A 144,179-nucleotide genomic window follows, 5' to 3' on the forward strand; every position below is an offset into this window, starting at 1 on the left:
CCTCTCCTGATGGCCAGTGCCCGGACACATAGGCCCTACTCTCTTGCTCCAGGTTGGGACAATGACGGGTCATCCCAGCTCTAGAGCTCCCCATTCGATTGGCTGAGACCTCCAGGTAACCACATTACAAGTCAACTTTTCCTCCCACCTGACCCTTCATTCCTCACTTCCTTACAGGTGTGTCTCCCCAAAGGACTCTCCAGTGGAACTACGCATGCAACTCCTTCTGAAAGCCTGTTTCCAGGGAACTCATCCTAAGACACTGGTCTTTGCTGCCCAAGACCTTATAATGGTCATATAAGTGGAGCAACTGGCATTAATAACACTAACTGCAACAGAAACTGGGACAAGAAGTGGACTTCTGCTGGAACAGCAAATCTAAAACGTGTGACCTTTCCTTAGTGGTAGGGTGATGGGCATTGATGAAAATTCAGACTTAGGATGGAACTATATCAACTCATTGTATTATAAAACAGCACAGTTCAGTTCAGTCGCTCAGTCGTGTGCAGCTCTTAGTGACCCCATGGACTGCAGCATACCAAGCAGGCTTCCCTGTCCATCACCAACTCCTGGAGCTTGCCCAAACTCATGTCCACCGAGTCGGTGATGCCAACATAAGGTCAAACTGTTGCTTGCAGTTACCTGGGAGGCAGACCCTGGGCTTATTGAAATGGCAACTCTAGGGCAAGAATTGGGAAAACATCATTAGTGATATATGTTGGTTACTATTGACTGGATTTGATAAGATATTATAAGAACAGATAAGCTCAGATTAAAAAAAAAAAAAAAAGAGGGCAATAGAGAGTCCAGAAATTAGGGCCCTTGCAGGGATGAAAAAAAACCAATTGTTTCTAGATCCAAAACAGGAAGAGATAGGATCAAAAGAGCCTTTAGAGTACAAAGTCCTGCCGAACTTTCCAGGAAAGATCAATCCACAGCAGAGATCAGAGTAAGGGTGTGGGCTGCCAACCTACTGCTCCAGATGACCTCAGTGGGACCCCCATTAAGTTGGATGGAACATGGGGCAAGGGAGCTGAGGAATAATGCAGATTGGGAACTAGTTTAGGAACAAGCTCTGGGTGCAGTTACTGATGCACAGACCCTGCTGGAAGCAAATGTATCAGTAAAGGGCTGTTTTTGAGGATCATCTTACCAAGGAAATCATATAGCCAGGCTGAGAAAGCCTTTCACAGTTCAAGTTTTAAAACAATCCCTCTGCCAGAACTTCTGAAACACTGTGTGGGCCAGAGTCAAGCAGTCCCCAGGGAGGGCTTAACTTCTCAGTGAACATTTCATATGCTCTTGTTTACTTAAGAAGGACCACATAAAGTTCTCTAGAGGCAGGGGTGAAATATAATTTAACTGCTAAAAACAATTAAACTACTGATTGCCTCCAAATGACTTTCAGTTTACTGATGGAGAAATTGAGACCCAGACTGGGCTCCAGGATAAAATAAGCCTTACATTTTAGGTCTATTTTGTTTTATACTTTTGAAGAGTGAAAGGTGAAAGTTACTCAGTCATGTCCGACTCTTTGCAACCCCATGGACTATACAGTTCATGGAATTCTCCCGGCCAGAATACTGGAGTGGGTAACCTTTCAGAGGATTGTCCCAACCCAGGGATCGAACCCAGGTCTCCCGAGTTGCAGGCGGATTCTTTACCAGCTGAGCCACAAGGGAAGCCCAAGAACACTGGATTGGGTAGACTTTCCCTTCTCCAGTGGATCTTCCCACCCCAGGAATCGAACTAGGGTCTCCGGCATTACAGGCAGATTCTTTACCAACTGATAAATAGTATTTGTTTCATATAAATAAATGTACAAATGCATTTATGCTGCTACTGCTGCTGCTAAGTCACTTCAGTCGTGTCCGACTCTGTGCGACCCCATAGACGGCAGCCCACCAGGGTCCTCCATCCCTGGGATTCTCCAGGCAAGAACACTGGAGTGGGTTGCCATTTCCTTCTCCAAAAATGCATTTATAAATACCACTATTTTCAAAGACAAACCCAACCTAGTTTTCATTGCACGCTCCACTCCCATGCTGATGTACAGCCAGGTTTGAGGTTTCCTGTGAAGCAGGTTGTCTCTCCTGAACTTTTGCTGCACTACTTCCTTGATCTGGAATGCCCATCCCGACAGGTACTTCCATGTGTCTCCACCTCCCAAACTCACCTGATGCACACCTGCCCATTTTTTCAAATTGGGCTTTCTCTGTGCTCCCAGATAGAGTAGACCACCTCTACCCTGAGCCCATGGAGCCTTCTGCATACCTGCCTCTCATAAGTTCTGCACACCTGCCTCTCATAAGTACTGCCTTCTCTTCTCAGCTATGAACTCTCTGAGTCCAAGATCTGTGTTTCATGGTTTCTGTATCCCCTGAACCAGAACATACATCAGTTTGAGTTATTCACCAGCCTTGGTGTGTGAGATTGGATTTAGGAAGAGGGGCCCTTTTTACCTGATGGTTTCTGGTATGTTGAAAGACCATGCAAAGTGGGCAGCTGGGCTACACTGGTCCTCAAGTCTGGGCACCAACCACACCCTGCTACATCTCCCTGCAACCAAAGGATCTTGTTCTTAAAAGTAAGGAAACCTAACCAGCACACTTCTAACATCAGTTCAGTTCAGTTCAGTTCAGTTGCTCAGTCGTGTCTGACTCTTTGCGACCCCATGAATCGCAGCACGCCAGGCCTCCCTGTCCATCACCATCTCCCGGAGTTCACTCAGACTCACATCCATCGAGTTGGTGATGCCATCCAGCCATCTCATCCTCTGTCGTCCCCTTCTCCTCCTGCCCCCAATCCCTCCCAGCATCAGAGTCTTTTCTAATGGGTCAACTCTTCGCATGAGGTGGCCAAAGTACTGGAGTTTCAGCTTCAGCATCATTCCCTCCAAAGAAAGCCCAGGGCTGATCTCCTTTAGAATGGACTGGTTGGATCTCCTTGCAGTCCAAGAGACTCTCAAGAGTCTTCTCCAACACCACAGTTCAAAAGCATCAATTCTTCAGTGCTAAGCTTTCTTCACAGTCCAACTGTCACATCCATACATGATCACAGGAAAAACCATAGCCTTGACTAGACAGACCTTTGTTGGCAAAGTAATGTCTCTGCTTTTCAATATGCTATCTAGGTAGGTCATAACTTTTCTTCCAAGGAGTAAGCATCTTTTAATTTCATGGCTGCAGTCACCATCTGCAGTGATTTCAGAGCCCAAAAAAATAAAGTCTGACATTGTTTCCACTGTTTCCCCATCTATTTGCCATGAAGTGATGGGACCAGATGCCATGGTCTTCATTTTCTGAATGTTGAGCTTTAAGCCAACTTTTTCACTCTTCTCTTTCACTTTCATCAAGAGGCTTTTTAGTTCCTCTTCACTTTCTGCCATAAGGGTGGTGTCATCTGCATATCTGAGGTTATTGATATTTCTCCCGGCACTCTTGATTCTAGCTTGTGCTTCTTCCAGCCCAGCATTTCTCATGATGTACTCTACATAGAAGTTAAATAAGCAGGGTGACAATATACAGCCTTGACATACTCCATTTCCTATTTGGAATTAGTCTGTTATAGACTGCATACAAAGGTTAAATCAGAGAAGGCAATGGCACCCCACTCCAGTACTCTTGCCTGGAAAATCCCACGGACAGAGGAGCCTGGAAGGCTGCAGTCCATGGGGTCGCTGAGGGTCGGACATGACTGAGCGACTTCACTTTCACTTTTCACTTTCATGCATTGGAGAAGGAAATGGCAACCCACTCCAGTGTTCTTGCCTGGAGAATCCCAGGGACGGGGGAGCCTGGTGGGCTGCCATCTATGGGGTCGCACAGAGTCGGACATGACTGAAGCGACTTAGCAGCAGCAGCAGCAACAAAGGTTAAAAAAGGAGAAAGATATAAAATCAACAATTTGTGTTTCCACTTCAGGAAACTAAAAAAAAAAGAGCAAATTACATCCAAAGTAAACAAAAGAAAAGAAATAATAAGAATTAGAGCAGAAATCAATGAATTTGAAAACAGGAAATCAACTGAGAAAATCAATGAAACCAAGAACTAGTTCTGTGAAAAGATCAATAAAATTGATGAACCTCTAGCCAGCCTAACTAACAAAAAGAGAGAGAGAGAAGACACAAATTACTATCAGAAATGAAGGAGAGGACATCACTACAGATTCCATGGACATTAAAAGGATAATAAAGGAATACTCTGAATAACTCAACACCAACAAATCTGATAACCAAGATGAAACAGACCAATTCCTTCAAATATACAGCCTGACAGAACTCATACAAGAAGACGTAGCCCATCTGAATAGGCATATATCTATTATAGAAATTGAATCTGGCAGGGATGTGGTGGGGAGAGGGGTTCAGGATGGAAAGGAAAAATGTATGCCTATGGCCAATTCATACTGAGATATAGTGAAAACCATCACAATATTGTAATTATCCTCCAGTTAAAATACATTTTTTGAAATAATTAACAATCTTCCCAAACAGAAAATGTCAGATCTAGATGGGTTCACCGGTGAGTTCTACCAAACATTCAAGGTAGAAATTATACCCATGCTTTACAATCTCTTTCAGAGGATGGAAGCAGAGGAAATATTTCCTAACCCATTCTATGAGACCAGCATTACACTATTACCAAAACCAGACAAAGACATTACAAGGAAACTGCAGGCTCATATCTCTCATGAACATGGATGCAAAAAGCCTCAACAAAATATCAACAAACTGAACCCAGTAGTGTATAAAAAGAAGCACACTCCACAAATAAGTGGGATTTATTCTGGGTATGCAAAGCTGGTTGAACATTCAAAAGTAAGAGAGCCTAGAAAGAAAGTTGGAGAAAGAAACCTAGGACCTAGGAAGGAGGCATTGTCTGAGAGAGTTCACTCTTAGGAACTCCCCATGAAATAGGACAGGCCGTCTAGGACTCTAATTCTGCCAAGATCAGACAGCTGAATAGGGTGGGCAGACTAGATTCACACTCCAGGTGTTCCTTGTTGTTCCCCTCAATATTCAATGAAATCTTTGGAATCTCTTACAGTGTCAGCTCAGGAATTCAAGAGCAGGGCTTGATTTTATACAAGCTCTGATATTCAAGGGTGAAGGTAGCCACTGTGCTCAGTCACTCAGTGACTGTGTTTTGAACTGTGTTTGACTCTTTGGAACCTCATGGACTGTAGCCCTCCAGGCTCCTCTGCCCATGGAATTTTCTAGGCAAGAACCCACTGGAGTGGGTTGCCATTTCCTTCTCCAGGGGATCTTCCCAACCCTGGGATTGAACCCAGGTCTCCTGCACTGCAGGAAGGTTCTTTCCTGTCTGAGCCACCAAGGCATCCACACAGACAAAGAAGGCTCTTTACACACAGTGGCTACTGTTTACTGAGCATCTACTTTGAGCAGACACTTTATAAACAAACTCCAGTCATCTCAAAGATGGTTGAGGTTCCCAACTCAGCTTCGTAAATCTGAAGCTCCAAGAGGTTTAAGTGATTGGCCTGAGAACCACAGCAAATAGCAGAGCTGGGATTTGAACCCAGGTTTGTCAGACTCCAAAGGTTATGCTATTTCCAGTTTCATTTTGTAGCTGCTGCGTTGTCCCTTCCCTGTTAAACGCAGCTCTGCACTATTCTCATTTCCCTGCTCTGTCAGTCAGCATCGTCCCACTGCCTACTGTGTCAGGTACTCTGTGCCACTGAAAATCCGGGATGACTGAGGTGTGAAAAACAAAGGGCAAGAAGACCAACTGCCTGGGTTTTGCACCATCTAAATTGCCAGAGCTGATCTCAGCCAAACGTGAGATAAAGGCCCAGATGGTCAATGTCCCCTTTCCATTTCAGCTTCCCACTCTGCCTTGCCTGCAGTTGCAGCTCATGTCTGCTGGTGGAAAAGCTGGGTTTAGAAGCCACCCTCCTTCCTTGCCTGCACTGCCATGGCCGTGGCCCTTTATCTACAGAAGCGTGATGGCAGAATAGTCATCTGCGGTCCTAAGTTCTAGGCTGACCATTAAGACCCAGGACTGGTCAGCTGGTGGAGCCCCTGCTGTTCCTCCTGCAGTGCATTTTCACTGAAGAAAGCACCCTTGGAAGCCAATGAAATAAATCTGTGGCAATGTCAACATAGGTGCTGCAACAAGGGAGAGCTGGGGACAGGTAAGGTCCTTCTGCCAAGCCTCAAATCACTACACAAAAGAGTTACCAGGTCACTGCTGATAAGACATATGGTCTCAGCTCACGAATTCGAGAGCAGGGGCTTGGTTTTATACAACTCCAATATTCAAGGGTAAAGGCATCCACATGGGAACCTTAATAATCAGAGGCAAGCTGATGGCTTAATGGCATCCTTTGATGGCGTTAAGTCTGTGCATTTTATAGACTCAAGTACAGAAGCTCATATAAAGGCACCCTGGAGTGACACCGATGGTTGGACTTCGGGTCCTTGAAAGGCTAATGGAAATTTTCCTGCAGTCCCTGTCTGAGCCCTTGTAATAACAGGAAACTCACTATTTAACACAGAGTATTCTGTGTGGGGATGCTTGAGAGTGGAGTTCCACATCCTCCACCAGACTCTTTAGGCTCTGTTCTTTATACCCTGCTGCTAAGTCACTTCAGTCGTGTCTGACTCTGTGCGACCCCATAGACGGCAGCCCACCAGGGTCCTCCATCCCTGGGATTCTCCAGGCAAGAACACTGGAGTGGGTTGCCATTTCTCCAGTGCATGAAAGTGAAAAGTGAAAGTGAATTCGCTCAGTTGTGTCCGACCCTCAGCGAACCCATGGACTGCATTTTCCAGGCAAGAGTACTGGAGTGGGGTGCCATTGCCTTCTCCATCTTTATACTCTAGGCAGCAGAAAGAGGCCTTTCCCCTGGATCCCAGCCAGAAACTGGGAGTATCACTCTTTCTTCATCAGAGTTCATTTTGTTCATATAAAGCGAACTCTTTGGAGGGGAGCGGGAAATTCACCAAGTGAGCATAGGTCCATTTCTTGTGTGCTAGAGCCCCCTGCTGGCTACAGGTGAATCTTGCTGGTCCTTGGACCCACCAAGTTAGAAAGCTCCCAGTTTAAGATGTTCAGACTTTCTACTCGTGAAATCAAATCATATGTCATTCAAAATCCATGGAGCTGAAGGTGGTTTATTCTATAATGAGTGCTGAAGGTCAACAGTATGGAAGTGGTGGTATAGAGGATTTAATTAGCTTCGACTTCACGCATTACGCTGGTATGAATTCCAGATGAATTAAAGAGTGACATAAAAATATGGAGCACTGAAAGAATTAGATTCAGCTGGTAAAGAATCTGCCTGCAATGTGGGAGACCTGCGTTCAATCCCTGGGTTGAGATGATCCCTTGGAGAAGGGAAAGGCGAGCCACTCCAGTATTCTGGCCTGGAGAATTCCATAGACTGTATAGTCCATGGGGGTCGCAAAGAGTCGGACACGACTGAGCGACTTTCACTTTCATTTTCACTTTCAAGAGAATTAGAAGATGCACATTAATTTGTCTCATAGTGGAAAATATTTTATATATGCAGAACCAAGACAAGAATTCACAAAGGAAAACTTTAATAGATTTGACAAGCAGAACTGTGTTCATTTTCTCGTGGCTGTTGTCTTGGATTAAAATAGATGTAGGATGTGTGAAGCACAAGCTGGATGAAGCACAAGCTGGAACCAAGATTGCCGGGAGAAGCATCAATAACCTCAGATATGCAGATGACATCCCCTCATAGCAGAAAGTGAAGAACTAAAGAGCCTCTTGATGATTGTGAAAGAGGAGAGTGAAAAAGCTGTCCTAAAACTCAACATTCAGAAAACTAAGCTCATGGCATCCGGTTCCATCACTTCATGGCAAAGAGATGGGGAAACAATGGAAACAGTGACAACACTTTGTTTTCTTGGGCTCCAAAATCTCTGCAGATGGTGACTGCAGCCATGAAATTAAAAGATGCTTACTCCTTGGAAGAAAAGTTATGACCAACCTAGATAGCTAATAAAAAGCACAGACAGTATTTTGCCTAAAAAGGTCTGTCTAGTCAAGGCTATGGTTTTTCCAGTAGTCAGGTATGAATGTGAGACGATAAAGAAAGCTGAGTGCCGAAGAATTGATGCTTTTGAACTGTGGTGTTGGAGAAGACTCTTGAGAATCCCCTGGACTGCAAGGAGATCCAACCAGTAAACCCTAAAGGAGATCAGTCCTGAATACTCATCGGAAGGACTGACGCTGAAGCTAAAACTCCAATACTTTGGCCACCTGATGCGAAGAACTGACTCATTTGAAAAGACCCTGATGCTGGGAAAGATTGAAGGTGGGAGAAGAAGTGGGTGACAGAGGATGAGATGGTTGGATGCCATCACCAACTCGATGGACGTGAATTTGAGCAGGCTCCGGGAGTTGGCGATGGACAGGAAAGCCTGGCGTGCTGCTGTTCATGGAGTCATAAAGAGCTGGACATGGCTCAGTGACTGAACTGAACTGAGGACGTGTGAAATGAAAATATCTCCTGCTACATTAATAAACAAGAAATGGCACCGCCATCAGCAGTTTCTGGCCTCCAAATGTGAATGAGGTCTCCCAAAACTGCAATCCAGTGGATACTCCCAAGCCCCATGGTGATTGCTGAGGAGCTGGGGGAATGCAAGAAGCATGATGAACAAGGGAACAGGACTGGCCCCAGATATCTTAGGTGTATGTGAAAGGAAAAAATTCAGTGAGCCCAGAAACGTGCATCTTCCCCATACAAAGAATGCTAAATTCCTTAGCTTGATACCTGATCTTTGATGTTTAGCTACCTGTTCCTTTTGCTGCAAACTTCTGAATAGCGTGACTTTCCCTCCTGCCTCCTTGGAGCAGTTTTCTCAGAGCTACTGAGATGCTGTCTCTCTGGCTCTGAGTCCTTAACATCCCCACCAGATAAACTAACTCTTTACTTTCAAGTTGTGGCTATATTTTTCAGTCGACAGTTGGAGATTGGTTTATGCGGAAAGGGCTCTCACTTGTCTTGGTGGCTCAGACAGTAAAGAAGTCACCTGCAGTGCAGGAGACGCGGGTTCAGTCCCTGGGTCAGGAAGATGCCCTGGAGAAGGCAATGCCAACCCGCTCCAGTATTCTTGCTTGAAGAATCCCATGGACAGAGGAGCCTGGTGGGTTACAGTCCATTTGGTCTCAAAGCGTTGGACACGACTGAGCAACTAGCGCGTGTGTGCGTGCGTGCACTCACACACACACACATTTGTCAGGGAGGAAGTAAGACAAGCAAGATTGGCAGAGAGAAAAGTTGAACTGCAGTGCAAATGCAGCAGAGCTGTCCACACGGGGAATTCTAGAACTGGCTCAGCCTCCAATTGTCCTGAATCAAGGCAAAGGGCTCAGCCTTTGGCATTCCAACACAGGCCTGACATTGGATGTGCCATGCCCTAGGGAGTCAGTTTCCAGGTGTGAGTCAGCTGTGAGCTATCTACAAGCAGCCCTCCTGGTAGCTGGGGAAATGGGTGCCTCTGTCCTGCTGGGAATCTAGATGGCACACCACAGTATCCACTACACCAGTATTTGTCTGTGCCCACGTCATCGTGTTGCAGGGAGAAGCCAATTCTGACTCCACGTTGGACCTGTTTCTTTGACTTGCTTTTCGTGGCGTGCATTGTTATAATTGTACAATATGGCCTGCCTCAGAGAATCCTGCCCCTCTGCCTGACTGTTAGAATGCCTTTGTTCAGAATCCTGTCCACCAGGAGGAGGCCAGAAGGAAGAAATTGACACACCCGCCTGCCTGAGGCTTGCCTTTCTGGGAGATATTTATAAGATTAGTGGTCTTTTTACTTTGTTTCCTCACTTTTCTCCCATCTCTAATCCATAAAAGAACCTGGCCTTCAGACCCCGACAAGATCAGCCAGCTTCCTGAATAAAGTCCTATTCCTTGCCTTAAAAACCTCCTTCTGTCTCTCAGATTCATTGGCCTCTCGTGAAGCAAGCAGAACAAGGTTGGCCTCAGTAACAATCCTATCCTTGGCAGTAGTATTGATGAATATTTTAAAATAGTTGCCAGTTTGGAGAATAGAAAATGGAATAGTTTTAATTTGCTATCTTTTAATTCCTTTATTTACTAATTTCCCCCATCTAATGTGACACGCCTTGACAAATCCTTGCTCTTTTTTCTATTAACTAAATTTAGCTTCTCTATAAAGTAGGAGGTTGGATCACAACCAATCAACAAAGGTAATGTGAGAGCAAATTCTAGTGGAAGACGTTGTCTACCATCACTATTAATTATAAAGCTTTAAGTATTCCTAAGAACAGAAAAGCGTCACATCCTCATTTATGCTTACCCTCCATCCCAACCAGCTGCATTTTGATCCCACTCTCTTCCTTTTTCTTTAAAGCCCTGAAGACAACTTTGATGAATGCCAGCTGTCAACTGCTAAAATGATAATCAAGCTCTTTTGAGAGAAATTGATCTTCTAGCAAAAAGGCACTTAGCTCCTTTTGAGATGTTCCAAAATCTGGATTTGATTACTAAATCTTTTGCATCTCAAAAAAATGTACTTGTGTACTAGCCTCTTTTTAAAAAGCTGTTTTTTTTCCTTAAGGATTACCTTCTGAGCAAAAAAATCACATTGTCAAGATATGAAACTTTTCTTTATAATGAATATAATTTTCAAATGTTGGTTATAGTAAAAGTGTTCTGAGAAAGGCTCTTGTTAAAATAGACTTGGTGGAGCTGAAACTTTGAAAATCACTTCTAAGTAAGAGACAATAGACTATTGAAGATAGAAACAATGAAGCATCTTGTTGTCACAGCCATTTAATTCAATTTCGCAAGTGACTGTTGAGTTTCTGCCATCTGGAAGGCACCAGACTAAGCTCTGTTGTTCTCTATGCCGCATTCCTTGATTCAGCATCCAAGGGCCTTCCATGCTCTTGCACAGGCTACCATTCCAGACTTTTCTCCAGCCATACCCCATATAGTACAGCCACACAGAACTCTGAGATGGGCCTCCAGGGTCTCCCTGTCCCCATTCCGCTATATTTGTGATTGAGGTTTTCTCTGATTATCCTCTTTCTCCCTACAATGTACAGCTTCTGAGACCTCAGGCCGCAGCCTAAATTCCCTCTCTGTATAAATTGTTCTCTCTCCTCTGTCCCCAGCAAAGTTACTCTTCCTTCTCTAGTTTTTGTCAATTGTTCTTTCTCACCATCAACAGAGGCTACAGGTTCTTCAAGGGAATGAGCTGTCTCTCCAAATCGTGGGGAAGCCGCAGGCATTGTTAACACGAGTTTGTGGATGGGCACAGGAGCAGATCTGAAAAGCAGTCAGTATTTACAAAATGTCTTCTTCACAGAGTTGAAGTGATTTAATTATAACAACAGCCATGCAGGCTCGATACTGTGTTATCCCATTTTTGTTGTTGTTTAGAAATAAAGATTGAGAGAAAGAGAGTAGGGGAGGGGAGGCAGAAACAGAAAGAAAAAGAATTAAAGAAGTTCCTCCCTTCAAGGGGTTTACAAGCTAGTGGGAGAAAGAGAAACTGTGTGCATTTATTAGTAATAGGGGCTTCCAGGGGGCGCTTGGTGGTAAAGAACCCGCCTGCCAATGCAAGAGATGTAAGAGATGTAGGTTCGATCCCTGGGTCGGGAAGATCCCCTGGAGGGGGAATGGCAACCCACTCCAGTATTCTTGCCTGGGGAATCCCATGGACAGGGGAGCCTGGCAGGCTATAGTCCATGGGGTCGCAAAGAGTCAGACATGACTGAAGCGACTTAGCATGTACGAAATAGTAATAGAGGCCTAAATAAAACACTGCATAACTGGTCTTGGAGGTCAAGAGGTGAAAGAGATGAATCCCAGTTTAAGGGGAAAAGAGTGTTCACTCTGATTCCCCCCTGAGTTAGGAAAATCCTAGCAATAACTTAAACACACCACATAGGGGCAGAAGAAGCCCATTAGAACTAGGATTTAATCTTCAACGAGTCTGTTCCTGTTCATACTTCTGTGCTAAGTCTCCTCAATCATGTCTGACTCTTTGCGACCCCATGGACTGTATATCCCCGCATATCTTATGTCTCCTGCATTGGCAAGCAGATTCTTTAATGCTGAGCCACTGAGGAAGCCTGTTCATACTTCCACATTGGGTAAAATCATGGAAGGAAGTTAGGTCACTTACATTATTGAGTGCCTACTATGTGCCAGAATATTTATAGTTGATCATGTCAACTAAAATGATGTACAACATGAGAGTTGTGAGCTAAGCTTTATTTGGGGCAAAATGAGGACTGTAACCCAGGAGACATCTCAGATGGCTCTGAGAGGCGGCTCCAAAGAAGCAGTGGGGGAGAGCCAGTATACAAGATTTTGGGGATGGGGGAGTTCAGTGCAACCAAGTACTCATTTTACAAAAGCTCTTCTAATCATGAAGAGCTGGTGTCACCATGAAGGGATTTAATGCTTTCCTAGGTATGAGGAGATGCAAGGATTGGAATAATGAAATCAGTTCCTGAAAATATTTAACTATCTAAAGACTTGTTCCACCAGATTCCCTGGAGAACAGAGTGCCTCACTGTCCACCCTGAACTCAAAGGTCAGCAGCTGCAGCAGCACAGGCAGGTAGCAAATGTCCTTGTTACTGTCCAGTCGCTGGCAAATGCTCTTGGCAAGTGCCAATCTGTAGTCGACACTCATCTAGTGTATGTAAGGGATTCTTATCCATGCCCCAATGCCACCCCATTCCTATCCACTCTTCAGTCTCAAGGGTGATGTAACTTGTCCAAGGTCACACATATGGGACTCCCCTGGTGGTCCAATGGTTAATGCAGGGGAACAGTTTCGATCCCTGGCCTGGGAAGATTCCGTATGCCGAGAGGCAAGTAAACCTGTAGACCACAACTACTGAGTCCGTGCTCCCTGGAGCCCGTGCTCCAGGCTCATGTGTTCAGGGAGCATGCTCCCTGAAGCAAAAGAAGCCACTGCAACGAGAATCCCACACACCACAACTAGAGAGGAGGTCCCGCTGGCCAGAACTGGAGAAAGCCCATGCAAACAACACAGACCCAGCACAGCCGAAATCAACAAATAAAAGGTCACATATGGTCGGCAGGATAGTTGGGCTTCAAGCCCATGTTGGATTCTGAAGTCTGTTTTTATTCCTTTCATTTCTTTTATTTTCTTTCCTTTTTCCTTTTTTCATTTTTTTAGACTCCAAATAATGCAAAAACACATTTTCATTGTTAATAAAGACATTTAAGATAAAACATACGTCACCCTTGACTCCCGCCCAAACCTACTCCTCTCTCAAGGATGAAAAGCTTATACCAGTTTGCTGATTCATGATTTCCATGAATTTGAAAGCCTAGAGATTTTTATTTGAACACAAATGATTTCACATTAAATTGGTAATTCACTGCTGTGATATATTTATTGACTTAAAATGTATCTTATTGACATATTATGTTTGAAATTTCATGATGTACAGGGTTTGCTGCAAAATAATCCCCTGGAGTAGGATGAAATGAGACGAAACAAGAAGGGTCTTAGTTGTTGCAGTTGGGTGATGAGGGTCATTGTACTGTAATTTACCATGCTAAAAATCTTTTAATATGCTCACAGACATCCAGGCTCCACTTAGGATGTAGGAGAGTGGAAAGAGCATTGCTTCCACCTTTACAACAATAAGCATGTCAGACAATCTGTAAATTCATAACTTCTTGAACCGTCAGAGAACCGAGGTCAGAGAGGGAATGACTATTGCCACAAGTCGATAAACCCTGTCACCCTCAGCGCACTGGTGAAAACCCAAGGGAAAGCGGACCCAAAAATGCCCTCCACTTTCGCGGAAGGTGCATGGCCACTGTGCACTGGCCAGACCCACAGCTGGAGGTGGGCAAGATCACTGAGAAAGCCGTTATCTCCAGGATCAGGCGACAGAGCTCTTGCCTAAAACTGAGGCTTAGTCAGAACAACGCCCCATCCCTCAGTCCCTACCAGAGGCAGGGATGGCTTTACAGGCATGAGGTCTGTGTCATCACATGGAGCCCATGCTCAGAGGGCCCTGAACTTTATTTGCGTGCTAAGTCGCTTCAATCATGTCCAAATCTCTGCATCCCCATGGACTACAGCCTGCCAAGTTCCTCTGTCCATGGGATTCTCCAGGCAAGAATTATGGATCTTGAAGAAAGATGGCCCTCCAATCTTCCCAACCCAGGGATCGAACTCACATCTCCTGTGTCTCCTGCATTGCAGGCAGATTCTTTACTGCTGAGCCATCGGGGAAGCCCTACGTGCCTTATACCTTCACTTAAAACGTGAGCAATAGTTTTCTTTAACGTCATAGAACCCTCATATGTCAGTACTTAGAAAACTCCACTTTTAGAGAGCTACATAGCATTCCACACTGTGGATATATCATAGCTTATTTATCCATTTCCTAATTGATGATAACTGAGGTTGGTTCTTTCTTTTCCTTTCCTTTTCTTGCTGTTATAGCATCACTTCCATAAATATTCTGTACTTGTTTCTCTAAACCGTGTGTTTTTATTTGTCTAAGACACACATCTACAAATGAAGTTGCTATGTCTTGGTGCTCTGCTGAACATAGAGAACCTTTGGGGATTCCCGTGCCAAGTTGATCCTCTACAGCCCAACATGGGGCTGAATATTGAGCGCTGCTCCTCAGTTTCATTTTCTAAGGGTTGGTTACTTTTTAATTCAAAGATTGTCCGCTGTTTGGTGCATTGAATTGGCTGACACATTTCCCTTCGGTGGCTCATTTATCTTGCTTTCAATCTGTTTTTCAGGAGGTGGCTGATAGATTTGATTCTAAAGCTACCTAGCATTTTGGGGGCACAATACTGATATTTTTAAAGCCATACTAAAAAGCCTTAATTACTACAATCGATGGCTTTCTTAATATGCTCAGATGATTCACACAGGTTTTCTGGTGTCTAATTGGAAATCCTTAGGAAGCATTGGTTTTTCAAGGTGATGAAAGTACTACTTTTTTTTTTTTTTTTTTTACAATACATGTGGTTAGCCATGGAGTCTTGAAACTAGGAGGGATCCACTACACCCGTAAGGGAAGAAACTGGGGATGAAGTTATTCATTATGGACTACTCACTGTCTAGCTCGGTGCCTGGCATGTAGTAGGTGTGAAGTAAATGCTGAGGATAAAATCCCTCCAGTCATTCAGTGAAATCCAGCCGGTCTATTTGAGTATGTATACACAAAAACACACACACAATTTTGAATCAGCCTCTGTCTCCTGAAGCCCCATGACTCCGACATTGCCTTCTCTATCGCAAGATTCTTTCCCAAGCTTTAGAACTTCATGCTTGTCTACCTACCAGATGTTTCCACTGGGATGGCCAATCATGATATACCTCAACTGCAGCATGCTTAAAAACGGACTCTAAGTCTCCTCCTGTCTGCATTTCCTCCAGTGTCCTCACTTCAGAAAACGGCAAAAACCACCTGCTTAGTTGGTCAAAGCAGAAACCAAGGCATATTTGGTCACTCTCACACACACAATCAGTTTCCAGTCCTGTTGATTCCACCTCCTAACTCTGTCTTATAAATGCTTTTGGAACCTGCTGGTTTTATCTATCTCATCATCACAGCCATGTCCAGTCTGTGTCTTAGAATGACTACAACGTGTTTCAAACTTGTCTCTTAACATTTGTGCCTCCTTCACACTAATCTCCAATTGGCAGTGTTATCTCTTGAAAGATGCCTGATAAAACTTCAACACCGTATTTAGAATAAAGCCCCAACTCTCTCGCCTGCCTTCCAGGCCGGCTTTGATCTGTCCCTTGTCTGGAGCTCCAGCCTCACTCTTTACCCTTCTGCCCTCCCTCCTTCCCTCTCTGCTCTCACCTTACTAACTCATGCTTGTCTTTCAGTCTCCGTAGGTATTTCTTTCTCTTAGAGACTTTCCCTATCTCCCAAATTTTGTGTTATTTGCCTGTCTTTTGTGTTCCCATAACAGCTGGCATATTCTAGCTCTTTCCACAGCTTTTAATGACATGTTTCCTTATCTGGCTTTTCCACTTGACGATGAACTTGATGAGGGCAGAGTGACGTTCTTAATCATTTTGTTTCAAGAAGTTACTGCCATTCCTTCCAGGTAGGTAATAAAAGTGTAGTAATTGGAAGAGAATGATAAGGAGAAGGACAAGAAAGAAGAAGAAGGAAGTGGGGGATGGAGGGAGGAAGAGGAGGAGAGGAGAGAGAAGGGAGGAGGAAAAGAAAGCACTCAAGTATTTATCGGATGGACGACAAATCTGGGTTTTGATGCTCTACTTGGACACTCAATAATCTTTGAACTGTGATGGCCGTGGCTGATACTGATGGACACCCTGTTGGCTTCTGCCTTTGTGTATCTGATAGAGCACAGTTCCCTGGACCCCTTGCGGTCTTTTGTGTTCCCCTTGTGGGATGGTGTTTGGATGGTGATGTGGAGCTACTTCCTGTCAGTGAGTTGTGAGCAGGGTCCCAGAGCAGTGTGAGATTCTCCGATGTTCCCTTTCCTCCGGCATGTCAGTTGTCAACTTTCAAGATGGCGGCCACTCCATCAGCTTGAGTCTTTCTCTGTGATAAGCACAGCACCCCTTCCAACTTGCTGTGAGTACCCAGCATGAATGGGAAACAATACTTGTTTTAAGCCACTGAAACTGTTACTGCAGCATAACCTAGCCTATCCTGATTGATACAGAGACTCTGGTGAGGTAGTTAACCTTTGTGCATGTGTGTGTGTGTGTGTGTGTGTGTGTGTGAGTGTGTGCTTGTGTGCACGATAAGTTGCTTCGGTCATGTTTGGCTCTTTGTGACGCTATGGACCGTGGCCTATCAGGTTCCTTTGTCCATGGGATTCTCCAGGCAAGAATACTGGAGAGGGTTGCTATTCCCTCCTCCAGGGGATCTTCCCCACCTTGGGATTAAACCATCATCTCTTATGTCTCCTGCACTGGCAGGCAGGTTCTTTACCACTAGTGCCATCTGGGAAGTCCTTTATGAGTCTCAATTTTCTTTGAGAAAAATGAGACTAACTATACTGCCATAGGGCTTCCCTGATAGCTCAGTTGGTAAAGAATCCTCCTGCAATGGAGGAGACCCTGGTTCGATTCCTGGGTCAGGAAGATCTGCTGGAGAAGGGAGAGGCTACCCACTCCAGTATTCTTGGGCTTCCCTTGTGGCTCAGCTGATAAAGAATCTGCCTGCAATGTGGGAGACCTGGGTTGATCCCTGGGTTGGGAAGATCCCAGGAGAAGGGAAAGGCGACCCACTCCAGTATTCCAGCCTGGAGAATTCCAAGGACTGTGTAGTCCATGGGGTCACAAAGAGTCAGTCATGACTGAGCGACTTTCACTTTCATTCTGCCGTAAGGACTGAATAAGACAATTCTACATGGTACATAGCCAAGGTCACTGCCGCTTTGCCTCCAAAACCGTCTCTTTAAGACTTGGCACTTCCCTGGGCCACCTCTCGGGAAGCCGGGCTTAATACCTTCAGCCCTAGGACCCTCAAAAACCTACCTGAAGTTTTGATATTCTACTCCCAAGCCTCAGTCAATATCTGGTTATGACCTCCCTGATTCTCTTCTCTTTTCCTCACCAATTAATTTTTTGTCTGCTTTTTTCTAGAAGCTAGCTCTTAAATCATTCTACATCCTTCCAAACTCTGTTGCTTATGAGAAACTTTTAGTCTCAAGTCCTTTGGGGTTTGGCTCATAATGTTCAATGACAAACTTCTGAAACCTAAACAAGATTCTCGCTTTTACAATTGATTGAAACGTTGACTTTCATGACTGTGGTCTTGACTATGTGTATAAAAATAATGTACTTAAAAACTGAATTCATAACTTTGTTCTCTCAGAGATGGGTCATTCTCCAGAGACCATAAGCCTCAGCTACCTTGTCTACTCTTGGTGGTGGAAAGTCTGTAGGGTAAAACGGAATTACCTACAATGAATATGTTATCCTGCCATTCTATCTGGCAAGATAAGGAAAAATAGTGTCAATTTCCCACAACTCTGTAATGGATAGTGTGAGCCTGATGTCTGAGCTAAGATGCTCAATTGTGATGAGTGTCTAGCAACAGCATGTACATTTCTGATTCTGGTTTCAATTATGGGAGGAAAATTTAAATGTAATAAAATTTGATCTACTGGCTTATTTTTTTTCCTTAAGAATTAGAATGTGACTGAGACATACTGATTGCAAGGAAATCTACTTATATGAGCTCAAATACACATGGGCTTATGGAAATGTCAGAGAGAAGCTTAGGGCTATCAAGTGTTAGGAGTCCCTGGAAATTGGAAGTATGCCAGCCTCCTCCTGGGAACTGGCCAGTGTGCAGATTTGAGGAGGAAGGGGGGCTTCATGGACCATGGGGCCAGGGGAAACACCAAGGGATGGTGTAGTAACAAGAATAGAAGGAGCCTGCGCCCAAGTAACTCTGTAGGGTAAAGCCCAGTAAACCAACCTGGACTGTTTTGTGATAGAGAATGCACGTTAGTCTTGATTTTCTACCACAGCAGCTAAACTTAGATCCTAAATACTACACTCCCAATCCTTTCAATCTCTACCTGAACCTCGTCTCTGTATTTCTCTCTCCTGGGCTGTGTGGTTTCCTATATCTTGCTCCCTTCTTGCCTTCTGTATTCTCTCTTGGTGCAAATACAGCCCAGCTTCCCATGACTGATCACCCAGGCTTCACATCTCAGTGCTGAATTCCTAAGACTAGGAAGTGGATGCCCACTTCTAGCCAGACATCCAGTACGCAACCAGCAGGATTTCAAGGACGCCTGGTGCCAGAGATGCCCTTTTTTCAGGACTGAGGATGAAGCAAGATCTCCAGGAAAGGAATGTGGAAAGGAAGGACAAGATTAGCAACTCCAGGAGAGCCAAAGAACATAGTCCCTGATCTTCTCCGTAGAACAGTGTGGACCATGTGTGGAGCCCATGTGACCAGCATAAAAGACAAAGCAGATAAAGTTCCTGAGAGTTAAGTGTGAGCAACTCACCTCCATCTATCATCTCATTTAGTCCTCACTACCATCAGTGACACAGGCACTATGATCATCCCCATTTATAAGAAAGAAAAGTATAGCTCGGAGAGGCAGACCAACGTGCCCAGATAGTAAGAGGTAAAACCAAGGGACAACATCGTGCCTGATGTTGTAGTTCTTCTACACAACCCTAGAACTGGTGTGGTTCTTAACTACAACCCTACCTCAACTCTGAAAGGCTTGAAGACCTCTCATCAAGGCCAACCAGAGAGGGGAAGTCCCTCCACCAGCTGCTGTACAGCAACACCACAGCCTAAACCTGCTGACATCCAGGTGGTGATCCTTCTCCCACACCAGGCTCCCCAGAGGGTGTCTGGAGGAAACATCTGGGAAAGTGTTTTAACTTAAATTGCCTCTCTTCTTCTCTTTTCTTTTTTTGGCTGTACCATCTGGCATGTGGGAACTTTTTCCCCGAGCAGGGGTTGAACCCATGGCCCCTGCATTGGAAGCACAGAGTCTTAACAACTGGACCACCAGGGAAGGTCTCAACTGCCCCATGCACTGCCTCTGAGCCTTCTGTCACCACTGAGGCAATTCAGAAACGGTTTTCAATTGAGTCTAAATGGTGTGATGTGGACAGGGGCCCTCAGCATAGCTATCTTTGGCCTCATTAGCTTCAAAACATCTGCTAGGGTCTCTTTCTAATGCCTTCCGAGTTCCCCCCAGGGTGGAATGCACAGATGTGCTGCCTGGTTGGCAGGCCCAGGAAGGCATCGTGATGATAACACAGACTCGCTCGAAATGAACACATCACTATATCCCCAAAGTGATGATTTTTAGCTTGGAAAACAACTGCCTAATTAGTGTAATATCCATTACCGGAATCTAAGTTCATTGACCTGGAGTTCTCTTCTCCTGCTGCCAGACCTCCTGGGGTATACAATGCTGAGGGAAGGCAGGATGCCTATAATACACAGCTATGCCCCATTGGGCTGCAGGGAACTCCTCCCAAAATAATACAAGCAGGAGCCTTTCTGGCAATGCCAGTGACCCAGACATACATGCCCAAGGCCACCCCTCTCACCTGGTTGATGCCAAGGTTGATTGTCATGTGTGGAGTGTGAGACAGAGGACCCTATGGAGCATTTCAGGGTGATAATGATTTATGGTGACCTGGGCCAATATTGACTTGAGACTTTTGTCCTTGGGATATTTCAAGTAAAAGGCCAGGAAGTAAGTCAAGCAGATCGATACTTTAAGGACACACTGAAAAGAACAAGGAATGAATGAATTCAAGAGTAAGTCAATTGACCAGTGAGCTAAGAATGACAGCCTATTTTGTTGAGTATGTCCTCTGGGCAGGTATTGAGCTGAGTACTTGGCATGGATCATCTCATTTAACTTTCATGACAATCTGTGACACACTACAATGTTTCCACTATACAAACGAGGGAATTCTTTGGATTTCAGTTCCTGTTGTTGTTTTCAGTAGCTCAGTTGTGTCCTACCCTTTGTGACTCCGTGGACTGCAGCACGCTGGGTTTCCCGGTCCTTCACTATCTCCCTAAGTTTGCTCAAACTCATGTCCATTGAATTGGTGATGCCACTCAGTCACCTCATCCTCTGTCTCCCCCTTCTTCTCCTGCCCTCAATCTTTCCCAACATCAGGGTCTTTTCCAGTAAGCCAGCTCTTCACATCAGGTGGCCAATGTATTGGAGCTTCAGCTTCAGCATCAGCCCTTCCAATGAATATTCAGGGTTGATTTCATTTAGGATTGACTGGTTTGATCTCCTTGTAGTCCAAGGGACTCTCAAGAATCTTCTCTAGCACCACAGTTCGAAAGCATCAATTCTTTGGCACTCAACCTTATTCATGGTCCAGCTCTCACATCCATACATGACTAATGGGTCATAGCTTTGGCTAGACGGACTTTTGTTGCCAAAGTGATATCTCTGCTTTTTAATACGCTGTCTAGGTTTGTCATAGCTTTTCTTCCAAGGAGCAAGCACCTCTCAATTTCATGGCTGCAGTCACCACCTGCAGTGATTTTGTAGCCCAAGAAAGCCTTGCCTGAATTTCTTACCTGGCCTCTAGTCAATTTCTATTGAGGGAGGACCAGGGTCCAGGTCAGTATCATTTCCACACCAGGAACACGCAAAATCAGGTACCTTCCAAGCTCCAGGCCACTCCATACTCCCTTTCAAATCACAGAAATGAACTCCCCTCCCTCCATGATAAGAACAAACTGAATCTTGAGATGCAAAAGAAATTCAATCCTCTTTGAGGCAAGAGAGCACCCAACTTGGAACTCAAAGCCTGGCTGCTCACCCTCCTGGGACAGAGGAGGGGACCAATCCCTTTTCACTCTTCCTTAAGTGTCCTGAACAACCAGAGAAGCCAGATACCAACTGATTTCTCAAAGGGGCACTTTGCCACATATATGAAGTTTTGTGTGTGTGTGTGAGAGAGCAATATATCATACCTAGAAATAGAATGGTTAAAACAACTGGAAATTGTCTGCATTTTACATAAATTGTCTGCATTTTTTCTCAAGATCTCTGAGCTTTCAGAGAAGCTCATCAGAGTTTCCAGTGTTGACCCTCTGTAAGTTCAAAAGCCCAACAAATGGGGGATCTTGATTTAAACATCAGTCCCAGTGAAGGAAATCAAGGCCTCTTTGAAAAATGTCTAGTCCCCAGGCTGGGACAGAAAAAGTATGAGACAGGTCTATAAACTCAAATTGTGTCTTAAAAGCGAGCAGTGGTGGCGGTGAACGCGTTAGCTGCTCAGTTGTATCTGACTCTTTGCGACCCTGTGGTCCCTGGGTCAGGAAGATCCCCTGGAGAAGGAAATGGCAAACCCCCTCCACTATTCTTACCTGGAGAACTCCATGGACAGAGAAGCCTGGAGGGCTGCAGTCCGTGGGGTCGCAAGAGTCAGACATGACTGAGCACTCACTCACTCAAAACCCCAGTGTAATGGTATTTGGAGAAAAATCCTTTGGAAAGTAATTAGGGTGAGATGAGGTTGTGAGGGTGAGATCTTCCTGTGGGATTCATGTCCTTGTAAGAAAGGATACAGGAAAGAACTTACTCTCTCTTTCACAGAAGAGAGCAGCCATCTATGAACCAGAAAGTGGGCCCCTTCCAGACACAGAATATGTTGGCACCTTAATCTTGGGCCTTCAGAGTTGTGAGAAAAAAGATCTGTTGTTTATAAGCCACGCAGTGCATGGCATTTTGTTATAGCAGCCCAAAACAACTCAGATACCAACTAACGAGTGTTCTACAAAAAAAAAAAAAAAAAAAAAAAAGCCAATATCTAGAAAAACAAAGATGAACTAATGAACCACTCCAGACTAAAGGAGACTAAAAAGTAACAAAGATTAAATACAATGCTTAATCCCCAAATTGGCTCTTGGATTATACTAAACATGACCCAAATGGGCATTATGGGACAACTGGTAAAATTGGAATAAGTCAAAGAGATTAAATAATAGTATTATCAGATCAGATCAGATCAGTTGCTCAGTCATGGCCTAGACCCCATGAATCGCAGCACGCCAGGCCTCCCTGTCCATCACCAACTCCTGGAGTTCACTCAGACTCACGTCCATCGCGTCAGTGATGCCATCCAGCCATCTCATCCTCTGTCGTCCCCTTCTCCTCTTGCCCCCAATCCCTCCCAGCATCAGAGTCTTTTCCAATGAGTCAACTCTTCACATAAGGTGGCCAAAGTACTGGACTTTCAGCTTTAGCATCATTCCTTCCAAAGAAATCCCAGGGCTGATCTCCTTCAGAATGGACTGGTTGGATCTCCTTGCAGTCCAAGGGACTCTCAAGAGTCTTCTCCAACACCACAGTTCAAAAGCATCAATTCTTCGGCGCTCAGCCTTCTTCACAGTCCAACTCTCACATCCATACATGACCACAGGAAAAACCATAGCCTTGACTAGATGAACCTTTGTTGGCAAAGTAATGTCTCTGCTTTTGAATATGCTATCTAGGTTGGTCACAACTTTCCTTCCAAGGAGTAAGCATCTTTCAATTTCATGGCTGCAGTCACCATCTGCAGTGATTTCGGACCCCAGAAAAATAAAGTCTGACACTGTTTCCACTGTTTCCCCATCTATTTCCCATGAAGTGGTGGGACTGGATGCCATAATCTTCATTTTCTGAATGTTGAGCTTTAAGCCAACTTTTTCACTCTCCACTTTCACTTTCATCAAGAGGCTTTTGAGTTCCTCTTCACTTTCTGCCATAAGGGTGGTGTCATCTGCATATCTGAGGTTATTGATATTTCTCCCGGCAATCTTGATTCCAGTTTGTGTTTCTTCCAGTCCAGCATTTCTCGTGATGTACTCTGCATATAAGTTAAATAAGCAGGGTGACAATATACAGCCTTGAAGAACTCCTTTTCCTATTTGGAACCAATCTGTTGTTCCATGTCCAGTTCTAACTGTTGCTTCCTGACCTGCATACAAATTTCTCAAGAGGCAGATCAGGTGGTCTGGTATTCCCATCTCTTTCAGAATTTTCCACAGTTTATTGTGATCCACACAGTCAAAGGCTTTGGCATAGTCAATAAAGCAGAAATAGATGTTTTTATGGAACTCTCTTGCTTTTTCTATGATCCAGCGGATGTTGGCAATTTGATCTCTGGTTCCTCTGCCTTTTCTAAAACCAGCTTGAACATCAGGAAGTTCACAGTTCACATATTGCTGAAGCCTGGCTTGGAGAATTTTGAGCATTACTTTACTAGCGTGTGAGATGAGTGCAATTGTGCGGTAGTTTGAGCATTCTTTGGCATTGCCTTTCTTTGGGATTGGAATGAAAACTGACCTTTTCCAGTCCTGTGGCCACTGCTGAGTTTTCCAAATTTGCTGGCATATTGAGTGCAGCACTTTCACAGCATCATCTTTCAGGATTTGGAATAGCCCAACTGGAATTCCATCACCTCCACTAGCTTTGTTTGTAGTGATGCTTTCTAAGGCTCACTTCACTTCACATTCCAGGATGTCTGGCTCTAGGTCAGTGATCACACCGTTGTGATTATCTGGATTGTGAAGATCTTTTTTGTACAGTTCTTCTGTGTATTCTTGCCATCTCTTCTTAATATCTTCTGCTTCTGTTAGGTCCATACCATTTCCGTCCTTTATCGAGCTCATCTTTGCATGAAATGTTCCTTTGGTATATCTCTGATTTTCTTGAAGAGATCCCAGTCTTTCCCTTTCTGTTGTTTTCCTCTATTTCTTCGCATTGATTGCTGAAGAAGGCTTTCTTATCTCTTCTTGCTATTCTCTGGAACTCTGCATTCAGATGCTTATATCTTTCCTTTTCTCCTTCGCTTTTCACTTCTCTTCTTTTCACAGCTATTTGTAAGGCCTCCCCAGACAGCCATTTTGCTTTTTTGCATTTCTTTTCCATGGGAATGGCCTTGATCCCTGTCTCCTGTACAATGTCACGAACCTCATTCCATAGTTCATCAGGCACTCTACCTATCAGATCTAGGCCCTTAAATCTATTTCTCACTTCCACTGTATAATGATAAGGGATTTGATTTAGGTCATACCTGAATGGTCTAGTGGTTTTCCCTACTTTCTTCAATTTAAGTCTGAATTTGGCAATAAGGAGTTCATGGTCTGAGCCAGTCAGCTCCTGGTCTTGTTTTTGCTGACTATATAGAGCTTCTCCATCTTTGGCTGCAAAGAATATAATCAATCTGATTTCAGTGTTGACCATCTGGTGATGTCCATGTATAGAGGCTTCTCTTGTATTGTTGGAAGAGGGTGTTTGTTATGACCAGTGCATTTTCTTAGCAAAACTCTATTAGTCTTTGCCCTGCTTCATTGTGTATTCCAAGGCCAAATTTGCCTGTTACTCCAGGTGTTTCTTGACTTTCTACTTTTGCATTCCAGTCCCCTATAATGAAAAGGACATCTTTTTTGGGTGTTAGTTCTAAAAGGTCTTGTAGGTCTTCATAGAACTGTTCAACTTCAGCTTCTTCAGCGTTACTGGTTGGGGCATAGACTTGGATTACTGTGATATTGAATGGTTTGCCTTGGAAATGAACAGAGACCATTCTGTCATTTTGAGATTGCATCCAAGTACTGCATTTCAGACTCTTTTGTTGACCATGATGGCCACTCCATTTCTTCTGAGGGATTCTTGCCCGCAGTAGTAGATATAATGGTTATCTGAGTTAAATTCACCCATTCCAGTCCATTTCAGTTCGCTAATTCCTAGAATGTCGACATTCACTCTTGCCATTTCTTGTTTGACGACTTCCACTTTGCCTTGATTCATGGACCTGACATTCCAGGTTCCTATGCAATATTGCTCTTTATAGCATCGGACCTTGCTTATATCACCAGTCACATCCACAGCTGGGTATTGTTTTTGCTTTGGCTCCATCCCTTCATTCTTTCTGGAGTTATTTCTCCACTGATCTCCAGTAGCATATTGGACACCTACTGACCTGGGGAGTTTCTCTTTCAGTATCCTATCATTTTGCCTTTTCATACTGTTCATGGGGTTCTCAAGGCAAGAATGTTAAATTATCTGAGTTTGGTCATTGTATTGTAAGATGAATATTCTTGTTCTTAAAAAATACACAATAACTATAAGTAAAAATGCATGGAACCTGCAACTTTATTCTCAAATGGTTCAGAAAAAAATTATTAATTTGAATATTTGTGTATAGAAAGAGAATGATAGAGCAAATGCAGCAAAGTATTAGTAATTGGTGAAGCTAGGTGAAGTGCATATGGGGAGCTTTATTGCGACTTTGAAATTACATATCAAAATATGTATTTGAAATTACATATCAAAATAAAGTCCAAAGTTAACTATACTCATTTACATCCCTCCAATATGGAAGGGGAAAAAAAGCAAAATTCAAACAGTACAACTTCCACACCTCAGTAGCTAACTAGGTCCACTTTTCTATTGGATTCACACAGCTATGGGAATCCTGCATTTGGTGATGGGGAGTTTCCCCAAGTCGTTTACTTGTATTTGGAGGCAAATGCTGAAGATGAAAGTGTTAGTCACTCAGTCGTGTCTGACTCTTTGCAATCCCATGGGCTGTAGCCCACCAGGCTCCTCTGTCCATGGAATTTTCCAGGCAAGAACACTGGAGTGGGTAGCCATTCCCTTCTCCCACGGAACTTCCCGACCCAGGGATTGAACCAGGGTCTCTTGCATTACAGGTGGATTCTTTACCATCTGAGCCAAAATTCCCAGTGCTCTTATTGCCAACCACCTTCAGTCCAAGAATCACACCCTGAGTTCCTCTATGTCAAGGCTCTTTCAACTGCAAATAGCAGAATCTCAGTGCAAACTGGCTTAGCAGAAAAGGTTTATTGGCTCACTTAGCTGTGAGTTCTAGGGCTCCAGAGTGCCCTGGAAGGAGTCCAGGAGGTGTTGCCATAAGTCTGTTGTACTCAGGCTGTCAATTCTGATACTTCTGCTTCCAGAAAGGCTCTCCTTTCATAGGAGCAAGATGCTACCAGCAAATCCAGGCTTGCCTTCTGCCACTTTCATAGTCTCAAGGGAGAGGGCATCTCTTTTTCCCTGGTAGTTCCAGAGAATGTGTTTGCTTGATTCTCATTCAAATAGTGGTAAAGAACCAAACTGCCAGAGCAGGAGACATAAGAGACTTGGATTAGATCCCTGGGTTGGGAAGATCCCCTAAAGGACGAAATGGCAACCCACTCCAGTATTCTTGCCTGTAAAATCCTATGGACAGAGGACCCTGGTGGGCTACAGTCCATGAAGTTTCAAAGAGTTGGACATGACTGAAGCAACTTAGCACAGCATACTGGAATGAATTGCCATTCCCTTCTGCAGAGGATCTTCCCAACCCAGGGATCAAACCTTGGTCTCCTGTGTTGCAGGCAGATTCTTTAATGTTTGAGCTAAAGGGAAGTCCCTTCGAAAAGCATGTCTATCCCTAATGGAGTGTGGACTGTAATCACTGATCATCCAGGTTTGTGTCATTGGAAAGTAATCATTAAGGTAAAAAAATGGGAGGTGAAGGAGGTGTTAACTTGTTCTAATCCTTCTGGGCAGCAGTTGAGAAGGTCTGTTCCACAAGGTAAAAACAGGGTGTTGAGAGCAAGAAAGGCAAGAGTGGACGTTGGGCAAATAAAATAACAGATGTCGACTGCATCCTGCTCTTGGACTACTCAGTTCCACATAGCATCCCTTCAAAAATGCCTCTATCTAATAAAATGCAACAAGATCAAGTAAAACCAAACACTGCCTTCCCCCCACTTACAACCCCTCAAAACAGAGACAACTCAAAGGCATGTCTGTATCCAAATCCAAATCCATGATCCCTGGGTGAATTCCATTCATCTGGACTGGATCTGGGTATAGTTTCTAGAGGTGTAGCAGCCAGTGGCTGAATGATAAATTACCCTCACATAACACATCACTTATTCAACATTGGAGAGAGAAGAAGAAAAGCAACAACAAAAATCACTTTAAGAAAAGAAGGTAAGGAGAAACAAAATAATACTCTCACTGTCATGGTATTCAACTTTTGGATAATAGCAAGAACTAATTTCTGTTGATAGATGAGCTCCTTGGTCAGTCATTTGGGGTTGCCCTGCTTCTACCACCTAAGAAAAAGTGAAAGTGAAAGTCACTCAGTTGTGTCCGACTCTTTGCGACCCCATGGACTATATACAGTCCAGGGAATTCTCTAGGCCAGAATAGTGAGTAGGCCAGAGTGGGTAGCCTTTCTTTCCTCCAGGGGACCTTCCCAACCCATGGATGGAGCCTGGGTCTCTGGCATTGCAGGCAGATTCTTTACCAGCTGAGCCACAAGGGAAGCCCAAGAATACTGGACTGGGTAGGCTATCCCTTCTTCAGCAGATCTTCCTGACCCAGGAATCAAACCAGAGTCTCCTGCATTGCAGGCAGATTCTTTACCAACTGAGCTATCAGGGAGCCTACCTGAGAAGATCCCCCTCATATCTTACCTCCCCTGCTGGATCATGAAGGATGCTCCTTGGGAAGCTATATGTCCTTGGCAATCTAATTTCTGTTGGTGTAGGTATGAGGCTTCATGATTGCCTTGAGAGTTGAGCAGCTCAGGCTTTTATTTTCCCAAGATTGGAGTTTCTCTAGGAATTCAATGACATTACAATCTCATTAAGATTCTAGTCAACTCAATAGCAAAAAAACACCCAAAACAACAACAAAACAATCTGATTTTTAAATGGTCAGAAGATCTGAATAGACATTTTTCCAAAGAAGGTATATAGATGGCCAACAGGTACATGGAAAGGTGCTCACTAATCACCAGGGAAGTGCAAACCAAAACCACCATGCGATATCACGTCACACTTGTTAGTGTGGTCGTTATAAACAAAGACAAGAAATAACAAGCATTGGCAAGAGTGGAGAGAAGAAGGAATCCTTGTGCATTATTGGTGGGAATGTAAATTGGTACAGCTACTATAGAAAACCGTTTAAGGAGGTTCTTCAAAAAATTAAAAATAAAACAATTATCAGATCAGATCAGTCGCTCAGTCGTGTCCGACTCTTTGCGACCCCATGTGGCCCTGCAATTCCACTTTGGGTATTTATCTAAAGAAAATGAGAATCAGTTCAGTTCAGTCGCTCAGTTGTGTCCGACTCTTTGCGACCCCATGAATCGCAGCATGCCAGGCCTCCCTGTCTATCACCAACTCCCGGAGTTCACTCAGACTCACGTCCATCGCGTCAGTGATGCCATCCAGCCATCTCATCCTCTGTCGTCCCCTTCTCCTCTTGCCCCCAATCCCTCCCAGCATCAGAGTCTTTTCCAATGAGTCAACTCTTCACATGAGGTGGCCAAAGTACTGGACTTTCAGCTTTAGCATCATTCCTTCCAAAGAAATCCCAGGGCTGATCTCCTTCAGAATGGACTGGTTGGATCTCCTTGCAGTCCAAGGGACTCTCAAAAGTCTTCTCCAACACCACAGTTCAAAAGCATCAATTCTTCGGCGCTCAGCCTTCTTCACAGTCCAACTCTCACATCCATACATGACCACTGGAAAAACCATAGCCTTGACTAGACGGACCTTTGTTGGTAAAGTAATGTCTCTGCTTTTCAATATGCTATCTAGGTAGGTCATAACTTTTCTTCCAAGGAGTAAGCATCTTTTAATTTCATGGCTGCAGTCATCATCTGCAGTGATGAAAATGAGAATCCTTACTCGAAAAAATATATGCATCCATATGCTTATTGCATCACTATTTACGACAGCTGAGGCACGGAAGCAACCTAAATGTCCATCGGTGGAGTGGTATACATATGAATACTTTTCATCTATTAAAAAAAAGGAAAATTTGTTTTTTTCAATAACATAATGGACCTTGAGGTCACTATGTTAAGTGACATAAGTCAGACTGAGAAAGACAAATACCATATGATCTCACTTATATGTGAAATCTAAAAAACAAAACAAAACAAAACCCAAACTCGATTTGAAGAACAAAGTGGTGGTTGGCAGGAGTGAAGGGGCTCAATAGGTACAAACTTATAAAATAAACAAGTCATGATAATGTAATGTACAGCATGTGACTATGGTTAATAATACTGTATTTTATACTTGAAAGTTGTTAAGAGACTAGAGCTTAAATGTTCTCATCACAAGAAAAACAATTCCATAGCAATATGTGGTGATCAATGTTAACTAGTTGTACTGTGTCAATCCTTTTGCAATATATATATAAATATCAAATCATTATACTGTATACCTGAAAATTATATAGTCAATTATATCATAATTTAAAAATATCCTATTTGTTTCAGGACAACTTTTTGGACCAGCATCCAGAGTCAGAACTCTGCTTGAAGTGGAGTAGGAGTGGGGAGGTCCTTATATGGAGGCTTGGAGAAATTCTACAGATTAGAAACAAGCCTCCCTCCATTCTCAGTATACCCCATTTTAGCCAGGTAACCTTGCCAACAAAGCCTAGGCAGATAGGTGTGCTCACTAGCTCTGTACAACCCCAGGACAAGGCTCATCCTTGTCGGTGGCACGCGCAGGACACAAAGATGGTACTTGGGCGGGATCAGGAGAGGAGGGGAGATGTCGTGCTTTTTTAGGATTCCTACATGGCGTGCTCTGTTTCTTTCCCCCAAATGAACTTCCTCTGGAGGCAGATCTGGCTTTTCTAATTCTCTGCTGCTGCTGCTGCTAAGTTGCTTCAGTTGTGTCCGACTCTGTGTGATCCCATAGATGGCAGCCCACCAGGCCCCGCCGTCCCTGGGATTCTCCAGACAAGAACACTGGAGTGGGTTGCCATTTCCTCCTCCAATGCATGAAAGTGAAAAGTGAAAGTGAAGTCGCTCAGTCGTGTCCGACTCTTAGCGACCCCGTGGACTGCAGCCTACTCTAATTCTCTAGTAGCCATGTATGGATGTGAGAGTTGGACCATAAAGAAGGTTGAGCACTGAAGAATTCATGCTTTTGAACTGTGGTGCTGGAGAAAACTCTTGAGAGTCCCTTGGACTGCAAGGAGATCAAACCAGGCAATCCTAAAGGAAATCAACCCTGAATATTCATCAGGACTGATTCTGAAGTGGAAGCTCCAATACTCTGACCACCTGATAAGAAGAACCGACTCCTTGGAAAAGACCCTGATGCTGGGAAAGATTGAAGCCAGGAGGAGAAGGGGGCAACAGAGGATGAGATGGTTGGATGGCATCACTGACTCAATGGACGTGAGTTTGAGCAAACTCCAGGAGATAGTGGAGGACAGGGAAGCCTGACTTGCTGCAGTCCATGGCGTCACAAAAAGTTGGACACAACTGAGTTACTGAACAATAACAACAACGAGAGGGGAGCTCTCACCTGACTCAGTCCACTTGGATTAATGACCACAGGCAGAATAAACCTCTTTTGTGTGCTAAGTCACTTCAGTTGTGTCCGCCTCTTTGTGAACCTACAGACTGTAGCCTGCCAGGCTCCTCTATCCTAGGGATTCTCCAGGCAAGAATACTGGAGTGGGTTGCCAGGCCCTCCTCCAGGGGATCTTCCCAACCCAGGGACCAAACCCACACCTCTTACGTCTCTTATGTTGGCAGGCATGTTGTTTACCACTAGCACCACCTGGGAAGTCACAAGCTGTTTTAGGGAAACCAGAGTTTATCCTCACCAATCATGTGAATGTGCTAGTTCATCAGAGCTCATCTCTTTGTTGTAACAACTCACTGAAATCCACAAGAAACAGTCAGTATGCTCTAGTGTTCTTTTCTCCTAAAATCCAGCACCTGCAGGCACATGGCCCAGGCCCCAAGACAGGCAAGTGGCTCTCAGCCCATCGGTCATGGGGCTGCCAGCTTCCCTCCTTATTCCACGCCATTCCCCATTTAGTTGATCCCTCATTTTCGGCTCCATCACAACATCCCACTTCCGGTGCCAATTTCAATGTTGAGTCAGATATTTCAGTTTCAGGGGATAGAACTCCAGTTTATTTTCTCCAGGGACTGAAAAGTCCGGAGGTAGATGCGCCTTCAGGCACCACTGGATCCAGGTGCTCAACTGATGATATTGGGAACTTTCTCTCTTCGTCTTTCAGCTCTGCTTTCCCTATGGGTTGGCTTCTGTAGGAAGATGGCTACTAGCAACTGCAGAGTCACATTCTACCAGTTTGGTGACCTCACCGAAAGACAGCTTCTCTTTCCAGTTAAAATTCCAAGAATAACGCTCCCTGAGCCAACTTGGGATTCCATGTCCTCCTCTGAATCAAATTCCTTCATAGTGGGAAGTAGCAACAGCTCCAGCTGAGTCACATGGACAGAGAGCTGAGACTAGGGGTTGTCCAAGGACACCTGGACACTGTCACCAGAGGAAGGAGAAGGGATGATGGCAAGGGACAGAGAACGCACACGCACTGTACGTTTCCAGACTTAAAAGCAGCTATTCCAGAAAAAAACAAAGAAAAAAGGAATGGACAGTTCTGAGACACCTACTGTGTGTCTTTCATCTGCTTATTTTTCCTACATAGATTTTGAGCACCTGTTATTATAAATAATAATAGCTAATCCTTGTTATGAATCTTTATTATTTGAATTTATTATTTTTTATTGAAGTGTAATTGCTTTACAAGGCTGTGTTAATTTCTGCTGTACCACAAAGTGAATCAGCTGTATGTATACATATTTCCCCTCCCTTTTGAGCCTCCCTCCCACCCCCTCATCCCACCCCTCTAACATCTAATTCTTGTATAACATCTGTTGTTTTCCAGGATTCACCCTTAAATCATTAAAATCTCACAATTCTAGAAGGTAAGTACTATAATTATATCACCATTTTATGAAACTGAAGCAGAGAGCTAATGATTTAGTTAGTTATAAAGCTCCAGTATCTGGATTAATTTCCTAAGGGTGCTGTTACAAAGAACCCCAAACTGGGTGGCTTAAAACAGCAGAAATTTGTTCTGTGAGTTCTAGAAGCTGAAAGTCTGACATCAAGGCATCAGGAGGGCCCTGCTGCCTTGACACTCTGGAGAGAGCACTTCCTTGTCTCCTCCTGGCTCGTGGTGTGGTTGCCAATCCTTGTCTTTCCTTAGCTTGTAGCTGCCCCCCTCCGGTCTCTGCCAGCATCACCACGTGACCATCTTCTTCCCATGTGTTTCTCTGTGTCTCTTCTCCTCTTCTTATAAAGACACCAGTCCCATTGGATTAGGGCCCAATGACTTTATTTTAATGTAAAACATCTTCAAGACTCTACTTTCAAGTGAAGTCACATCACAGGTACTGGGGGTTAAACTTCAGCCTACCTTTGAAAGGGAGCCTCCAAGCCAGGCCTGGCTCCCGAGTCCCTGCTCTCTCTAGTCTCAGCTCCTGGGGTCACAGCAGTGGGGAAGCCTGGTGCGTACCTCCCAGGGGCTTTGCAGCGTAGGGATACATGGTCAGTGCGGTGATCAGTGAAGGTGCTGATGAGGTTGATCACCGAAAGTCAGCACTACTCTGGTCAGGGCAGGTTCCTGGGGGAGCAGATGAGAGCATGGGGCCATGAGGGATCATGAGGACGCAGGCAGGAGGGCAGGGACAGGAAGGGAGGAGTGTGTTCCAGGCAGAAGGAGATGCTGGGTAGAGAGGGGAGAGAGAGGGAATGTGGCTTGTTTGGATCTGGCAGAAGAGTTCAGCCTGGCCAGGGCAGAGGTGTCAAGGCGGGAAGTTGGAAGAGGAAGCTAAAGAAGCTTGTGGGGGCAAAAGTGGGAGGGTCAGGGAGCCAGGGTGAGCAGCCCACACTCTTATCTCCAGCATCACCAGGAGCCGTGGGAACACAAGGGTGGGGTCCCAATAGAGTGGGCAAAATTGATTGACTCTTCACTGTCCTGTGAAGTCGGTGATAGTAAGATTTCACCTTCCAGTACAGGGCACCCGGGTTCTATCCCTGGTCGGGAGATAAGATGCCACGTGCCTCTAGGCTAAAAAACCAAAACATAAAACAGAAGCAGTATTATGACAAAGTCAATAAAGACTTTAAAAATAGTCCATATCAAAAAAGAAATCTTAAATAAAAAAAAGACAAAGAACCAAGAGTTGTACGTGTTGGTTGGTCTCATGGATAAACAGTTCAGTTCAGTTCAGTCACTCAGTTGTGTCCAACTCTTTATGACTCCATGGACTGCAGCACACCAGGCTTCCCTGTCCATCACCATCTCCTGGACTTTGCTCAAACTCATGTCCATCAAGTTGGTGATGTCATCCAACCATCTCATCCTCAGTTGCCCCCTTCTCCCTCTGCCCTCAATGTTTTCCAGCATCAGGGTCTTTTCCAGTGGGTCTGCTCTTCACATCAGGTGGCCAAAGTACTGGAGCTTCAGCTTCAGCATCAGTCCTTCCAACGAATATTCAGGGTTGATTTCCTCTAGGATTGACTGGTTTGATCTCCTTGCAGTCCAAGGAACTCTTAAGAGTCTTCTCCAGCACCATGCTGAAAGCAACAATTCTTCGGTGCTCAGCCTTCTTTATGGTCCAGTTCTCACATCTGTGATTTTGGATGTGATACTGATTTTCCTGTGATACCCAGTATCACAGAACTTCGACTATATGAACCTTTGTCCCTAGGAAGTCCCCTAGGGACCCTTGTACTCCTGGGACTTGGGATATGAGGCAGTGACAGGGGACAGATCACCAGGCAAGACGCTCAGTTCAAGTCCTGCCCTTCCGCTCATTAGCTCGTGACTTGAGGGAAGTTGCATGTCTCTGAACAGTGACTCTAACATGCAGAAGCATGGCCCTGGCAGGGCTGCTATTGAAAGTGGCCAGGAGGTGGGTACAAAAGGACTTGGGAAATCAGTGTGCAGGACGACCAGAGCCACCTGGCGACCACAGGATGACTATCATCAGCGTCATCATTACTGAGTTGTTACAGGCAGATCAGTGGGCATGGCTGACCTGGGCAGGCTGGAGGAGGAAGGCTCCCTGCCGCCCTCCCCAGCAGACCTGCACAGGAAACACCCCCAACTGTTTCCTCCTGATGCAATCAGCCCTTTAATTAAAATGAGTTCATCAGACTCTGGAGGAGCAGCCAACAAAAGAACCAAAAACAGCAATTACCTTCTGGGGACCGTGCCTGGACCCTTGGAAGTTTCCTATGAAGAGAAGTGAGTGTGGGTGGTGGTGGAAGAATTCAGCTGGATGTTTGGGGAAAGGGATGTACTTTCCTCTCCGTGTATGGGGGATGCAGGCAGGTATGTGTGGATTTCTGGGGGACAGGGGGGAACATGGGAGTTCTGAGGCTAAGCCATCCACACCCCAGCTCCCTGTCAAGGTCCCTGGTCTGACCAGGGTGGAGCAGGCTGTTATCTTCTCCAGATCATGAAACACCTCTCTGCTTTTCTGCTTGGGAAACAGAAGAATGATTTAAAACTGTCCCCTGGCTGGCACACTTTGTCTCCTTTTCAACTGTGTGTTAGTCGCTCAGTCGTGTCCAACTCTTTGTGACCCGATGGACTGTAGCCCCCTACCAGGCTCCTCTGTCCATAGGATTCTCCAGGCAAGAATACTGGAGTGGGATGCCATGCCCTCCTCCAGGGGATCTTCCTAACCCAAGGATGGAACCTGGGTTTCCCGTACTGCAGACAGATTCTTTACTGAGCCACTAGGGAAGCCCCCTTTTCTGCCTGCCTTCCTCAAACCAGCCCATCCCCGAAGGCCACACAGCTGGCCCAGATCCCTCCAGCCTCCTACACTCCACCCCAGCATCACAGGCGAGCTTTTTGCTCTAAACTCTCCGCCAGTGACATTTAAGAGAAATAGAACACAACCCACAAACAACTTAACATTTAAAAGGCCACAATGCAAGCAACTTAAATATTTCTAGTAGCACACACACAGTCCACAAGAAACAGGTGAAATCGATTTTAATAATATAGCCCAATGTATCTGTGTGCAAGGCCGCTTCAGTCATTTCCGACTCTTTGTGACCCTATGGACTGTGTGGCCCACCAGGCTCCTCTGGGGATTCTCCAGGCAAGAATACTGGAGTGGGTTGCCATGCTCTCCTCCACAGGATCTTCCCAACCCAGGGATCGAACCCGTGTCTCTTATGTCTCCTGCATTGCCAGGTGAGTTCTTCACCACTAACACCAGCTGGGAAGCCCCAGTATAGCATAAAACAGCCACAATATTGTCATTTCAACATATAACCAATATAAAAATCATTACTTTTTTTAAATACTAAGTCCCCCAAATCCTGTATTTTATACTTATAGCTCAATTCATATTGACCATATTTTAAATGTTTAGCAGCCACATGTGGTCAGTAGATACCATATTAGATAGTGCAAATCTGTACTGTGTCCCACTGGGTGATGGTCTTGTCTCCATTTACGGACTTGGTACACTTTCCTCCCATGGAACTATGGCCCAGCGAGGCTGTGGTTCACCCCTCCAGGGAGCCTTGCATAGACCTGGCCCTTGGTAGGAATTTAGGAATTGTTTTGGAGTGAGTGAATGAATTTAGGAAGGTCTCTCTGCCTTTGTATTAAGAAGTGATACCAGGGGAATGCCCTGGCTGTCCAGTGGTTACAACTTGGCACTTTCACAGCTATGACCCCTGGTTTAATCTCTGATGGGGAACAAAAATTCTGCAAGCCACAGGGCAAGGCAAAAAATAAATAAATAAATAAATAAAAAATAAAAAACAAAACCAGAAGTGATGCTAGGAGAGTGCTACTAGTGAGTCTCTAGCTCTCTGGAAGCAGCAATGGCCCAGGAATCCAGCTCCAGGTTTTTCTTCCATGCTGTAGGAGCCCCTGGCAGCTGAGCTTCTAGCATCTGGCCATCACTCATTGTATATATCAGCCCTGATGTATATACATGGGCAAAGGAAAGCAGGTAAGGGGATATGGGGAGACATTTTACTTCCTACTTCCTCCTCCTAAATTCCATCCATTCATTTATTCAAACATAAGCGCTTTCATCTGGGAAACATTCCCAAAGCACTTTAGTTAAGCCAGGCAATTGCTAGGTGCTGGTGCATTTCGTGGATAAGTAAGAAACCATTCTTCCCCTCTCTCCTCTGTAATTCCCTGGAGTACTTGTTCTAGCAGAACATGTGTTTAACTAGAATAAACATAAACAAACGTGCAATCTCTGTACCAAACCAACACGCTCCCCTCTCCCCGTGGACTTGAATTAACTTTCCTTCCCTCCTTCCATGGACAGCACACCTACTATCTGCAGGTTCAGTGCTAGGGGCTCCTTCCGTGGTCTCAGTCAGTACTCCACTTTTAGAGAGGAAAAAACTGGCTCAGAGGAACCTGGCAGGCTATAGTCCATGGGGTCACAAGAGTTGGACCCCACTTAGTGACTATGCCACCGCCATCAGGAGGTGCCAGTGGTAAAGAGCCTGTCTGCTAATGCAGGAGACTTAAGAGACGTGGTTTCAACCCCTGGGTCGGGAAGATCCCCTGGAGGAGGGCAAGGCAACCCGCTCCAGCATTCTTGCCCGGAAAATCCCATGGACAAAGGAGCCTGCTGGGCTACATTCCATAGGGTCGCAAAGAGTGGGACACGACTGAAGTAACTTCATGCACATGAAATAGGTAACTAATGAGAACCTACTGTCTAGCACAGGGAGCTCGACTCAATGCTCTGTGGTGAATTAAATGGGAAAGAAATCCAAAAAAAGAGGAGATACATGTAAACATGTAGCTGAATCACTTTGCAGTACAGCAGAAACTAACACAGCATTGTAAAGCATCGATACTCTAATAAACATTTTTTAAATAATGAAAATAAATAAAGAGGTGGGTCCCGGGCCATCTTCACCCCTGAGATGTGCTGTAAATAATTTATCAGGTGGCTTAGTGAGAAGCTCATGAATTCTTAAACCGTTTGTAAAGGCCTCCCAGGAAAAACGGCATCTGGGTCTCCTGGCCCCTACCCTCTCCAGGGTCAGTTTCCCTGGTGTGGCCTTCAAGTCGAGAGTCTTCTAAGGAACGGAATGTTCCTCCCCCACAGGATCCCAAGTTCTCTGTGCTCATGAATTATGCATTCAGTACTTGGCAGAACAGCAGTCAGGAGACTATCCCTGGAACCCAAATCCTCTAAGAGTTCTGTGCAAAAACTCATCCCCTACCCTTGTTCCCATGCCAAGCTGCCAGGACCAAGAGCCGGCAGGTGGCCTGAGGCTCAGGACTCTCAGAGCCCATGGTAGACTGCCTCTCCCAGCAAGTTGTTCTTGTTCAGCTGCTAAATCATCTCCAACTCTTTGCAACATGTACTGCAGCACGCCAGGCTCCCCTGTCCTTCACCATCTCCGGAGCTTGCTCAGACTTATGTCCATTGAGTTGCTGATGCCATCCAACCATCTCATCTTCTGACAACTCCTTTCTCCTTCTGCTCTCAATCTTTCCCAGCATCAGGGTCTTTTCCAATGAGTCAGCTCTTCTCATCAGGTGGCCAAAGTATTGGAGTTTCTGCTTCAGCATCAGTCCTTCCAATGAATATTTAGGGTTGATTTCCTTTAGGATTGGAAAGGACTCTTAAGACTCTCAAGAGTCTTCTCCAACAACACAGATAGAAAGCATCAATTCTTCAGTGCTCAGCCTTCTTTAAGGTCCAACTTTCTCATCTGTACATGACTAGTAGAAAAACCATAGCTTTGACTATACTGACCTTTGTTGGCAAAGTGATGTCTCAGCTTTCAGTATGCTGTATAGGTTTGTCATAGCATTTCTTCCAAGGAACAAGTGTCTTTTAATTTTGTGACTGCAGTCACCATCTGCAGTGATTTGGGGGCCCAAGAAAATAAAATCTATCACTGTTTCCACTTTTCCCCCATCTATCTGCCATGAAGTGATGCAAATAAATGCACTCAAAAAGGGAGAGGTGCTATAGAAAAAAATAAAAGCTGTTTTTATTTTAAGGATGGGTTACTTAAGGTTGGAAAGACTTCCCAGAGGAGGTGACTTTTGAAATGAAACCTGAACAATCAAAAGAAAGATTTGGAGAAAAAGAGTTTGAAGTAGAAGGAATAGAAAAGACTATGCCCTTCTGGGAAATGTGCTTGGTTTGTTGCTAAGACAGAAATAATAATAATTAAAAAAAGGACTGTGTGGGCCAGAGCACAGTGAAAAAGAGGGTTGGTGGGTTGAGAGTGAAGTGCAAGGAAGAGAGGACTGAAGGACAACTCCTGCGTGTACTAGGAGGCCTTCGGGGGAATTAGCAAAGGCACTCCTTCCTTGGGACAGATGTGGCCTCTGACCCAAGCACAGGATTCCACAAGAGGAACATGGCTGGATTTTAACCCCACCTGCCTCTCTGCTTGGCACTCTTGTGCAGTGTGCAACATGCAGAACTGTACATGGAGGACCTGGGTAGAGCCATTACCTGCTTGTGATGGAGCCCAGTGGAAATCAGAGCTCAGTGCTGGCCAGGTTAAATCTGAGATGCCATTAGCCATCCAGGGTCTCCCCTGATGGCTCAGTTGGTAAAGAATCTGCCTGCAATGCAGGAGACCCTGGTTCAATTCCTGGGTCAGGAAGATCCGCTGGAGAAGGGATAGGCTCCCCATTCCAGTATTCTTGGGCTTCCCTTGTGGCTCAGCTGGTAAAGAATCCACCTGCAATGTGGGAAACCTGGGTTCAATCCCTGCGTTGGGAAGATCCCCTGGAGAAGGAAGAGGCTACCCACTCCAGTATTCTGGCTTGGAGAATTCCATGGATAGAGGACCGGGCAGGCTACAGTCCATGGGATTGCAGAATTGGACACAACTGTGCGACTAACTTTCAACTTTCAGAGGTTGCTGAATAGACAGTTGGATGGGCCCATCTGGAGCTCAGGACAGAAGTCCGGGAGTCTCACTGGATCATTACATGCCTGGATGCAGTCGCCCAGGGAGAGCTATAGAGTGATATTTCTAATGTGCAGACATACCTGTGAGATGATTAATCAGTGGGTGAGGCCAGGAAGCTGCCTAGGAATTAAAATTTAAGGAGATCCACTCAAGGTCCCACAAGTACAAAGCTGGTACCTGAGAGTACGTGCCACCTTAAATTTTGTGTCTTCTTTCATCTAATCCTGGTCTAGGGTAATTCAACAGAGAAAGGATAGTTGGTGGTGCTGGCACAAATGAAAATTCATTTGGGAATGAAATAAAAAGGAACCTCAACCTTTATTTTACACCATATGTAAAAACAAAAAACTAGATCATAGACCTAAACACAAAAGCTTTAACTATAAAACCTTTGCGGGGAGGGGTAGGGGGGTGGGGGAAATGGGGAAAATCTTCATGACCTTGAGAAAGGCAAAGATTTCTTAAATAGAACACAAAAAGCATGAACCATAATTGAGAAAAAAAAAAGACCAGGTGGATTTTATCAAAACTCAGAACTTTTCTTTGAAATACATCATTAAGAAAATTTAACAAATCACAGGCTGGGAGAAATCACGTGTACTACATATATCTGACAAAGGACTTGTACCCGAAACACATAAGGAACTCTTACAATTCAGTAGTAAAAAGACTCAGTGGACATGAGTGTGAGCAAACTCCCAGAGACGGTGAAGGACAGGGAAGCCTGGTGCACTGCAGTCCACGGGGTCACAAAGAGTCAGACACGACTCAGCGACTGAACAATGACAACAGTAAAAAGACAACTGATTCAATTTTTTAAAACAGAGATTAGAATAGACCCTTCATAAAAGAAAATATACAAATGGCCAATAACTAGCAAGTAAAAGAGAGGTTCAACATTATTGAGGAAATTCAAATTTAGACTGTAAAAAAGTACCACCTTATAACTGACAGAACAGTTTAAGTTAAAAATGATGAAAATATCAAGTATTGTGACTTCCCTGGTGGTCCAGTGGCTAAGACTCCCAACGCAGGGGGCCCAAGGTTCGATCCCTGGTCAGGGAACGAGATCCCACATGCCACACCTAAGTGTTCCCAGGCCACAGCTAGAGATCCTGCGTGCCACAACAAAGATCAAAGACCCTGTGTGTCTCAACTAAGACCCAGTGCTGCCAAATAAATAAAGAAATAAAAATAAATATCTCTTTAGAAAAGAAAATATCAAGTGATGGTGACAATATGAAGCAACTGGGTTCTCATACACTATTGGTGGGAACACAAAATGTGTGAAACACTTGGAAAACAGTTTGGCAGCTAATGATAAACATACAAGTAAGCAGTTCCTTTCTCAGGTTTTTACCCAAGAAAATGAAAACAAAATGCTTATACAGCGACTCGTGCACAGAAGTTCACAGGTGCTTTATTCATAACAGCTCACAGCTCAGCCAAGAAGAATGGATAAACAAGCTGGTATATATCCATACATAAGATGCTTTTCAGAAAAAAATGGAACTACCCATACATGCAACACTATGAATCAGTCTCAGAAACATTACACTTCACGAAGGAAGTCCAACAAAGAAAAGGGTACAATAGATAAGATACCATCTGTAGAAAAATCTAGAAAAGACAAATCTGACCTGCAATTATGGAAACGTGATCAGTGTTTGCCTGAGGCTGGAGCTGGGGGCTAGGGGTTGACCGCAGAAAGACAAGAGGGAATTTTGGGGGGAGAGTGGAATGTTCTATATCTTGATCATAGTTCTGGTTCCACGGGTGTGTATCAAGATTCATCAACCTGTGTATATAAATCAGGTACATTTATGTAAGTTACACCTCAATAGAGTGTCTTAAAAACACTTTAAAAAGCCTGACTTAAAAGTTCGGGCTTTTGCTGACAACCCATCCTCTGGTCATCCTTGTCACTATGAGTGTGGTAACAGAAGAATGTTTTGTTAAAGGACAGGGTGATTAAATAGTTCTGTTCACCTCCAGGGCATGGTGGGTGTTAAAAATGGACGCAAGAGGGGCTTCCTTGGCGGTCCACTGGTTAAGAATCCACCTGCCGATGCAGGGGACATGGATTTGATCCCTGGTCTGGGAGGATCCCACATGCCTTGAGGCAGCTGAGCCCGTGTGCCACACCTACGGTGCCTGTGCTCTAGAGCCTAAAAACCACAACTACTGAGTCTGCCCCCCACAACCACTGAAGCCCCGTGCTCTAGAGCCGTGCTCCCCAACAGGAGAAGCCACCACAGTGAGAAGCCTGCACACTGCAGCTAGAGAAAGACCACACGCAGCAACGAAGACCAGGCACAGGCACAAATAATTAATAAATACAATCAAAAACCGACTTACGATTGGTGGGCCCGTGCCTGTTCTTTTGATTAGAGATGAAGGGACTAGGGCCCAGAGAGCAGGAAAGACTCATCCAAGAAGACACACTTGACGTAGGTATGGCCTACAGGGTGTCCCTTCTCTTTCTTCAGAGCCCAGTCCTGGGAGAGGTCTGTGTTCCCCTGAGCAAGGCCACGCCCACAGGTAACTGCACAAACCTTTTGTCTGTAGAGCATCTTCTAGATGAGCCGCCGGTCCAAGTGTTACCTAAAGAGTGTGTGGATCTGGCTGCTCACCGCTCAAAAGCCAATAAACAGGCCAGCCTGGTGGAAAGGAAAGTTTGCTTTATTTCAAATGCCGGCAGCTGGGGGAGGGGGAGGGTGGCAGACATCTGTTCAAAGGCTGACTCCCCTCCACCTGGCAACCAGCAGGGTAAGAGCTCTTATAGACAGAGTGTGGGGGGGCGGGCTATATGCAGAAATAGCACAGTCATCTCTGACAGTCATCTTCAAATTGGTCACCAGTGGTCTGACCAGCGTCATCTTGGTTGTTCTAGGTGCAGTTAATCATCAGTTCTAGGGTCTATTTTTTCCCCATTTCTCTGAAGCCAATTCTGAGAACTGTGGCAGTTCATGTCCTGTGTACAGTTTGGTCATCATGTACTTAATTTCTCCACCTGGAGTTTTAGTATCTATAAGACAGCTCACAGGATATGGCTTAGAATATTATCTATAGCCCTTGGAAAGAACTAAAGTTCCTTGACTATGCTTAATGAGTATGTTATTATTATTTAGTCTCCTTTGAAGATTTTCCTTTGTTTTCCCATTTCTCACTTCTCTTGATCAAATTTATTCTTTGACCAAAGTTTTCCACTGACAAAAGGCAGGCAGAGAATATGGTATGGAGGGCCAAGGACCACAGGGCCCTGTTCTGCTTCACAAGTACACCGTCCTCACGGAGCAGTGACGGTACAGGAGAGTGAGCCCCGCTTGCCAGCTGGCACCACCTCGTGCTAGTCTCCCCACCTTCATCATTGCTTTGCTCACCTCCTGGGGTCCTCATGAGAACATGGAAACGTGGATGTCTGCTCTCAACAGTCTTACTGAACCTAGATGTCTGGTCAGGGCTATAAAGCACAAAGCAAGGAAATAACAAACAGATCAGAAAGGAATAAGTAAAATGGTTCCTATTTGCAGATGACATAATTGTCTACACAGAAAATCCCAAGAAATTTATACAGAAAAAAATTCCAAGAACTAATAAGTTCTAGGTTCTAGGATACCAGACAAACAAAAAAAAATCAATGATATCATATTAGCAATGAACACATGAACAATAAAATGAAAAGTACAATACATAAAAATTTACAATCACTAAAAAAAGGAAAGAAAAGGAAGAAATGTTTAGGTGTGCATTTAGCAAACATATCCAGGCTTTGTATACTGTAAACTCTACAACACTGATGAAAAAAATCAAAGAAGGTCTAAATAAATGGAGACACATACTGTCTTCATGGACTGGAAACCTAACATACTAAAGGTGTAATTTCCCCAAAATCTGATACAGAATAATGTTTAATCAGCTATCTGAGCATCCTATGGCCCAGTGAAGTTGACAGGTGTGGTCAGAATAGCGTTACTGTAGGGATAGACAGGGAAGCCAGCATGCTACAGTCCATGGGGTTGCAAAGAGTCAGACTTAACAGCAACAAAAGAACTAGGACAGACAAGCCATAAACGAGCCCACACCGGGACTGAAAACTTGACAAACTTGGTGTCACCGATCATCACCAATCAAAACAGGCTGGACTGGTTCATAAAAGGGGTGGGATAATAGGTTATTAACATGGGAAAGGTGAAATTGCTGCCTTAACCCAGACCAAAAAATAATCAGTAAGAAAAGGGCTGAAATATGAAAACACAAAATTAAAGTTAAAAAACTAGAGTATCTCTATGATTTCCAGTTGGGAAGGCATTTCTTCCACAAGGGTCAACTCTAAAGTTAAGTATTAATAAACTCAATTAAAATGAAGAACTGTGTTGATGTCTCTTCTTATAAGGGCACTCATCCCATTATGAGAGCTCCACGCTCATGTCCAAGTGACCTAATTGCTTCTCCCTCACTTCCAAATACTATCAGATTGGGGATTAGGGTGAATTTTGGTGGCACAGAACATTGTCAGTAAGGCGCTGGTCCCATTCCCTTGCTAAACTGTGGTCTGTGCTGCCACCATGGGGTCGGGGGTCGGGAGTGGCAGGGTGTGTGTGTGTTGGGGGGAGGAGGCTTGTTCCTTGCATGACCTTCTCCAGGACAGCTGTGCAGGCAGCTGGACCAGAACCAGCAGCAGCAGCAAGGACTCGGCACAGGTGGCAGCACAGGTAACACACAGCCTATTCCCTACCAGGGAGCCCTTTGAGAAGGACAAAACTCCCACCTTCTCGTCTGTGTTCCAGCCACCAGGTCAGGGTATCACACAGACATGCACACACAAGGGATAAGCCCCTTCTGGCATCTCTGCTACCATCCTCATCTGAGCTATGGCATGGGCTCAGCTTGGGATATTGTTGAAGGTAAGGAAAGATAGAAACAGAGCCGTAAGGTATCAGTTGTGCGAGGTGCACACTGTGCAATTCTAGAAGGCATCATTCACAGCTGAGTCTCCGTTCTGCTATTAGCCACGTTGAAGCTCACATTTATTGAAGACACTATGTCCCAGATACATGATCTCATTAAATTCTCTGCTTGTTTTCTTCCTTTTACAGACGATGAAACCCAGGCTCAGAAAGCCACTCCCTTGCCCAAACGGCAAAAGCAGAGCTATGATTTAAACCTCCTTCTGACCAGCTTCAGAGTCCCCAGGACACTGGACTCTGGGCACAGGGTTGGCACAAAAATCTGTTAACCCTGACCCTGGCGAGCCAGCCCCATAAAAGCCCTGCTGGCCGCCCCTGGGGCTTGGGCACCACAGCACGGGGCAGGGTGCCCAGGGCGCTGGACTCGGATTCAGCGCTGGCTCTTGCAAGGACCAGACACGGGACCTCGGGCCTCAGCAGACCCCTGTGCCCACTTCTTCGCACCCCTCCCCGCAGGGAAGCGAGTGGGAGCGCTCCAGGGGTTCCGCCGAGTCCCGCCCTCGGGGGCGGGGCTGGGAGCGGTCACGTGGAGGGGCGTCCAGTTCCCCCGCCCAGCCCGAGCCCCGCCCCGCCCCCAGGCTCCAAGCCCCCCACCCGCCCTCCACCAGCCGAAAGCTCAGAGCCAGAGCAGGGCACCGCGCGGGCTCGGGACCGGCCGCCACCACCCAGCTGCCGAGGGTGCCGCGCGGTTTCAAGAACCCCTGCTCGCTGCGTGGCCTTCTCTGGCCAGCTGTGCGGGCGGCTGGACAGCAGCGGCAGCGACAGCGAGGACTCGAGCGCGGGCGGCAGCAGCGACACCATGGATCTGTCCTTTATGGCCGCACAGGTAAGGGGTCGCCTTCCACGCGCGCCTCGGGCAGCCAAGTTTGAGCAGGTTCGGGGCCACGGTCTCGCCCTCCCCTCCGGGGCTGGGCGCGCCGGGAGGGGTCAGGCCAGGAGGTGGCGCCCGCCGGCGATCCGAGTCCCGGTCCTTTGTCCGGAGCTGGCATCGCCACCTGGTGCGCGCGTCTGGGGCTGCGAGCGCGGCTCCCAGGGGTGGGGCCGGCCTGAGCTCCCCGCGTCGACCTGAGCTCGGGGCCTGGGCAGCAGTCCTCTCCCGGCCCATCCCCAACCTGCGGGGTCCCCCTTCCGTTGCCCCAGAGCCCTTCAAGGCGAGGCAGCCCCAGATCGTGCGAGCCCGGGTTGGGCAGGCAACCTGGCTCTTCCCCATTCTGTTTCTTTCCGAGGCGCCGGGTAACCTGCCACTTGCTCTGACCTCCGGCGCCTCCCACCTCACTTTTCTCGCCTTTGATGGAGACCACAGACTGTAGCCCGAAGAAGGCGGCGAGACCCGCTATGTGACCCGCCAAGAGCCAGAGCTTAGAGTACAGCAGCGGCTCTATCCTTGTTTTGCTTCGTGCTGAGTCTGTAGCCTTGAGTGCCGGGCGCGATTGTTCTTTCCTCGGCACAGAACAGGTTCCCAGTGGCAGACAAAACAGATGACCTCTCATCGCTTGGTTTTGCTCCAGGAGAATCCCCCGGAGCCTTGATCGTGGAGTGTCGTTTTGTGCCTTAACTGTGAAGCCAGAACAAAGGCAAACGCCTGCTTTCCAGAGCTGTCTGTGGCCTTTCGGAGTTGCAGTCTGGTTCTCGGGAAGGTTCACCGCGTTTGGGTTGGGGAGTAAGTCCCCATGTACCGAGTTCAGACGTTGCACCTTCTGCCAGGTTGGTTATGTTGAGAGTCCAGTGGCAAGAAGGACCCCCAGGTTCCCTTTGTCCCCTGGGTATGTGGCAGGAGCCCCGCTGGCTGCTGTTTACTTTTCCAGGGAATGGCGTTTCAGAGGATATCTCCCTTTCCCCCCAAACTTCACCCTGGTGGAGGCCTCTTTAAAAAGTAACAGCACAACCTAGGCTATGGGGACAGTGAGTCCCCAATGCAGGTGATAATGGGTGCAGAATTCCCCAGGTTGGCTAAAGGGAACCCAGATTCCAGCTCTTGGCAGCCTCTTTACAGGTTTTCCATAATGCCAGTTGCTTTCATGAGCCATGCTTGTCTTTTTTTGCCTAATTTTCTATCTCTTATTTCTAAATGCATGTTTAGAAATATTGTCTCATGGACATCATTTTAGGCAGTGGTGATGGTAGCTGTGTGGTGACTGATGAGACTTCACCACGTTTATTTCTGCAGGGGAGAGGGGCTCACACAATGTACCTCTGCCTCCCCCTCTCGTGGTTTAGTTGCTAAGTCGTGTTCGACTCTTGCAACCTCGTGGACTATAGCCCCCCAGGCTCCTCTGTCCATGGGATTTTCCAGGCAAGAATACTGGAGTGGGTTGCCATTTCCTCCTCTAGGGGATCTTCCCGATCCCGGGATCAAACCCTGGGATTGAACCCCAGTCTCCTGCACTGCAGGCAGATTCTTTACCGACTGATCCCCTCTAGAGCCCACCAAACAGCTGACATTGCCATGGTTACAGGATAAATTGATTACTGCTAACCCTAGGACTGGCTGAAGCTTTAGGAGTTGCTATGGTAACTTGACAAAATAAACTGGGCTTTTCAACACCTACAGGCAGAGCCTGCTCAGAGGTTGAGCTCTGTTTTTTTCTTTTTTGTTTACAATTCATGTTTAATGTGGTCAGTTTATTTCTGAGGACAGGTGTTTGGGCATTGTTACTGCTCAGTCCTGAGCTAGCTGCAAGGACAGAAACATGAAGTGCCATCAAATGTGGAAAGACATTTACTGAGCACCTGCTCTGTGCCAGACATGGACACTTGCATACTTGATTATAGTAAATTCTAACACGTCTGACAAGTCTATGACGTTGGTATTGTTGTCTGCATTTTATAGATCGGGATACCACACTTAAATGAAATGAAGCAACTTCATTTAAAAAACAATTTCAAAAAAAAAAAAATTTCATTGGGTTAACAGTAACCCAGGACACATCATTAGCAAGGAGGAACATGGGTTTCAAACCTGGCTCTGAGGATTTGCAAAGCTGCTAGATTTTCCACCTTATTGCTTCCCTCCCCCTGAGAAAGACACAAAATAAGGGACTAGGCAGACATATTTACAGATGGCTCTTCTCTTCTCCAAGCTTCCCAGGTAGCTCAGTGGTAAAGAACTCACCTGCCAATGCAGGAAGCATAAGAGACATGGGTTCGATCCCTGGGTCGGGAAGATCCCCTCGAGGAGGGCATGACCACCCGCTCCAGTATTCTTGCCTGGAAAATCCCATGGACAGAGGAAGCCTGGGAAGCTATAGTCCATGGGGTCTCAAAAGAGTTGGACATAGCTTAGCGACTGAACAACAACAGCCGCAGCACTTATGCTTGGTCACAGTGTGTGCTCAGCGCAAGCTGTGGGTGTGCAGTGACCACCAGGTGGGTGTGTGTGTGACCAAGCTGCTGTCCCCACACATCAGCAGGGGGCAGTTGGACAGAGACACGTGAATGCCTCCATCCACTTGTTCGGCTAATGCTGAGTGCTGGCCTGATGGATGCCAAGCTCCGTGTCAGGCACTGGGACGGGGATTCTGGGGGAGCACTTGAATAGGATGTACATTTTCTTTCTGGACCCTTGGAGAGCAGTGGAGAATGCCAGACCAGGCCGTTCCCAGATACAGCGACCAAAATGCCTGTCATATAGTAGACCCTCCATAAGCATCTGTGAGGTGATTGGAAGAGGGTAAGACAAGATGTATGTACTCGAAAAGACGATCACAGGAAAAGACAGTGAATTGGAGGGGCCACATGCCCCCGCCCCTGAACACCTGCTCGTCAGTTCTTGAGCCTGGGGGTTCTGATGGATGAGAACTAGAGGCAGATTCCCCCCGGTGGGCCTGGGAATAAAGGTATTCTAAACAGAGAGGCACGGAACTTCCCTGGCGGTCCAGTGGTTAGGAGCTAGTGCTTTCACTGCCATGGGCTGAGGTTCAGTCCCTGGTCAGGGAGCTAAGATCCTGAAAGCCATGCGGTGCGACCAAAAAAAAAAAAAAAAAAAAAAAAAAAAAAAAAAGGCAGAGAGGCATGGAGACAGGAAAGCCCAGAACGTATTCACAGAATCCTCCAGGAAGCTGGAGGGTAGGGGGTATCGTAGAATTGGGAGAGAGAGGCCAGGACCTGGTGGCAGAAGGTACTGACTGCCTGGGATGAGAAGTTCACACTGAAGCAGGAGACAGTGGGAGCCATGGTAGGTGACTGAGCACGAATGATCTCTAACTGAACAGCGCCCTGGGAAGACCTCAGCCTCAGCAGAGCCCAGAGCTGGAGGGATGGATGGAGTAGAAAGCGCACACCTGTTTGAGTCACTGATGGAGTAGAAGAAACCACATCCTTGTGACTCCAAACCCCAGGTCTCTCTCCCTTTGCCAAGTTGTGAAATATGATTTCTCTTTGTGGCTTAAAAAATATCTGGAGGATACACACCATTTTAGATAAACACCCCTCTCAGAAGTTAAGCATCAAGAAGACACTGTTGTTGGATGTACAAGAGTGGACGTCAGTTATCCAGCAGATCCTTTTATGCAGATGCACCCTCCCTAGTGCATGTACATGGGGCTGTGGGTCTGGGTTTAGAAGATGCTGCGGGTTCTGAAGACATAAAGACTCAGCTCGCTCCTGAACCTTGGAGGCACTCTGCTGTCCTTTTCCACAACTCTGAAAACACCCCAGCCCCTCTCTACACAGTCCCTGGGTCCCTGGAGATTCTAGAAGGTTGAATGGTGAACAGGGGTGTATGTTTTTCTATGGCCAGAGATGGCCAGAAGAGGAAGGCTACCCAGACCCCTGGTAGCCGGGAGGAGGGGAGAAGCACAGATCTTGAAGACCGATCCTCAGAGCCCTGTGTTGGCAATGGGTAGCCTGTCTCCAAAAACGGCCCCAACCATTCCTTCCCTACCTCCTGGAGGCGCCTGCTGGCTACCCATTAGGGGGTGGGAGATCTGAGTCCCTCCCTTTGATCTGAGCCCGGCTTAGTGACTTTTCTGACCAAGACAAGTAGTGTGAGTGACATTCTGAGATGAGCTTGTAAGGAACCTGCAGCTTCTACCTGGGACTCTTGGAGCGCTTGCTCTGGAGTAAGTCCTTGAGCTTCCGTCATGCATGAAATGTGGAGATACTGAGACAGCCAGACTGAGGAAAGGGAAGGAACACTTAAGGGACCTACTGTGTGCTGGGCCAACACATGGAATGAACTAGAGGTACAAGGAGCCCTGTTCACATGTTTCTAGGTTGTGACCCCCTATAGAAAAAAACAGGCCTAGGGCATAAGAACTCACTTTTATTTTTGTCTTCTGTTGTCCCTACAGTGACAAATCTAAACCCCGGAGTTCCCAAATGTTGCGACCATTAGAATCACCTGGAAACTTTTAAGAGTCCTGCTGCCCAGGTCCCTCCCTAGACACTCCCATCCGAGTCTGGAGCTGGGAGCCAGCATCAGTATTTTATTGTTATCCCCTAGCTGCTCCCAGTGTGCAGTCAAGGTTGAGACCTGGGCCTGAAACCCACACTGTAGGGCTGTTCCCCTCCCACCTCTCTGGATGGAGCAAATCTTTGGCTCTCTGGTCCCTGTTAGGTCATAAAAAGCCATGTTGTCCCTGGAAGTCACTTCAGTATCAGTTCAGCAAATTCAAATGTTGAGGCCCAGAATAATGGGAACTTGCTCCAAAATAGAGATCCTTATTTGCGATTAGCAGATACAAACTATTATGCAGAGAATGGGTTAACAATGAGGTCCTACTGTTATAACACAGGGAAGTATATTCAATACTGTTATGAACCTTAATGGAAAAGAATATGAAAAAGGATATCTATCTGTCTATCTATCTGTGTATCTATATCTCAATCATTTTGATGTACAGCAGAAACTAACACAGTATTGTAAATAAAATTTAAAAGAAGAAAAATTAAAATTGAGGTTCTCCCTTCTTCCAGACCACCCCTGCCACAGGTGGGACATTTTGAGCCGGAGTGGGTGCCTTTATTATTCTCAAGGTACAGGCAGGGAGGAGATGGAGAGAAAGAGTGGTTCGGCTGACAGGCAGGGGAGCCAGGAAGGGAGCCTCGTCTGCTGACCACAGACCTGTCCTTCCCGTCCCAGAGCAGTCCAGGTGCTGGGGGACAGGGGGGACCCAAGACCCTCCATGGATCAGCTTCAGGGAATCATCAAGCCTCCAAGGAACATGAAGTATCATGATGAGATACATTTTGAAACAAATTCTTAAATCTGTATTCATTTCCTATGGCTGCCGTAACAAATGACCATAATCCGGGTAACTTAAAACAACAGAAATGTAATCTCTCCCAGTTCGGGAGGCTCCAAGTCCAAAGTCAAGGTGTTGACAGGGTTGTGGTCTCTTCGAAGGCTCCCAGGAGGACAATCCCAAGCCTGTCTCTTAGCTTCATGGTCTGCAATCACTGTGTCCATGGCTGGCAGCCACACTCTGGTCTCTACCTCCGTGGTTACCTGGCCCTCTCCCCATGTCTCTGCGTCTCTTCTCTTCCTCTTCTCAGCACACTAGTCATATTGGACTAGGCCCACCCTACTAATGTCACCCTCACTTGAGAGCATCTGCATAGATCTTATTTTCAGTTCAGTTCAGTCGCTCAGTCCTGTCCAACTCTTTGTGACCCCATGGACTGCAGCACGCCAGGCCTCCCTGTCCATCACCAACTCCCGGAGTTTACCTAAACTCATGTCCATTGAGTCGATGATGCCATCCAACCATCTCATCCTCTGTCACCCCCTTCTCCTCCAGCCTTCAATTTTTCCCAGCATCAGGGTCTTTTCAAATGAGTCAGCTCTTCGCATCAGGTGGCCAAAGTATTGGATTTTCAGTTTTAACATCAGTCCTTCCAATGAACACCCAGGACTGATCTCCTTTAGGATGGACTGGTTGGATCTCCTTGCAGTCCAAGGAACTCTCAAGAGTCTTCTCCAACACCACAGTTCAAAAGCATCAATTCTTCTGTGCTCAGCTTTCTTTATAGTCCAACTCTCACGTCCATACATGACTACTGGAAAAACCATAGCCTTGACTAGACGGACCTTTGTTGGCAGAGCGATGTCTCTGCTTTTGAATATGCTGTCTAGGTTTCAAGTAAGTTCAAATTCACAGGTCCTGGGAGTTAGGACTTCACTATATCTTTGGGGGAGGCATAATTTAACCTATAATAGCATATTTTTAAAATTTTTATTTATTTTATTATGTTTTGGTTGCACTGGGTCTTTGTTGCTGCATGGGCTTTCTCTAGTTGCGACGAGCGGGGCTACTTTTCCTTGTAGTGCTCGGGCTTCTCATTGTGGTGGCTCCTCTTGTTGAGAAGGCTCTAGGCACGTGGGCTTCAGTGGCTGTGGCCTGCAGGCTCTGGAGCGCAGGCTCAGTAGTTGTGGCCCATGGTCTGAGTTGCTCCCCGGCATGTGGGATCTTCCTGGACCAGGGATTGAGTCCATGTCCCCTGCATTGGCAGGAGGATTTGTATCCTCTGTGCCACCAGGGAAGCCCTAAAATAGGGTCTTAAGATCCCTAAAGAGTGCAATCTTGGTTCCTGTGTTAGTGAGCCCTGGTCTTTGAGAGGCAGTGGAAAGATCACTTCTCTAAACCTCAGTTTTCTCCCCTGTGAAATGGGGACACAATGCCTTCCTCGTGGAACTGTTCATCTAGTCATTCAGCAAACATCTCCTGTGTGGCAGGCCCTCCCCCTGGAGCACTGAGGGGCAGAGGGTCACAGGCCCTGCCGTGTGATAATGTGACAGGCTGGAGTAAACGCAGTTGCCCTGTACCCCAGAAGAGGCATCTCCTCCAGCTTAGGGGTTCAGGGAGGCTTCCAGAGGTCCCAATTGAGCTGAGTTTGAAGGATGCATAGCGGGTTATGTAGACAAAGGAGTGAGGACCCTCCAGGCTGGGGCAATGACGTGACACGGATGGGACTTGAACGGTGTCTCTTGTTGGGAATGAGGGGTGCAAGCACTTATTCCTTTGGGCTGAGCAGCAGGTCGTGGGGTAGTGGAGATAAAGCCAGCGGGCAGGGAAGAGGGGACTGGGGCCAGGTGGGTGGACTCATGGAGTGGAGCAAGATGGGGTGGGGGACTGCGGTGACCTGGGGCAGGGTCCTGGCCTGGACAGGTAGCAGCCCTGAGCTCCCGGAGCGTGCTCGTGCTGTGCAGACACACAGGCCGGGGGCTGCAGGTGCTTGTGGGTGTTTTAAGAAAACCGAAAACGCCGATGCTTCCAAGCAGTCTGGATTTTCCAATGTCGACAGCTAATTAAAATCTTTCTCTTAATTGGAATATAATTGCTTTACAATGTTGTGTTAGTTTCTGCTGTACAGCAAAGTGAATCACCTACATATGTACATATATCCCCTCCTTCCCCTCCCCGCCCCACCCCTCTAGATCATCACAGAGCACCGAGCTGAACTCCCTGTGCTGCACACAGCAGCGCCAGGGACTGGCTTCGTGGAAGACCGTGTTTCCATGGATGGGGTGGGAGTGGGGGAGGCTGCCGGCGGTGGGGCGCAGCGGATGAAGGTGTGAAGGTTCGCTCGCTCACCCCACCTCCTGCTATACAGCCTGATTCCTAACAGGCTGCGGACTGGTACTACTTGCTAGGCAGCAGGTTCCCACTCGTTGTCTATTTTACACATGGTGATGTATTTATTGGGCTTCCCTGGTGGCTCAGAGGGTAAAGTATCTGCCTGCAATGCGGGAGACCTGGGTTTGATCCCTGGGTCAGGAAGATCCCCTGCAGAAGGAAATGGCAACCCACTCCAATACTCTTGCTTATGTCAGGCCTAATCCCCCAATTCAACCGACCAACCATGAAGTGATCTGCTTTAATTACTTATTGCTTTCCCTGGTGGTTCAGCTGGTAAAGAATCCGCCTGCAATGCAGAAGACCTGGGTTCGATCCCTGGGTTGGGAATATCCCCTGGTGAAAGGAAAGGCCACTCACTCCAGTATTCTGGCCTAGAGAATTCCATAGACTGTATAGTCCATGGGGTCGCAAAGAGTCAGACATGACTGAGCGACTTTCACTTCAATATAATTTCAGCTAGTTCATGGCTTAAAGCAATCATTTCATTCATGGGACCAGAATTTGGAAAGAAGTGGGCTGGGCAGTTTGTGCTCTGATGGTGTCATCTGGGGCCGCGGGGCTGAAGTCTAGACGTGCATCACAGCTTTCCTTGTGTGTCTAACACCGTTGTGCAGCCTGACCCTTCTCTGCACTTGGACTTTCATCCTGCAAATGTTTCTTTAGGCAGGTGGGGCTCCTCCCACCCCTCCCCACATGGTGGTCTCGGGGTCATTGCCTGGTACTGCCTTCCCTCTCCAATCAGCATTCCCAGGGGGACCCTACGAAGTTTCTTATGTTCCAGATTTGGAAGTCCCAGAATGTCACAAACTACACATTCATTTGGTCAAGAAAATCCTGAGTGCAGCCCAGATTGAAGGACAGGAGAATCAGAATCCACCTCTCATGTAGAAAGTAGCACACACACCCGGGGGGAAAGGATGGATGGCAGACATCTTTGGAGGCAGGCTACACCCGGACCAAACAGAATAGGTTTGTGAACTGGATTCATCCTGGGACTGCCAGTGCAGTAAGGATCTCTAGACTAGACAGATGTGTGTAGAGCTTGGCAACACCTTGTACATTTCCAAGCCCAGGAGAGAAGTAGATTATTGCTAAGTAACTAGACCAAAACTTTATCAGGCTGAACCATATGAAGTTGCTGATATTTGACCATTTTGACCTACAAAGTGACAATTTCTTATCGTTCAGCCTATTAGGTACTAACTAGAAAGACAGTAAGTTATTTTGGTTTGTTTTGATATTAATTACATGCTAAGTTTATTTTTTATATTTGTTTTAATTTTTAAAATTAATGGTTTAACTTTCTATTTTGCACTGGGGTATAGCGACTAACAATGCTGTGCCAGTTTCAGGTACGCGGTGAAAGAACTCAGCCCTACATGTACAGGTATCCGTTCTCCCCTAAACCCCCTCCCATCCCGGCTGCCACATAACACTGGGCAGAGTTCCGTGTGCTATACAGTAGGTCCTTGTTGGTTATGCATTTTAAACATAGCAGTGTGTACATGACCTTCCCAAACTCCCTAACAATACCTTATCCCCATCCTTCCCCCAGTCAACCATAAGTTTGTTCTCTAAGTCTGTGAGTCTCTTTCTGTTTTGTAAGTTCGTGATCACTTTTTTTTTTGCTTCCACGTATAAGAGACCTTGTCCACTGTTTTTCCTTCTCTGTCTGACTTATTTCACTCAGTGTGACAACCTCTAGGTCCATCCACATCGCTGCAAGTGACAGTCAGTTTTTTGCTTTATGGAGGGCAAAGGGCTGTGAAACCTAGGAAAGGAGGGTCACTGCCTACTGGGGAGACTTGAGGGGGCTTCCTGGGTTTGAGGACCATGGGCCTCCCCACCGCTGTCTCCCTCCGTAGCCCAGCTATTAGAAGCTTGTCCTTGCTGGTGGGAAGACACAGTCACATCTGGATGGATCTTCCCTTGGGTGGGTCTTTCTAGAAGACAGACGCATGATCTAATCGTAGCTGAGATGCTGATACATCCACTTCCATCCCCTCTTCTCCCACCCTGCCTCCCCTGGGACTTGGAGATGCTCACAGTTAGTTTGTATTTTAATCATTTTTCACAGAAGGGAAAAAAAAAAACCCACAAAAGGCTTCTGGTCAAGCTGAAGAGATGAGTCTGTTATCTCTTGAAATGGTCATAGCTATACTCAAAGGCCTGAGGGAGCATTCTGAAAGATCTGCAGGAAGCCAGCAGAAGTTTCCCCTCCCCAGAGGAGGCACGCGCTGCCCAGAGAATTCTAGGGAGTCTGGAAGTCTGCTGCTTAGAAAATGTTTTCCACAGCCAGTGACTGCTCCTTTTTCTTTAAGCAAGAATTATCATTAAAATACAAATTGTCTATCATCTCAGATGTTTTTAACCAAAGGGCTTGTCTTCGTGTGCTTTGAATTGTCATTTAAAAGATTTAAATATTTTATCATTTTAATTAGACTTGCCTCAGGAGAGCATATAGTGCTACAGTTTTGCAGCAGTGTAATGAGAAGTTAAGGAAGATGTAAAAATCTGTAATAAGTTTTGTAGACCAAATTTCTGGATAGTGTGCTAAGAGTCAGGATATTCCATCTGACTTGAAACAATTGCAGTTCCCAGAGCTGAGAGAGCCAGGACATTTGGAGATGGATTGCACATTTCCAACTGAACACTTGAGTGTTTGTGGAGCACCTGCTGTCTGCTCTGCCCAGCTTTGGGGGGTCTGAACCCAGCTCTTTCTACTCTGAGATGATGGAAACCCATCTCTGTTTACTCCACTCTGATTCTCTTCTCTCAAGATGTCACAGTACCTTCTCAACTTGTGCTCAGTTGCTTTACATTGCTGCCCTTTATCAAATGGTCAGGAAGTACCAGGCAGACCCTGGGTTGAATAAGACGTAGAATCTTACTTCCTAATCCTATGACAGCCCCAAGGAATAGGCCATTTTAAGGTCCATTTTATAGGTGAAGAAACTGAGGCTTAGTGAGGCAAAGTCACATGCCCAGGGCCACTGGAAGAATTCAGACTCAGATCTCTGTGCCTCTTCAGCTTATTTTTTTAAATCCAGTCTCATAATCTCTGCCTTCTGACTGGAGTGTGTGTAAACCACTTATATTTAATGTAATCGTCTATATGAAAAGTGAAAGTGTTAGTCACTCAGACCTGTCTGACTCTTTGTGACCCCATGGACTGTAGTCCACCAGGCTCCTCTGTCCATGGAATTTTCTGGGCAAGGATACTGTAGTGGGTAGCCATTCCCTTCTCTAGGGGATCTTCTGGACCCAGGGATTGAACCCAGGTCTCCTGCACTGCTGCTGCTGCTGCTGCTAAGTTGCTTCAGTCGTGTCTGACTCTGTGCGACCCCATAGATGGCAGCTCACCAGGCTTTCCTGTCCCTGGGATTCTCCAGGCAAGAATACTGGAGTGGGTTGCCATTTCCTTCTCCAGTGCATGAAAGTGAAAAGTCAAAGTGAAGTCGCTCAGTTGTGTCCAACTCTTAGCGACCTCGTGGACTGCAATCCTCTGTTCATGGACTTTCCAGGCAAGAGTACTGGAGTAGGGTGCCATCATATTCTTTACCATCTGAGCCACCAGGGAAGCCCGATTGTCTTCATAGTTGGGTTTAAATTTCCTATCTATCTCACTGTTTCCTATTGGTCCCGTCTGTTCTTTGTTTCCCTTTCCCTCTCTTTCTTCTTTTGGATTCAATGAGAATTTAATTCTCCCCATGTTATCTCCTCTCTTGGCCTATTAGCTGTAACTGTTTTGTTATTTTGGTGGTTGCTTTTATAGGATTTATCTTTAGCTTATCACAGTCTATCTACAAGTGGTATTATGCCACTTAACATGCAGTGCAAGAACCGTATAACAATACACTTCTATTTCTCCCCTCTCAGCTTTTGTGGTATTAAATTAACTTTGCACATTTCATTTCTACATATGTTTTAAACCTCATGTTACATTGTTACTATTTTTTTTAAGTCAGTTACCTTTTAAAGGGATTTAAATAGTAAGGAAAAAACTTACATATTTTCCCATATGGGTACTATTTCCAGTGCTCTTTATTGCTTTGTGTAGATCCGTATTTCCATGCATTATCATTTTCTTTCTGCCTAAAAGACTTCCGCATTTCTAGTAGTGCGAAACGCTGGTGATGGATTCTTTCAGCTTTTGTATGTCTGGGGAAACATGTCTTTTTTTGGCTTTCGTATTTGTTTGAATGCATTTGTGTATTTGGCTGAGCCTGTGTTGGCTGCAGCGTGTGGGATCTGTGATGCTTGCTGCCTCACGCAGGATCTGTAGCTGCAGTTTGTGAACTCGTTAGTTGCAGCAGACGGGATCTCATTCCCCGACCGGGGACTGAACCAGGGCTCCCTGCACTGAAAGTGCACCAGGGACGTCCCCTGGCTTTCCTATTTGAATACTTAGTTTTTACTGAGCATAGAATTCTAAGTTGACTGTTTTTCAGTGTTTTAAAAATATTGTTCCACCATCTTCCTGCTTCCACTCGTTCCACTGAGAAATCTGCTACCATCCTTATCCTGTTTCTTCCAGCATAATGTGCTTTTTTCCGCCCCTTTAGCTGTTCACAGTTTTCTCCTTATTGATTTTGGGCGCTTTCATTATAATGTACCTTAGTGTAGTTTTCTTCATGCTGCTCATCTTTAGGGTTTGGGAGCTTCTTGTATCTGTGAGTTTATACTTTTCATCACAGTTGAGAAAGTTCTCTGCCATTCTTTCTCTCCCCTCCTCCCAGTTTTATTAAGATATAGTTGGCATATGACATTGCATACTTTTAGGGTGTACAACACGATGATTTCATACATGTATATATTGCAAAAAAGATTACCACAATGAGTTTAGTTAACATCTGCCAATTCACATATTTACAGTTCTGTTTTTCTTGGGATGAGAACTTCTAAGATCTACTGTCTTAGCAACGTTTGTATATACAATGCAGTATTGCTAACTATAGTCACTGTCCTTGACATTACATCTCCAGAGCTTATTTATCTTATTTATCTTGTAACTGAAAGTCTGTACTTTTTAACTAACTTCATCCAGTTCCCCAGCCACCTGCCTTTGGAAAGCACCAGTCTGCTCTGTTTATATGTTTGTTTGTGTTTTTTTTTTTCAAGATTCTATGTATAAGAGAGATAATACAGTATTTGTCTTTCTCTATCTGGTTTGTTTCACTTAGCATGATGCCCTCAAAGTCCTTCCAATGTGTCTCAAATGACAAGATTTCCTTCTTTTTCAATGTCTGAATTATATATATATATATATATTATATAATTATATTACTAATAATATATGTACACACACTTGGGGCTTCCGAGATGGTGCTAGTGACAAAGAATTGACTTTCCAATGCAGGAGATGCAGGATATGTGGGTTTGATCCATGGGTTGGGAAAATCCCCTGGAGTAAGAAGTGGCAACCCACTCCAGTACTCTTGCCTGGAAAATCCCATGGACGGAGGAGCCTGGAAGCCTGCAGTCCATGGGGTCGCTGAGGGTCGGACACGACTGAGTGACTTCAGTTTCACATTTCACTTTCCTGCATTGGAGAAGGAAATGGCAACCCACTCCAGTGTTCTTGCCTGGAGAATCCCAGGGATGGGGGAGCCTGGTGGGCTGCCATCTATGGGGTCGCACAGAGTCGGACACGACTGAAGCGACTTAGTAGTAGTAATATACAACTTAATTTTATTAATTAAATTAATTAATTTAATTAAATTTTTAATTTAATGTTTGAATCCCTGTGCTGTTTTCCATAGTGGCTGAACCAATTTACGTTCCCATTAGAGGTGCACAAGTAACCTATTTTCTGCACATCCTCAGCAACACTTGTTATTTCTGTTTTGGTACTAGTCATTCTAATAAGCACAAGGTGATGTCTCACTGTGGTCTGCTTTTCATTTCCCTGATGCTCTGTGATGTTAAACACCTTTTCATGTTCCTGTTAGCCATTTGAATATCTTCTTTGGAAAAATGCCTATTCAGGTCATTGCTCATTTTTAATTAGATTATTATTCTTTTACTACTCTATTCTGAGTTTTCTATTATTTCTTTACACATTTTTCTGTTCCTCCCTCTCTCTTTTCTCCTTTGGTGGTTCTATTTATATGTATATTCAGTTTAGTTCAGTCACTCAGTCGTGTCCGACTCTTCGCAACCCCGTGAATCGCAGCACGCTAGGCTTCCTTGTCCATCACCAACTCCCGGAGTTACCCAAACTCATCTCCACTGAGTCAGTGATGCCATCCACCCATCCCATCCTCTGTTGTTCCCTTCTCCTCCTGCCTTCAATCTTTCCCAGCATCAGGGTCTTTTCAAATGAGTCAGCTCTTGGCATCAGATGGCCAAAGTATTGGAGTTTCAGCTTCAACATCAGTCCTTCCAATGAACACAACAGGACGGGTCTCCTTTAGGGTGGACCAGTTGGATCTCCTTGCAGTCCAACGGACTCTGAAAAGTCTTCTCCAACATCACAGTTCAAAAGCATCAATTCTTCGGCACTCAGCTTTCTTTATAGTCCATATCGCACATCCATACATGACTACTGAAAAAACCATAGCCTTGACTGGATGGACCTTTGTTGGCAAAGTAATATCTCTGCTTTTTGATATGCTGTCTAGGTTGATCATAGCTTTTCTTCCAAGGAGCAAGCATCTTTTAATTTCATGGCTGCAGTCACCATCTGCAGTGGTTTTGGAGCCCAAAAAAATAAAGTCTGACACTGTTTCCACTGCTTCCCCATCTATTTCCCATGAAGTGATGGGATCAGATGCCATGATCTTCGTTTTCTGAATGTTGAGCTTTAAGCCAAGTTATCCACTCTCCTCTCTCACTTTCATCAAGAGGCTCTTTAGTTCTTCTTCACTTTCTACCATAAGGGTGGTGTCATCTGCCTATGGGTTATTTATATTTCTCCCAGCAATCTTGATTCCAGCTTGTGCTTCATCCAGCCCAGCATTTCTCATGATGTACTCTGCATATAAGTTAAATAAGCAAGGTGACAATATATAGCCTTGACGTACTCCTTTTCCTATTTGGAACCAGTCTATTGTTCCATGTCCAGTTCTAACTGTTGCTTCCAGACCTGCATACGGATTTCTCAAGAGGCAGGTCAGGTGGTCTGGTATTCCCATCTCTTTCAGAATTTTCCACAGTTTGAAGTGATCCACACAGCCAAAGGCTTTGGCATAGTCAATAAAGCAGAAATAAATGTTTTTCTGGCACTCTCTTGCTTTTTCCATGATCCAGCGAATGTTGGCAATTTGATCTCTGGTTCCTCTGCCTTTTCTAAAACCAGCTTGAACATCTGCTAGTTCATGGTTCACGTACTGTTGAAGCCTGGCTTGGAGAATTTTGAGCATTACTTTACTAGCGTGTGAGATGAGTGCAATTGTGCGGTAGTTTGAGCATTCTTTGGCATTGCCTTTCTTTGGAATTGGAATGAAAACTGCCCTTTTCCAGTCCCATGGCCACTGCTGAGTTTTCCAAATTTGCTGGCATATTGAGTGCAGCACTTTCACAGCATCATCTTTTAGGATTTGAAATAGCGCAACTGGAATTCCATCACCTCCACTAGCTTTGTTCATAGTGATGCTTCCTAAAGCCCACTTGACTTCTCATTCCAGGATGTCTGGCTCTAGGTGAGTGATCATACCACTGTGATTATCTGGGTCATGAAGATCTTTTTTATATAGTTCTTCTGTGTATTCTCGCCACCTCTGCTTAATATCTTCTGCTTCTGTCAGGTCCATACCGTTTATTATGCTAACTAATATAGTCTCACAACTCCCTGATGATTGTTCACTTTTTTAAAATCTTTTTTTCTGTTCGTGTTTCATTTTGGATAATTGTTACTGATGTGTCTTTAAAGTTCACCAACATTTTTTTTGTTAATATCTAATCTTTGCTAATCCCATTCAGTGTATTTTTTACCTCCGACATTGTAGTTCTCATGTCTAGAGGTTTAACTTGGGTCTTTTTAAAAATATTTTCATCCTCTTCTGAACATGTTCAGTTTTTCCCACAGCCCTTTGAACATATGGGATACCATTATAACAATGTTCAAATGTCCTCATATACTGGTTCTAAATTTGCTTCAGCTCTGGGCTGGTTTTGATTGATAGCTTTTCCTTCTCATGAATCACATCTTCCTGCTGCTTTTCATGCCTGATAATTTTTGATTGGGTGCCAAACATTGTGAATTTCACCATGTTGGATGCTAGATGTTTTCGTAGTCCTGTAAATATTCTCAAGGTTTGTTCTGAGATGCACTTATATTACTTGGAAACAGTTTGATCCTTTTGGGTCTTGCTTTTAAGATGTGTTAGGCAGGACCAGAGCCATTTTTAGTCCAAGAGTAATATTTTCCCATTACCGAGGTGAGGCTGCTCTGAGTGTTCTTCTCAATACCCTGTGAATTATGAGAGTTTTCAAAATGGCTGGTGGAAACAGATACTATTTCTGGCCTGTATGAATGCCAGGCATTATTCCCTGTCATCTTTTCTGGTGATTCTTTATGCTGCCTTGGGTGTTTTCGTCACACACCTGTGCTCACCAGTCCTCTGCTAAATGTTTGAGTGGTCTTTTTACAGATCTCTGTCCAGCTCTCTCCTCTCCACCCTCTGCCTCCTGGTTCTCCAGCTGCCCCCAGGCTCCCCAGATGCTCAGTCCCATCTCTTCAATGCCAGAGTCCACCAGGCTCTGCCTGGATTCCCCTTTCCTGCTCCGCTGCCTGGAAACTTCGCAGGCGGTAAACACAGTCTAACGGCGGGGCTTTCTTGCCTTGCTTCCCATCTGTCAAGGTCACTGTCCCTCACTGCCTGATATCCAGTGTCTTGGAAAACATTTCCCCGCGTTTTGTTCTTTTTTATTGTTTCCCTTGGGAGGGTAAGTCTAGTCCCTGTTACTCCATCTTGGCTGGAAGCAGAATTTTCTTACCCCTGTGTTTTTAACAAGTATGTTCCACCCCTACTCCTTTCCTCCCTTCGGGGGAAGAGTAGTATAGTGCTAAGTCTGAATCTGGTCCCCGCTGTGGAACCTTGATCTGCACATCTCTCTTGTGAGTGCTGTAAAATGTAACCTCACAGGTGAGTCTCTGATACCAGACTTGGCCAGAACGTGCCTGGACTGCCCCAGTTAGTTCCTTTCTGCACCACTCTGCTGCTTGCGTTCCTTCAGCAAGTCCTGTGACAGAATACTCCACAGGATGTTGAGAGAGCCAGGTTGTCATCCAGGGCTTGAGTATTGCAGCTGGGAGTTGGGCAGCCTAATGAGCAGGGCCAGTTCCCTCTCGCCTCCATCCCAGGGACCTAGACTTGGAGGAGCCTCCTTCCCTGGGAGGATGAAAGTGAGGGGGTGGGGAGCAGGTTGCTCCAGCCCCAGGCCCACCCAGGGTAGCAGCCAGCAGCCGAAACTGTTAGTCCTCTCCAGACCCCATTACAGCTCCTTATCCATCTCCTCAACACAGAGCTCTCGGAGGTGATTAGAAATGTATTAAGGCTTGGCTTCCAGCAGCTTTGAGGGGGACCTCAGGGAGGTGACTAATGCATTCCCCAGCCCCCTGCACCCCCGCCTCTCTGCCCTGAGCTGAGGCTCTGCCGCCTGCATCTTCTGCCTGCTCCCTGACATCCTGCCAGCCCTTCTTCACTCCCACCGGAGATTCCACCTGGGCCCCGCTGCGTATCCCAGCAACCACATCAATCAGGTAGAGGGGGCGGGTGGGATGCAGGCAGCATGCCCGGAACATCTCCTGTCTTATGTTGGGGGATGTCAAGGAGCCAAAAAGAAGCTATCACCAGCCTCTGTCATCTCTGTCACCCTCACCAACATCATGTGAGCATGAATTAAATACATGGGCTTCCCTGGTGGCTCAGATGGTAAAGAATCTGCCTGCAATGCAGGAGAACCCGGGTTGGATCCCTGGATAGGGAAGATCCCCTGGAGGAGGGCATGGCAACCACTCCAGTATTCTTGCCTGGAGAATTCCATGGACAGAGGAGCCTGGCGGGCTACAGTCCATGGGGTGGCAAAGAGATGGACACGACTGAGCGACTAATACTTTTGCTTTCACGAGTCTTTCACATTCAGTCTCAGGCTCACAGGTGAGGCAGGATCCACCCTCGGGTGGAAGAAGAAGGGGCAGGTGGTGTTGGTGAACTTGAGCACCTGCTGAGGGCCAGGATCTGTGCTGTGTGATGCCCCTGTGAGAGCAGGGCTATCACGTGCCCATTTCAGAGAGCCCGAGGGTCTGGCCCAAAGTCACTAGGCAGGAAGGACTAAGACAAGCTGGATCTGAGCCCAGGGCCTGGGTGCCAATGCTGAGTGGCAGCTGATGGATTGCAGAGTGTTGAAGTGGAAAGTGGAGAGGGACCCGAGCCCCAAGCAGGTGTGAGTCTGTGTCACAAACCTCTGCAGCCTAGCCTGCTATTAGCCTAGGTCTTCCTTCCCTGGGGCCTGTGTGGGCAGAGTGGATTGTGGCTGAAGCAAGCTCTTCCAGAGCTCAAACAGGCTGGCACCAGAGGCAAAGGCAGAGCCCACAGGAGGCTGAAAGAGCCTGCGAAGGGCTGGGGAGGGGAGGCTTGCTCCCTCTGGAAGGGATCAGCCCTCTTTCCTCTTCTGAGCCACTGAGACTCCGTCCTGGTCTCCATCAGAGCATCCCTATGTCTGAGGTTCCCTGAAGACAAACGTTTGTGTTTCATTTATGCCAGGGTTGCTGCTGCCTAGTCCCAGGGCCAGAGCTGGTTAATAAATAATAAATGAATCAAAAGAGAGCAAGGAATCAATACAAGCCTGAGCTGGGTAGAAAACCATGTGCTGCATCAGCCTCTGGGCCCTTGCTTCTTGGCTGCATCGCGCCTTCCCCGAAGGTGCCGGTTAGTGACAACACCCAATCTTGCCGCTGCACCCTGCACCTCGTCCTTCAAACTCCCAGGCCCCAGCACCCTCCCTTGGCCCCTGCAGAGTGTCTGCCACCTGTGGGGCCCAGGACTAGGGTTTTTCATTCAGCTCAAGATAGCCTGTCTTAGCCCTTCCTGCCTGGGTGACTTTGGGCCAGACCCTCGGGCTCTCTGAGCCTCGCTACCCTCTCTGAAATGCGTGTGTGATGGGCCCTCACAGAGGGCTTGTGCAGCATCGAGGACCCTCAGCACGTGCTCAAATTTATCTTCAATTACATCTGCCACCTTCTTTCTCCACCCCAGGGCACCTCCTGCCTCAGCCGAGTGTGTATGAGTTCTCACTCGTGTGTTAGCATCACTCTAGAACCCTGGCCAGGTAACCTGGGCAGATCTGCCATGAAATGCCAGCTTCCCTCCCCAGCATTCCTGGGAAGGTTGAGTCACCCTCTGTGTATCTTCATCACGGGGAGCTCACACCACCTCACAAGGCAGTGACTTCCATGGGAGGCAGGTAGCCTTGGGCTCAAACATGGCCCTGCCACTTTGCATCTGGGAAAATCACCCCATTTTTTCGAAGCCCCGGCATTCTCAGCTGTGCAGCAGGATGACGGTCACTGTGTTATGATCAGTCAGGATTTTGAGCCTTCAGTATGGTAATGTGGCACATGGTAAGGGGTCAGTAAATGGGCCTTCCTCACTATGAACTTCCTCTCGAGTCAAAAATCATCTTCCCTTTAATTCTGCCCATTGGTCCTCGAAAGAGAGTCTCATCCTATCTGCACTTGGTAGCCTGTTCTGTGACTGTCTATGGCCACAGAGAGCATCTGAGATGGGGAGGCCGAATGCCCAAGTTCCAGGCCTGACTCTGCCCCTCGTGACTTGCAGGGAGATGCTTAACTTCTTAGAGCCTCGATTTTTCTGTCTGTTAAATGGGAATAGTATCACCTATCTCACAGCATAGGCAGGAGAATGAAATGAGATGATTAATGTAAAACTGTACAGAATTACTTAAGTCCCGATAATAATTATTATGTTTGAACCATCATCCTGTAATCCTCCTCCTGCATCATCCTTTTTTTTTTTTTAATTAAATGTGGCCGTTTCCTTCAACTGTTTTTCCAAATGACTTATCTCTCTGGAATCTTCACAAGGTCAGAGTCTAGTCTGTCTTCTCCTCAGAACAAGACATGATGCTCTAGAAGAATCTATCACCTCCTTGGATCTAGCTCTGATATACCCATTAATATGGCCACTGAACACTGAATGACAGGTCCATCTTTCCTGAGTGCTACTCTTCAGCAGTTCTCCCAGAATTTGTGCAACTGATTTTTTTGAACTTCAGCACAGATATGTCAAGAGCTGTGAAGGGTCTGAAATTTTACCTTGTTTGCAAGCTAGCCTGCCACGATGTAAAAGATGCTGACCCAAGATGTGAGCCTTCCAGACAGGGGGCTTAATTGCTCACAGCACAGTCAGCAGCATGACCTTCACGTTCACATCGGTGCCCCGCGAGGCCCACAGGAGCCGGGCAGAGCCCTGGTGGATTCTGTGCCGTGGGTTTGTGTAACAGTGAGCAACCCCATGCTTAGGAAACCCTGCTTTTTCAAAGGGAGCCGTTAGCGAACCTGCTTAACCTTTGTCCTTCATCTCAGAGGGAGATGTTATTGTCTCAGAGGGGGATAATCGTCTTGGTCGGGTAACAAATGTTCTCTCTGCCCCCAAGGGGATGCTGTTGTTGTCTGTTTCTTAGGAGATTAAGCTTGCTGTCCAAACATCATTGCTGTACAGACATTGAAAAAATAGTCCGGAACAAGAGCTGGCATGCCTTTACTGAGAAAGCAGGCAGAACTTGAAGACTCAAGAACTGTCTCCCAGCAATGTGTTTATACTTATCCCTAGAAACTGCACAGATCTGGGCTTGCATCTCCCTTGGCCATTCCAGAGCTGCTGTGCCACCTCGAGCGAATTCCTAGCCTCTCTAATCTTCAGTTTCTATAGCCAGAAAAAGGCATAATTCCTACTTTCCCAGAGTGCTCTAAGGAATTCTTTGTAGTAGTATCCTCGGAGCACCCTTGCTGTGCCTGGTATCGAGCAGACCACAGAGGGAAGTCACTGAATCCGCAGTCACCATTATCTGGAGGTCTTCCTTCCCCCTCCATCTTTACCATCCTCCACTGCCGACCTAGTCCTCAGGGGCTCCAGTCAGATGGGATAGAGTACGTTGTCCTGGCCCTGAGGCCATCGGCCAGTGGCAAGGACTTGGGAAGCTGGGGAGCGGGGGTCTGGGACAGAGAGAGCAGAGCCTGGATCACATCAGGGCTCCGGGACCCAAATGGGTTAGTGTCCTAGCCTCAGCTTCCTCGTCTGTAGCACAGAACCCACCTCGCGGGACTGAAGGAAGAATGAAAGGAGATGATAAACGGAGTGTATGGAACACATGTGTCAAGCGCTCAGCGGAGCCATTAGGATGCCCTTTTGTTTCAGTAGCCTGAGACTGCCAAGCGCAGTGTGGGGCTGAAGACAGGAGCTTGCTGCCTGGGGAGCAAAGCGGCCCCTGCAGCTGCTCCTTGGAAGGACCTGATTAGGAAAAGCAAAACAAAGAAGGCTGGGGCCTGCGAGCTTATTTTGCAGGCTCCTTGCAGATCGCTCAGCATGCCTGCAGCACTCAGTAGCCATATTCACGGGGGCAGGACCCTCTGTGCTCTGCCTCCCGCAGGGAGTACAGAACTAACTCCCCAAGGCATCCTTCTGTAGGTCCAGAGTTGAGGAGCTTGGAACTGCGGAGACCTGCTCTCTGGCCTTGGCGATGGCTGTTCACCTACTGTGTGACCCTGGGGCGGGGTGACTAACACCCCCTCTCTGGGCCCCATTGAGGAACTCAGTGTAGCTTGATGGTGAAGGGTTTGAGATGCAGAGTCAGGCAGACCCAGGTTTGAATCCTGAGCCTGAAACCAGCTGGAAGATTCCAGCATGTCATATAGTTTCCTGAGCCTCAGTTTCCTCATCTCTAAAGTGGGATGATGATGGCCTTTCCTGCTTTGAGGAGTCTGATCCTTGGGAGGATCAGACAAGGCCATGTGGAGCCTGGCCAGGAAATGGTGCCTTTTACGACATTGCATTATTTTCTGTTTATTGGTCTAGGAAAATGGGGTGGGAGGGTAGGACCACAAAATCTCTTACTAGGTAGAGGGATGGAAGACTCTGGAATCATGGTCAAGGGATCCTGGTCCAAATTCTCTTTAGCCTTCCTGGATGTGTGTGACCTGGACAAGTCACTTTACTTCTCTGCACTGCACCACGAGTGATACCAACCGATCACACCTCTCTCCACCATGTTCGGGGAAAGCACTCAACACCATGCCTGGCCCAGGACCCTGGTCAGTGTTCAAGGGCCCTCCCAGCTCCCAGCTTGTCAGCCAGCAAGGCTGCTGGCTTCAGAGAGTGCCCCACGCATGCACAGTGTAGCAAGTAAAGGTGAGACACGCACGGGATATTGGATGGGCCAGAGGAGCATGCAGGGTTGTTAAAGTGGACTACAGGCAAGTCCTGATGAATGGAACTGCCTATTCTGTCCCTGACCCAGGGATTAGTCCTTGGGACGTTCTCGGAGCCGCTAGAGTAGCTCAGGCTGCTGGACCCTGTAGCTCGTGGCACCCCAGTGGCAAGCAAGGTGGACTGTCCCGTGGGCAGACGGGGACGAGCAGCATTTCTGCAAAAGCAAAATCTGCTCGTCTCCTGACAAATGATGTTTACTGGGTCTGTGGGGAGTGAAGTCCATTTTTCATACTTCCGGTCAGGAAAATTAAGTGGATATTCTGGGGGGAGGGGGAGCATGTGGCCTCCGTATCCTGGGTCCATCGCAGAGGAGGCTCTTTCTGTCTCTTGAGTCACGTGACCTGGGCTGGAGGAATGGACCATCCAGGATCTGGTAGTCTCTTGGGTCACTGTGACTGTCCTGACCATGATAACCCCTGCTGTTTGCCAGGTGCCAGGTTCTTGCTGAGAGCCTTACCTGGATCAACGCAGCCAAGCCTCACCATCAAAGTCTCAAGTGGAAATTCCAATTCTGCCCATTTTTCAGATGAAGCAACTGAGGCTTAGGGAGGTGAAGTAAGTAGCAGACAGGGATTTGAACTGGCCACCAGGCAGCCACAGACTCTTTCCCTTGGCTTCCTCCCTGGGTTCAGCAGCTCTGCAGTTGGCCTGCTTGGCTTTTTGATCTGAGCTCAGCGTCTGCAGAGAATCAGAGCGTGGTAGTAATAGGTGACCTCACATTTCCACCATGATTTGCAACATGGAGTTTGGGGTCCAGAGAGAGGGGAACAGGGTTACCACCTTTGTTTTCCAAGCAGAAACCAAGGTGCGGAGCGGGGAATTGGGCCCCCTCTAGACAAACAGGACGCAATCTCCAGGCCAGGCTGGATCCCGGCCATTCTGAAGGGTGTAGACAGTGATAGTAATGGAAGCAGGTGGGACACGCAGGAAGCTGCTCCGTGGGAGCTGAGGAAACGTCTGGCGAGTGCCCCGGGAAGGTTCCTGAGCCACGTCTGAAGGGTGCTCTCTGCGTGCAGAGAAGGAAGGGGGCTGGCAGACGAGAGTGGTACCGAGGACCAAGGCAGGGCACGTGTGGGTCCTTCGGACGAGTCCCCAGGCCTGCAGAGCAAAGGCACTCAGACCACAGAATAAGCAGAAGATGCCACTCAGGGCTTCCTGCCAAGCCTTGTTTTCGTTCCTTAATCCACTTAACTCATTCAAAGGTCATCCCCCGGGCTTGGCTGGCTCCCTGCTGGGAATTGAGAGAAGAGGTGATGAGGACAGTCTTTGCCACCAAGGCCAGCCATTCGGAGGGATAGCAGAGGAGCCAAGCGAGCTGACAGTACTCAAGAGAGAAGGGTGGGCTGGGCCACAGAGCAGCATGACCTAGGAGGGCTTCCTGGAGGAGGCGGCATCTCAAGCCTGCCATTTTGGGGCTTCCTCTCCTGCGGCTCTGCTTCTGCACACTTGAGCCCTCCTCATAGGTGGTGACAGCTCTGACATGGTCACAGGCTCTGGAGGGTACACGCTGGCAGGTCCCTGAGTTCTGTGATTTCTGGATTCCAGCTGGTTTAGGTTCAGTGTGGTTTGGAGCATCCAAAATTTGACATTGGGGCAGTGAGAGCTTCTCAGCAAGGAAGGAAGGAAGGAAGGAGGGGAAGCCGGGATAGAGGTGAAGTCTGGGTTGTCCCTCCCATCTTCTCCTCCCACCCGGCGAGGCTCAGAACCACTTCCTTTGTCCCCCTCGCTGTCCCCCTCTGTAATGCACCAGGCCCACTGTCAGGGGCCAGCTCTGAGCTCGGGGGGCCCCATGCCCACCAGGTTCACTCTGGACTCAGCCTGAGCTCCTGCCTGAGACTCTGGGTGTCTGCTCTGGGGCATTTGCCTCCTGGGAGCGTTGGTTCTCCAATCAGGCAGGAGATGCGAAGAGGGAGAGTGAGACGGGGGCTCGGTCGTGCATCACACACTTGTGTGCATCCTGCTGCCCCAGGAGCAGCTTGGCCTGGGGGCTGCGTCCACAGAGCCAACGCGAGTCCTGCAGGCAACAGCTTTGGGGTAGCAGGGACAAGCCCAGGGCCGGGTGTGCACCCTGGGTGGGAACTGGCCTCTAGAAGAGGTGCCGCCTTAGGCCCCCTGCCCCTCCTCTACTTCTGTCGTCAACCTCAACAGTGGTCCCATGCTCACAGACCCCTGAAAAGCCTCCGGTTTGGGGGAACATGTTGCTCCCCTGCGTTCCCTGCCCCAGCTGGGCTTCTGCCTTTGGAGGAAGACACGCCGGCCTTCAAACTCTGGTTCCACCATCCAGGCTGGCACGTGCCTTGAGCCGCCTCAGGCTCCACACCTGTTTCCTTGCCTGCATAGCTGAGCAAATGACTTTGGTCTGGAAGGATTGAGTGCGGATGAGGAAGATCAAGGGTCCAGCTCCTGGCATAGACCTGGGAGTGAGCATTATCTAGAAAGGGGCGACAGAGGATGAGACGACTCATTGACTCAATCGATGGACATGAGTTTGAGCAAACTCCAGGAGAGAGTGAAGGACAGGGAAACCTGGCGAGCTACAGTCCATGGGGTCACGAACAGTCAGACACGACTTGAACAACGGAAAAACAAAGGAAGGGAAGCCCAGGGATGGGAAGGGCGGTGTGCCATCACTATTTCAAGGATACAAACCCATAGCATTGGGCTCACCCGTCACCCACGCTTGGACCTGCTGACTGCCCTGTGCTCCCTCTGACCAGCCTGACCCCAGCTGCCCCCTGCTCAGGCCAGCCCCTCCTCCCAGAACATCGTCTTAAATACCATGATCAGTTTCCATTTTTCAGCTCCTTCTGGAGGTCATGGGTGGTGCTGAGTGGAAGGGTGAGAATCAACATTGCATTTGAAAGCTCATCCGTCAGCCACACTGTTTTACTTGCAAAATAATTGTGTGCCAGGCAGCCAAAGCTGTTAGCTGTGGTCCTGATTTTAATTCAAACAGCACCATCCCCACTGAGCTCATTCTTACCAGTTTAGGAAATTAGCCATCAGCAGCCATATAGCCAGGTTGGTGCAAAAAAATCCTTCTGAAGCAAACAGTTCATAACCTTAGGTGCCCAGAGTTTTCTACAGCAAATATCCTAACAAATGATAACAAATATCCATAGACTCAAGGTTATAAGTCAGCAGTCCTTAGAACTGTGAAAGCAAAAGAGTCATTATAACAGCAAAGCTGGTAGCTTTTCTTGGTAAATAGAAGCTTGACCTTTTGAGGACAAGATACAAGATCGCTACAGTTTTAAATGTTATGGTACCTTACATAAATATTAGATAATCTTTTATCTTTTAAAACCACGATTAGAAACCCAGTATCTTTCAAATTGCATGTAGACATAGCTGCAGATTCTACTTTATTGTTTATTTTTTTAATTGAAGGATAGCTTACAGGCAATACAGAACACAACTCAAGTGTCCAGGCTGATGTATCTACATATCGTGCAGATAATTTACATAGCAAGCCTGATTGCCATCCTGGAAAAGCTTTGCTTACCAGATTGGCCCTTGGCCGGGATTCCCAAGATTCTGACTGATAAGAATGGTTCTCTGTGTCTGCGCTGTTCGTGCAAATAATACGGTTTGTGTGGAGTACCCGCCTTCCTCCTGAGAGTCCGGGATTGGGTACCTCCTGGCAGAGGGTGCCTACCGGCCAGCCCCCAGTAAAAACCCTGGGCACTACCTTGAGCTGGCTACATCTTAGCTGTTTCATCACAACCTGTTGCTGGGGAATTAGGATCGTCCTGTGTGACTCCACTGGGAAGGAGGCTTCACAGCTTGTGCCTGGTTCCCGTGGCCTCTTCAGGTGCCCTTTCCCTTCGCTGGCTTGGCGTTGTGTCCTCTTCACGTGCCCTTTCCCTTCACTGGCTTGGCGTTGTGTCCTGTGCTGCAGGAAGTGGGGACCATGCCTCCTTCCGGAGAATCACTGAATGTGGGTTGCTCTTCGGGACCCCAGCATACAAATGCGGGGTGTTCTTGGGGGTCGCAACATACATACGTAGACACCCCTGTAACTGCCCCCCAGATCAAGAAGCGGGACTTTTCCTTATGTCCTCTCCCAGTTAGTGCCCCCACTGCTCTCACTGTCCCCCAGTCTCTGCCAGTAGTTCTTGGGGGTACATCCTTCTCAATCGACCACTCCTCCATATCTCTGATGCACACAGAAGAGCCAGCCCCCTTTGTTTGCACACAGCTTACTCACATCTTTTGTCTCCTGGAAATTGCTGTGCCCTGTTCCAGTAATGCTTTATCCACTGGAAGAGGGTTCCGTAATGACATCGTCGCTGCCTGCCTCTCCCCTGACCCCCAACCCTTAACTCTCCCTTCTGACTTTTAAAAGCCTCGTGAATATTGGTTTATTGAAAACTATGAAACTTATTAAAATGCTGCCAGGGGTTTTAAATGTCCGTCTCCTTGCTTGAGACTTCTTGCTGCTGCTGCTGCTAAGTCGCTTCAGTCGTGTCCAACTCTGTGCGACCCCATAGACGGCAGCCCATCAGGCTCCCCGGTCCCTGGGATTCTCCAGGCAAGAACACTGGAGTGGGTTGCCATTTCCTTCTGCAATGCATGAAAGTGAAAAAATAAAGTGAAGTCGCTCAGTCGTGTCAGACTCCTAGTGACCCCATGGACTGCAGCCCACCAGGCCCCTCCATCCATGGGATTTTCCAGGCAAGAGTACTGGAGTGGGTTGCCATTGCCTTCTCTGTGAGACTTCTTAAAAGGCTCTAATACTTTACTTGCTCCGAGAACACTTTAAAGCAAAGCAGGATTTATCAGAACAGGTTTTAATCAAAGTTAACTTTTAGTTTTTCCCACACAGCACAGCACTTAAGCACGCTGCAGAGATTTCCATGTGATGTTGGAAATGCTGGCCCATGAGATAACATCCCAATACTTGGGCTGACCCTCCGTCCCTAAGAGCAGACCCAGGTGGCCTCTCTCACTTGGGGCCTCATACGCATCGCCCTGGTCCCTGCTTCAACCAGAGGCTGCCCAAACCCTTTGTGCTTTCCCCAGAATGCCCCCTGCTTCAAGGCCAGGTTCAAACCCTGTCTCCGGGAAGCCAGGTGCCCTGAACCCCGGCGGCCAAGGCAGTGCTCTCCTGTTCCAGCTTCTCGGCACTGCTCCTTCCCATCGCTGGGCTGGCATCCGTGCAGGCAGACGTTGGGGGCAGCCCCCGTGGCCCAGACTGTGTCATTCTTCCCAGCCTGTCCCGAGGGCGGGGCATGGGGATAGTGTGAAGGCAAAAGTAGCGGATCTGGTTCTGAGTTGCGCCCCCCACCACCACCAGGCTCACTGGGGCCCTCAGGCAAGTCCTTGCACCCCAGAGCCGCGTCTTCTGGCCAATGCCGACGGAGAGTGGCCGTGTTACACCGTGAGCCCTGAATGAGCAGAGCCAGTGGAGATGCGCTTTGCAAGGTGTAGAAGCTTCCAGTGCTGTACATGTTTGTTGGTCTCATGGATAAACAGTAAGTAAGTTCAGTCGCTCAGTCATGTCCAACTCTTTGCAACCCCATGGACTGTAGCACGCCAGGCTTCCCTGTCCTTCACCAACTCCTGGAGCCTACTCAAACTCACATCCATTGTGTTGGTGATGCCATCCAACCATCTCATCCTCTATCGTCCCCTTCTCCTCACGCCTTCATTCTTCCCCAGCATCAGGGTCTTTTCCAGTGAGTTGGTTCTTTACATCAAGTGGCCAAAGTATTGGAGTTTTAGCTTCAGCATCAGTCCTTACAATGAATATTCAGGACTGATTTCCTTTACGATGGACTGGCTGGGTCTCCTAGCAGTCCAAAGGACTCTCAAGAGTGTTCTCCAACACCACAGTTCAAAAGCATCAATTCTTCAGCGCTCAGCTTTCTTTATAGTCCAACTCTCACATCCATACATGACTACTGGAAAAACCACAGCTTTGACTAGATGGACCTTTGTTGGCAAAGTAATGTCTCTGCTTTTTAATTTGCTGTCTAGGTTGGCCATAGCTTTTCTTCCAAGAAGCAAGCGTATTTTAATTTCATGTCTGCAGTCACCATCTGCAGTGATTTTGGAGCCCAGGAAAATAAAGTGTCTCACTGTTTCCACTGTTTCCCCGTCTATTTGCTGTGAAATGATGGGACTGGATGCCATGATCTTAGTTTTCTGAATGTTGAGTTTTAAGCCAACTTTTTCACTCTCCTCTTTCACTTTCATCAAGAGGCTCTTTAGTTCCTCTTCACTTTCTGCCATAAGGGTAGTGTCATCTGCATATCTGAGGTTATTGATGTTTCTCGTAGGTTGAGTTTATTCCAGCAGCTGGTTTGCATCCCCCGCATTCTCTCTTGCTGTGAGTTGGGAATTCTGGGCTCGGCTCACCCTCTGTCTTCCCCTCCTCCTGCCTCACCCACACACTTACTTTCCTCCCCGGCCAGGCATCTCTTCCCTCCCCCTCACCACCAGCCCCAGGGAATCTGCCCACCACCAGCCCATCAACACACATCTGTCCAAAGAGGAATAAGCCCTCCATCCCGTCCATCCCCCAAACATCAGAGGGTCCAAGATGCTCTCTGGGGGAGGGAGTGAGCCAAGAGTTCCCGGATGCCCCTGCACACCCCTGCAGCCCATTTCCCCAGCTCATTGCTTGTTCGCTCCAGATTCTAGAGTTGGAAGGAAAATACTGAGCTCCTAATTCCAGAGTTTGAAAAAGTTCTTTTCAGAGATGCACCATCTTAAAGTAGTAAAACTAAAGTGGCGAGAACCATCAACTACTACTGCTGATAATAGTAGTGATGACAATCATTGCTAGAAAGTCGGTTGCTTATTATATTATTAACCATGCGGTGCCAGGCCCTGTGCTTAACACCCTGGGCCAAGCATTGAGCTCAGGTCTTTACATCTGAAAGCTCGTGAAGTCCTCACAGCATCCCAAGGAGGGAAGTGTTCTCATTGGTCCCATCTTACAGCTGAGAAAAATAGGGCTCGGAGAGGGTGAGGGACTCTTCTCTGGTCACACAGCTCTGCGGTAGCCAAGTCAGGTGTTGAAATCCGGACGGCCTGACCCCTTGTCCTGCCCTTTCTCTCTCTTGGGGTAGCTGGGGTTTGGTATAATCTGTTGCCGTTGGGCATGTGTGCTGTTGCCCCAGGTTTAAGTTGGTGAGTTCAAAGAGCTGCCTGCTCTTGGTTAAGTGACAGACAGCAAACGGGGCCACCAGGACTGCCGAGAGCAGCCGCTCAGGCTAGTGTGAGGACTAGCCAAGCTGCAGTGGCAAATGTGATGCTTGTGGGTGTGTGTTTAATTTACTGTGTTTTCTTTTAAGTATACTGTGTTAGCCACAGTATAACCAGTGTATAACAGATGATGCCTGCGGGTGAGGAAGATTTAAGGAAATAAACGCCTCGCACAATTCCCCAGCTTTCTCACTCATTCTCAAAGAGGTAATTCCTCCACCACTGAGTCGTCTATCTCGGTAACAATACATCTCCTTAATAAGAAAAGTGAAAATGAAAGTCGCTCAGTTGTGTCCGACTCTTTGGGACCCCATAAACTATACAGTCCATGGAATTCTCAAGGCTAGAATACTGGAGTGGGTAGCCTTTCCAATCTCCAGGGGATCTTCCCAACCCAGGGATGGAACCCAGGTCTCCCACATTGCAGGTGGATTCTTTACCAGCTGAGCTGCAAGGGAAGCCCAAGAATAGTGGAGTGGATAGCAATGGCACCCCACTGCAGTACTCTTGCCTGGAAAAATCCCATGGATGGAAGAGCCTGGTGGGCTGCAGTCCATGGGGTTGCTGAGAGCTGGACACAACTGAGCGACTTCACTTTCACTTTTCACTTTCATGCATTGGAGAAGGAAATGGCAACCCACTCCAGTGTTCTTGCCTGGAGAATCCCAGGGACGGGGAAGCCTGGTGGGCTGCCGGGGGTTGCATAGAGTCGGACATGCTAAGTAGCAGCAGCAGCAGCAGCAGCAGCCTGTCCCTTCTCCAGCGGGTCTTCCCGACCCAGGAATTGAACCAGGGTCTCCTGCATTGCAGGCAAATTCTTTTACCAACTGAGCTATCAGGGAAAATTCCTGATGATAAATCCTCTCTCCATCTGCCTTGGACCTCTGGCACCTTTTGAAGTCAAAAGCCCTCGCAGGCAGCTTTCTTATTTGCTTACTGCTTCTCTCCAACAAGTCGCTTCCCTTACTAAGTGCCTGCTGTGTGCACATCACCTCTGAACTTCCCCATGAGCTGACAGTCCAGGGGTTGCCCCACACACATGTCAGGTGAAGAAAATGGGCTTGGGGTGAGGTGGTATGCCTATGGCCACACCCTCCATGGGAGACAGAGCCTGAATCTGCACCCTGGCCGGAACCCCAGCCCTTCTTCCCACTTCACTTATGTGATGAGTGTCATGGTCTTTGCTCCCAATTCATCAGGACAGAAAGTCAAAAGGACCAGTGGTTCTTTGTCTTACTCACCCTTTCATTTATCTGCCCTTCTTTCTTGCCTGCATGTTGCAAAAGCTGACATGGAGATTACAGTCACCCATGGGTATCTTTAGGTTTCTCAAGTGGCTCAGTGGTAAAGAATCCACCTGCCAGTGCAGGGACTGCAGGAGACACAGGTTCGATCCCTGGGTCAGGAAGATCCTCTAGAGAAGGAAATGGCAACCCACTCCAGTATTCTTGCTTGGAAAATCCCATGGACAGAGGAGCCTGGCTACAGTCTACGGGGTTATAAAGAGTCGGACATGACTGAGCACATGAACCTGTGTGTGTTTGTACTTTACTCATTTGAAACAAGAGGGCTGTCTTTTCTGATTGAAAAGGAGGCGTTTTCTGCCTCTTCTTAGAGCAAATTCCTCCTCCCTCCTTCCTCCCTTGCCTCCAGCTGCTGGTGACAATCAGATTCTCTTAACCCCAATCTTCAGAGTGGCATCTTTGTCAGATTCTGCAGGAAATAAGCCCAGATCCCTTTCCCAAGCTTTTCAGCTGAAACTGAACCAGGGTTTTTCCACAGAGGACTGAAATGCTTTCTTGGGCCACCCCGGTCCTTGTTAGCCTTGGAGTATCCTTAAATACTCTTGGGAAGAATACAACCTCATTTCTAAAATGACTTCTCTCCAACAGAGAAATTTCCTGTGGCACATAATACAGACTTGATTTTGCCCAAACAAGTCAGTGAGTATTTATTGAGTGCCTACTATGTGCAAAGCACTCAGGATCAAAGATAGTACAAGTGCTTCTGAATCTCAAAACAAGAGGGTGTCAGTACACAGTAAAACCATGACTGTTAGTGCATAGAAAAAAAAATTTAATCTACTGTTTGAAAAAAAAAAACAAAACTCTGGGCAGTTATGAAGCGGTGGTCAGGAGGTGAGAGATGCTTGTTTGTTAAGTTGAGGCCAGAGAGGTTCTTAAGCACCTGTTGATTTGCAGCTGTGGACAAGGTCGCAGCCCTGCTCGTCCCTGCAAGCCTGCGGATGGTGGATGTTACCCTCGGGGACAGAGGATCACGATGGAGTAGCCTCTTGGCCATGCCAGTTGATCAGGGATTAAGCGTCCTTGTGAGCAATTACTTCTTAAAAAGTCCTCTTGATCCAAAAACAGGATGGTGGGGACTTTGAGGGAATAACAGAAGTCACGCCTGGGTCTTGACTTGCTTTCCTGGCACTCTGGGACTCTGTTCAGGCCACCTCTGGAACTGCCATGCTTGCTGGAAGGAATTAGGCATTTGGCCTCAGCCTCTTATATCTTTGACTTCCCAGGTGGCTCAGAGGGTAAAGAGTCTGCCTGCAGTGCGGGAGACCTGGGTTCAATCCCTGGGTCGGGAATATCTCCTGGAGAAGGAAATAGCAACCCACTCTGGTATTCTTGCCTGGAAAGTTCCATGGATGGAGGAGCCTGGTGGGCTACAGTCCATGGGGTCGCAAAGAGTCAGATACGACTGAGCGACTTCACATTCACTTTCTTATATCTTCTCTGCCCTGTTTTCTTCACAACACACTGGGCTCTCCTTCTCTCCTGTGCCCAGGCAGGGGGCTTCGACATGGCTTCTCAATGGACCAGAAGAGTCTTTGTCTTCAGATGGGAACACCTGTCATCGCGGCTTCTTTCCAAGATGGTACCCGACACAGCCAATGAAGGATGGGGTGAGATTGCTATGAACTAGGTCCTATCTCATAGTATCAGAAGAATTTGGACAGATCAACCCCTTCTCTCTGCCTGACAGACTCCTCCCTGTCCATCTATCAGGACCCGTATTGAGGGACAGCTCCTTGTGAAAACCTTCTGGAAGCTTCCCAGGACATTGGTCATGCCTTGTCTTGTACTGTGTCTGCCCCTTTTTCCTGCACACACAGGTGTCCCTGGGGAGGAGGGGTGTGGCGATACACCGGGACCTTTATAGGTTGAAGGAGACTCTGGTGTCTTAAAACATTAAAAACATTCCATGGAGATGCCAGTCTCTCCTGCCAAGGATGTTGTTATTTGTTTCTTGTTGTGAGTACTCTGAAAATGATTTTGTCATTTTGTCACATAGAGGAGGGAAGGTTTTAAAAATCATCCAAAAGGACCCACTTAGGGGGGTAAAGAGGCTGGTGTACTGTCGCCCCATCTTCCCTTCTCTCTGGTATGCACACACCCACTGATGAAGAACGCACTCTATTCAAATTTTATTTCATTAGTTAATTCTGTCCCCGCCTGTCTCCCTCCCTCTCTTTCTCCCGGCTTCTCTCTCTTTCCCTTTCTCCTTCTCTCTTCCTCCAAAATGGGGATTACATGTTTTTTCTCTTTGCACCTCAGGCTTTCACCCCTGCCCCCTGGCGAATAGTAGATGCTTGTTTAGCCAATGAATGAATGAATGAACAGTGGCATAAATTTCTTGCCATCACCCTCAGGCCCTGAGATTTTATTCTACTGGATAAAGAGAATTTGATACAATAAAGGCCCCCTCAGGAAAGGATGTGGGCTGCCACAGAGGATGCTCAGTTCATTGTTGAGATGCTATGGAATTACTCAGAAGATGCTATTGAATTCACTGGGGCAGAATAGGTACTAATTTATGACAACTTTTGCCTGCTGTTCCCTCAGGGAGAATTTCAAAACTCCCCATTGTTTTGTGTTTGCTCAGCAAATAGTCAGTAAGGTGGCATCAACTTGAACTGGTCTTGGCTGTTTCTCCTTAAGGTTCTTAGCCAGCTTCCTCTAAAAACAAGTGATGGCCTCTGCGTTCTCACTGTGGACAGGGTCCTGGAAGTCTGGACCCCCACACTGCTGTCTGGCTTTTCTGTCTCCAAGGCAAGCGTTCTCTTTATTCCTCGTAATCAAAGATGATGGGTTCTGATGAGACAGTGTTTGCTCCTGCTGCGTTGTGCTGAGTTTCTATGGCAACGGTTTCAAAGATGGTGAATTTGATTTTTCCTCTTAATTCCGTAATGCTCCCAGGCTTTCCAAAAATATCCTTATTTTCCTAGGCCTTCTGTGGGTCTAGAAATATTCAGCCACAACAAGTAGAACCACTGCGCCCACCGGGTAGCTATTGTATCAAAGAGTGCAAGGTGCAGCAAGTAATTGAGAAAATATTTTTTAATAAAAAAATAGTTTTAGCATCTAGTCTGTGTGAATTGATGTGCTTGGCACCAGGGATTCAAAGAGAAATTAAACTCAGCTTGTGTCCTGAAAAAGCTCAGCCCTTAAGAAAGATATACAAGCACACAGCTAGCCCTAATACAGTGTGCTGATAGTATAGTGAACTTGACATTATATACTATAATGTAACCCAAGTACAGAGCTAACTATAATGTAATGTAATGTAATGTAACATAACATGATGTAATGTGCTGTCTTGTGTGCTAAGTCGCTTCAGTCATGTCAACTCTTTTGACCCCGTGAGCTGTAGCCTGCCAGGCTCTTCTGTCCATGGGAATTCTCCAGGCAAGAATACTGGAGTGGATTGCCATGCCCTCCTCCAGGGGATCTTCAAGACCCAGGGATCAAACCCACGTCTCTTACATCTCCTGCATTGGCCCGCAGGTTCTTTACCGCTAGTGCCACCTGGGAAGCCCTCATGTAATGTTAGTACATTGCTAACTATGATAGAATGTAATGCAACATGATACAATAAATAAAATATAGTGTGATAAATGTAATGTAACATAATAAATATTTCATCAGTTGTAGGAATGAATTAGCGTGGGGCCCCAGTGGAGAAAGCCACACAGCCTAGAGTGACAACAGGGGTTAGCAGTTGGCAGATGTTGCTGGTTTCTGATCACTTATAGCTGTGCAAGCTCAGGGAAATGACTGCCCCTCTCTGAGCCCCCAGCCAGCCCCCTGCTGCTGGGCTGGTGTGAGGGTGAAATAGCTCTTCGTTGGGACTTCCTGCTCATCCCTGCTGGGCCCCTGGATGCTCAGGAGAGCCTCAGGAGAGGACATGAGCCCAGGTGGAGGACAGGTAGGCAGGTGAGCAGCCTGAGCCATGAGGCAGCTTCATGGAAATGCCTGGAACATAGAGCTCAGGGGTAAGTAAGGACGGTGTGGCCCCTGCAGTTGGTGGGATCTGACCCCTCACCATCCCTGGTCAGGAACCTTTTTGAGAGTCACCGTTGCACAAGACTAATGTCACAATGGTCCCATGCTTCGAGGGAGGCACCAAATAAACACAGAGGTTGCTCTAAAAGTTCTCAGCGTGTCGGAACTTCCCCAGTGGCCCAGGGGTTAAGTTTTCACCGTCCAGTGCAGGAGGCGCAGGTTCGATCCCCGGTTAGGGAGCTAAGATCCCCCGTGCCTCGAAACCAAAAAGCCCAAACATAAAGCAGAAGAAGTAGTGTAGCAAATTCAATGAAGACTTTAAAACTCGCTGACATTTAAAAAAAAGTTCTCTGTGTGCACTCAGCACTGGCCCGGATGGCATTCTGCCTGGTCACATTTGGGGGTGCCGCATGGCTCCCCTCTCTCTTTGAGGGAATAAAGCGTCTCTCCTCTTGGCCCTGCACAGCATCAGCATCCATGTACAGTGGCTGTGGAGTTGGCTGTGGGGCGATGCTTCACCCCTCACATACATGATGATGGTACCCAACCCAGGGGGTTCGTTGTTCATGATAAAATGCAGCCATGCCCATAAGATGCCCAGGGCATACCTGGCATAGAGCAGGCTCTCAATAAATGGTAGCTACTGTTTTTATTTCCTCCACTTTGTGTTTAATTAAACCTCTTCAGTGTGTAAACACTAGCCAACAGGAGTGTCAAATATTGCCTTTAATTTCAGCCTCCACGGAAGAAACACATAGGGAGGTGGGTGGCTGCCTGAGCATCCTCAAGTTTGATGGAAGGGCAGGATGGCTCTTTTGCCTTGTGCTCTTTGAACAAAAGAACCAAGTGTGGACGTCACTTCTCTGCCGGGGTAGCATCGCCAGGGGTCACGTGACTTCATGAGACAGCCAGTGGGCTTGGTGGTCCGGAGGCCTGGATGCCAGTCCCGGGTGTGTGATGCTCATTAGTGGTTTTAGACAAGAAGCCTAAAGCCTGGGGCTGGGGGCGGTCACTGCAGACTAGCCCTGGCGCTGATCCTGACCCTGAGCTGCTGTGGAAGGAGGCAGAGCCCTCCCGCTAATAGCCTCAGGGGGAGGAGAAAAGGATTTCCCACTTTCCAGGGAGCCCAAAGCAGGTCTGTTTGGAGCTCTTAGTTTCTGCCTGGATCAGAGCAAGCACGTGTCTGGGGTCACGTGGGGCATCTGCTGGTTGCCACGGCTGGTAGAGAAGGTGGGCAGAACACAGCCGTGGTTGTTAGCCCAGTTACATTTGAATGTCAGATAATTTTTTACTACACGTATAATTTTTTTTTGCTCAAAATATGTCTAATATGACATTTGAGATATACTAAAATTATTTAGGGCTTCCTAGGGGCCTTCTGCAGAGAAGGCAATGGCAACCCACTCCAGTACTCTTGCCTGGAGAATCCCATGGACGGAGGAGCCTGGTAGGCTGCAGTCCATGGGGTTGCTAAGAGTCAGACACGACTGAGCGACTTCACTTTCACTTTTCACTTTCATGCATTGGAGAAGGAAATGGCAACCCACTCCAGTGTTCTTGCCTGGAGAGTCCCAGGGATGTCGGAGCCTGGTGGGCTGCCCTCTATGGGGTTGCACAGAGTCGGACACGACTGAAGCAACTTAGCAGCAGCAGCAGCAGCAGGTGGTGCTAATGGTAAAAAAATCCGCCTGCCAATGCAGGAGACAGAAGAGATATGGGTTTGATCCCTAGGTCCAGAAGATCCCCTGGAGGAGGGCATGACAGCCCACTCCAGTGTTCTTGCCTGCAGAATCCCATGGAGAGAGGAGCCTGGTGGGCTACAGTCCACAGGGTCACAGAGTCAGACTCTACTGAAGCAACTTCACACACACACACACACACAGAGACACATACACAAAATTATTTTCCTCAGTTCACTTCAGTCACTTAGTCGTGTCGGATTCTTTGCGACCCCATGGACTGCAGCACGCCAGGCCTCCTTGTCCATCATCAGCTCCCAGAGTATTTTACTACTATTACACACAAAAAAATTATTTTGTTGTTTATCTGAAATTCACATTTAACTGGGTGCCCTGTATTTTGTCTGAGGAATATTTTAAAAATTTTATTGGAGTCTAGTTGATTTACAATATTGTGTTCATTTTAGGAGGACAGCAAAATGAATCAGTTATATATATATATATATATATATATATCTGCTCTTTTTTTAAGATTCTTCTCCCATGTAAGCTGTTACAGAGTATATTGTCAAGTTCCTGTGCTGTGCAGGAGGTCCTTATTAGTTCTGAGGACTTTATCTAAGTGATTATCTGACAATCTCACCACTCAGGTCTCACTTTACAGCCATTTATAACTGACTCTTGCCTTCTTATTGTCTGGCAGGCTTCTGAGCACTGGGCTTGAACCTTGGTGATGGCTCATCTGAGCTTCTTCCCTGGTGAATGAGGCTTGGAAAGAGGGGCAGGGCTGCAGCGGCCAGACCCCAAGTCTCCTGGCCCCAAAGGGATGTAGAACAATAGGAATGTTTTTGTGTGTTAGTTGCTCAGTCATATCCGACTCTTTGCAACCCCATAGACTGTAGCCCACCAGGCTCCTCTGTCCATGGGATTCTCCCGGCAAGCGTACTGGAGTGGGTTGCCATTTCCTTCTCCACGGGATCTTCCTGACCCAGGGATGGAACCCTGGTCTCCTGCATTGCAGGCAGATTCTTTACCCTCTGAGCTACCAGGAATGTTTTTACTCTAGTACAAATTTAACTTTTTCATCCACATTGTTGGGGTCACTGTGCAGCACACATGGCCAAGCGTGGTGTGGACTGGCTCCAGGGGGGCATGGCTGCCGTCGGCACTGGGGCCCCATCCTCCAGAGTCTAGTTGAATCTACGTGCGCCTGGGCCGGAACCCTGCAGTGCCAGGGCCCTGAGGAGGGCCTTCGAGGGGGCAGAGTCCGGTGGAGCCCGGGGTACAGCCAGCAAGCTCCCTTCATCAGCCACCGCCAACAAACGTCCCCTCCTCTGCCAGGTGCTCATTATTCAGGAAAGTGTCTGGCTGGTCTCTGGTGACTGCTCTTTGAAGATTTTCTTTTGAAAGCATCTTCTGCTCCTTCCCCTGGAGGGGCCCAGCTTAGGGGAGATTCATGTCACTTCTGACTCCTCGACGGAAACAGATGGGACCTGGAGGCCTTGCCTCCACGGAGCGGCCCTGCTGTAGGGGGTGGGGTGGGCACTGCGTGGACCCTGGAGGACGGGGCCCCAGTGTCCATGACAGCCCTCCTGGAGCCCTTCCACACCATAATGGGCCACACATGCCACACGGTGACCCCAACATGGAAGGACAGGCACCCCAAGGCAGGGGTACCACCCTGGCTTCCGAGGGGTCTGGTCCTAAGCATCCCGTGTGTGGTGCTCTCCTGTGTTGAAAGCATTGAACTGATGTGATGAAGTTTAAAACACCAGAAGGCGACAGGCATCCATATGCCCACCAACCAGAACAGACCCCCTTTTAATATTTAATCATGCTTCCTCATCTTTCTTTTCTTAGAATAACATATTACAAACAGAATCAGTCTCCTTCCCCCCCATATCCTCCTTTCTCAGATAAATTACAGCTGCTGCTGCTGTTGTAAATCTGGCTGATATGTTTACCATCCTTGTCTGTACATTTACCTATATGTGGATCCATGCATAATATATAGGATTATTTTTAAGGCATGTTTTTAATTTCAGGGATGATAACTAAGTTTATCTCGAGACTCGCTTTTTCCTCCCAAAAAGTGTTTTTCACATAGTATAAGGCCCTCCCAGCATCTCCCTTCTTCTATGAGGCTGTCTGCATTTTTCTTCCCCCGTTTTAATTTTTTTTTTAATTAATTGATTTCTTTTTGCCCGTGCCGGTTCTTCGTTGCTGTGTGCGGGCTTCCTCTAACTGTGGCTTCTTATTGTGGTGGCTCCTCCTGTTGAGGAGCACAGGCTCCAGGGCACACGGGCTTCAGTAGCTGTGATTCTCTGGCTCTAGAGCCCAGGCTTAGTAGTTGGGTGCATGGGCCTAGTTGCTCCGAAGCATGTGGAATCTTCTCGGACCAGGGATTGAACCCGTCCGTGTTCCCTGCAGTGTAGGCAGATTCTTAACCATGCGGCCACCAGGGAAGCCCCTCCCCAGTTTTAAATGAAAAATCTGAACCTCAGATTAAGAAATGGGTCTGGAGCCCACAAAAAGGGAAACGTTGGCTCCAGGCCCAAATCTCAGCATGCTTGTGGGATTCTTGGCCGATGGCCCTGGAATTCATTCACTCACCAAGTGTTATAGTTTGGAGTGTCTGCCCTGTTCTAGGCTCCAAGATGCTGTGGGAAGGAGGGAAGTTCCCCACTGTCCTGGCAGTTATGGTCAGGAAATCTGTGCAGGTAACACTGACCTTCAACACTCTGTTCTGCTGTCCCCGCTTCAATAAGCCAACAAGACTGTTTCTGATGGTGGTCTGTACAGTCACAAAGGAGCATCTGATTAACTGATGGCACAAAAGCTCACACCTGGAAAGGCCAGGTTCTCCACTCCCTCACTTCAGCTGAAGCAGCTGAACAACTGAGAATAATCTCGGTTTTGAATTACTACACAAACAGGAGAAGAAAAGAATATTCGGAATGACTGAGTGACCGGTGCCACATTTTATTTATCCTAGATGACCTGATTCCCTCCTTGGGAGAATCCAGCAGTTCTACCGTATTATCTGCGTCACTTACAGGGAAGGAGATGGGGGCGAGCTGGGTAAACGATTCGCTCGGCTATACGCTCTGTAACAAAGCAGGGTTCACCCCCGAGTCTTTCTGACACCAGAGCCCACCCCTCCCCCACACCCTGAGGTGGCAGAATCAGACACGGGCTGTGACCCTGAGGTTTAGGGCAGAGAGGGGCTCGCCGTGGAGAACGAGCTGTCCCATCGCCCGGGAGCTCTGGGATCAGGGATGAGAAATCGGCCGTCTGCTGATTTCAAGTTCAGTAATTCCACACGGTCGTCCTTGTCACTTTCTCTGTGTTACGAGGGGGACTGAGATGAGAGGGCAGTGGCCTTGCCTTCAAGAGTTCCCCGTGTGGTGGGAGATCCACCTCCAGTCAGCCAGGCCTGTGGTGGGTACCTTATGTGGCCAGAGACCTTGCAGGCGTGAGGAAGATTAAGGGTCTTGAGATGGGAGATGGCCCGAGGGAGCCCAGTATAATGAGTGCAGTCAGACTTTGGACCTCCAGAACTGTAAGATAATAAATGCGTGTCATTTTAATTTTTTATTTTTGCCATACTGAGTGCCCCGTGGAACTTCCCTGACTGGGGGTGGGGCGGGGAGGGAGGGCAGGGATTGAACCCATGGCCCCTGCAGGGGGAGCATGGAGTCTTAACCACTAGAGCACCAGGGAAGTCAAATGTGTGTTGTTTTAAGCCACTGAGTTTGTGGCAATAGGAAACTTAAACGACATTAACTACCCACAGAACTGGATAGGGAGGGGCACAGGTGAGGCCTCTGGGAGGAGAAGTTAGCAGCCCCTTTGCAAGTAGGTGGCAGGGCTGTGTCAGCCTGGGGGGCTGCTCCCTCCTCCCCCCACCAACCAAAGGCTCTGGCCAGTGCCCCGCCTTTTCCCCCAACGATTTGGATGGAAATACCCACTGTGCCTCCATATCCCCTGAAGAGAGGAGAGGGGGGATCAGGCTAACGTCCAGAGATCTCAACAGAAGTGGAGTCAGGGGGCAGGGAGTGGTCTGTCTAAGAACCCAGGGCCCTGGGGGTTGGGAGAAGGAGAGGCTGAGATGGTCGCTGGGCAGAGGACAATGAGTGTGTGATTAATTCCGGGGAGGGGCATGCAGCAGAGGTGTCAGGGAAGGGGGCTAAACCAACCTTGAAGTCCAGGCTTGCTCGGGAGGGAGAAATTCAGCTTCCAGCCTGGCCTGAGCCCCACCTTCTAAGAGGCCACCAGCTAACAGTGTCTTCGGGTTCACCTGATGTAAGGGTGGGCGGGTCAGATGAAGACCCTAGAGAAGGGTGGTGCCATGTCAGGGCTGCTGGAGGAGAGGGTACTCCCCCAGGTAGGGGTGGGATCAGTGGGGAGGTGCTGGAGGGGTTGAGTCGGCCAACAGTGCTGTCAGTCTAGGTTGAGGGTGGTCGTCACTCATCTGTCAATCAGCAGGATTTATCAGGCACCACTGTGCTGATGATCTGGGCAAGGCTTTAGAAATTCCACAATGAGAAGTAACTTGTCTGCTCCTTGCTGAGAGCTTCCAGACCTCTGGGGGGGTCGAGATAAGAACTGCATCTTGAGACAGGAGCCCCCAAGGAGAGGTTGTGGTCTTGGGGTACACAGGATGGAAGGCTATAGTGGACAGGACCATCAGCTAAGATCCAAAGGGTGAGTAGGTTTCATGGGAAAGTCTGGACCCCTCCCTGCAGGACAGTCGATCACTGCCTCTGCTGACCCCCTAGAATGGATGTGCGTGATTCATCTGTAACCCGTCTCATCTATATCACCAGCTGAGGGGCAAAACAAGGTCACAGCTCTTCTATTTAAACTTTTGATTGTATTTTTAATAGAAGATACGTTAATTATTATTCTCATTTGTGTTTGTCATCCTATCTATTAAAATATACTAAGTATAACATACACTAATTTAATAATTTAATACACTGTTATACTGTTTAATCTCTATGTCGTGTCTGGCTCTTTGCAACCCCATGGACTGTAGCCCACCAGGCTCCTCTGTCCATGAAATTTCCCAGACAAGAATGCTGGAGTGGATTGCTGTTTACTTCTCCAGGGGATCTTCCCGACCCAGGGATTGAACCCACGTCTCCTGCATTGGCAGGCGGATTCTACACCACTGAGTTACCAGGGAAGCCCAGAAAGAAATATACATAAGTAAAAAGATCATGTCAGTTAATCCCACTGTTCAGTTAACCAGTTCACATCTAGTGTCTTTCCAGATTTTTCTGATGCACATGTACACATATAGGGCTTCCCTGGTGTCTCATACGGTAGAGAATCTGCCTGCAATGTGGGAGACCTGGGTTTGATCCCTGGGTTGGGAACATCCCCTGGAGAAGGGAATGGCGACCCATTCCAGTATTCTTGCCTAGAGAATCCCCATGGACAGAGGAGCCTGGTGGGCTACAGTCTATGGTGTTGCAAAAAGTCGGACATGACTGAGCAACTAATACACACACACACATACATGTATAAATACTTTTACAAAAATATCATACTGTTAATACCATGTATAATGTTATTGTGTTATCTGTATTTTACTTGACCTGTGTATAGGTCTGTATCATTAAGACTGTGTAATCTGCTGGATAGATACACCAGAATTTATTTAATTCCCTCCACTGAACATTTTGTGTAATATTTAGACAACATCTTTGTGTATCTTTGGTATAATTGTTTCCCTAGGATAAAGTTCTAGAAATAGAACTGCAAGGTCTAAGAAAGGAGGACCCGAGTATAAATGCAGCCCCAGATAAATTCTCACAAAGTGAACTCACCGCTGTGACCTGCAGCGCCACCCTGCCGCCCGCCCCTTTCAAGGATCAGCAGGAGGCCTCTCCTGGTCGCCCCCTGGTGGCCTGTGTTTGTCACTACAGCTCCCAGATTGACACCTGTCTGGTCCCCACCTAAATAAAGGACCAAGCTGTGCTGTGGATGAAATGCCGAGCTCCTCTGAGTGTGAGCCAGTCAAAGGCTGCTCTTTGCAGCCCACGCAGATGCTCAAAAGCACCCGTTGCCCCAGTCATGGGGCATCCTTTAAAAAGAGGCCACTGAGATTCGGAGCAGGCGGCACACAGAACTGCCTGCAAGTAGCCTCTCAGTGTGAATTCGCTAATGGTTCGGGTTCCTCTCAGATATTCCTTCTTTTTTATTCCATCCCTCCCTCCTGCCCCTCTTTTTTGCTCCTTCCCCTTTCCTGCTCTCATCCCCAGCCCAGAACGTGGACCCCCAGAAGCAGGGGCCTCCCTGATCTGGCTTACTGCTGCAGAGTCTAGAACTGTGGCCCCTAATTAATAGTCCCTAGGAAATGGCAGCCCACTCCAGTATTCTTGCCTGGAGAATCCCAGGGACAGTGGAGCCTGGTGGGCTGCCGTCTATGGGGTCGCACAGAGTCGGACACGACTGAAGCGACTTAGCAGCAGCAGCAGCAGCAGTACAAGTCAGACGAATGGCTGAATGAGGCAGTCCCTGCTCTGCTCCCATCATTCCTCCAGGCAGTACACACATCCCCACTGGAGCATGGTCCCAGGGGGTAGTGACTGTGCCAAGACCCAGTACTGAGTCTGATCCAGGAATGGGGAAGGCTGTGGATATAACAGGAAGCACCCTGACCCCCAACCAGTGTGTCTGACTGGTCTCCGACTTGACCCCAGCACAGATGAGTGCAGTGGTCTTGACCCTACTTACCCATCTGTGAAATAGGGGTACCATGGTACACTGCAGTTGGAAACTAAATGATTAAATGAGAGTGTTTTAAGATCTCCAACACATTCCCTGACCATAGCTGGGTCTCTGTATGGGCAGTAGTAGTAATAGCTCGGTAAATGTTATCCAAGGAAGGCTTAACTGTCTAGTGCTCATTCATTGATGTGCCATTAAAAAAAGTTTATTATGGGCCTAAAAGTTGCCAAGGGGTTTCCCTGGTGGCTCAGTGATATAGAACCCACCTGCCAATATGGCTGACTCAGGTTTGATCCCTGGGTCGGGAATATCCCCTGGAGAAGGAAATGGCATCCCACTCCAGTATTCTTGCCTGAGAAATCCTATGGACAGAGGAGTCTGGTAGACTGCAGTCTAAACAATGATAGTAGCTGCCAAAGCCAACTCTGGGACTTAAGGCATATCAGTCTGTAAATGTGTCTGGAAGGGTCTGGACGGCCTGGACATTGATCTTCTGGACCGTATCCAGGGCCAAGCCCTCCCCTTGAGCAACCCACCTCCACAACACCCCCCCTCCCCTGCCACCCCGTCACCAAGTCTCAGGAACAAAAGCCTTTACAAATGGAAGGAGAAGCTCTGATCCCTAGAGTGCAAACATGTGGCATCTTCCTGGGCAGTAAAGCATCCTTTACTTTAGTCATTCTTCTGAGGGGAATTAGTCATCCTTCTGAGAATTTTGTCCCTGAGTACTAGAAGCTCTGAAACAGTCATTGACTGGGAAATTCTGTATCTGGGTCTGCTCCAAAAAATAAATATGCACATGCAAGCCTGTGTGGATGCCCAAGTGTATGAACAAGGATGTTGTTGCTGTTCAGTCACCAAGTCGTGTCCAACTCTTCGTGACCCCATGGACTGCAGCACGCCAGGCCTCCCTGTCCTTTACCATTTCCCGGAGTTTGCCCAAGTTCCTGTCCATTGAATCAGTGATGCCGTCCAACCATCTCACCCTCTGTCACCCCCGTCTCCTCCTGCCTTCAGTCTTTCCCAGCATCAGGGTCTTTTCCAATGACCAGCTATTTGGATCAGATGGCCAAAGTATTAGAGCTTCAGCTTCAACATCAGTCCTTCCAAAGAGTATTCAGGGTTTATTTCCTTTAAGATTGACTGGTTAGATCTCCTTGCTATCCAAGGGACTCAAGAGTCTTCTCCAACACCACAGTTCAAAAGCATCAATTCTTCGGCGCTCTGCCTTCCTTATTGTCCAACTCTCACGTCCTTACATGATTACTGGAAAGATCATAGCCTTGACTGTCCTGACCTTTGTCGGCAAAGCGATATCTTTGCTTTTTAACACACTGTCTAGGTTTGCCATATTTATAATAGGAAAACATTCAAATTCCTAAATCTCCAGTTCTGGGGAAATTATTAAATTATGGCTTGTATTTAGGATAGAATATTATACAACTGTAAAATCGCATTTTGATAGGCTTTTTAATACAGGAGTATAAAACAACATGTTTAAATGTTTTCTCTCTCATACACACACACACACACAAAATTGGAAAGGAAAATTTCACAATATTGTTTATCCCAAAGTGGTGAAATTGCGATTCTCTTTTTTCCTCTCCTTTTGTATTTTCTTAATGTTCTGTGCTGAGCCCATATTATTTTTACAGTTAGGAGAAGAATAAAGACATGTTCGGATGTGTGCTGTCCGGGGGCTGGGGGCTGGTGTTTAGAGAGGGAGGGTCTGTACGTCCCAGTGAATTGCCAACTAGCCATGGGATTGTCACCTGCAAGGTTGCCGTGAACGTCTGCCTCAAAAGGTTGCTGTGAGCGCTCCTTTTTCTAGCTGAAAAGACGCGCTGTCGTTTATTTAAGGGCCAGACGCAAAGCCTGGTTTAGGGCTTTATCTTCACGCGGGGCTGCGGGACCAGCCACCCTCCCCTCTGCGGGCGGCCCTCCAGCCCCAGGCCCTGGTTAATTCTCTCTCTCTCCTTCTTCCCAGCTCCCCATGATGGGAGGCGCCTTCATGGACTCGCCCAATGAGGACTTCAGCACCGAGTACTCCCTCTTTAACTCCTCCACCAACGTGCACGCGGCCTCCAACGGCCAAGGGCAGCCGGAGGAGCCGCCCAGGTCCTCCAACGACGCTGTGCTGCTCTGGATCGCCATCATAGCGACACTGGGGAACATCGTGGTGGTGGGGGTGGTGTACGCCTTCACCTTCTGAGACACGGGAGCTCCGGGCCGGCTCGCCTGCGCTGGGCTCACCGCGGGCGCAGTCCCCACTGGCCTGTGACCGCACCCATGTTCTAGAACCAGGAGTTCTGACCGGGAGCACAGCCTCTCAAGCGGAGCGACCATGCATCGGAATTTACCCCAAGCAGCCCCGATTTCAAAAACCCCCTGCTGTGGTTCTGCTGATCCAGAAAATGTGGAAGCCTGGGCATCCAGCCCCTGGAGGCACGACAAGGCAAAACCTTCGGGGAACAGGTTGGAAAATTCTTGAAACTGCATTCCCCGAACATGAGACCGGAGGGAGCAGTCAAGTTTGGTTTAAAATACAGACATGATTGGATGATCCCTTGCTGGCACTGAATCATCACTCACGTGTCTCGTTTTTACGCAAACGTATTAATATCACACCCGGGTTGTGGGGTGCTGGGGCAAGGGAGGCCTTCAGCACCCGAGTGTTTCCACCCCAATCTGGTTTCTCACTCGGCCCCTCGGAATATCCGTGGTGATCCCTGGAAATGTCATAGAACATTCCTCCTTTGACTTGGAAATGGCGTCTTTGATGCCAGTCACCTGACCCCTTATGAAACCCAAGGATGGGGGAATTCCTGGTGACGTGGATCTCAGGGGTGGTAGTGATGGTGATTTTTATCTGCTGGATGGACTTTCTCACCTTTGTAAAGATTAGGCGCCTTTAAAAATTAGACTTGCCAGGTGGATGCTGGCTACCCGCTCAAGAGGCTCTTTCTTCTCTCAGAAGTCACGGAACTCTAGAGATGAGGTCTGTGCATCTCGTGAATTGGTGGGTGGGAGAGAGAGGGGCGTGACTTGCCTGTGGTCCCAGAGTATGGAACGGCAGGGGTCAGAGCAGGAGAGACGTTTCCTGACTGTGATTCAAGGCTGTCTCTGCCCCACCTCAGCCCTTTCTTGAGTACATTCCTGCCTTCTCAGCTGCCCTGGGTGGGGAGAGACTATCCAGATGGTTCTGAAGCTGTGTGCAGGGTGGGCAGGGCGTTAAGACACCCACACACTTTAAACTCCACTAGGCTACCATGCACTCTTGTGATCTGCCTGAGTCAGTTTCCTGATATGCTTAAAAATCAGTGGCTGGGGAATTCTGGCTAGCCTGGGAGCCCTCTCAGTAAGACCACAGGCCTCTCGGCCTTTTGAGTACATCCATGTGCTGGAGGAGATTCACACAGCAAAGGACTCGCTTTTCTTCCGTCCTTAGGAAAGTCCATGGCAAAGCACCCCCTTCCCCAAGACAGCCCTCCCTGTCCCCCCAAGAGTAGGGGGAGCTAGGACACAGGCTGGCTTGCCCACAAGCCCAGAGTGGCTTTTTCTTTGCTTCCTGCCTGCAGTTGTACAAAAGGAAAGAGATGGCATAAACTCCCTCTTGGAGGCTGAGAAACTTCAAAGACTGGTAAAGAAGCCCATATGCGTATTTGGGGACAATTATAAAAAAAAAAAAAAAAAAGAAGGCTGAATTCGTCGCTGTGGTGTCAGGAGAAAAGAATGTTCTTGATGACAGGTGAAGGGACATCTTAAATGTCCGGAGGCGGCCGCTTTCGTCTCTGGGAGGTTGGCCCCGAGCTACTGCATTAATGGGGTTACCAGCCTGACCTCCAGATGGCTTTGACCTTCACTTGACCTGCAGCTCAAGTGGCAGTCATGAGCGCTGAGCATTAGCGTGGCCTTTGGGGATTGGGAGAAGGGATGTTGCACCGCCTCTCTGGACTCTTTGTGGAACCGCTGAGCAGAGCGGGCCTCGCCGTCTGCAGGTAGGACCAGCTTAGAGGCAGGGCTCGGGGATGGCCGTTTCGAGCACAGCATCTCAGATGCTTCTCCAGTAACCTTCTCTCTGTCAAGGCCTGGGCCCTGCCTGCCCCGTGAGCAAGGTCTTCATTAGATAGACACATGTCTTCATGAGCAAACCCAAGGAGTGAAGTCCAGAGCCAGGGTTGGGGAGACAAGCTGTCTTCATGGGGCTCACTCCCGTCCAAACACCCCCATTCTTTGCCTTCTGAACCCGCGTTCCCTGGAAGCCTGCAGCCCTGTCCGAGGTAGGTAGCGGCTCCCTGTACTCAAAGGGCCTGTGGGGATGGCCCTGGGAGAGAAGGTTCTATGTTGGTAACACGGGGAGGAGAGGGGAAGAGTGGAAAGGTTGACCTTTAGCTCTAAGGAGGCCTCCAGCCTTCCAGGGCAGCCCTGGGGGGCCCCATGGTCCCTGGGTGTTTCTGGGCATGGCAGTCTCTCCTATGAAGGTTTTCTTTCCCCTGACGAGAATGTTAGTTAAATTCAACTTTCAAGTCTCTCTCTCTTCTTAATGTCAGGGCCAGAGATGATCAGGAGTTTCAGGGACCTTCTCGCGCAAACTTGACATCCGTATGGATCGCAGTGTCTTACCCAGGGTCAGCCCACTCCATCTCCTATGATTTTGTTTATTTTTTTCCAACTTTACTCAGATAACATTGGGGATTGACGTGCCTGTTAATTTCCAGCCAGAGTGCGCTGTCTTCTCCCTCTGGCCACAGAAGGGATTCTGTCTTTGATGTTAAGTAAAGGCCGTATTGCTTGAGTCTGTCCAAGCCTTGTGCCCTGTTAACAGGCACAGATGTAATCTTCACCATTACCTTCGGTGGCGCTAGTGGTAAAGAACCCACCAGCCAATGCAGGACACCTAAGAGATGCGGGTTCAATTCCTGGGTCAGGAAGACCCCCTGCAAGACGGCATGGCAACCCACTCCAGTATCCTTGCCTGGAGAATCCCATGGACAGAGGAGCCTGGCAGGCTACAGTCCCTGGGGTTGCAAAGAGTCAGACATGACTGAAGTGACTGAGCATGTAGGCATTACTCCACATCATTGTCCCGAAATACAGATAAGGGATCAGAAGCTCAGAGAAGTGGAGTAACTTGCCTGAGGCCACAGCAGCAAAGTGACGATCAAGATGAACCTGAACTATCTGGTCCCAAAGCCAGGCTCTTTCTGGAACACCATGCAGCCTTTAGTGGCTGTGTGGCATCTCCAGGCACCTTTAAACCAGGCCGAGTCTCTAGAGGCCATTTCCCGAGGTCCCACGTTGTGGTATGGCCTGGCCGGCTCTGACCTCTGCAGGTGGAAGTGTCTGACCATCCTGGGCTGGAACATGCTCAGCCTCCTTGGGAAGGGGGTCCCTATTGCCTGCCCGCCTCTTTAAGTTGAACTCAAGTCTCTTTCCTTGGCCAGAGAAGCACCCAGAGACCAGTGTTCTCAGGACACACACAGAAGGGCCCTGACTCAGAGCCCCACAGTGGGGCCCACACGAGGAGGGGCTCACACAGCCAGAATTGATAAGGACAATCCTGGGACGGTCGGCACTGCAGGTTGGGCCCCAACCCCGGGCTCAGGCTTTCTGCTGAGTGCCAAGACTCTCCTGAGCAAGGGGGACGGATGCTTCTCCCTTGGACTCTGTTCTGGGGCTCCTGTTCTGGCTTCTCCCAGGTGAGGCTGGCTCCTGAGCCCACCCTGGCTTGACAGGCCCATGGTGAGGAAGGAGGAACTTGCCTCTTCAGTGGCTGCTCCTCGGAGGAGGCGTCCTACCTTTTCTGGAATGTTCTCTGTACTTCTCCCCGTGCCCCTCCACTTCCCCTCGGCAAGCTGTGAGCGTCCCACATCCCACACCTGTGTGTGCTTGCGTCTCACCGCGCACAGCAACACTTGATTTAGGAGGGCAGGAGCTGCGGTCCCTGGAGCTTTGGAGGAGCAGCCAAGCCAGAGGACACTGGAGCCGGGCGTGTCCTCAGGGGATTCGTAGGCCCTGGGGGAGACTATCGCTCTGCAGGTTCCCGCTTTGTCATCACTGCCCTTTCTCTGGGTCCAAGGTCAAGAGGCAAATGAGGCTCCCTTGGCCCCATCTACCCATCTATGCCCCAGAGCAAGAAGCTCGTTTCTCCTTTAGGGAGTCCCCCGGGATCCAAGGGGAGAACTGGCTAGTAAGTACCGCTGGGCTCGAGAGACACAGGCCACTTCCCAGCTTGTTCTAAATGGAAGGCCTGGCTGCCTGCCAGCCCACTAGCATCCCTTGGAAGCTGTCCTTGGAGACTGGGGAGACTTGGCCGCTGTCTGCACTGCAGCCTGACTCCTTCCAGACAAACGGTCCTCTCCTCCTGCAGGAAACTGACCTTCTCTCCTTATTAATAGTGATACCATTAACCGTGATTATTTTTCCTGCTGTCAGCCTACACACCTTCCTTGTGCTGTGAGCCATATCTAATTTACTTCTCCAATCATCCCTCGGCAGGGGTGAGGGTGCAGAGACGTGCACGGGGATCACTGTCATTTTTTTTTGTAGAGGAAGCTGAGGCCAGGCTGTGTGGCTGAGGAGCTGTGATCAGGCTTGCTGGTTACCTCACGTCTCCCTGCATCCACACCCTCTGTGAGGAGCCCTCTGGGATGGAGCAACCTCCATAGGCCTCTGAGGCTGGGCTCTGCTGGTCCTAGAGCATGGATTTCGATGGAAGTCCTAGAAAGGGACAGACAGCCGTGCACAGGTATTTGTCAGTCTCAGAATCTCGCAGCAGCTGGAGGCCTTAGAGAGTGTTTAATCAGGACTCTCGGGAGGTCAGCTGGGGCCAGGCTGTAAATTAATGGAGAGCTGACAGGCCCCTGGATGGATGCCAGGCTGCGGGTCTCGTGCATTCGCCCGGGATCACTGGGGGAACCCAGATTCCCTGCCCCCAGCCTCGGGATGGGTGTCCATCGTGTTCTCAGCCAGCTGTTATCTGGCCCCCGTTGCCCCTTTGACTGTCCTCTGGGGCTTCCATCATGGCTCAGATGGTAAAGAGTCTGCCTGCAATGCGGGAGACCCGGGTTTGATCCCTGGGTCAGGAAGATCCCCTGGAGAAGGAAATGGCACTCCACTCCAGTGTTCTTGCCTGAGAAATCCCATGGACAAAGGAGCCTGGTGGGCTACAGTCTAAACAATAGCAATAGCTGCCAAAACCAACTCTGGCACTTAAAGCATATCAGCCTGTAAACGTGTCTGGAAGGGTCTGGATGGCCTGGACATCGATCTTCTGGACCATATCCAAGGCCAAGCCCTGCCTTGGAGCAACCCACCACCCTAACACCTCCTCACTTCCCCCCAATCCCCTCCCCGAGTCTCAGGAGCAAAAGCCTTTACAAATGGAAGGAAAAGCTCTGATCCCTGGAGTGCAGACATGTGGCATCTTCCAGGGCAGTGAAGCAGGAATGGGGAATTAATCACCCTTCTGAGAATTCTGTCCCTGAGCGCTAGAAGCTCTGAAACAGCCATACCCGTTGACTGGGAGATTCTGTATCTGGGTCTGCCCAAAAAATAAATATGGAAGATCCCATAGACAGAGGAGCTTGGTGTGCCATAGTCCATGGGGTTGACAAGCGTCGGACGTGACAGCAGCTAACACACACACACACACACACACACACACACACCCCCACACACACACAGAGCAAGTCCCGGATGTGCTGGGTTGTCCTGATGCAGACGCCCTGGGAGCTGCGCCCCTGGCCCGAGGGAGCAGCGGGAGCCTGGCTGTCCCGTGTGCGCCCGTCCTGCCCCGCCTGCTCCATGGGGCCCTGGTCTTGGTCAGCAGTGAGAGGGTGGAGGAGAGCCAGGGGACGGAGCACTGGGAGTGCATGGGGCTGGAGTCAAAAATCTCCAAGTGGAAAAAGAAGCCCCTCCAAGAAACCCAGGAAATCAGAGTTATTCAGTGGTGGCTGGGTATCCCCAGCAAGTAGCTTCTGGAGATCAGACCTTGAGCATTTTCTTGCCCTTTATTTGAATGGGAGGATGGAGGTGGGCAGGGGCAAAACAGTGCAGACCATAGTGACTACAGGGAGGAACGTTCCTCCCAGAGTGAGAAGACAGCGGCTCTTGGGACTGCAATGGAATGAATGGTTGCTGCTGCTGCTGCTAAGTCGCTTCAGTCGTGTCCAACTCTGTGCGACCCCATAGACGGCAGCCCACCAGGCTCCGCAATCCCTGGGATTCTCCAGGCAAGAACACTGGAGTGGGTTGTCATTTCCTTCTCCAATGAATGAAAAGTGAAAAGTGAAAGTGAAGTCAGTCGCTCAGTCGTGTCCGACTCTTAGCGACCCCATGGACTGCAGCCTACCAGGCTCCTCCATTCATGGGATTTTCCAGGCAAGAGTACTGGAGTGGGTTGCCCTTGCCTTCTCCGGAATGAATGGTTAAGAGTACCTAAAACTGACTATGTAAATTTTGGAATATAAGTCCGCATGGCTTGTTCTGAGTCATGGTAAAAGTTGTATATTTTTTGTCAAGATAGAGAATAAAGGCAGAGAAAGCCCTTGGAGAGGTTGGTCGGGCTGCCCAGTTCCCAGCATGTGCGGGCCCCTGCTTTTTGACCACTGTGCGCACTCATGCCTGCCCAGACCTCTCCAGCCAGCTGTCGGGTGAAGCCTTTCATCTGCTCCTGGGCCCTTTTGCAAGCTGACTTCCCGCCTTCCCAGGAGGAGGTTTGAGACCGCTGCTGCCTTGGGAAGAAGTCCTGACAGATGTATGAGGCACATCCACAGGGAATCTGTGACTGCTGGGGGGATCCAGAGCCCTCCCCACCACCGAGCCCCCTCCACGTGGTGAGCGGCCACCAGGGGCCTCAGTGTCAGTTTCATCAGCTCTCTTTCCCCCAATGTCATTATGAACCAGAGAATCACCACGTGTATAGGTTAAAGGGCAGCAGAGGATGGGGTGGTTAGATAGCATCACTGACTCAATGGAAGGAATTTGAGTAAACTCCGGGAGATAGTGAAGGACAGGGGAGCCTGGTGTGCCACCGTCGGTGGTGTCGCCAAGAGTCAAGACACGACTGAGCAACTGAACAACATCAGTGTAGTTTAAAGTATTGTCCCAGCAATCCAGATGGTTCTGACCCGGGCTCTGTAAGCTGGCAGGAAGGCAGCTTCTGAACTTTCACACTTTCTCGAGGAAACAGTCTCCCAGAGGCTTGGGAGCATTGCCAGGCCACCCTGATGAGCAGGAGAGTGGGGTCTGGTGCCCAGGGCTTCTATCTATGAAGTTTCTCAACCACTAGGACTGTGGTTCTCATCTGGGAGCAGTTTCATCTCCCAAAGGACCATTGGCAATGTCTGGAGACAGGTTTGATTTTCATGATATGGCGGGGCGGGAGGGGGGGGGCGGTGTGCTCTGATAGCACCTAGTGGGTGGAAGCCAGGGGTGCCGCTGACCAGCCCCCGGGACAAGGAAGTGTCCATCCCCCCAAGTGCCGATCATGCTGAGGTTGGGAAACCCAGCACTGGGCCACGCCTTCTCTAGTTCCCAGCTATGGGAATCTTCCAAAGCGCCTCTTTCCCTGACTGTGAGTCATTGAATAAATCAAAGGTCTTCTGAGCTACAGAAGTGATCAGGGTTGCTGCCTCAAGTTAAAAAAAAAAAATTCCAGTTGGAAGGCAACGAATTGGAATCTAGCAAGTTGTTCGAAAATCCACGTCCTCTTGCTTTCCATTGTCTTGGGCTTTCATGGGGAGTCACCCTGGATGGAGCGCTCTACAAAGTGGATGTGACAGTGAGGCTGAGCTTGTCCCGTGTCCCCCCCCTTAGCCAGTAACTGTGAGTCTCCGGACCCTGAGGTACCCGACCCCTCATCAGTCTATCTGAGAGATGCTTCTCGGGGAAAATCTTAGAAGGGGTGGAGATGAGGGAGCTGGCTAACAGACTCGGACAAATCTACATCCTCGCTTGTTTCTGATCTTTTCTCACCCTGTGTCCCCCAGTTGAAACCACACTAACACTCTTTCTACTGTTTAAAGTTTCTACTATTTAAAGTTTTAAACCTTATTCTTGGAACTAGCCACTGTCCAGATGCCAATTCTTCATGCCGAGAAAATTGGAAATATTTCTGTGTCTTACTAATGTTTTCATATTCAACTTGTACATGTAAGTAGTTTACTTAATAAAAAGGTATTTTAACTATTCTTTTAGTCCTTTGCTACTGAAGCCCCCCGGGCTTCACAGTGGGATCACTAACTTTTACTACAGTGAAAAGGCTCTTTCTTAATGTAGGGTTTCCATGTGCTCTTTGGACTCAAAACCTATAACCTTAATGGATGTAAACAATGTGGCCACGTGGAATTGTGTCCCTTTGACCATTGGCACGGTTGCTGTTGTTGTCGTTTTCTATTATGATAATTAAAAAAAGAAAACAGTTAATTCCTCTGTGTCTGAATCCAACCTGTGCTTTGTCTGAAGGATGCTGTCGACTCATCTTTGAGAGGTTCACCACCAGTGTCGCCTCCCTTCTTGTGCTCCTTCTCATAGGGACAGAGTAAAGGGGAAAGGTAGGTGATTACATAGTCAGCCCCACTAAGGGATCATAGATAAAGGAAAAAGCATGGGAGACCCCGTAAACTAATGATCACTCAAGAAAGCAGGTTTGCTTAACCACAACACTATGCAACAGGAGCAGGAGTCATGCCCCCCAGAACAGTAAAACGATGGTGGCCTGAGACCCACCTCCTGCCCAGGAGGCCAGTAAGTTAATGATTCCTGCGACAGGTTTCTCTGCAGAAACTAAAAACAAAAGTGTAAGCAAAAGGTGACATTACACTGAAACCATACGACTCACGATTTGGGCCCAGCCCACTGCCTTTTTGCTCATTTCCACTGTGCCATGTTGAGAAAGATTGAAGGCAGGAGGAGAAGGGGACGACAGAGGATGAGATGGCTGGATGGCATCACCGACTCGATGGACGTGAGTTCGAGCGAACTCCGGGAGTTGGTGATGGACAGGGAGGCCTGGCGTGCTGCGATTCACGGGGTCGCAGAGTCGGACATGACTGAGCGACTGAACTGAACTGTGCCATGGCAGACTCAGTTTGACCTTGTAGAGACAAGAAACAAGGAGGACAGGGAGGAGGAGCTGATGAGGAAGGGTGAGCTCTGGAAGGGTGACGTCTGCTCAAGAAGGAGGGAGAGGTGGTCTTCTCCTCCTCCCCACTTTTCCTTTGATTATAAAACCATAGCCCACAAAGTTCTCAGGGCCCCACTCTCTTGCCCACCCCCTTATAAACCTCATGGGTGTGTGTGCTCAGTCGTGTCCAACTCTGCGTGACCCCATGGACTGTAGCCCACCAGGCTCCTATGTCCATGGGATTCTCCAGGCAAAAACACTGGAGTGGATTGCCACTTCCTTCTCCAGCGGATCTTCCTGACCCCAGGGATCAAATCCATGTCTCTCGCATCTCCTGCATCGACAGGCAGGTTCTTTAACCACTGCACCACCTGGAAAGCACGAGCATCCTTTTCTAATGAATCACTTCTTATGTATCATTTTGCCTCTCGCTGAATTCATTCTGTGATGAGACATAAAGGACTGGAGCTACTCGGAGCCCCCCATCCCAGAAGCATTTCTGCCTCCCGCCACTTCCCAGGCAGAACAGAGTCCCTCCTCCCCTATCCCACACCTCCCCCTCACCACATCACCTGCAGCGAATCACAGAAGCTACATTCACTCACCCATCAGTTTCCCCACTCTGAGTCATCTGTGAGCAAAATTTATCTTACTCAATTTTTTATCCCCACACCTAGCACAGTGCCAGGCTCATGGTAAACACGAAACAGACATGCAGGTAATAAATGAATGGTATGTGAAGGCCCAGCCCAGTAAATTTCAGCACGACTTGGCACAGTGAGTGTGCAGGTATGTAGCAGCTTTATTCATTCATTCACTGGTAACAGCAAACATGCAGCCCTGACTAGGTGTTCTGTGCAGTTCTGAGCTCTTTCCGTGTATATTAGCTCATCCGATCTCCACAGCAGTTGTTTTAAGTAGGTTCTGTTGTCACCTTGTCGATTGGAAAAAATGTACAACCTAAAAGTTGAGAAGTATGTGTTATTTAGCAGACAAAAGTGAGGACTCAAGCCTGGAAGAAAGCCTCTAAGATACCCGGAGGGACTTCTCTGAAGAGGTGAGGGGAGAGCCAGGATAAACAGGAATTTTTGCTGTGAAAACCAGGTAGTCGAACATCAAAAGATTAACACTGATTAAAGAAAACCAGACATTTCAAGTTAATACATTCAGCACTTTTGTATGGACTGGAAGATGCCAGGGTCTAGGCGCACTGAGTCATGCATCTGACGTGAACGTCAGCTGTCTAGGGTCAGTATTCTGGTTTTTCCATCCCGAGTCTCCCGGGTGCACAGCTGGGAGCAGTTCCAGTGGCTTCTTGGTTTCCCAGGTGGTGCTAGTGGTAAAGAATCTGCCTACCAACGTAGGAGATGCAAGAGCCAAGGGTTCAATCCCTGGGTCAGGAAGATCTCCTGGAGTAGGAAATGGCAAACCACTCCAGTGTTCTTGCCAGGAAAATTCCATGGACAGAGTCCATTCCATGGATAGCTGAGCTACAGTCCATGGGGTTGCCAAGAGTCAGACATGAGTGACTGAGCATGCATTGAGGTCATCCAGACATCCTAAAATATAGGAGGGGCTACCCATGGGGCCGTCACAGGAGGGGGCAGACCAGTCAAAAGATTCATGGCTCGAGTTTCAGGCTCTTTTGATTGGGAAGCCTTGGGCTGCAGAGTATCCCCCTCCCTCAACCATCACCTTGGACTGGTTCCAGCTCTTCTAGTCTCTGTCTAGCAGGAAGAGCCCGCCCAGAGCAGGGTCATTCAGCGCTGAGCAGATAACCAACACCTGCCATGCTCAGGTCCAGTTACCTCATTTGAAGAACCCATTGTAGAGTGAAAATGCAGAGCTCTTGTTCAGAGTTATGAAGAATTTCAAGATGGCGACTGCAGGGGCATAAAACCGAGTGTGGGGCCCTTCTGAGCTTGGCAACACGGGTTACCTGCCCACCAGGCAGGCCTGGCCACTGCTGCTCTGAACCCCGCAGCCAGGGGAGGAAAGGGCAGACTAACTCGCTTCACACCACACTGCGATCCTCTCCCCCAGGCTGCTCTTCAGGGAAACCCATGTTGACTGCTTGTGGGAGATGCAGAAAGGGCCAGGAAATATTCCCATGCCTGCATGCCAGCTCCTTTCCCAGTGTGACTTCACAGCTGCCCTATTCGGGTGGGGGGCCCTGTCTCCCCAACATGTGACTCTATGGACTGGCCTTGTGACCTGTGTCCACCAAGAGAGTTTGATGGGATGGACACTGGGCCAGTCCTGGGCATAGGCCTCGGGAAGGTTTACAGCTTTCTCTCCTGATGACCTGGGAGCCCTGCAGAATGAGGTTAGCCTGCCTGAGGAAGGGAGCCCAGAGCCCAGGCACCCCTCTGTCCCAGCTGACAGCCTGTCAACTGCCCCACAGCTGAGTGAGCCAAGCGAAAGAAGGGGTTCCAAATGTAAGTCTGCACAGGCTTCTAAGGGGGCAAAGCCAAATAAATCACAGAAGGCTGCCTGGAGGAGGCAAAATTCAACCTAGCTTAAAGTCTGGAGCAGCAGGTCCATAGCAGAGGGGTCCATGGATCCTGGGGTGGGGGTGAGAGTTCAGGCTGGAGCCTGGAGGTCAAGGCTGTGATGGGCATCAAGCCAGCTTGAAGGGCCCAGAATGTCAGGGTGAGGGTCATGGTAGGCTGTGGGCTGCCATCGGCTGTACCCAAGCAGGTCTGGTCCTCAGAGAGAAGAGCACAGCCTCTGAAACAAGGAGGGAACAAGGATGCTAGGAAAGAAAGTGTAATCACTCAGTCGTGTCCGACTCTTTGCAACCCCACGGACTGTAGCCCGCCAGGCTCCTCTGTGCATGGGAGTTTTCCAGGCAAGAATACTGGAATGGGTTGCCATTTCCTTCTCCAGCAGATCTTCTGGACCCGGGGATCAAACTCAGGTCTCCCAAAGTGCAGGCTGACTCTTTACCTCTGAGCCACCAGGGGATTCCCAAGATGCTGGGAAGTGACTCCTGAATTGACTTTTCAAACTTGCACCTCCCACCATCTCCTCAGCACCTCCTGCTCCCCCAGCTTGGGCCAGTAGCCTGGGGCCTTCCTCCCCACAGTGCAGCCTGTGAGGACAGCAGCAGTTTTCACACAACCCAACACACCATGTTCTCAAGATGGATGAGCATCACTTTGAAATAAGGAAGAAGGCAGACAGCAAGATTTTTCAAGTGAAGGAGGCAGCCACAGTCCAAGCTGCTATATTTCCATTTTAAAAGGCAGCAGCCAGGCCGTATATGCATGGTCCGTTGCTCAGTTGTGTCTGACTCTCTGCGACCCCATAGACTGCAGTCCGCCAGGCCCCTCTGTCCATGGGATTCTCCAGGCAAGAATATTGGAGTGGGTAGCCATTCCCTTCTCCAAGGGATCTTCCCACCCCAGGGATTGAACCCACGTCTCCTGCATCTCCTGTGCTGGCAGGCAGATTCTTTACCACTGAGCCACCTGGGAAGCCTGCAGCCAGGCCAGCCTTTACCAAAAAACGCCCCACTGCCCGCTGCCTACCATCCCTACCAGCATGCATAGTAAACTTCTGGTTTTACAAATTTGGTTGATAAATACATCTGTTCACATTCTATTTGCCTGCTACTGATCAGCCTTGATAGTTTAATGGTCTGATAATGCATTTCCTGGGGCAGAATGTCCAGATGCAACACTGAGCCTGTAAAGAAATAACCTTTTGAACAACCACAGCTCCTCCATTTCCTCTAGGAGCCGCGCGCTTTGGAGGGGGGCTGTCATGCTCCCGTCTCCATGGAGGACAAAGGCTCCTGTGGGCTCCCCCTGTGTCTCCCACAGGGCCCAGTGGGGACAGTGCCATGCCTCCACATACATGGGCGAATAAATGAACAGAAGAGCTGGGATGAAAAACACCGTGGGACCTGGGTGCCTGGCAGGAGGGCCACAGCCCACATCACCTGTGGAGCTATCAGAGGCTTGAGGGTGGAGGAAAGCGAGGAAAGCAGAAGGGCCCTCTAGTGATTCCGGGAGCGCGGCCTGTTTACGGAGCTCAGGAGCCCACCCTCTGCGAGTATCTTTCCTTTGGCCCGGCCAGGCCCCTGTTAGCCCAGGTTCCAGCTGGGTGCTGGCCTGACCCGGGCAGCAGAAATATCCCCATGATTAATATTTATACAAGCCAGCCTGCTGGGGCCTTTTCTGCAAACTGAACAAATAACATTAACTACCATGGCAACCAGCACTCCAGAGGTGCTGCCCTGGAGGTTGACAAAGCACTTTCCAGTCCAGCCTCGATTCTGGATGGGCCTTTCCCAACCAACGCCTACCTGGCTCCGTCTGGGCTGGAATGAGGCCAGGCCCCTACTCTGTCTTGGGGGGATGGGAGGGTACAAAGGATCAGCTGAAGACAAAAGTGTGAAATGTGGACTGTGGGAAGCCTGTGGGGTAGGGGCAGCCAGAGGAGGGTCTCCTTACCAGGCTGGCAGCCCAGACGAGAGGCCGAGATCCAGTTTTTAGAAAAGAAACCTGAAGTTCATGTGCTTATTCATTCGATCATTAATGACTGAGCACCAACTATGTTGCCGAGTCACTCGGTCGTGTCCGACTCTTTGCAACCTCATGGACTGGTCCGCCAGGCTCCTCAGTCCTTGGGATTCTCCAGGCAAGAATCCTGGAGCGGGTTGCCATTTCCTTCTCTGGCACCTACTGTGGGCCAGACTCTATTCTAGACAGAAAGGGTGCAGAAGTGACCAAACCAAGGTCTGTGTAGCACCCTCTCATGGGGATGGGAGATAAGAAACAAATAAGGGAATAGTTAAATAATGGATCTGTGACATCATAAGAAATATATCTGTGTCTATAGCTAACAATACTGAAACGGAGCAGGACCTGTGGTCCTTGCCCCCTCACCATGTCCTGGGCCTGCCTTTGGTCTGTGGAAAACTTTAGTCAAAGAATAAGCTTAATCACAGAAGTGAAAAATACAGAATGAAAGGAAAACCGTCAGAGGAGACTAAATAAGAATGTCGTCATTAAGCATAGTCAAGGACCTTTAGTTCTTTCTCAAGGGCTGTAGATAATATTCTGAGCCATATCCTGTGAGCTGTCTTACAGATGCTAGAACATCAGTATTCTGGAGAAGTTAACTGTGTGATGACCAGACTGTACCCATGACCTGAGCTGCCACGATTCCGAGAACAGGCCTCAAAGAAATGGGAACCAACAAACAAACCCTGGAACTGAAGATTAACCGTACTTCAAACGACTTAAAACGACCAAGACAATGCTGGTCAGACCAGCAGGGTTGATTGTGCTGTTTCCCAATCTTTCTGTAAAAGCTCTCACCACAGCTTGTCAGCCAGGGGTGGGGTGGAGTCGGCCTCTGGACAGATGTCTGACAACCCCCTTCAACCAGTTGCCCACATCTGAAATAAAGCAAAAAACCAAGCTTTCCTTTCCACCAGCCTGGCCTGTGTGGCTTTTGAACTCTTGCAGCCAGACCACAGAACACCCTTTCGGTAACAACACTGCATTGTATACTTAAAATTTGCTAAGAAGGTAGATCTTATGTTAAGTGTTCTAACACTAAGAAGAACAACAATAATAATAAAGGGATGAAGGAAACATTGGGAGGTGTGGATTTATCTATGGCCTTGATGGCGATGATGGTTTCATGGATGTGTATTTATCCAGAATAGCATATGAAAAACCTGAATGAACATTTTGGCCAACCCGATATTTTTTTAATAAAAGAAAATATATATTTGGTCTCTGTCCCTGGTCTCTGACATAGAACTCCTAAGACCCTTGTCACATCCTGAGTGATAAGAGCAACTCACCCAGAGATCCTAAATCCCTGGGGACTTCCTGGGTGATGGAAGCATCCTTTGTTCTAGTGGGGTGTTTCTAGGTGGGCTTCTGGATGGGGACTGATCACCAGAAAAGCCAAGCCATAATCAGAAGCTTGGAGCTTTCCAACCCACCCCCATCCTCAGTTCATCATTGATCTTGCCTACTCGGTAAAGCCTCTGTAAACACCCCCAAACTGGGGTGGGAAAACTTCCTGGGTGATAAATACATCCATGTCCCAGGAGGGGTGCACCCCAAACTCCACAGGGACAGAGCTCCTCCCTCGGACTCTTCTAGGCCTTGCTCTGTGCTCCTGTTCATCCAACTGTTCATCTGGATGCTTTATAACATTCTTTATGTGTGGGGGTGCGTTCAGCCACTCGGTCATGTCCAGTTCTTTGCAACCCCATGGACTGTAGCCCACCAGGCTCCTCTGTCCATGGGATTTCCCAGGCAAGAATACTGGAGCAGGTTGCCATTTCCTCTTCCAGGGAATCTTCCCGACCCAGGGATGGAATCTGCCTCTCCTGTGTTGGCAGGCAGATCCTTTACCACGGAACCACCTGGGGAGTTTAGTGTGCTTTATGATAAACCAGTAAATGTTATTCTGTGACCTTGATAGTTTAGCAAACTATCAAACCTGAGGAAGGGGGTGGTGGGAACCCCCTATTTACAGCCAGTCAGAGAGAAGTATGGAGGGTCTGGGGACCCAGTACTTGTGACTGGTGTCTGCAGTGGGGGCAGTATTTGGGACTGAGCCATTAAATCTGGGATTTGACACTAAACCTAGGTAGTGTCAGAATTGAATTAAATTACAAGACTGGATACCCAGTAGGTTCTAAGAGTCATTTTGCATGGGGAAAATAGCCCCATACACTTGGTGTCAGAAGTATTTTAAGTGGAAGAACAATTTCCCTTTAATGTCAAATGGTGCTGGGACCTCCTGATGGCCCAGTGGTTAAGACTCCGCACTTCCATTGCAGAGGGGCACAGGTTCGATCTGTGGTTAGGGGACTAAGATCCCACATGGCATTCTACCCAGCCAAAAATAATAATAATAATAAAAGATAAAATATATTTTAAATAAACATTAAAGAAAAGGTCAAATGGTACTCAGTGTCATAGGAAAAAAATAAAGCTAGGGATGGGCTAGGATGAAAAGGCAGGCTGTCTAGAGAGAGAGTTGTCAGGAAACTGGCAAAGACAAACAGAGCTGGCAGGAGTTCAAGCTGTGAGAACAGAGCTTCTTTAGTAACGATGGGCCTCGGGGACCCTCTGACTTGTCCAGAGGTGACAGCTTCTAAAGCGAGGGGGAGGGGGAGGAGAGAGGCGAGGGACAAGCAGGGTGTTGGCGGGGGGCGGCTCATGGAAGTGAAAATTCACAAAGGCGGGATCAGGGTAAATGCACCGAGGCCAGCGGTGCCCGCTGGCTGGCAATTCTATGCAATCTCCCCTCAACCTAGGGAATGGGGGACAGAAGCCCCCTCCGTCCTGAAGATCACTTTTTAGTGCCTTGAGAAAGACCCTCCTGTGTTGTAAGAGGGCCACAGACCTCTCAAAGGGACAGACGGAGGATTCACAATTGTTAAGCCTTTTGAAAGACAGCAATCTAAGAAAAGTCAGGAGGTGTTAGCTAGAAAAAAATGGCAAATTCTTCTGCTAGCCGGGAGCTTTTCCGGACAGGAACTCACTCGGAGGGGGCTGGGTCATGCCAGGGACACAGCCTCAGGCAGCTGGCAGCCTGCTGGTGTTGGTCAGGTGTCTGAGAGTTGGGGTTTGGATGGGGTTGGCATGTGCAGAGAGAGAGAGTTGTAGTTCTCAGACTTCTGCTCCCGGGGGAGGTTGGGGAGGAGGGGGTTGCTGGTGCAGCCCAGGATGACAGTTCAAAGAGGAGATCCGAGGCGCCCAGCCACCCTGAGGAGCTGGGTGGGGAGGAGAGTTTTGTACCTAGTTCTCACAAAGTGTTGTCTTGTTCCAAAATTGCCTTTGGAAATTCATTCAACCAGAAGCATTCACTGAGTTTCGACTGAAGTGACTTGGCACGCACGCACCGCTCTGAGTTGCACAGACAAGAGCAGGACTCAGTTCCTGGACCTGAGAGTCCTACTCTCTAGTTTTCAAGACCTGCTCAGAGATGGTCATGTGACATGACCCAGCTGTCCCCTGAGATGAAACCTCTGAAGGTATTTTTCCCAGCAGGGGTCTATATTTGGGGAAACACTGGTAGGGAACTGATGTCCTGGGGCATGGCAGTGGTTGGCGGGGGTGGTGGTATGTTGGTCCCTTCTGCTAAGTGGAAAAGGCACCCCAATATGACTCTTGCGGGTGTTCCCCTGGGATCTAGCATGTCTAGAATTCAGGCTTTGCTTCCGGGCGCTGAGGCAGATTGTGCTGGTCTTAGAACTTCTCAGCACCTGTTGTCCCCCTTTTGCTAGAGCACCCATCTTCTTTTGGGGACCCACTCCCCTCAGTTATGTGCTTGGTCCTTCCCAGGCTCAGTGGCCACAGTGTGAAGGGCAGGCACGTGGTCCTAGCCTGGCCACCTATGACTTTCCACCCCACTGGCACCAGTGACTGGGCCAGGCACGGTTACACAACCCAGTGGGTGCAGGCAGGACGATCCCCTGACTTGCATGAGAACACTGAGAGGCGGCTATTTCTGCGGGATGGGCAGTCATGGGGATGTGAGCCTGCAGTGGAGCTGCCATCTTGCAGTGGAAGAATAGCCTAAGAATGGAGCCACAGAGGAAGCAGAGCCCAGGGATGTAAAGGAAAACATTGGCTCCTCATGGGTCTGCCTGGATCCAGCCACACCTGAAGGCCTACCCTTGGGATTCTCAGCTGCATGAGCTAATACATTCTCTGTTTGTCCGAGTCAGTTTGAGTTGGGTTTCTTCCCCTTGTAACATAAAGAGTCTTGACTGATACTCCCTCCGTGCACGCTGACCTTAACTCCCATGAGAGCTGGCCCTGTGGGTGCTCCAGGGGCCCTGTCTTATTCATCATCAACCATCTTGTGTTCTTTACCCTGCTGCTACCTCAGTCCGTTCTTGCTCCCACTCTAGCATCCCCTGCCTCCACATCTTGCACTCTGAATCTAACCACAGGTTTGACTTTTCTGGCTTAAATCATAGCCTCTGCCTTTGGCCTTTTTATGGCTTCTGATGGCCCCAAGTATGGGCTTCCCATTTGACGCAGTGGTAGAGAATCTGCCTGTCAATTCAGGAGACACAAGAGACCCAGGTTCAATGCCTGGGTTGGGAAGATTCCCTGGAGGAGGAAATGGCAACCCACTCCAGTATTCTTGCCTAGAGAATTCCATGGGCGGAGGAGTCTGGTATGCTGCAGTCCATGGGGTCGCAAAGAGTCGGACACGACTGAGCGACTTCACTTTCACTTTTCACTTTCATGCATTGGAGATGGAAATGGCAACCTACTCCAGTGTTCTTGCCTGGAGAATCCCAGGGACGGGGGAGCCTGGTGGGCTGCCATCTCTGGGGTCGCACAGAGTCGGACACGACTGAAGCGACTTAGCAGCAAGATTAATACATTATCAATACAGTTTGGGATTTGCTACTTTTCTTACTCTCTTTTGTTGTGTATAGGAAGGGAAGTCAAAGGGATTATAAATTGGAGTAAAATTTAAAACCATATATTTTACAAGCTTCTCTGGTGGCTCAGGAGTAAAGAACCCTCCTGCTAATGCAGGAGCCTTGGGTTTGATCTCTGGGTGGGGAAGATCCCTTGGAGAAGGAGATGACAACCCACTCCAGTATTCTTGCCTTGGACATCCCAGGGCAGAAGAGCCTGGTGGGTTAGAGTCCAAGGGGTCACAAAGTGTCAGATATGACTTAGTGACTAAGCAACAACAGCAATTTTAAGACAAAGGGCCTTTAACTTAAAATGGCCAAAGCACTGATAATATATATTTGCTGTAGAGAGACTTACTATGAGCTTGCATTTTCTAATGTTAAATTTACTTAATAAAGACTTACTTTCATTGGGCTTTCCTGCTGGTTCAGTCGGTAAAGAATCCACCTGCAATGAGAGAGACCTGGGTTTGATCCCTGGGTTGGGAAGATCCCTGGAGGAGCGCATGGCAACCCACTCCAGTGTTCTTGCCTGGAGAATCCCCATGGACAGAGGAGCCTGGTGGCCTGCAGTCCATGGAATCACAGAGAGTCGAACACGACTAAGCACAGCATAGCACATGGGGTGGGGAAAGATGCTGGGTACAAAGTCACTTAATTTCCTTGGGAGAAAAGTTATGACCAACCTAGACAGCATTTTAAAAGGCAGAGATATTACTTTGCCAACAAAGGTCTGTCTAGTCAAGGCTATGGTTTTTCCAGTGGTCATGTATGGATGTGAGAGTTGGACTATAAAGAAAGCTGAGCACCGAAGAACTGATGCTTTTGAACTATGGTATTGGAGAAGACTCTTGAGAGTCCCTTGGACTGCAAGGAAATCTAACCAGTCCATCCTAAAGGAAATCAGTCCTGAATATTCATTGGAAGGACTGATGCTGAAGCTCAAACTCTAATACTTTGGCCACCTAATGCAAAGAACTGACTCATTTGAAAAGACCCTGATGCTGGGAAAGATCAAAGGCAGGAAGAAAGGGGGATGACAGAGGATGAGATGGTTGGATGGCATCACCGAGTCAAAGGACATGAGTTTGAGTAAACTCCGGTAGTTGGTGATGGACAGGGAGGCCTGGCGTGCTGCGATTCATGGGGTCACAAAGAGTCGGACACGACTGAGCTACTAAACTGAACTGAACTGAACTGAACAAAGTCACTTGCAAAGTTGTCCTTATGTCCACTCAAGACTTCCCCTCCTTAGGGTTGTTTTATTATGAGCGGGGCAAGGGAAAGGAGAGATGAGGCATTATTTGTCAAGTATGAGGATGAAAGTGCAGTGTGACTAGCTCAGCTGAGGTCACAGAATGAACCTGTGATGACCCTTGTTAATTGCACTGGGGCATCAGGCACAGCGATGGAGGGCCCTGCGGGCCACTAGGCTCCGAGGTGGTGGCATCTGAGCTCTTAATCACACACTTCGGCCTGGAGGGGCAAGGAGCATCCCGCGGAGTTCTGGCTGTCTTCAGAGGAGCATTTGGCAAGAGCCGTAAGTACCTCTCCCTTCCCCTGCCTGTGGGACCCTCCTATGGGAGGGGAGTATGTACGTGTGTCCGTACCTGTATTAATGCTTACTTTTCCACACCCTGGAAACCCATGCAAAATCTTGCCTTGCCCAGAAAACTCCGGTGAACTGAATTCATTCTCCAAATTTGCCCCAAGAGGGCACCAAGGTTTGTGGGGCCTGGAAAGATGGATAAACGCGGTGAGCTGGGACCAGCAGGGGGCAGTGTAGCTCTAGGGATGTGAGCAGGTGGACTTGGCCAGCTGGGCAAGTGGGTTCCAGGTATCTGTCTGTTGCTTTGTGGGTAAGACCGGTGTGAGAAAACATGCCTGCAGGAAGTGCCAGCAGGAACTCTGGTACCTTTCAGCAGATTATTGTCCCACAGGGAGGAAACTGATCAAACCTTGTTGTGCCCAGACCTTGCCCTGCAAATGCCAAGCAGACGTTAAAGCCGGGGTCCAAACTGGTGGACCTTCAGATGATCTTAGCCAGCAGACCTCTTCTGATGTGCCCGGGCATGGCTCTGTTTTGACAAAGTTTTATATTGGAGTATGATACACACATATAAAATGCACATATCATAGGCACACAGTTCAGTGAATTTTTGAGGTCATCATACACATAAATCAAAGACTCAGGTCCCGTAAGCCAAATGGTCTCAGCTCATCCAGGAACCCCTTCAGCCTGCACAATGCTGTAAACTTCAATGTAATTAGTTGCCAACAACAACAGCAGTAGAAAAATCTGAATTTCTTGACAAAAAAAGAGGTGGAGGAACTGAGGTTGGCTGCCGACTTCAAAGGAGGTGAGCACATATCAGTTCGTGCCAGTACCCCCATGCTAGGCCAGGCAAGAGGGAACCCGTTCCTGAGCCCACATTTTAAAGGCCCCATTCCTAAGTTAAAACCACAATGAAACATCACTCACACATATCAGAATGGCCATCATCCAAAGGAACACAAATAACAATGTTGGAGAGAATGTGAACAGGGAGCCCTCATACATTGTCGATGGGAATGTAAGTTGTTGCAGCCACTGTGTAAAACAGCAAGGACGCTTCTCAAAACCCCAAAAATGGAGTTACCATATAATCCAGTTACTGGGCATATATTCAGACTCCTGGGCATACATCCACAACATAGATGGAGCTGGAGGGTGTTATACTAAGTGAGTGTGTGTCGGAGAAGGCAATGGCACCCCACTCCAGTACTCTTGCCTGGAAAATCCCATGGATGGAGAAGCCTGGTAGGCTGTAGTCCATGGGGTTGCTAAGAGTCGGGCATGACTGAGCAACTTCACTTTCAATTTTCACTTTCATGCATTGGAGAAGGAAATGGCAACCCACTCCAGTATTCTTGCCTGGAGAATCCCAGGGACGGGGGAGCCTGGTGGGCTGCCGTCTGTGGGGTCACACAGAGTCAGACACGACTGAAGTGACTTAGCAGTAGCAGTTAGCAGCATACTAAGTGAAATAAGTGAGACAGAGTGAGTGAGTGAGTGAATGAAGTCACTCAGTTGTGTCTGACTCTTTGCAACTCTGTGGACTGTATCCTACCAAGCTCCTCTGTCCATGGGATTTCTCAGGCAAGAAGACTGGAGTGAGTTGCCATTTCCTTCTCCAGGGGATCTTCCTGACCCAGGGACAGAACCTGGGTCTCCTGCATTGCAGGCAGGCGCTTTACCCTCTGAGCCACCAGGGAAGCCCAGGTAAGACAGAGGAAAGACAAATATTAATACTATATGATATCACTTATAAGTAGAATCAAAAAATACAACAAACTAATGAATATAACAAAAAAGAAACAGACTCACAGATATAGAAAACTAACTAGCTAGTTACCAGTGGGGAGATGGTGGGAGGAGGGAGCCAATATAGGGGTAGGGGAGTTAGAGGCACACAATAGTAGGCTTTAAATAATCTACAAGGTACACAGGGATCATAGCCAATATTTTAGAATAATTACAAATGGAGTATAAACTTTAAAAGTTGTGAATCAATATATTGTACTCCTGTAACTTATATACTATTGTATACCAACCATACTTCGGTAAAAATAAAATGAAGTAAAACAAAAAGCCCTTCCCTGTTCTCCTTTGCATGCCCTGTAGGATTAAGGGCCCAAAGAGACCTGTCCATTTAGAGCCCCCACTCTTCCTCATAGACCACACTCCTGGCTTGGGACCCCAGGACTCTGTGCTCTCTGCTAGGTCTGGGTGGTGAGTGTTGCTGACAACTGCCTTCTGAGGTGTTTGCACCCTTAGGACCTAGGGTTGGGTCTGCAGCCTTAGGATTCAGGACCCAGTTGCTGAGGGCAATTGCCTGTGAGATGAACAGAGGGGCATTGGTTGGAACTCAGATGTGCAAGATCTGAGGGAGGGTAGGAAGTGGGTACAAGCCTCAGGCCAGAGCCCACTCTCCCTGGAGACTGTGTTCTAGCACAGAGCCACGTAGACTCTATTAGTCAGGATTCTCCAGACAAACAGAAGCAAGGGAATATAGATAGATTTATTTCAAGGCATTGACTCATGCTGTTGTGGGATGTGGCAGGTCTAAAATCTATCGGGCAACTCAGCAGGCTGTAAACTCAGGCAGGGTCTCTAGGCTTCAGCCTGAAGGATTTTTTCTTCTCCTGGGAAAAGATTCCCTCAGTCTTTGCTCTTAGGGCCTTCAACTGATCGGGTGAGGCCCACCCATATTATGGAGGGCAATCTGCTTTCCTTGGCATCTACTATGCAAACGTTAATAACAGCTACAAAACGCCTGCACAGCCGTAGCTCCTGCCTCTCCTCTTGGCCATCTTTGGGGGCAGCTACTCCTGGGACCTTGGGACTGGGAGATCTGTGCTCAACTGGCACAGGGAAGGTGACCCCACATCATCTCCTCCATCTTTCCCCCAAATAACCTGCCCACCAGTCCTTGGGTTAAGAGGGGACATCCATGGAGGCAACCCTGGTGGCCACATAAGGCTGCACAGGTTATCATGAAATGAAGGCATTTGGCCTAGGGGGCATCTGGTGTGTTAATATCCAGCTTGGGCCACTCACCAAGCCGTGTACCTGGCATGGGCTACATCTGTCCAGAGAAGAGGGCACTTTTTAATTCTTATTATGAGCTAGAGTGGTGGCTTCGGTGGCAGCTGGGGCTGTGATTGCAGTCTTAGGCCTGACCTTGAGCAAGAGAACACACATTGTCCAAATCTCAGGTTCCCCATCTATAAATGGCAAAAGGAGCAGCACTATGATAGGCTGAATAAAGGCCCCCAAATATGTGCTCATCCTGGCCCCTCACACTTACAACTGTGTTACCTTGAGTGGTGGTGGTGGTGGTTTAGTCATTAAGTCGTGCCTTGCCTCTTTGTGACCCCCTGGACTGTAGCCCACCAGGCTCCTCTGTCCATGGGATTTTCCAGGAAAGAATCCTGGAGTGGTCTGTCACTTCCTCCTCGAGGGGATGTTCCTGAGCCAGGGATCAAACCTGGGTCTCCTGCACTCCAAGCAGATTCTTTATCAACTGAGCCACCAGGGAAGCCCTTGCATAGATGTGATTAAAGATCTTGAGATGGGAGATGGTCCTGGATTGTCCAGGGGACCTAATATAATCTCAGGGTCCTTATACAAGGAGGGCAGATCAGAGTGAGTAGTAAGAGATGGGAAGAGGGAAGCAAGAGGAAGGACGGATAAAAGGAAGGGGCCTCAAGCCAAGGAATGTGGACGCCTTGAGAAGCTGAAAAAGGCAAATCAAAGGGCTCTTCCTTGGAGCCTGCAGAAAAAGGCAGCCCTGCCAACACCTTGACTTTAGCCCAGTGAAACTGGTTTTGGGCTTCTAGTTTCAGAACTGTAAAATCTTACATTTGTGTTGCTTTCAGCTGCTAAAGGTATGTTGATCTTTTACAGGCAGCAGAGGTGACTCACACAAGCACCTCTCTCAGGGGATGGTTTTAAAGATGAAAGAGACAGCACCCTAAACATACAGTACCTGGGGATACCCCGTGGAACTCAGTAACGGGAGCTGCTGACACTGTAGTGATAACCAGGCCTCCTCACCTCCGCCTTCCCTCCCTTCCCTGCTGCTCCTCCTGACCCTGGGGATGACTGCCATCCCAGGAAGCTTCTGGGAAGATAAGGGGTGAACTCTGACCCATGTGAGGAAGGACAGGAGGGCACAGACAGCCAGATGGTGGAGATGACAGTAACTACATCCCCTAGCCCTTTCCAGAGGTGCCAAACCATGGAAGGTGGGCCAGAATGGCAATAAAGTCCTTGTTGACCAATGCAACAGCCTGTGTAATAAGTTCCAAGTGCAGCAAGCCAGAGGAAAGCAAAAGTTATTTTCAGACTGGTCATTGGTGGCCGGCAGGCCGGGCCAGTCCCTACAAAAACAAACCATGCAGGATGCAGGAACAGAGTCACCCACGCATGCTTTCCCTCTGCTGGCTCAGCCCCACCCCCTTCCTGGACCAGCCACAGCTCTCCCTCCCCCAGCGGCTTTGCATGGTACCCAGCCCCCAAGGTGACTGACTCATCCGGTTAGCTGGAGACCCTTCTGGTTTTAGTGCTGAAGGCCCCATGTCCAGGGAAGCCCCTGAGTCTGGGTAGACCAGGACAACTGGTCACCTGACTCAGCCCTCAGCCCCAAGACAGCCCACCCCACTGTGGCTCCCATAGGGTCCAGCCTCTCCTCTGGAAAGCTGTCTTTATTTGGGGTTGGGAGCCATCTTGCGAATGCAGAGGGTTCTGCTTGGCCTCAGCCCCTCTGCCTAGAACCTTCTTCCTTCTGGGGTACCACGGCTGGCCCTGTCCAGGCGTCCTGACCACCTCGTCTGTACAGGCTGATTTGTAGGTGTCGCTGCTCCCTTCCCTCTTGTGTTACAGGCTGTGACCCAAACCAAAACTACATATGATGTTTGTGTCCCAGAGTAGATCTTTGCTTTATCCATCTGAATCCTCAGTACCCATTGCAGTGCCTGATATACACTTGGCATTCAGTAAATATTGTTTTGAAGAATGGAGGGAAGAAGAGAAGGAGGGGAAAAGGGGAGAGGAGGAAGAATCCCCAAGGGGTTCATGTCCTTCAGATTCAAAGACTCAAGGTGACCGATTCGTGGAAACACAGTCCAGGCAGAAGATGGGCTGTGTGGCATCTAACGGGTGTGGATGCAGTGACCAGGTTGCTGCATAAGTCTAACTGCTGACGACCACAGTAGAAGAGGTGGGACTCGCCATGTACTCACAGGAGTCTGGGGTGCCTGGCTTTCAGGTCAGGTAGACACAATCACATCCTCAGAACTACTGTTGTTGTTCAGTCGCTAAGTTGTGTCCGACCCTCGACGACCCCATGGATTGCAGCATGCCAGGCTTCCCTGTCCTTTGCTATCTCCCAGAGTTTGCTCAAACTCATGTCCATTGAGTTGGCGATGCCATCCAACTATCTCATCCTCTGTCGCCCTCAATCTTTCCCAGCATCAGAGTCAGCTCTTTGCATCAGGTGGCCAGAGTATTGGAGCTTCAGCTTCAGCATAAGTCCTTCCAATGAATATTCAGGGTTGATTTCCTTTAGGAAAAGGAAACTTTTCCTCAAAGCTGTAATGGGCACCACCTACGTGTAGACCTAAACCAGAGCACCTGAGATGTCCCCAGCCCAGATCAGGACAAGGCAGAACAGAACTCTGGTCCTCTGAAGGTGAGCTCCCTGCCTTCCCAGATTCCCCTCCCCTGAATGCTGATATTGCCCTTCTGCTCCCCCACCCTCGGCAAGCACATTCATCCTAGTGACCATGGCAATGACCGCGGGCTTCAAAATCCCTCTTCTCCTTCTCCCAAGAGATGCCAGGGCCGTGCATAGGGGACTCCTCTCAGAAGCTCTTGGGTGGTGGGGAAGCAGTTAACCTTGGAGACAGGACTGTGCGTACCTGGGAGGCACAGGTGTGGTTCAGGCAGGGATGGTGATGCTGTGGGAGTTCCTGCCACAGAGACTTACTGAGCATGTGCTGTGCACTGGATCCTGGACAGGGAGACAGACATGGCAGAAAGAAATAAGCTCATCTTGCTGTGGATATGACAAAGAAGAGAAAAGCAAGACCGGTCCATTTTGCCACTGGCTGAACTGGTGAGATAGCAAAGCTTCCTCCCATGCCTGGAATTTGAGCCAAAAAATCAAAGACTGGGGCTTCCCAGTTGGTGCTAGTGGTAAAGAATCTGCCTGCCAATGCAGGAAATACAGGAGATTCAGGTTCAATCCCTGGGTGGAGAAGATCCCCTGGAGGAGGAAATGGCAACCCACTCCAGTATTCTTGCTGGGAGAATCCCATGGACAGAGAAGCCTGGTGGGCTACAGTCCATGAGGTCTCAAAGAACCAGACACAACTGAGTGACTGAGCACACACAGCTCATACACAAAGATTAAGGATAATATCATACATTGTGAAGGGTATGGGTAAGGAGACGGGAACACAATTAGAGTCACCTATCAGGACAGATTTGAAAGAGCTGTGAAACTTTTAAATGTGTTTACAGCCCTGTCCCCCAGAAATTCCACCTCCAGCTGTATCTACTCTGGAGAAATCTCTCCAAGTATGCACAGAAGATTCACACAGCATGTGTGAATTCACACAGATTCACACACAACATTTATTACAGCATGGCTTGAAATACCAATAAACTGGAACCACTGTCTATTGATCCATGATATAAGAAGAACAGTTTTAAAAAGGAAGGGGATTTAGCTGCACCAAAGTGAAGAATCTCCAAGATGCGAGCGTTGGATAAAAGAACAAGCTGTAGAAAAACAAGTGTGACATGACAGTATTAGTCCAGTCTTCTTGGCTCCCTCGATATAAATGCAAATGCACAAAGGTGGTAACCACGGTTACCTCTGGAAAGAAAGCTAGAGGGAAGATGTGGTCAAAGCCCACAGACTCCAATGTTCCAGTTTTTACAAAGAGAATTTTGCATGGATTATCTGTGTCAATTAAACATTTGAAGGGAAGGAAAACAAGGTCAAAGAACAATTCCCAAGTTTCACACCTCAATACCAGCTCAGATGTCATTTCATTATCTAGTTTGACGATAGAGACAAACACCCTGATTGCCACATAGAGACTACATATCCCCACGCTCCACTCAGATGGGCAGATAATAGCACTGCTACTTACTTTTTATCTTACTGGATTAAAAAACAACAACTGCAAAGTGTCATGCTTAAAACCACAATCTTTGCATTTAGTTCACAAACCTGTAGGTCAGCTGAGTGATGATTCTGCTCTAGGCCAGCCAGGCTCATGTTTGCTGGGTTTGCCCACGAGTCTGGTCAGCGGGCAGCCAGACAGTCCAGAATAATTGAACTCTTGTGTCTGGAGTGTGACAACTCTGAGCTCCTTTGCCTGGCCCTCATCCTCCAAGAGGCTAACTCGGGCTTATTCTCGTGGGGGTGTCTGAAGTCCAAGAGAATCACAGTGGAAGCAGCCATGCCTCTCAAGGCCCTGAAATTCAGTGTCGCTTCCACCACATTCCATCAGCCCTGAGACCTGACCAATCCATGTTCAAGTGGCGGGAAATAGACTCCACTTCACCTCTCTAATAATAGGAACCGCTGCTGTGTGCCAGGCCCTGCACTAAGCATTCTAGGTATATTTTCTTGTCTGCTTATAGCAACCCTGCAAGGAAGGTGTATAATCTCACTTTATAGATGAAGAATCAGACGCATCAGGGCTCAGAGAAGGGACTCTCTCCAGGGATCTCAGGAAGCTGATACCCCACCCACAAACTCTCCCCTGCAGATGTCTCAAATGCCACCATTCTTAGTTCTCTTCTGCTCTGGGCTGAACTATGTCCCCCCATCCCCCAAGATTCATATCATTGTTGATTGTTGTTGTTTAGTCTCTAAGTCATATCCAACTCTTTGCAACCCCATGGACTGTAGCCCACCTGGCCCCTCTCATGGGATTCTCTAGGCAAGAATACTGGAGTGGGTTGCCATTCCCTTCTGCAGGGCATCTTCCCCACCCAGGGACTGAACCCATGTCTCTTGCATTGCAGGCAGATACTTTACCGTCTGAGCCACCAAGGAAGCCCAAAGATGGAGTCACTTGTGCTAAATCCAAGGCTTAATATTTAACCTTATTGCAGCTATAACCATCCCCAGGAACGTAATCCTAACCAGTCAGTGTGGAATATTCTGGTCAGCACCAGTGAGGTCATCTTTTCCATCTCCCAAGAGAAGATGAGGTCATCTGCCACTTAGGTCCCCAAGGGGAGGTTACCCAAGCCTGAAACCCTTTTTGTTTATGATGTCCTTGTATTGCCTTTAAAAGCCTTTCTCTTTCTGTAGCCCTTGAGAGCTCCCTTCTACTCACTGGATGGGATGCTGCCTGACTTATGAATCATTCAATAAAGACAATTAGATCTTTAAAATTTACTCAGTTGAATTTTGTTTTTTAACAGATGGGTGGCATTAACAGAGGTGGCTGGTGTAAACTTCTGATGGTGTTCAGGGACAATGAGGAGGGCAGGCGTGGTAGCCACAAAGCCTTTTTGAATTCACTGTCTTTCTCACTGTTCCTGAGGGCTGTAGGTACGTTCCTCTTGGTTCTGAGCTCTGCTGTCTTTGCATCGAGCTCCTTATACCATTGGCTTTCCAGTCAGTTCCCTGTGTGTCTGGAATCACTAATTCCACATTGGGAGCTTCTGCTAGTTTAGAGTACATTCCCCATTGGATTGGAAATTCCAGCCCTTCATTCTGGTCCCAGATTCCACACTGGGCACACTCGCAGGCAGCTGTGGTGCCTCGCTTGAGGTCCACTGGTTCAATCCTTTCCCCAGTCCCAGGTTCCCCTGATCTAGGGACTTGTGGGTGGTGCGCAGACGCGCTTTTTCTTGGATAGGCTGCAGTGACTGGTCACTGCTGGCTGCTTAAGGTGCACATGTGTGTTTGTTTTGTTCTGTGCAGATGAAGTCTAACCAAAAGAGATGAGATATTTCATTCAAAACAGTCAAGTGCACCGCTTTCTGGCACACCTGCTTATTTTATATCTAAGAACTATAATCCCAGAAGCTGTAAATATCTACAAAAATGGCCAAATCTTACTAAAAACAACCTAGAGGTACAATGGCCATTAAAAGCAATGTTCCAATTAGATAAAATCATATAAGATGTGCATTTAAAAATATGTTTTTATAAAAAAATAGTTGATTTACAATGTTAATTTCTACTGTACAGCAAAGTGACTCAGTTATACATATATATATATACACACACATTATTCTTCATGCTCTTTTCCATGATGGTTTATCACAGGATACTGAATACAGCTCCCTGTGCTATACCGTAGGACCTTGTTTACGCAGTCTGTATGTCATGGTTTGCATCTGCTAATCCCAACTGCATCTCTCTGCATCCCCCTGTCCCCTTGGCAACCACACGTCTGTTCGTAACGCCTGTGAGTCAGTTTCTATTTTGTAGATAAGTTCATTTATGTCATAAGAAGTGCATTTGAAAGTAAGAATTCCCCAATTAAACAAACAGAATGGGACACCTATTTTATCAGCAGAACCTTCTAAAAGGCTTCAAAGTCCCCAAATAGCTTCATTTTAAAATATTGCTACAAAAGGTTAATAAAAGCTTAGAGACTACAAGACCTGAAACAAAAATCCACCAAACTAAGAGCCTCACAGATACCCCGACGTCTAGCTTCAAAGGAAGGCCCTCATCTGGGGCCCTCCCAGAGTCGATGACTCAGAAATTCTCTAGTAAGTGGATACAATATTCCCTTAAACACCCAAGGGAAAAACTAAAATTTAAAAAATTTTTTAAATCTTGCCAAACTCTGGTAAATATCAAAGCTGTGTTCTCTGCCTTAAACCCCACTCGGAGCCTGTAGAGGGGATCTGGGGAGAGCTGACTGAAACTGGCCAAGAGTGAAAATTGTAGCCAGAATCAGCTTCCCTAAATCTCTGTCTTCAGCACCCAGTCGGGAAAGGAAAATAAAATTTCATGTTGTTCCTCCCTTTCCAAATCCAGACCCATTGGTCATTGATCCTTTCTCCCCCAGGGACAGCTACTGCCTTCTTGCTTTCCTTGTTTTGTGTCCAGCTTGGCTTGGCTTTCCACCTCCCTGGGACATACAGGCTGTTGCTTCTTTCTTCTGTCTCCGCTTGAGAGTGACTCTGGATCTTGGGAAGCTAATAACTTTTACAGCTTCTTTGAGGATGCCTTGTTGGTCTATGAAATTGTTTAATACTGTTTGAAATATTTACTCTTTGTCCCAGCTGAAAGCTAACCAGACTATATATTTTAAAGTTTTTTTTTTTTTTTTTCCGTAGCTCTGTAAGTCAAAAGTTATGGGCTTCCCACATGGCTCAATGGCGAAGAACCTGCCTGCCAATGCAGGAGACGCAGGTTCAGTCTCTGGGTTGGGAAGGTCCCTGGAGAAGGAAGTGGCAACCCGCTCCAGGATTCTTGCCTGGGAAATCCCATGGGCAGAGAAACCTGGTGGGCTACAGTCCATGGGGTCACAAAAGAGTCAGACACGACTTAGCAACTATTGACAACAGCAAAGTCAAAAGTTGGCCAGATTAGAAGCTGGTATTCAGAGCCTGCTAGGAAAAAAAATGTAAGTCTTCTATCCTAATCTAAAATAAAATTATGTACCCAGAGGGAAAGAAGCAGCAGACTTGAGAGAGGTTCTGAAGGAGTTTCACTTTTGTAAGAAACACTGACGTTTATAAAGGAAATCTCCGTTTGTAAGGGTGTCTCCCTTCCTGTACCAGGAAAATCTGGATGACTCTAAATCTCTGGAAATTCTCATCAAGGGACCTCAGTCTGCATCGCAGCCATGCCCTTGGTTCCTGTGCTTTCCTGGTCGCCTTCCGTAACTGACTCCACTGCAACAGCTTCCGCTGGCTTTAGCTGAAGATGGTATTTATGGTGAAGGCTTGGGCCATTTGGGAGGGTCACTCAGTCTTTCCGAGGATCTTCTAGGTATACGAGGTATACCTGTTATTAAACTTTCATGTATTTTTCTCCTGCTAATCTGCCTTATATCAGTTTAATTATTAGAGCTGCCAAAGAACAGAGATGGGAGAAAGGAAACATTTCTCCACCTGTTTATATGGATTAAATTAGATATGTTGTTGTTCTTTAGTTGCTAAATCGTGTCTGACTCTTTACAAGAATCCCTCTGTCCATACGATTCTCCAGGCAAGAATACTGGAGTAGGATACCATTTCTTTCTCCAAGGGATCTTCTCAACCCAGAGATCAAACCCACGTCTCCTGCATTGGTAGGTGAGTTCCTTACCATTGAGCCACTAGGGAAGCCCATTAATTAGATACTTCAGGGAATAATCCTTATAAAGTAAATGGTCAGCAGAATTTCATGTTCTTCCCTGCTGACAGATGCAGAAGACAGTGGTGCCAAACGAAACTGGGGCCCACTCGCCCACCAATGTACTCACACTGCATTGTGGTGAAGCCAAACACAGCGTTGTCTGCAGGGCCCAGCAAGGATGATGGGCGGTTCCTGATCAAAAGAGCTGAACTGCCCGATGGTCTTCAGGGAAGAGTGTTTAAAGGCAACATTTGGGATGAGGGCTACAGAGTGCAAGGCTCTCCTCTGATAGGTGGGTGGTGAGGTAACAGGGTGATATTTCAAGAATATGGATCATCAACCTTCTGGTTCCAATCAGTCTGCATGATGGTGTTCAACTTGTAGTCCTCGTCTCCCACGTGGTTGGAAGCCTTCATTTCTGCAGATGGACTCAAAGACACACATTAGATTGTTGAGTGTATTCTTTGGGGAAGAACTAGGACTCCGTTTTATTGCTGAGCTATTTCTTCTTGACTGCTTTTCTTTCGTTTCTGCCTCCCCTCACTTCCCTAAGGATTGATGAGTCTGTTATTTGAAACTCGAGGAAGGCCTAGGAGACTGAAGTCTTTTTCTGCAAACAAGAAATGGGGGGCTCAGAGGGGCTTTTGTAGCCAGGAGTGCTCTGCAGGATCCCACTTGGCTGCAGTGGGAGAAGAGACCCAAAGTCATGGGGCCGCCACCTGCCCCAGGCCAAACACTTCAGAGCTCCTGGGCTCTCTCCCAAGGGCCTGGGTGCTGGCTGCAGGATTCCTCCAGGGATTTGCTGGTAAACATCTTAATCTGCTCTGAGAGGCCCTGTATCAAAGGGGAAATTAACATTTTGGAAGCAAGTCTGTTAGCAGTGGGTCTAATGGAAGGTATTTGAAAGCCTCTTTATCAGTCCCTTTCTGTACTTTTTCAAGTCAAATGCTTCTCAATTTCCAATTTCCTGAAAAATCATTCTTTCGGCCTTCCATTGAATAAGCATTCCTTGAGCACCTACTGTGCACTGATCCCCATACTAATCACTAAAGAGGCAAGAGCACCTTCTCTCTCTCATTTGTTCAAAGGACATTTCCTGAGTGCCTACTATGTGCTGTGAAGAGTGTAGGGGAGGAAAAATTAATTTTTCTTTTACACTTGTGAGCTCCTGGCTGAGACCTCTTTTAATAAAGACTGATTAATGAAAGAAATCTTTTATTTTTCCAGAGGATCTTCCTGACCTGGGAATCAAACCTGTGTCTCTTGAGTCTCTTGCATTGGCAGGCAGATTCTTTACCACTGTACCATCTGGGAAGCCCCCAATAAAAGAAAGATAAACAGATGTTTATTAACATGTATACTTCATGTGTACATGCAAATATCTAGGGAAAAAATAAGAAATTTCTCAAGGTGACTTAAACCACCAGCTTGAATACCATCATCTTCAACAAAAGACAAAGGAAAGTGTGAGTGGGGACAGTCATAGAATGTGATCAGAAAGAGGTCAAGGGTATGTCATGCAGATTGAAGTCAAGCTTTCTCCACTGATAAAAGTTTGTAGGGATTTATAGCCATTCTCTTTCTGGCACAGAGCAAGAGACAGACATGCTTACAAGTAGAGATTTCCTTTAAATGTAAATGTTCCTTACAAAAGGGTGTTGTTTTCAGAGCCTCTATTGTATCTTCCATTTCTCAAAATAATCCTTATGTCAGAGAGTCATGTTTTGGGATGGCATATTCTTCTACCTTTTGTCAACTACAAATCTGTGCTTGCCAAGGGCATTTGCATCTGCCTCTGTGGGGACTGGCTTCCCTGGTGGCTCAGATGGTAAAGAATCTACCTGCAATGCAGGGGACCTGGGTTCAATCCCTGGGTTGGGAAGATCCCTTGGAGAAGGGAATGGCTACCCATTCTAGTATTCTTGTCTGGAGAATCCCTTGGACAGAGGAGCCTGGCAGGCTATAGTCCATGGGGTGGCAAAGAGTCAGACACAACTGAGGGACTGACACTTTCACTTTCTGCAATCTCTTTCTGATTGAATCCTGCGTTACTGCAGCTGTTGTACATCAACAAGGCCTAAAGGGAGTTCAAGATGGAGAATGAGGCACTTTGTGCTCCAGGGAAACTGGTGGAACAGGTTTTGGATAGTTAGATATTTTCAGAAACTGATTTCATGATCCCAATCCTTGCACCTCCTTGTTTCTAAGTTCAGTTCAGTTCAGTCGCTCAGTCATGTCCGACTCTTTGCGACCCCATGAATCGCAGCACGCCAGGCCTCCCTGTCCATCACCAACTCCCGGAGTTTACTCAAACTCATGTCCACTGAGTCGGGGATGCCATCCAACCATCTCATCCTCTGTCATCCCCTTCTCCTCCTGCCTTCAATCTTTCCCAGCATCAGGGTCTCCTCAGATGAGTCAGTTCTTCACATCCTTGTATCTAGAAAAGCACTAAATCCCTTCATGCTGACATCAGCTCCTCATGACCAGCAGAAGACCTTGTGTGAAATAAGTGCTTGGTTATATGACCTTCCCCTTCACCAAAATCACATATATTGACCTTCCCCGCTGCCTCTTTGGAGCAGTCTCTTAGAGCTATCTGAGGTGCTGTCTCCCAGACTGCACTCCTCATTTTGCCCCAAGTAAAATTTAATTTGCAGCTCCCACTTGTGCATCTTTTTTCTTTTTCGTAGACACTTTCAAGTGCAAGACACAGTGGACATGAAGATGAAATTCCTCATCCCTGACACCGAAGGATTTCACAGTTCCACACGCAGACAGCAAGAAACAACAAAGACAGAAAGCTCACTCCTACCATCTGCTCTCCAGAGCCTCACTTTACACTCAATACTAGTAACAACCACCTTCCTCTTGGGAGAACCATTGCCATTATTAATTCAAGAACGTCTTAGAGAAATCACGCTTTGTCAGGGGTATCAGTGTAGGGATGGAAAATTTTCCCCATTTTTCTCTTGGTTTCTTTGGCTGGTCGAATAATTAATTTGACACAAGATAGATTAAAAAGGAGAAAACAAATTTAATTTTGTATGTATATATAGGAGCCCCATAAAAATATGAGACTCAAAGAAATGATCAAAGCAAGAAGCTTTTATACCTTTTAGACAAAGAAACAATAAATTTTAGAAGAACTGAAAAGACAAAGGAGTTTGGTCTCAAAGTAGTAAATTGCTGAATAAATGACAAGTCTTGTTTATATAGGATTCTTGGCCTTAAATTCCCTGTATCTGGTGATAAACATAGCTCTAACCCTCCTACTATAGGAAGGGTTCCTTCACAAGGAAGATTTATCTCTTGCTTTTGGGACACTAAGGAAGGTCAGGGTATCCTTTTGTACTGCTGTTTCTCAAGTACCTACAATTCAAAATAATTAATGTTGCAAAATGGCATATTTGAGGGGTGGCATATTCTGCTCCTCTTCCTCAGTTTGGGGAGAAAGTCACTCCCTCTCCCATCAAAACTCAGACTGTGCTGCATGGGCATCTCTTGCTTGTCTTTACAGCTTTTGGATAAATAAGCCCCAAATCAACTTGGCTTCCATATTAAACTACTAAGGTGTGCCAACTAAAGAATGTCACTGAAAACAAACAGAAGCCCGTGGGACCCCCTGGTACAAAGGCCCCTCTGTGCCATCTCTTCTCTTGTTTGCAGATAAAGGCTTTAGTCTCCTAGGCCTTCTCTGAGCTCCAAAGAGCAGAGTGAAGCAGTTGCTAATTAGGGAGGTGAGAGGATGCAGGAACAAAGGGAAAGTAGTCAAGAAATCGGAGAAGGCAATGGCGCCCCACTCCAGTACTTTTGCCTAGAAAATCCCATGGACGGAGGAGCCTGGTAGGCTGCAGTCCATGGGGTCGCTAGAGTCGGACACGCCTGAGCAACTTCACTTTCACTTTTCACTTTCATGCATTGGAGAAGGAAATGGCAACCCACTCCAGTGTTCTTGCCTGGAGAATCCCAGGGATGGGGAAGCCTGGTGGGCTGCCATCTATGGGGTCACACAGAGTCGGACACGACTGAAGTGACTCAGCAGCAATAGCAGCAGCAGTCAAGAAATGAGAGTTCAGCAATAAAACAGGCTCCAAGTTCCTCCTCAGGGGATATACTTAACAATATGACATGTACCCTTGAGTTGTTCTGCAGAAACTAAGCCCCGACCCCCACCAATCCAGGTGGAGGATCGTTAACTGCATGCCAAATACAGGCACACAGAAACCAAACTTCATCAAACCAGAAGGCTGATGATCAAGATTCCTGAAACATCACCCTGTTATCTCATCACCCACCAAGCAGAGGGAAGTCATGCACCCTGCAGCCCTCACCCCCAAATGTTGCCTTTAAAAGCCCTTCCCTAGAAGCCTTGGGGGAGTTCAGGCCTTTGGAACACTAGCTGCCCATACTCCTGGCTTGGCCCTGCAGTCAAAGCGGTACTTCCCTTCCCCACACACAGTGTCAGTGCGCTGGCTTTGCTGCATAGCAGGCAGGGAGTGGGCCTAAGTTTGATTCAGTAACAGTTAAAACCTCTGATCTGTAGCCAGTTGGCCACAAGCACAGGAGAAAGCCTGGACTTGCAGTTGCTGTATGAATCAGTGGAGGGTGGTGGTGGTGGAATCAGAGTGGGGCCTTTACCACGTGGGATCTGATGCTATCTCCAAGGTCAGGACTGAGTTGAAATGGAGGACACCTGTTGCCAGCCAAAATCTTGGCTTTCTCTGCCACTGAAGTCAAATGAAAAATACGGAGACAGAGTTTGGAGGAAATAGAAAGGTGGCTTTAATTCTCAGCTGACAGAGAGGGACACGGAGTCAGCTCATGCCTCAGGAACTGGGCCTCCCCTCCACGAGGAGTCTAGGGACTTACGTGCAATGAGGGCTTGCAGTCAGGAGTTGGCGGTGAGCAACCAAGGTGTTCGGATCTTGATTTCCTTCTCTTGCATTGTTTCAAAGACAGTTACAGACCCAGTAACTGAGTCTGGCAGTCGGGTGGCTCCGTGGCCTCCTTTCTGATATGGAACTACAAGGGGAAGCGTGTTTAAGGGTAAACACCAGATGCGGGATGTATCTAGCGTAGAGTCCAAGAGAAATAGGTGCAAAGTGTAGCTCCTGCAGAGTCAGGGGGCAGAAAAGCAAACCTAGTTACAGACATGCAGAGTTGGCAGCAGTTAAAAAAAACAAAAGCTAGCAATGTTCAGGCCTGCTCACTGTTCTCTTTATCTTCTTTGTTCTCGGGAAAGGGAAAGAAAAAACTCATTCCTCTTTTTGTCCTTTTCACTGCAACACACCCAACTGGTGTCAGAGACTTGCATGGTGATGTGGGGAGAAAAGGTCACAGATTGGAATTGGAATCCTAAAATTATATGTAATATGTATATATATACTCAATTATTTCCCAGCCCTACCACATAGCAGAGCTCAATGAGTTTGCCAAAAGGAAAAACTGAAAAGATAGAATAAGGCAGCCCACAGTTGCATGTCAAGGCAGAGAGTCAAAGCCTGATGTTGAACAGATGCCAGAGAAGGGAGCAGACAGGCTGGGCAGCTGCCCGGGGCTCCTGCCATCTGTCACAAGGGCTCCCTGCTTACCTGGGCTCTATGCTGGGCTTCTGTTTTCTTTTTATCTTATAAGTTTTTGAATAAACATAAAAGTAGAGTGAGTTATATAATGACCTCTCCATCACCAGCTTCAATAATTATCCACATTGAGCTCATCTAATTTCATCCTTGTCTGTTTTCCCAGAGTATTTTAAAGCAAATCCCAGATATCATATTGTTTCATCCATAAATACTTCTTTGTATCACCAACTGATAAGGCTTTTAAAAATATATAACCAAAAAATTATTGTCATATGTAATAAAACTAAAAGTAATTCCTAAGCATAGCCATTAATACATAGCCAAGGTCAAGATTCCTCCAAGTGTCTCATTATTGTTCTAATCAGGATCCAAATACAGTTGACACATTGCATTTGGTTGATGTGTCTCTTAAACTTCTTTGAATCTATACCAATCCCTTTCTCCCCTTTCCCCTCTGGGAAAATCAAGCCATCTGTCCAGTAGAATTTCCCACCTCCTTGTAATCTCCTTGAATGGTTTCCTCTAATCTTTGGATTTCCTGTGAGCTGGACCTCTAGTCTGGATACATGATTATATTCAGGTTGAATGATTTTTGCAGAGTTCACAGGTGGTCCTGGGTATTTCCTATTGCATCACTTACCAGAAACACGTAAGGTGAGTAGGGTTATGTCTCCCCATACGAAATCCCTCATTAACCTTGATGCTTCTGACATCCAATGGTGGCTTTTAACTAGGTCGTGGGAGGTTGCAAAATTCCAGCTGAACTTTTAAAAGACAGGATTGCCTTGAGCTGAGTTTCTGTGCCTCATTTATATGTAAGGTTAGACATTGGTGTCTCACTCTCTGAATATAGCCTGCAGATGTATTGCATTTAAAATTAGTGCTGTTTTTTAAACAGCTGAACCAATATTTTTTAAAAAATAATGTATTTGGCTGTGCTGGGTCCTCACTGCTGCCAAGGCTTTCTTCCAGTTATGGTGAGCCAGGGCTGCTCTCGAGCTTAAGTATGTGGGCTTCTCATTGCGATGGTTTCTCTTGCTGCTGAGCACAGGCTCTAGAGCATGTGGGCTTCAGTAGTACAGGGCAGGAGCTCACTAGTTATGGTTTCTGGCCTCTAAAGCACAGGCTCAATAGCCGTGGTGCACAGGCTTAGTTGCTCCAGAGTATGTGGGATCTTCCCAGATCAGGGATTGAACCCGTGTCTCCTGTACTGGCAGACAGATTTTCTACCACTGAGCCACCAGGGAAGCCCTGACCCAATATTTCAATGTGAGTGTATTGTGCTGGGTCAGGCCTTCCACAGGGTGACAGTCTACAGGATCTGACAAGTGGCCGACGCTTTAGATGCCATGTGTTCTGCTGGCTCTTCACGTCCTTGCCACACCCTCCTGTGTCCCGGAAGCTCAGATTATGCCTCAGTTGTATCTGCTTGCTGCGTTGTTTTCCTTATGATAGAGAAATTGTTCTCTAAGGCCTCCATCAAAAGTTGTAAGCCAGAAGGTATACCAGAAGGGAAGCTGATTTCAAGAAAACTAACAAAGAGAACATTTTCTTGTGAAAATGACTTTAAAAAAATGCAGTCAAATTAAAATGTCCCTATGTTAAAAAAGTATAATTTGAGATGCTATTGGGTTACTATTAGTACTGATTTGTTCATTAATCTCTAGGCCATTGAGTGTGCACCTCTGTTTACCCTTTACCTTTATCTCAGTAAGATCATCCATTCCCATGACTTCAGCTACCACCTTGTTATGGACTGAATTGGGCTCCCCCCAAATTCAGGTTGAAACCATACCACCCTAGTGTAGAATTTGACTGTATTTGGAGATAGAGCCATTAAAGAGGCAATTACATTAAAATGAGGTCATATGTGCAGGCTCTAATCCAGCATGACTGGTGTCCTTATAGGGAGAGGCGATCAGGACACAGAGAGAGACACCAAATGATGCTAAAAACTCGGCTCTGCGCACTGGTGCTAAATTGAATCTTGGAGACAGAGTTTGGGGTGAAGGAAAACAGAATAGCTTTATTGTTTTTTCAGGCAAAGGGGGATACAGCAGGCTTGTGCTCCTCAACACTGAGTGTCCCTGGTGGCTCAGACAGTAAAGCATCTGCCTACAAAGCCAGAGACCCGGGTTCAATCCCTGGGTTGGGAAGATCTCCTGGAGAAGGAAATGGCAACCCACTCCAGTATTCTTGCCTGGAAAATCCCAAGGATGGAGGAGCCTGGGAGGCTACAGTCCATGGGGTCACAAAGAGTCGGACATGACTGAGCGACTTCACTCCACCTTCTAGCAATAGTCCAAGGTCAAGGTTGCTGATAAAGATCAGGGTGTGTGCAGGGCCTGCATCCTTTCTTCTGGCTTCAGGTGGTCTCCTGACGAGCTTGTAAAGGTTATCAAACTGTGACCTTCTCTAGAAGGAAGAGTGCTTCATCAAGAAGTTAACATCTTCCACGTGGTGGGGGTTTTCTTTCTGCAGATGACCCCAAGGATATTGTTCTGTGTATCCCTGAGGCAGAGCAAGGACCCTGCCCCAAGGCTTCACTATTGTTTCTTGGCTGCTCCTCCCTTGTCTCTGCGTCCCCTCCCTTTCCTAATCAACAATGGTTTGAACCTACCCTTTGGAACTCAAGGAAGGTCATGGAGGCTGGAGTCTATTCCCTGCAAATAAGAAATGGGGGACACAGAAAAGCTTCCACGCCCAGGAGCCCCACATGATCCTGCTTGGTTTCACAAGGGTTTGTGTTCATAGAGAGAATAGGTGAAGAAGCAGGGAGAGGGTGGCGGTCTGCAAGCCAAAGAGAGAGACCTCAAAGGAAACCAACCCTGGTGGCACCTTGATCTCAGACTCCCAACCTTCAGGACTGTGAGCAAACAGATTTCTGCTGTTTAGGTCACCCAGTCTATGATATTCCATTACAGCAGCCTTAGCAAACCCACACAGATTTCTATGTCGAAGATCCCAAATACATGTCCCCAGCTCACATGACTGCCCTAAGTGCAGACTGGAATATCCAACAGCCTGCCTTGTCAGTTCACAGGCAAAAATCTCACAGATTGGAGCCAAGGAGCAGAGGCAGAAATTAACTATGGTAGAAGGAGATAGGTGTAGCTAGATTAGAGAGTAAAGAGAAAGAAGTCTGGACAAGCAGTGAGATTATGAAGTGCCAAGGAGCAGCAGGTTTTCTGGAGGCCACCAAAGACTTCAAATGAAGTGCCATTTGAGTGACTGAATGAATTGGATCCTGCCGTTCACTGCTTACAAAATCAATATTTACAGATGTTGATAGAAAGGAAAGGTACTTTTAATTAGAATGTTGTCAATCTGGGGAGATGGTAGACTCAAATCCCCCCTAAACTGCCTCCAAAGATTCTGTTTGGCCAATTAAAGTTTTAAAGGAAAGGAAAGAGGAGAGTGAAAAAGTTGGCTTAAAGCTCAACATTCAGAAAACGAAGATCATGGCATCTGGTCCCATCACTCCACGGGAAATAGATGGGGAAACAGTGGAAACAGTGTCAGACTTTATTTTGGGGGGCTCCAATATCACTGCAGATGGTAACTACAGCCATGAAATCAAAAGACACTTACTCCTTGGAAGGAAAGTTATGACCAACCTAGATAGCATATTCAAAAGCAGAGACATTACTTTGTCAACAAAGGTCCATCTAGTCAAGGCTATGGTTTTTCCAGTGGTCATGTATGGATGTGAGAGTTGGACTGTGAAGAAAGCTGAACGCTGAAGAATTGATGCTTTTGAACTGTGGTGTTGGAGAAGACTCTTGAGAGTCCCTTGGACTTCAAGGAGATCCAACGAGTCCATTCTAAAGGAGATCAGTCCTGGGTGTTCTTTGGAAGGAATGATGCTGAAGCTGAAACTCCAGTACTTTGGCCACCTCATGTGAAGAGCTGACTCATTGGAAAAGACTCTGATGCTGGGAGGGATTGCGGGCAGGAGGAGAAGGGGACAACAGAGGATGAAATGGCTGGATGGCGTCACTGACTCGATGGACATGAGTTTGAGTGAACTCTGGGAGTTGGTGATGGACAGGGAGGCCTGGTGTGCTGCGATTCATGGGGTTGCAAAGAGTCGAACACGACTGAGCAACTGAACTAACTAACTGAACTAACTAACTGAACTAACTAATCTCAGTTAATCACTGAGATAGGGAGTCATCATCATCACCACTCCTGCCATGTGCAGGCTTCTATGAGGCTCATTGGCCGCCTGTTGACAATCTTCCTCTAGATGCCATCTCGTTCACACAGTCTGCTCACTCCGTTTTTTTCATGAGATTACTTAAAGGGAAGCTAGGGAAGCGATCTGGTCATCTCTTAATTACTTATTCTTCATTTCTATTTTGATTTATAGAAAGAACCGACAAGTTAGGCAAGGTATTGTGTGATTAAAAGATTTGTAAGGTGTGCTTGGGCAGGAGATGAATAGAGCATGGAGGTGTCTGGTTTAAAAGTTAGTTACAATATAGCTTTGCTAAAGTTGTAAGAAAGGGGCTTTTGGCTGAGGGTGATTTCCAGCAAAGAGCTGCTTATATTTGGGGAAGATAAATCGTGTAACTGTTACCTTTCCTTATTAGGAGCTGTCGACAAGCTTTAAAAGAACTTTTTGTTGTGTTTTAGGCCTCAATCCTGCCAACCAAACATAGTAGCCTACAATAAACATTTCTTGATTTCAACTGACTGAAGTCATCCCATGTGGAAACAAAAGGGCAGACTTGAATTATCGGGTTTGCCAGATTGTGCAAACAAACACCATTTCCTGTGCTAGCTACCCCAGGGGGAAAGGGCTTGGGTTTTGGACCAAGTTAGGGTGGGGTGTGGCATGCAAACCTTCCGGAAGAATGAGTTCTACCTGGGTCAGGTTAAGCATTGGGCCCTCAGTGGAGATGGGGGAGTTCATGCTTGAACATCACTCCCAGATGGGTAGCAACGAGAGAAGAAAATATAAGAAAGAGACACCCAAAGAAGACATAAGTGAAGTGAAATCGCTCAGTCATGTCCGACTCTGCGACCCCATGGACTGTAGCCTACCAGGCTCTTCCCTCCATGGGATTCTCCAGGCAAGAGTACAGAGTGGGTTGCCATTTCCTTCTCCAAAAGAAGACATAATGAGATGCAAAAGAAAGAGAAGCACATTTTTACTAAAAAGAGAACAAGACATGCAAAGCACTGAATGACATTCAGTGTAATAAAAAAGAAGCTCAGAGCTAGACTCACAAGCTAAAGCCAGGGCTTGGGGTTGAGGGTGGTGCGATGAGGGAACAGACCTGGAGGGCTCAATTCAGAAGGAGTTGGGGGAAAAAATGGCCCATTGCCTGTGACTATAGCTTTATCACATCTTTTATCTCACTATCTCTGTAATTGGATTGTGGTATCCTTGGTATCAATAAGAGTCAAGAGCTCCAAAACCCAATGTAGGTCCAGGTTTTACTCTGACAGTCCATAGACCAGGTGGAAGCAACAGAATAATAATTTTTAAAAAAGCACATAGATAAGGAAAGTGAGAAGCATAAAAGATGCAAATCCAAAAAACACTCAAATTTACTTTGAGTTTGTAAACCAAATATCAGAAATACATGAAAAACAAAAGAAAGAAATCAATATGCTGAGCAAAAGCCTCTTCATTCTAGATGAAAAAAGTTTTATGAAACACCACATATGATAAGACTATAAACTAAATTTGTTTAGAATGGTCATAGAGTTAAAGAAAAGTGTATTTTCTAAGAGAGGATATAACAAAAGCAGGCAGAAATTAAACAAGGTGGATATTGTTAACTGAAAAAAAAAAGCCCAGTCTAAAAGTTGGAACTTGTGTTTCATTCAGTAAACAAAACTGAGGACTTAAGTTCCGGACAGCATCTCAGATAATTCTGAGAGACCATTTCAAAGAGGCAAGGGAGGAATTAAGATATATAGGTTGTTTTGGGTTTTTTTTTTTTTTGCAACAAAAGACCAGGTTGTCGGAACATCAAAAGATTACCGTTAATAAAAGAAATCCAGACAGTTAAGGAATTAAGCATTTTTTCTTTGCATGGGATGATGCAAGAGTCTGGGCTCGCTGAAATCATTCCTTTGATGTGCTCCTCTGCTCTCTGGGGCCAGTATCCTGTGTTTTCTCATCCTGAGTTTCCTCAGGGCTCACTGTCTGGGTGACGGTAATGTGAAGACTTGATAACCGCAGCATCCTTTGTTTACTGATGTTGCAGGTATTATTTTAGTTCATAATGTGAAAAGGAAAAAATGAAATTGTAGTGTCTGCTACGTCCAAACTTAAAGTCTCAAACAACATAGCAAAGGGGGAAAAACATGTTCATTTCCACTAGAAATCAATATAAAATGGACAAAACTTGAAAAAATGAAAACAACTCAATGTTAATAAAGTGGTGACATTAAGAGTGTTCCAGAAAACAATTCATAAAATATATATATAAGACAATATATAAAATATATACATAAAATAATATATAAAAATATATAAAGAGCTGTGAAGCTGTTCATAATGTTGACTCAAAAATTTCACATTGAAGAATTTTTTCCGTAGACATAACCAAACAAAAGCCAAAGGCTACATGAACAAACATTTTTTGTTGTCTACCAGAGGCTGATTCCTGAAAATAGTCCCAATGTGCATTATGAGATGAATCATTAAAACATGGTACATCAAACAAGTGAAAGAAGATATATTCATTAAACAATTATGATGACCACATGAAGATGTTTTCACTTACTTATGAGAAAAAAAGTTAAAATTTAAAAGCTTATTTTTCTTTCTGGCCACAATGGAATAACTCTGCCAACCCCATAATCAACCATAGGACTGAACAGGAGATATGAAGCAACTGCTTGTCAGCATTTGTCCTCAAGCAGTGTGAGAATGCTGGTTCTGAAAGAAGAGAACTTCCAGGATGGGCCTTTTTATGATAACAGTTTCTCCAAGGGGACATTTTCCCAACGGTCACAGCAAGTTGGAGACTAAACAGACCTCTGATCTGAGGAAACAGAAGTCAGCCTTCAGAGAAGCTGAAGTGGTTGGAATCTGTGGGACAGAGCATCACGGAGGAGAGGACTGTGCGGAGGGGTGGGTTTAAGCCTGTTTTGGGGGTCTTCGTGAAACACGAGGGGAGGGGGCAGGGCACAACCTCTCGAAGAATGACATAGCCCTTGAGGATATAACAGAGATGTGTCACAGCCAGCTACGTCCAAGATTCGACTTCCAGTGGACCTTAAGCCACATTATGCGATCGTTGCAGCACATTAGCATCCAAATGATACACCTATAGGTACCTAGACAGTCCCAAGGCTGAATAAAAGGTCAAAAAGTGGGCGGTGGCCTAATTTTCAGAAATTTCTGCCCCTTCCCCCAAATAGTTGGAATAATCCTCTCACTCATTAGCCTATGAAATGAACCCATAAAACGCGCCACCCCACGTTTCAGGACCTCTCACCTTCTGAGACGGCCCACACTCTGTGGAGTATGTTTCTTCCAGGGCTGTTCTCATCTTTTGAGACAGACTGCATTCTGCCTATGAAATGTTTCAGTTCAGTTCAGTTCAGTCGCTCAGTCGTGTCCGACTCTTTGTGACCCCATGGACTGCAGCACACCAGGCTTTCCTGTCCATCCAACTTCTGGAGCTTACTCGAGCTCATGTCCATTGAGTCGGTGATGCCATCCAACCATCTCATCCTCTGTCGTCCCCTTCTCCTCCCGCCTTCAATCATTCCCAGCATCAGGGTCTTTTTCAAATGAGTCAGTTCTTCACATCAGGTGGCCAAAATATTATCTTTAAATAGATCCATTTCTTACCTATCACTTTGTATCTTACATAATTCTTTCTGTGATCAGATACAAAGAATCTGAGCTTTATTAATTTCTGAGACCAGGTATGTGATCTCAATTAACGAACAATTGGTTCAAGTCCCAATCTGTGTTTTGACTGGGTTTGAGTCCCAGCCTATAGATTTAAGTCCCAGTCTGGGCTGTGCAGTTTCACTCACAAGTCCTCTGATGAGTTCTGGCTGCATATGTGCAGGCTGAGACTACCCAATTTTTCCAAGTAGTAGCTGCTGTGGGGTTGAGAGCAGAGTTAAGATACCCCAGGTGAGTGGTGCTTGGCGATCTTAGAGTTTCATCCCCGCCAGATGCCAAAAATGTTAGTCACTCAGTCATATCCGACTTTTTGTGACCCCATAAACTGTAGCTCACCAGGCTCCTCTGTCCATGGAATTCTCCTGGCAAGAATACTGGAGTGGGTTGCCTTCCCTTCTCCGGGGATCTTCCCAACCCAGGGATGGAACCTAGTCTCCAGGCAGAATTGCAGGCAGATTTGTTGCAGTCTGAGCCATAGTATTGCCTCAGATGCCACAAACATTTAGAGAAAATTAAGATACATTGTGAAAAATGTAGGGCCAATATATTCAATAACTCAAAGCACTCAGTTTACCAATACTGATTCATGAAGAAATAGATCATCTAACGACCCTACGTATCTATTAAAGAAGTTGAATTAGTTATAAAACACACACACACAAAGTCCAGGTTCAAATTGCTTCAGTGGTGAATTATATTAAATGCTTCAAAAAGAAATCATACCAGTATTGCACTAATTCTTTCAGAAAACAGAGCAAGAGGAAACTTTTTTTCACTTGTTTTGTAAGGTTAGCATTACCTTGATTCCAAAATAAGCAAAGACATTTCCAGAAAAGTACAAATCAATTTTATTCATGAACATGATGCAAAAATCTTTCAAAAAACTAACAGATCAAATTAACAATATGAGTAAAAAAGAAAAGTATACTATATCATGATCAAAGGAGGTTTATCCTAGGGCATCAAGTTTGATTTCAAATTCAGAAAATCCATCAATGTAGCCAGTTGGAGAAACAGTTTGACAATTTTTCAAAAAGTTAAACACAGAACTACTATAAAGTCCAGCAATTCCACTTGTGGGTATCTATCCAAGGGAAATTAATATGCTTACACAAACAACTGCACAAAAATATTCATAACAGCATTGTTCAGAAAAGCCAAAAACTGAAAGCAACCTAAATGCCCATCAGTGATGAGTGTATCTATCTATCTATATCCCTGCAATGGAATATTATTCAGCAGTTAAAAGGGGGACGAACTGTTGAAACATGCTACATTATGGGTAAAAATGAAAAACAATATGCTAAGTGAAAGAAGCCAGATGCAAGACACCATGTATTGTATAATCCCATTTATATATGAAATGTCCAGAAAAGGCCAGTGTATGAATAGAGAAAGTAGATTAGTAGTTTCCAAGGAACAAAGAGGGGGTCAAGGATCAACTGAAATGGGCATGAAGGGGTCTTATGAGGGGAAAAAAGATGCTCCAAAACTAATTTGTGGGGATGGTCGCACCATTCAGTAAAGTTAATACAAATCATTGAGTTGTGTACTTGAAAGACATGAATTCCATATAAGTATAAAGTTATTTGTAACTTAAACCTACTTTTAAAAAAATCAGTCAAAATAATTCAGATCAATAGAATGGGGAGAAAAACCAAGTGATCATCTTAATACATACAAAGGACACTTATGTGGAGCTGGAAATGCATTTATTTTGACTGACATGGTGTAGGGTGTATGCAATTGTTGAATCCCTCCAACTGTACATTTGTGGTATGTAAATTATACTCCGATAGGTTGATTAAAAATAGATTTCATTGTGAGACTTTTGTTTACTTAAGGAGCCAAACTAGCAGGCATTTTACATAATGAATGTCTTGGAGTCAATTATAGGCAGACCTCGGAGATACTGTGAGTTTGGCTCCAGACCACTGCAATAAAATGACTATCACAATAAAAATGAGTCACATGAATTTTTGGTTTCCAAGGACATATAAAAGTTATGTTTACACCATACTGAAGTCGATTAAGTGTGCAATATCGCTTTGTCTTAAAAAAAAAAAAAAAACTATGTACATACCTTAATTTAAAAATGCATGCACTAAGTTGCTTCAGTCGTGTCTGACTCTGTGATCCCATGGACTGTAGCCCACCAGGCTCCTCTGCCCATGGGATTCTCCAGGCAAGAATACTGGGGTTGGTTGCCATGCGCTCCTCCAGAAGATCTTCCTGACCCAGAGATCTAACCCACATCTCTTACGTCTCCCGCCTTGGCAGGCAGGTTCTTTACCACTCGTGACACCTGGGAAGCCCAATTTAAAAATAGTTTACTGCTAAAAAATGCTAACCATCATCTGAGCCTTCAGAGAGTCAAAGGCTTCGGGTAATAGTAATAGCAAAGACCACTGACCACAGATCACCATAGCAAATATAAAAATAATGAAAAAGTTTGAACTATTTCAAGGATTACCGAAATATGACACAAAGATATGAAGTGAGCAAATGCTGTTGGAAACATGGCACTAGTAGCCTTGCTCAATACAGGGTGTCACTAACCTTCAGTTTGTAAAACATGCAGTGTCTGTGACGTACAATAAACTGAAGTTCAATAAAAAGAGATACGCCTGCTTATGACCTGCTGAAGATAACAAGGAGTAGCAGGAAGGCAGAAAGGAAGGCAGCAGCTAGTTCATGACCTTGAAAGATTCTGCAAGTCCTGCTAAGGCATTTGGACTTCATCTGATTTTTTTTTTTTTTGGTTAGTGAGAGCAAAATAAGTACCAATAAAATGTAAAAATGTGGAAATTTTGTAAAAATTAAATACTTTTCTTTCAAGCATAAACTTCCAAATATTATTATTGTTAAACATTTTATCTTGTATTAGAGTATAGCCAATTAACAAACAACGCTGTGATAGTTTCAGATGAACAGCAAAGCCACTCAACCATACGTTTACACGTATCCATTCTCCCCCAAACTCCACTCCCATCTTGGCTGCCACGTAACATCGAGCAGAATTCTGTGTTCTCTACAGTAGGCCCTTGTTTGTTATCCATTTTAAATACAGCAGTGTGCACACTGAACTGCATCTGATTTTAGAGGCAGTAGGATGATAGTTAAGTTTTATGAGTTCTTTTTAAAACATTGCATGTATGTTGTTGTCAGACGTTTTCAGGGAAATGTATTTATTTTATTTTCGTGAGCACATATAAGTTTGTGTAAATGGAGAGACAGAGCTCTAGAAGGATACTCATCAAGCCGTTAACCATGGTTACCTCTAGAATGAAAGAGAGGAAGCAGAGGTAAGGGTGGTCAAGGGGAATCTCATCTTTAGCTGTGTCCCTTTATAAAAATTTTTTATTAATTTTTATTGGGAAAATAGTTGCTTTACAATGTTGTATTAATTTCTGCTGTAAAACAAAGTGAATCAACACTTAATTAGGCCATGACACAGGGAGGAATGGCACTGAAAACGGAAACTTGTAGGACCTGAGCAGGAAACTAACACTGAGAAGCATGGAAACAGCAAAAAAAAAATGCACACGTTGCTGATAATTGAATGAAAGACAAAACAGCCCACCATGGCCTCCCCATTCTTGTGGTCAAGGATATTTTCAGGGGGTCTCAGAGTGCCCTCCAGTAACCTTAGCCACATTATCATATCTTTATAATATCAGCAGCATTGAAGTTTTGACACGTCACCCCCACCCCCATGGGTTTTGCTCAGATGTTCACAGGAAAGATTCAAAGTGGTGCTTGCCCTCATCATACACTCCTTACTAGCAAGGATGCCCACACTCTTCTTCCCCAAGTGTGTAATGTCAGCTTCTGCCCTAAAGAAAATTGTTAGGAGCACATGTACTGTGCTTCTAACATACGCTGTGCCTGCGGTACAATCTCTGCTTGTGGAATTCTTTCTTTAAAGATACAGACCAAGGTCCTCTTACCACCAAAACCAGGTTCACTTATGCCTCTCTGCTCACTAAAGACTGACTGATCTCAAATGGCCTCCACCCAAGCAGCTCATTTCTGCCCCATGTGCCTTTCATCTTCCAGTAGGATATCATATATTTGCTCACATGTCACTTGAGCAGGGTTCCATGATGGAGCAGAAGTGGGCAGTGCTTCTTGAGCCTTGAAACTAGCATTCACCATTCTCTTAGCCAAAGCAAATTAAAAGGTGAAACCAGATTCAGAGGGGCAGGAAATGGATACTTTATTGATGGGAGGACTGACAGAGCACACTGGAAAGTGTGAGATTTGGGGAGAGGTGGAGGACTGTGACCATTTTTTAATCTACCACGGTCATTATCTTCCCTTTATATAGCAAAAGAAAACCAAGTTTCAGAGAAGTTAAGTAACTTCTGTGGTCACACAGCCAGTAAAAGAGAGACCTGCCAGGCTCCAGTTCCAAACTTTGCCTCAACAAAATGTAGGCAGTCATTTTAAGGAACTTACAGTATTTCTGCTTCTTGAGAAATTTGTATGCAGGTCAGGAAGCAACAGTTAGAACTGGACATGGAACAACAGACTGGTTCCAAATAGGAAAAGGAGTACATCAAGGCTATATATTGTCACCCTGCTTACTTAACTTCTATGCAGAGTACATCATGAGAAATGCTGGGCTGGAAGAAGCACAAGCTGGAATCAAGATTGCCGGGAGAAATATCAGTAACCTCAGATATGCAAATGACACCACCCTTATGGCAGAAAGTGAAGAGGAACTAAAAAGCCTCTTGACGAAAGTGAAAGTGGAGAGTGAAAAAGTTGGCTTAAAACTCAACATTCAGAAAATGAAGATCATGGCATCTGGTCCCATCACTTCATGGGAAATAGATGGGGAAACAGTGAAAACAGTGTCAGACTTTATTTTTTTTGGCTCCAATATCACTGTAGATGGTGACTGCAGCCATGAAATTAAAAGACGCTTACTCCTTGGAAGGAAAGTTATGACCAACCTAGATAGCATATTCAAAAGCAGAGACATTACTTTGTCAACAAAGGTCTGTCTAGTCAAGGCTATGGTTTTTCCAGTGGTCATGTATGGATGTGAGAGTTGGACTGTGAAGAAGGCTGAGCACCGAAGAATTGATGCTTTTGAACTGTGGTGTTGGAGAAGACTCTTGAGAGTCCCTTGGACTGCAAGGAGATCCAACCAGTCCATTCTGAAGGAGATCAGCCCTGGGATTTCTTTGGAAGGAATGATGCTAAAGCTGAAACTCCAGTACTTTGGCCACCTCATGCGAAGAGTTGACTCATTGGAAAAGACTCTGATGCTGGGAGGGATTGGGGGCAGGAGGAGAAGGGGACGACAGAGGATGAGATGGCTGGATGGCATTACTGACTCGATGGACGTGAGTCTGGGTGAACTCCAGGAGTTGGTGATGGACAGGGAGGCCTGGCGTGCTTCGATTCATGGGGTCACAAAGAGTCGGACACGACTGAGTGACTGAACTGAACTGACAGTATTTCGTGCTATCAAAACCATTCTCCTTCTTTCTGTAATGTTACAGGATCAACCGATTGGAAGAAAAAGGAACAGGAAGTTTATGGGCAGTAAATATTTCTGAAACAATTTCAAATGTGATAGATTATTTCCTGAGACCTAAACAGAAGGTTTCACTTCCTCTGGCAGCATCTGAACTAAGAATTTTTCCCTCCAAATATTCCATTTGGCCCCACGTTTCCTCATCCTTCAGAAAAAGAAGAACATAAAAATCCAAGCAGTTTGTTTACAAGAGCTGTTTGGGACACACAAGCACGTGCGTGTCCATGGATGCAGCTACAATGTTTGTGAGTAGTCACAGCCTCTGGAAGGGAAAATTGCCTTGTCTCTGTAACTATGCTACCTGTCCCTGAGTAGCAATCTCAAGAGTCAGGCAAGATTCTCTGGTGGTCCAGTGGTTAAGAATCCACCTGCCAATGCAGGGAACACGGGTTCAATCCCTGGTCCGGGAAGATTCCACACACTGCGGGGCAACTAAGCCCATGTGCCACAACTACTGAGCCTGAGCTCTAGAGCCTATGAGCGGCAGCTACGGAGCCCCCATGCCCTAGGACTTGTGCTCCACAACAAGAGAAGCCACAGCTACGACAAGCCTGCGAACCACAGCAAAGCGGCGCCCCTGCTCTCCGCATCTAAAGAAAACCAGTGCAAGGCAGTGAAGACCCAGCACAGTCAAAAATAAATTAAATAAATAAATACTTTTTTTAAAATCCAGGCAAGATAACAGAAGGAAAAATTCCCTGCATTTAGAAACTTTATCAGATCGTTGCCAAAACAAGCAACTTTGGGACTGAGCTCAACAATGAAGACTTTTGGGGTTGCATGCCTGCAGGGCAGCCTGCTGTTTCCAAGATCCCAACAATGGGGTAGGAAAAGGCAGAGAAAAGAGAGACTGAATTGCTGAACTCAACTGATTTCCATTGAATGCTCGGCGACCATCCAGTAGAGACTGAGCAGAGAGGCCATTGCAGGAAGTAGGGTAGGACCGGAAGTCTGGAAATGTACACATATACATAGACAAAGGGAGGAAGTGGCTGTAGAGAAGTGGAAATCATTAGAGTTGGGAATTTTTGTTTATAAATTTGCTCATGTGTGAGAACAAGAGAGAGTACCTAACTGTTACACTCTCAAATCTGAATGAGCCAGGCCTTCTTACCAAAATCAATGGAATGGTGCAGTGATCCCCAAATTTTCTCAATCATGGGACTTAGCTGAAGAGTTTGTGCAGGATACACTGTCCTGGGTCCCTGCCTATAGCGGGTCACGGTGGGCCTAGAAGTTGGTGATTTACAAAGAGCTCCAGGTGGTTTGCCTTGGAAACGAACGGAGATCATTCTGTCATTTTTGAGATTGCACCCAAGTACTGCATTTCAGGCTCTTTTGTTGACTATGATGGCTGCTCCATTTCTTCTAAGGGATGCTTGCCCACAGTAGTAGATATAATGGTCATCTGAATTAAATTCACTCATTCCCATCCATTTTAATTCACTGATTTCTAAAATGTGGATGTTCCCTCTTGCCATGTCCTGTTTGACCATGTCTAAATTATCCTGATTCATGGACCTAACATTCCAGGTTTCTATGCAATATTATTCTTTACAGCATCGGACTTTACTGTCACCATCAGACACATCTACAACTGGGCATGGTCTCTGATATGGCTTAGCCTCTTCATTCCTTCTGAAGCTATTTCTGTGCTCTTCTCCACTAGCATATGGACACCTACTGACCTGGGGGGTTCATTTTGCAGTGTCAAATCTTTTTGCCTTTTCATACTGTTCATGGGGTTCTCAAGGTGAGAATGCTGAAGTATTTAACTCATATGCAGAGTACATCATGTGAAATGTCAGGTTGGATGAAGCTCAGGCTGAAATCAAGATTCCCAGGAGAAATATCAATAACCTCAGATATGCAGATGACATCAAGCTAATGGCAGAAAGTGAAGAGGAACTAAAGAGCATCTTGATAAAGGTGAAAGAAGAGAGTGAAAAAGCTGGCTTAAAACTCACCATTCAAAAAATGAAGATCATGGCATTTGGACCTATCACTTTATGGCAAATAGATGGGAAAAAAATGGAAATGGTGAGAGGCTTCATTTTCTGGGGCTCCAAAATCACTGCAGATGGTGACTGCAGCCATGAAATTAAAAGACGCTTGCTGCTTGGAAGAAAAGCTATGACAAACCTAGACAGCATATTAAAAACAAGAGATGTCACTTTGCCAACAAAGGGCTGTATAGTCAAAGCTATGGTTTTTCCAGTGGTCATGTATGGATGTGAGAGTTGGACCATAAAGAAGGCTGAGTGTTGGAAAACATGCTTTCAAACTGTGGTGCTGGAGAAGATGCTTGAGAGTTCATTGGACAGCAAGGAGATCAAACCAGTCAATCCTAAAGGAAATCAGTCCTGAATATTCATTGGAAAGACCGACGCTGAAGCTGAAGCTCCAATATTTTGACCACCTGATGCAAAGAGCTGAGCACTTGGAAAAGACCCTGATGCTGGGAAAGATTGAAGGCAGGAGGAGAAGGGGATGACAGAGGATGAGGTGGTTGGATGACATCATTGACTCAAAGGTCGTGAGTTTGAGCAAACTCCTGAAGATTGTGAAGAACAGGGAAAGCTGGCATGCTGCAGTCCATGGGGTCGCAGAGTCAGCCACGACTGAGGAACTAGATGGTTTTTGATGTTCAGGAAACCAAGGACTAAACTAGGGTTTAGTCCAAGGGTGCATTGTGTGGAGTCCCCAAACTTTCTGGAGAAGGGAGCATTGTTCTTGGAAGAAGGCAATATGCTCAGGGCCTCTGACCCCCTGAGGCAGTTGGATAATCAACCTTAGCACGCCTTTGAGAGATATGATTAGCCAAAGGCAGACTCTGGCCTCTAGAACTGGAGCAGGATGCCAGAGAACCACTGCTCCAGCCTATGTCTGCCCTTTGGTTGCTGCACTGTTGGAGTCTGCAGGATTCCAGGGGAAGAGCTGGGGCAGCAGAGTAAGGCAGGAGGCCTTGGGATGCTTACAGTCTTTGTTAATTGTCACCATATAAGGAAGAAGTCCAACATCCATCAGAGCTGTACTGGGACATCTGGCTGAATAGCACTGCTGCCTGACCTGCATTCACAGGGCACCAGTGGGGACTTTTTGAGAATATGGAGAGAGTTTGGCATTTGGACTCCCATGCAGGCACCAACATGTACTGGCTATGTGAGGCTGGCCTCAGTTTCCTCATCTGCTAAGGGAGGAGGATGTTGGGTCACCCTCAGCAGGTTGTCATGAGGATCAAACACACAGCGGAGCCTCTGGTATGTACTTTCTTCAGGTCTAAACCTTTGTACAGGGGCTGATGTCTCTCTTCCAATCATGAAATTTAAGAATGGCTCAGATGCCTCCAATTAAATGCTGTTTGGCAGTTTTTCAATAAAGTGTTCTGAAGGGGGACGGGATAGGTAGGGAGTTTTGGATGGACATGCACACTATACTTAAAATGAATAACCAACAAGCACCTACTGTACAGCACAGG

At 47.1% G+C, this 144,179-nt stretch overlaps 1 protein-coding gene across 1 annotated transcript; it reads left to right on the forward strand.

Annotated features, from left to right (window-relative positions):
- Positions 1-44,193: 44,193 nt before the first annotated feature.
- On the forward strand, positions 44,194-98,678 carry C21H14orf132 (chromosome 21 C14orf132 homolog). The gene is made up of 3 exons (XM_014480788.2): positions 44,194-44,226; positions 44,501-45,115; positions 90,238-98,678. The coding sequence occupies exons 1-3, from the start codon at positions 44,194-44,196 to the stop codon at positions 90,460-90,462; spliced, it is 873 nt and encodes a 290-aa protein (XP_014336274.2). The 3' UTR covers positions 90,463-98,678.
- The last annotated feature ends 45,501 nt before the right edge of the window (positions 98,679-144,179 follow it).

Source organism: Bos mutus, chromosome 21 (genome assembly GCF_027580195.1).
Source record: "Bos mutus isolate GX-2022 chromosome 21, NWIPB_WYAK_1.1, whole genome shotgun sequence".
NCBI classification, from domain to species: Eukaryota; Metazoa; Chordata; class Mammalia; order Artiodactyla; family Bovidae; genus Bos; species Bos mutus.

Excerpts from the sequence above, each read along its gene's own strand:
- C21H14orf132 (XM_014480788.2), top strand. The coding sequence starts at position 44,194 with ATGGCATGGGCTCAGCTTGGGATATTGTTGAAG. Across the intron at positions 44,227-44,500 it reads AGCTTGGGATATTGTTGAAG|CTTCAGAGTCCCCAGGACAC; the intron begins GTAAGGAAAGAT and ends CCTTCTGACCAG. Across the intron at positions 45,116-90,237 it reads TGTCCTTTATGGCCGCACAG|CTCCCCATGATGGGAGGCGC; the intron begins GTAAGGGGTCGC and ends CCTTCTTCCCAG.